The 124243-nt window shown below is 45.4% G+C and overlaps 3 protein-coding genes and 2 long non-coding RNA genes across 8 annotated transcripts; 3 read left to right on the top strand and 2 right to left on the bottom strand.

The window, feature by feature from the left end:
• Window positions 1-3651: 3651 nt before the first annotated feature.
• On the top strand, window positions 3652-119616 carry LOC309525721. The gene is made up of 2 exons (XR_014216503.1): window positions 3652-3719; window positions 119434-119616. It is a non-coding gene; the product is annotated as an uncharacterized lncRNA (long non-coding RNA).
• On the top strand, window positions 10732-22439 carry RAB17 (RAB17, member RAS oncogene family). Of its 2 annotated transcripts, XM_082209949.1 has the most exons (6): window positions 10732-10885; window positions 15432-15609; window positions 17979-18130; window positions 19386-19511; window positions 20051-20144; window positions 21911-22439. In XM_082209949.1, the coding sequence occupies exons 2-6, from the start codon at window positions 15435-15437 to the stop codon at window positions 22033-22035; spliced, it is 672 nt and encodes a 223-aa protein (XP_082066075.1). In that variant the 5' UTR covers window positions 10732-10885; window positions 15432-15434; the 3' UTR covers window positions 22036-22439. The 2 variants fall into 2 exon arrangements, with proteins under 2 accessions (XP_082066075.1, XP_082066076.1); XM_082209950.1 differs by lacking the exon at window positions 10732-10885 and having other exon boundaries at window positions 15413-15609.
• PRLH (prolactin releasing hormone) lies at window positions 25178-29520 on the bottom strand. Its single transcript, XM_082228698.1, has 3 exons — window positions 29165-29520; window positions 26233-26402; window positions 25178-25426 (listed from the first exon to the last, which is right to left on the bottom strand). The coding sequence occupies exons 2-3, from the start codon at window positions 26330-26332 to the stop codon at window positions 25263-25265; spliced, it is 264 nt and encodes an 87-aa protein (XP_082084824.1). The 5' UTR covers window positions 26333-26402; window positions 29165-29520; the 3' UTR covers window positions 25178-25262.
• On the bottom strand, window positions 40153-115146 carry MLPH (melanophilin). 3 transcript variants are annotated; one of them, XM_082240365.1, is made up of 17 exons: window positions 114947-115146; window positions 102817-102947; window positions 93000-93221; window positions 91634-91770; window positions 87526-87564; window positions 85923-86014; window positions 84867-84986; window positions 83521-83722; window positions 79766-79929; window positions 69220-69303; window positions 67238-67441; window positions 53542-53697; window positions 52918-53010; window positions 51483-51575; window positions 50150-50207; window positions 44195-44292; window positions 40153-42712 (listed from the first exon to the last, which is right to left on the bottom strand). In XM_082240365.1, the coding sequence occupies exons 2-17, from the start codon at window positions 102927-102929 to the stop codon at window positions 42686-42688; spliced, it is 1902 nt and encodes a 633-aa protein (XP_082096491.1). In that variant the 5' UTR covers window positions 102930-102947; window positions 114947-115146; the 3' UTR covers window positions 40153-42685. The 3 variants fall into 3 exon arrangements, with proteins under 3 accessions (XP_082096491.1, XP_082096489.1, XP_082096490.1); XM_082240363.1 differs by lacking the exon at window positions 114947-115146 and adding an exon at window positions 114334-114450; XM_082240364.1 differs by lacking the exons at window positions 51483-51575; window positions 114947-115146 and adding an exon at window positions 114334-114450.
• On the top strand, window positions 42721-44187 carry LOC309525243. The gene is made up of 3 exons (XR_014216118.1): window positions 42721-43070; window positions 43331-43580; window positions 43935-44187. It is a non-coding gene; the product is annotated as an uncharacterized lncRNA (long non-coding RNA).
• Window positions 119617-124243: the final 4627 nt, after the last annotated feature.

The following is a 124243-nucleotide window of genomic DNA, read 5'->3' as shown; positions in this document are numbered from 1 at the left end:
GTGCCTTGTGCCAGCCAGATCTGTGTAGGGATTGCAGGGGGGTGCAGCATCCGGAGGTGCCACTATAGTTTGGCTACTGGATGGAGTCTGTAATATGTCTGTGGAGAGGGTCTGGGTTTGGGTCTGGTGTGGTTGATTGGTGACGGCGTTCTGTGTGCCTCTGGTTCTGGTGTCGGTTTTTGTGGGGAGGGCTAATTTCCAGATGTCTGGCAGGCGGGACGTGTCGTCACGCTTGTTCATGTTGTGAGGGTGTTTCTCTATCTCGATGGCTTCCATGATTATTCTCTTGTGGTGATGTTCCATGTTAAAGAGCAATTTGGAATCTGCAAAATTAATTTCGTGTCCTGTTTCTTTCATGTGTTGGAAGAGAGAGGAAGTTTTTTCTTCTTTTTTGACGGCATTCTTGTGTTCTGCGATACGTGCATTTATTCGTCTGTTTGTTTGTCCAATGTACGTGGCTGGGCAGACTTTGCAGGGTATTTCATAGACCCCTTGGTTTTCCAGCTGGATTTTGTCTTTTGGGTTTCTGAGGATATTGGCTATTTTTTGGTTGGTGCAGAAGGCTGTTTTGATATTGTGTTTATGGAGGATTTTGCACTACAGACAAAATCAGCAAAATCCTCCATAAACACAATATCAAAACAGCCTTCTGCACCAACCAAAAAATAGCCAATATCCTCAGAAACCCAAAAGACAAAATCCAGCTGGAAAACCAAGGGGTCTATGAAATACCCTGCCTGGATACTTGAATTAGAGCTTTAGGAGACTGATGTATGGAAGAAGCTACCTTGGGGCAAGGGCTGGACTTAATGGCCCTCTAACCCCTCCAGCCCCCTTATTCAGTGAAAGACGGGAAGACATTTGTCATTGATACTTTGCTGCATAAAAACCTCATCTTTTGGAGAAATTAACTAGGTCGGAGATACCGTGGTTCAAGCAGTAGAGCATTGTGGATCTGGCTCCATATATGTGGTTGTCAGTTATTTGGATAATAGGTTGCCTTGAGCTAACTCAGCTTCAGTCCCTGGCAAAATGAAGATACTCTGCACTTCACGAGACAAGGAGAGAAAACGTCAAGGATTAAGATTATTTTATCTTCTTATAGAGATAAACTGGGAAATTTAGGAGAAGTGCTGATTGCCATAGGATAAGATGCTACAGAATTATTTTCAGAATTCTGAAAGAAAGGAGGAGGGAGGCTGCCAGCTAACAAAACACAGCGGATGAGCATTTCAAACCTTGGCACTCCTGCCAAGGCAGAATTTGATGGAGGCATTGGCTGAGTCTAATTACTGGAAAACCCCTTTTACGACGGTTGTCTTGGGACTGGCATGTTATGTTCAAAGAGTAAAAAAAAATACCGTATTTTTCGCCCTATAAGACGCACCTTTTCCACTCCAAAAATGAAGGGGAAATGTGGGTGCGTCTTATGGGGCGAATGCAGGCTTTCACTGAAGCCTGGAGAGCGAGAGGGGTTGGTGCGCACCGACCCCTCTCGCTCTCCAGGCTTCAGGAGAGCCCCAGCGCCAGCCCCACAAGGTCGGGGGACAGAGGGAGGCGGAACACCGCCATCCCGCTGTCTCCCGAAGTGGTTTGGAGGCTGACGGCGGGGAGAAGAGCTCTTCTCCCTGCTGCCTGCCCCACCACTCCGGGGACAGCAGGGAGACGCGCTGCGTCTCCCTGCAGTCCCCGGACCTGATCTCCAGGCAGGCGGGGGGGGGGGGAGAAGAGCGCTTCTTCCCGCTGCCTGCCCCACCACTCCGGGGACAGCGCGTCTTCCTGCTGTCCCCGGACCTGATCTCCAAGCGGGCGGTGGGGAGAAGAGCGCTTCTCCCCGCTGCCTGCCCCACCACTGCGTCTCCCTGCTGTCCCCGGACCTGATCTCCAGGCAGGCGGGGGGGAGAAGAGCGCTTCTTCCCGCTGCCTGCCCCACCACTCCGGGGACAGCAGCGCGTCTCCCTGCTGTTCCCGGACCTGATCGCAAGGCGGGCCGGGGGGAGAAGAGCGCTTCTCCCCGCTGCCTGCCCCACAAGCGCCTGGGGGGGAATATTTTTTTTCTTTATTTCCCCCCAAAAAACCTGATGCGTCCTATGGGCCGGTGCGTCCTATGGGGCGAAAAATACGGTAGTCATCTTTCATTGTGAAATGGACCTTCTGCTCTGGAGGAACCAATAGTGACAGCATGTTATTCTGTACTAGTTTTGTAATTTGATTGTTAACACAAATCTCTCTGTATGCATCTTTGACAGTACTGTCCACTCCGCATTATACAGTTGGTACCCAAACTGAGACAGTCTATATCTGTGGCACACAATGTATGTCTTACGTGAACAGAACCTTTGTGTATAGCTAATGGGAATTAGCTGCATAAGTGATTCCAGATACTTGGAAATTCCCTCTGAATTTGATTCTGCCAGCTTTGGGATCCAAGTTCCACTTCAAAAACAATAGATCAACAGTGAAATTGAGTGTCCTGAGCTGGCAGGACACCAAGGAAAGGGAGAAGGATGCTGGTGAGGGGTGTAGCTGTGATTGGTACATATCAGGATAAGCTGAAGAGAGGGAAGGGGAGGTTGGGGACTTAAGAGGTACTCACAGGACATGAGAGGCTGCTGCAGGGGCCAGGGGAGCCTGGGGAGGGTGACACATCACTAGAACCAGAGGTGCCCAAATCTCCAGAGACACGGCAATCTCTGAGGAGCTGGGAACAGCAATAAGTGCATCCAGGAGACTGAGGCAGGCAAGGAAACCCAGCCCAGCGGTTAGATTGGTTTCAACTAGGGCCAGGGCCTTTTCAGCACTGGCCCCAACGTGGTGGAACGCTCTGTCACAAGAGACCAGGGCCCTGTGGGACTTGACTTCTTTCTGCAGGGCCTGCAAGACAGAGCTGTTCTGCCTGGCCTTTGGATTGGACTCGGTCTTATGTTTCCCTCCTCTTATGGTCTTGATTTATCAGCTAATTTAAAATGAGGCTGCATTTTAAATTGCATTTTAACCTGTATTTTAAATTGGGGTCCCCCGCTTTCCCCCCTATTATGCTTTTATTGTGATTTTAGCCGCCCTGAGCCTGGCTCTGGCCAGGGAGGGCGGGGTATAAATAAAATTTATTATTATGATTATTAGGGAATCAGGTGGAGATCACAGGGCTCATTAGCTCTGGGATGAGGTTTGTGGTCACTTAGCTGGATGAGGCTCAGGGCAGGTGAGGGTCATAGCTGCACGGCTGGCACAAACTCAGATACATAAAATAAGATTAGGCAGAAGAAAAAGAGACACAAGGCAGAGGCACTGTGTCTGCTCAACGTTCTCCGCTGCTGGAGCACAGCTTGGCTGCTTTGGGGACCTCACAGGACTGTGACTTTGGGGCTGACCCCAGGTGTTCCAATCCTGGATCTTCTGCAGAGGGCAGAACCTGACTCTGCAGATTGACTTTGGACCTTGCTCATTGTATTGGACCTGGACCAATATTTGACCCTTTGGACGGTCTGCCTCCTCTCTAGTGTTGCTCTTGGGGCTGTGAGCACCATCAGGATTTACCTCTGGGTATGCCGGGGTTCAGGACAGTGAGTGGTGCTGTGGGCTTGCTGATCATAAGCTCAGTGGTTCGAATCCCCGTGACAGTGTGTGCTCCCGTTGCTCGGTCCCTGCTCCTGCCAACCTAGCAGTTTGAAAGCACATCAAAGTGCAAGTAGATAAATAGGTACCACTCCGGCGGGAAGGTAAACGGTGTTTCCATGCGCTGCTCTGGTTCACCAGAAGCGGCTTAGTCATGCTGGCCACATGACCCAGAAGCTGTATGCCGGCTCCCTTGGCCAGTAAAGTGAGATGAGTGCCGCAACCCCAGAGTCGGCCACGACTGGACCTAACGGTCAGGGGTCCCTTTACATTTACCTATGCCGGGGTCTAGTACAGTCAGGTTGTTCAGCTTTCAGTTTTGCACATCAAGTTATGAACAATACAAACGTACCGTATTTTTCGCCCTATAAGACGCACCTTTTCCACTCCAAAAATGAAGGGGAAATGTGGGTGCGTCTTATGGGGCGAATGCAGGCTTTCACTGAAGCCTGGAGAGCGAGAGGGGTTGGTGCGCACCGACCCCTCTCGCTCTCCAGGCTTCAGGAGAGCCCCAGCGCCAGCCCCACAAGGTCGGGGGACAGAGGGAGGCGGAACGCCGCCATCCCGCTGTCTCCCGAAGTGGTTTGGAGGCTGACGGCGGGGAGAAGAGCTCTTCTCCCTGCTGTCTGCCCCACCACTCCGGGGACAGCAGGGAGACGCGCTGCGTCTCCCTGCTGTCCCCGGACCTGATCTCCAGGCGGGCGGCGGGGAGAAGAGCGCTTCTCCCCGCTGCCTGCCCCACCACTCCGGGGACAGCAGGGAGACGCAGCGCGTCTTCCTGCTGTCCCCGGACCTGATCTCCAGGCGGGCGGCGGGGAGAAGAGCGCTTCTCCCCGCTGCCTGCCCCACCACTCCGGGGACAGCAGGGAGACGCAGCGCGTCTCCCTGCTGTTCCCGGACCTGATCGCAAGGCGGCCGGGGGGAGAAGAGTGCTTCTCCCCGCTGCCTGCCCCACAAGCGCCTGGGGGGGGGAAATATTTTTTTTCTTTATTTCCCCCCAAAAAACCTGATGCGTCCTATGGGCCGGTGCGTCCTATGGGGCGAAAAATACGGTATTTATCATTCCTGCAACCAATTTTGATGCTTGACAGTGTGTCTGTATTGTGGTCTCTGCTCTAATTCTGTATTCTTTAGTCTCAGCTTGGCTGTGAAACACTATTTATGCATCAAGAAGATACTGGCCAGCAATTGAAATTCTATATGCAATGAGGCTTTGAACTTTTGTTTCTTAAGCCCCACTGCTGTGCCTTGTGGCCAGTGAAAGCAAGGGCAGGCTGGTGTTGAAGGAAAAGGACTCAAAATCCCACTGGGCTTGCACCAGCCCTTGGGTGTTCCTAAAGGAACTCTTTGGATCCTTGTCACTGAATCGCCAAATACAAATAGTCCAATTTTGCCATAGTCTTTTAGCTCACTAGAAGGGGTGACATTGGAAGAGGCAGCACGCCGAGCTCTCTGTGTGACTTCCTATACCACAAAAGGAGGGCAAACAATCCTTTCCTGACCTGTGTTCCCATCCCTCTCCTTGCTGTGTATTTCACACAGACAGAGGCAATGATTTTAATGTCCCAGTGAACAAGCCATCAGAACACATCAACCTCAAAGACCAGACTTCAATAATGTCACATCCCCTCCGAGGCAGAGCTGAGGCAAGAAAAACCAATTCAACTGCTGTGCGCTCATGTCATGAATGCATATTATTTGTTGTTTCCTTTTTTTAAAAAAAAAGCATTCTTGGAGAACTAAGTAAATCTCTATACACAGCAAGCGAAAAACAAAAACAAAATACCCCTTTTATGTAGACATACCTACGGGAAGGCACAAAGAAAGGGTGCTCTCATTCTGAAAAGCAAAGAAGACATAATAGGAAATGAGAGAGCTGAAGTCATCACAGTCTCTGCAGAAATGAGCTGAGAAAAGCTCTGTGCCCACATGAGCAGATCTGACATCCCCCCTGGCAGGGAACCTAATAAATGGAGACACTGTCCACTTGGCAAAATGAGCTCAAGTTAAAAGACTTCCAAGCTGACAACTTTGGGTATCTAATAGTATGTTTGTTAAATTAATTATTTTTTATGCTGATGATTATTCCTGCCTCAGTTCTCCCTCTAGATCGTTCCACATGGAAATTAAGAAGATTGCTGGTTCACAATCATCCCGAGGACCAAACTAGATGTGACCCAGGAGACCCAGCAGAGGGGTCTCAGTTGTTGTTTTTTTAAGAAACAAACTGTAGTAGAAACGTGATTTGAAGGACCATGAATCAGGGGAAGGAGTGTTTAACTCATTCTCATTTTCCTTGTTGAATTCACCCCAGGTTGCGATTTACCTAATGATGAAATTCTGAATCTGTAAGATTTCTTTGGTGAGGCAAATAATAGCTTTGGGGTTCAGTAAGTTTAATGGGGGAAATGGCATTTAGTGTGGCAGCACCTGCCCCTTGGAACTCCCTGCCTATTGAGATCAAGCAGGCAGCTACACAGTACTGTTTCTGGTGTCTGCCCCAAACACTCCTGTTTAGAGAAGTCTACCCAGATGCTTGGGGATGTGGGTGGTGCTGTGGTCTAAACGACAGAGCCTAGGGCTTGCCAATCAGAAGGTTGGCGGTTCGAATCCCCGCGACGGGGTGAGCTCCCATTGCTCGGTCCCTGCTCCTGCCAACCTAGCAGTTCGAAAGCACGTCAAAGTGCAAGTAGGTAAATGGCGTTTCCATGCGCTGCTCTGGTTCGCCAGAAGCGGCTTAGTCATGCTGGCCACATGACCCAGAAGCTGTACGCCGGCTCCCTCGGCCAATAAAGTGAGATGAGTGCCGCAACTCCAGAGTCATTCACGACCGGACCTAATGGTCAGAGGCCCCTTTACCTTTACCTTTACCCAGATGCTTAGAAAGTTGAAATAACTTTAATCTGTTTTAGTATTGTAACTTTGGTATGCTTTAAATTAGGTTTGGGTTGTGATTTTTTCTTGATTTTACAGCTTTAGCTTTGCAAACTGCTATGAGGTTTTAGAATCAAGCGATGTATATGTTTTTATGCAATAAAATAAATAATATGCCATTTCCATGAAACAGATTCACTGGAAAAACACCCAAATATATAAATGAACAAGTTTGTTATCTAACTTGCTGGTCTAAGCTCCACTTATATGTAGGGCTACATCTTCCAAAAATCACTCTGAGGGCTCATCCAGGTTTCCTTTCATGCTTTTCCTTTCACAGGTTCAGGCTTTACAGCTCCATGTCTGAGTGTGGGTGGGTTTTTGCTTGGTTTGGTTTTTGCCCGGGTGCTTTCCTGCAAAAACCCTTTCTTCGTTGCTGAAAACCTGGTTTGCCATGTGCCCCATTTCAGCATCAAAGAGCAGGTTTTCCTGGGGAAAGCAGCGAGGCAAAAAAAGAGAAAACAGTGCTTGGACGGGGACTGGAATTTTGCATGGAGCCCATGCCTAGAAAGCTGTGCCTCTGACTACCCACTGATGGGCAAGGCTGCACCTACTGATTTTCTGTGCCTGTTAAAGATACAGGAGATCATTTATTGAGAGAGAGAGAGAGAGAGAGAGAGAGAGAGAGAGAGAATCTCCCCCTTGCAGCTTGGTGTTTTTTTAAATGATATTTATTGAAAAAAAGATTTTTTTTTAAATTACAAAGAAAAAAGACAAAAACAGAAAACAGAAAAAGAAAAGATAAAACCATCATTTTCAAATTCTCCACTTTCATTACCTTCTTTCCATGACCTCCTCCTCCTCCCATCTCTTGTATCTTGATTAATAATTGTCACAGCAAATCCTTTCCACTCCCCCTTGCAGCTTGTCAGGTCTGAACATTTTTTTGAACTTTGAGAACCATGTGCTGACAGCCTTTAGAAACATCTGGGCCTGCTCTTTAGCCAGTTCTGCTTTTGTTTACTGGTGAACTCTTGTGTCTGGGAGTGCGTCACTCACTGTGCCAGGGCTCAGAAACCTTTTGCCCTCCAGATGTTGCTGGCTGGGGCTGGTGGCATTGTTGAGTCTAACAAAATCTGGAAGGCCAACAGTTCCCCAGATCTGCACTACATTGTAAAAAAAAATTAACCTCCAGCATAACTAGCTCCGTATTACAGGTGCAGGACCCAGGGGAGAGGGTTATCAGTCGAAATGAGCCAGAAGCAGATTTTCAGTCAAAGCCAGGCTGGGCCCGAGATCCAAAGAACCCACCAGGGGAAGGCCGGGGGCACTGAGTCAATGTCACCATCCAAGAGAGCACTTGTTAGATGGCGGAGCAAGCACGGAGGCTAGGACTTTCTAGGGCCTAGTGGGTCAGGATTCGCCCGTGGGGTCCTTGATACTACAGCCTTGATAAAGCCCTTGAAATCCAGAGCTCAGTTTACCAGGCTTGCAGTAAAAACCAACTGGGTGGTCAAGAGGCGAGAATAATAATAATAATAATAATAATAATAATAATAATAATAATAGTTTATTATTTATACCCCGTCCATCTGGCTGAGTTTCCCCAGCCATTCTGGGCGGCTCCCAGTCAGTTTTAAAAACAGTACAGCGTTACATATTAAAAACTTCCCTGAACAGGGCTGCCTTAAGATGTCTTCTGAATGTCAGGTAATTATTTATCTCTTTGACATCTGGTGGGAGGGTGTTCCACAGGGCGGGCGCCACTACCGAGAAGGCCCTCTGTCTGGTTCCCTGTAGCCTCACTTCTCGCAATGAGGGAACCAGAACCTGACTGCTGGGAGCACAGTTGCCATGTGACTTGAATTGGCTTTCAGCTAATTTAGAATCTGAGGATGTCCTTTCTGAAATTCATCATGCTTCACACTGTCGGCACAAAAGAACATACCCAGCGGACGAATGGTAGACACCCCATGCAAGATCTGCTGTAGCATTAAAAACAAACACGAGAAGCAGCTTCTGTAGATCTTCCCCTCGTGGCATTGGTCATTTTGAAATGGGTAACAGTGGGGCACATGTTGCAACATCACAGCATGCCAGGATTGTGTGCATGGTGTCATTTCTCCAAGCTCTCCGTTGAAAGGAGAAGGAAATGCCACTTTTCTGCGATTCTTCCTTCTGCTCAGGCTGCAGTTGGCCCCAGAAGAGGACAAAAATTCAAAGCACCAAATATAGGTCATTCCTTCAGGGGAGGAGGGAGTGCAGCTGTGGTGTAGCTGGGAAAGGCAACTGCAGCTTGGCACAGACAGGCCGGGCTGCCTCCTAGCACCGCTCAATGTCATTTGTGTGACATCATGGGAATTAGTATTCAGCACAGAGGGAAGAAATTAAAATGCACACCACAGATTTCATTCCATAGACAAATCGCCCTCTCCCAACACTCAGCCGTGGGATGAGACATATGGCTTCTGATAAACAGAGGAATGGCACAAAAGGACAGGATCATAAGACACCACAAAAGAAAGCCACAACGAAACTACACAAAACAAGATCCGGAGAATCCTTGCCTCTAACTTCAGGTGCTTTTTAAACCCAAGGCTGCAAATTGCATGCTCACAGCAGAAAAGATTCTGGAGAAGGAGGCTGGGAAAACCATACATTCAGTGAGAAAGAAACAAGATTAGTGATAAGCCAAGTGTGGCTGGGCTGAGGAGATGGACCTGGGGCTTTTCTTTGCAATCCGAAAACAATCTGCCAGAGCTTTTGCTATTTGGCATTTTCTGTCGCTGTTTTTAAAAGATAGCAGCTTTTTCAAGCTAGCTTTTGAGCTTGTATTTGATTGGAAAGGACCATTGTAGACAGGGGGGCCAACTTGACTAAAATATTGGGGGGGGGCAGGTAAGGCCTGCCCCACATAATTGATACACACACCTCAGTTGAATGACAATGCCCATCAACTGGGGGGGAGTGGCCCCCTCAAATATTTTATCGGGGAGAGTCGAAGGGACCTCAGGCTCTAGGAGTTGGTTCCTAGGATTGTATAAATGCTTGCTACATTTTCCTTCCTCTTCTTCATGCAACAAGCGGCTAATGCAGAATGAGAGTGCAATACATGAGACTGTTGACCATTGGATGTTCACTGTCTTTCACTGAGACATAGAACTGGGGAGTTGGAAGGGACCCCAAGGGTCATCTAGTCCCACCCCTGCAATGCAGGGATCACAGCTGAAACATCCATGACAGATGGACAGCCAACCTTTTTATATATAAAAAACACCCAATGAAGAAGGTTTGCTGCTTTCCAAGGTAGTTTGTTCCACTGTCAGACGGCTGTTATCGTCAGAAAGCTCTTCCTAATGTTTAGTCGGAATGTTGTTTCTTGCATTTTTTTCTATCTGATGTGCATTATCAAAAGTTTTCTTGAAGACTTTTAGAACAAACTAGGTGGGTAAAAGTTTTGGCAAAACTTGGTTCCTAATCAATGAAGGGTCTCGTGGAGTCTTACAGTGGCGCTATCACAACTTGCACCATAACATTTGTCATTTCTGAAGATGCCGCAAGACTATTTGTCACTCAGTGGACTGACACTGCTGCAGAAAGTGGCTCCTAACATAACGCTTTCAGCAGACGGCAAGAATGACTCATTCCTTGCAGGGAAGGGCAAGGAGGAGGAGGCCATGGGGTGAATGGCTGGCTGTAGCCCAGGTAAGATCAGACGGCGAGGAGCTAGATAAAAGGCGCTCTGGTCTTGAATGGTACACAAAGCTAGGCTTAATCAAAAACACATGGAAGCCTTTTTGTGTGCTTATTTAGGGTCTGGGATCAACTCCCTTACAACGTCAGTGCAAAGACCCATAACACCACGTTGTGATATGATAATATGATGAGGGTACTCTCTTTGTTTTTAAAATAAATTAAATAAATAAACCAGTAGTTCTGGTTTATCCCCTGGATTTCTAGTGTTTGCAGTTTTTTTAAAAAGGAAAACCCAAACAGGAGGTGGTCTATAAATCAGTTGTGGGAAATGGCTGGGAACAGGTATCAGGCAGAGGTTTTGCCTTGAGGTTCACTGAGTTGCGCAGGGCTCCACCCTGTGAGAAACACCCCCTGCCAACTGCAACTCACCTGGATCATCAGGTTTTATGGCTCTGCATTCTTTACAGCGCAATTCTGAAGGTGACTGTCCAAGAGGGAAATCAGTGGACCTTAAACTCTGGGTCAGCTTGCTGATAAAACCAGCAGGCGGCTGGGAAAGTTGCAAGAGCCCTTCCCTGACTGGAGAAGTCTTGCTTTTGTTGTGCCACTGCCGAGGCTGCCCATTCTCCCACCTCAGCACCCCCAAGTAAATGAGCAGAAATCTTGAAAAGGAGAGAACACGGCAGGAACATTTGGAAAGGTAAGATCTTCAGAGAGAAGCACCCAGATGCTTAGTAGAAGAAACTCAGCAAAACGGTTACTCAGTGACCCATGAGAGAAACGGGACTTGCTAATATATAACTTGTGACATGCAGCTACCAGAAAGGTTTGTTTGCTTTGATATGGACAGCCTGGATGAGAGGTGGGTGAATGTTCAGCTAAAAGAGAAACTGGTTAGATTAGTCCTCACATAAAATGGGTCTTGTATCATTTAGAAAACTAGCAGGAATATACAAGGGATGATCAGGCTCCATACGGACTTGCACGGTGAATTTGCAAGAGGAACTATTTTGCTTTCAGTCTGGATAATTTCTGTCAGGCATTAGGGCAGCATTTCCACAACCAAAGCTGTTCCAAACTACAAATCTCAACTAGGCTATTAGTATCTGGGGTAGCACTCCTAAGGACTGCCGTTCCACTGAATTCAATAACATTTCCTTTTGGGCAAATAAATAGCCATAGGATCAAACAGCTAAAGACTGAGGGCCCTTCCTGGTAACCTGTTCATTGAGATTTGTTTGCAGGGAGATTAGATGATGTTGGCTGTGTACTGAGCATTCATTTGCATTTGTTGTGGGGAGGATAGAGGACATGGCATCAAGGAAGTGTCTTGCACTTTATTGTGCATTTTCCTGTCACTTTATCACAAAACTTTTTTTTTTGGGGGGGGGGGCGGAGAGGGTCTGTTGTGCAACGATCTCACTGGACAGCCCTCTCAGCTACAGTTCAGGAAGTTCTCGCTTAAATCTCCCCTCTGACCTGAACTCAGTTAGCCCAACTTCCTGTTTGCAGTATGGGAGGCAATGCAACCACGGTCCTTTTTAAAGCTTGTAACAAGATAGATGCTTCAAACATGTAATAAATGCTAAGCAGTATTGTTACTAAATAGGATAGTTTTACCACTTTGGGGATTGGCCCAGGGTTAGCCTGGGATAAATAATGCCTCCCACTCCCCTGTCATTGTTGCATGTTGGCAAGTTGTGTGGCTTGTGCAGGATTGCAATCCTGGCAGTGCAACAGGTTGTGCTCCTCCCAGGCTTCCCCAGCCGCCTCCATGCAATGGGCCCAGAGTTACCTTTCCTTACTCTCTTGCTTTGCTTCTGGCGCTCTCTCCTCCAGTGCTGGGGTGCCACTGAGGTGTCCCAGACTGCAGCTGCTTCTTGGGTCATGTTCTCCAGGCCTCCCCCTCCATCTTGCTTTCAGGCTAGCTCCTCTCTTCTCAGTTGTAGCTGAGGGGATTGCTGAAAGGAGAAGACCCAGCAGAAAAGTAGACTTGGTGGTCCTTCCTCTTGGGAGCTGGATGAGCAGAAGCAGGAGAAAGAGGACTCATGATGCCACATCCAGCAAGGCTCTCCTTACCTTCTGAACGGGTGGATTTCCTCAGCCTCAGGAACTCTATTTTACTACCAGTCTCTTCACTTCAGACCTGCAGCAATAGCCTCAACTTTTTTGGCTCAACCTCTTGATTTTCCACCGCTGAGTTGTGTGGACTACGCAAAGTTCCCAGGAATTATATTTGCACAATGTTTCTAAGAAATGTTTGAATATGTGGGCAGGAAGAGAAGGAACGATTGCTTCATTTCGATGGAAAGAGAATGATGAGCTCACTATGATGTGCACATCCTAGCAGGATGGAAGTTGTTCATTCTCTGAGGGACCCCCTCCTTATATTGATGGGCCCCCTCAGTCACCTGACAGTGACAACAGCACACCAGTCATATCAGGGAGCTGCTATTTTAATTTCCCACAGCATAGTGCCACTCTGAGCATTGAGGAAATTAAAATAGCAGCTTGGAGGCACCATGGGGGGGGGGCCCTCCTGGATCCCTGGGGTGCCAAGTGCTGGTGCTGGACCTGCTACTCCTCAGACTCAAATTTCAGCAAGATTACATCCTATTAAGTATTGCTGTGTTAGAAACTTGGAGGCTAGCTTAAGCTCCAGGAGAGGTGACCCTATGAAACATTCGGAATGAAGATTGAACAATTCCTCAAAAATAAATAAATTACTTTGTATGATAAAATTGACCTGTTATTTCTTCTGCACTATCCTGTAGAGGCATGTGTCCAACTGCTGAAGTGGAGTGGAGGTGGCCAAATTCAGGTGCATTAAAAAGGGACGCAGGTAGCGCTGTGGTCTAATCTACTGAGCCTCTTGGGCTTGCCGATTGGAAAGCCGGTGATTTGAATCCCCGCGACGGGGTGAGCTCCCATTGCTCTGTCCCAGCTCCTGCCAACCAAGCAGTTTGAAAGCACACCAGCGCGAGTCGATAAATAGGTACTGCTGTGGCAGGAAGGTAAACGGCTTCATGCTGAAGGTTCGATTACTTTCAAGTGTGGAATTAACAGTATGTGGCTCTTGAAAAGGGACTATTTCTGCAGTCTGAAGCAGTGAGTGGGCATATGTGAGAAAAGTGATCCTTCAGGTGAACTTGTTGAAGCTGAAGAAAGAGACCCTTATTGTCACCTTCACTCAGCCACTCACAAAAGCGGGGGGGGGGGGGCACTGAGCAGTGTCCGGGCCCAAGTGAAAAGAATAACCTGTGCTGTTATCTGCAGCATTTGGGAATAAGTGTGATATCCCAAAAAAACATGGTTCCCCTTCAGTTGCAGCTGCCACCATCTGCCTCTCCATTGCAGCCCCTGAGATTCAGCAGCTTTTCAGCATCATGTCAGTTTTCTGCTTCTTCTATTCTTGCCCCGTGATCTGTGGACATTCGCCCTCCCCAACCCATTCTCTAGTCCCTGGTCCCCACTCAAGTCTCTCAGCTTCCTCAAGAGATGCTTCACTCTGTCCAGGTCAGAGGTATTTTCTTCCACAAGAACAGCAAGGCAAGCGGTTGAGATAGTGGCACTGATGCTCTGGGCTCATCTGAGGTCATAGACCGTTGGCAGTGGAGGTACAAGGACACTAGCACCCCCTCAACTTGAGAACACTTACTTTAGCAGCTGTCACTATCTAAGTGCTTTGAACAGGCAAGTAAATAGACACTCAATGAAAGAGTCCCCAAACCAAGCCGGAACATAACTGGGGTGTGTGTGTGTGTGTGTGTGTGTGTGTACTTTATTCAGCCAAGTAGGCATGAGAGGCAAGGAAGCTGTGCATGAACTCCAGGAAGAAAATCATACTGATCAAAAAGTAAGATAAAAATGTATTTAAGGAAATCATAGTTTACATGGCATTTTAAAAGTAACACCATACTTTGGATCGTTATGTTATTTGATCAGGAGATACTTAATGTCATCGGTTGCATGAATAGGCCTTTTCTTTACTCCATCCTCATGGTGCCTCTCAGTGTTGGGATATTCCATTCCACCTTAAGAACAGACGTGTGGATTGTTGTGTCACATGTCTGTTTACACTCCAGCACAGCTTGCTGGGAATTTCCGTTTGTGTATAGCTTTTGCTTTTGCTGTCTTGCTTTGGACATGAAGGAGACCAGACATGTTCCCTTTTGTCCTGATGTATGCTGAATAAACTGCTTGTAAATATGCTCACACAGCCACTTCTGTTGCGTAGCATTTACTCTGCAGAGTAGCCACTTCTGTTGTGTAGCGTTTACTCTGCAGAGTAGCCACTTCTGTTGTGTAGCGTTTATTCTGCAGAGTAGCCACTTCTGTTGTGTAGCGTTTATTCTGCAGAGTAGCCACTTCTGTTGTGTAGCGTTTATTTTGCAGAGTAGCCACTTCTGTTGTGTAGCGTTTATTCTGCAGAGTAGCCACTTCTGTTGTGTAGCGTTTATTCTGCAGAGTAGCCATTTCTGTTGTGTAGCGTTTATTCTGCAGAGTAGCCACTTCTGTTGTGTAGCGTTTACTCTGCAGAGTAGCCACTTCTGTTGTGTAGCGTTTACTCTGCAGAGTAGCCACTTCTGTTGTGTAGTGTTGACTCTGCAGAGAAGCGTGCCCTAGGTTCTGAAGCTCAGGTTGCAGATGCTGCACCAAGGACTCGAGATTGCCCGGCACACCGTCCGGTGGGCTGAAGCCAGCTGGGGGTCTGCCAGTTGCCCCTGTTTCCTTGGTTGCATGCCAACACTCAGAACAAAGAGGTGTGATGTGTGCCCACATGTGGAAAACTTAATTGTGGAATATAAAAAAAACTCCATGCATTTTGATAATGCATTCTTCAGAGGCAAAAAAATACACCTGAAAGGAACTACAGTGGTACCTCAGGTTACAGACGCTTCAGGTTACAGATGCTTCAGGTTACAGACTCTGATAACCCAGAAATAGTTCCTCGGGTTAAGAACTTTGCTTCAGAAATCGCACAGCGGCAGCGGGAGGCCCCATTAGCTAAAGTGGTACCTCAGGTTAAGAACAGTTTGAGGTTAAGAACAGACCTCCAGAACGAATTAAGTTCTTAACCCGGGGTACCACTGTACTTGATGCAAAGGTTGAGAAATGTCATTATCCAACAGCAAAGTCTTCCATTTACGGCAGCCTAGTTGTGAGGCTTCGTCTCCTCTGTCTCTCAGTTCCAGAGCCTCTATTGCTGCCAAATCATTCCCTTTCCTTTCCCTTTCTCTCTCCAGGACATGGCTCAGAGAAGGGTGCAGAACAAGGAGGCCACTCCCTACCTTTATGTCCCCTCCCTAAAAGATTCTTACATTTTCAAAGTGGTTCTTCTGGGAAGCACAGCTGTAGGAAAGTCAAGCCTAGCCTATCGTTATGTGAAGAAGGACTTCCGGGACTCTCTGCCTACCGTGGGCTGTAAGTGAATGGTGCTGAGCAGGACCCTAACGCTGGCTGAAGGGGCCCTGCCTTTTGCATCAACCGACATGCTACAAATTACTCAGAATAAGGCCAGGGATGCAAGTCATGAACATTTGGCTGAGGAAATGCTTTGGCACAGCCTCAGCTATTTTTATTATGAAATATTGTCTCCATGGCAACCATGCACAGAACACCCTAGAGGGATGGAGCACTATCTCTTTCCTTGCAACTGTAGTGGCAGAGTGACACCCAGTGATAAAAGCAACACAGTGCACAACTTGAACATCATCATGTGATGGGGGGGCATGGCTAATTGACATCTATCCACCCCCCCAGCTGCTGAAGTGCAGCGGATGAGGAGGTGAAGAACGTGGCCAGAAGACACGGAAGAACCTCTTGGTGTGTCTGTGTATTTGTAGACGCTGTGGCGATCACACGGGGTCCCTGGACGTTTCACCGTCTATTGATCCCTGTGCCACCACTTTATTTCTCACTGCCAGCACCCAGGCCCTACCTGGTACAATACTGAGTCCAGTCAGGGTTAAATTGGAACATAAACATCTGTTTATTTACTGCAGTTTAAGAAGCGTATGGTTTCATAAATGGTATCAGTCAATTACAATCATGGGGTGCCTATCCAGACCTATAACTTCGGCTACCTGCTCTCACTCACTAAACCACCTCTCAGATATTTACTTGTCTTCCTAGCTCCTAACTGTTCCTGACTCGGCTTATTTGGCTACACTAACTCAACCTACCCACAGACTCTATCCCAATTCACTCCCACTCCAACCAGCCACCCAACTCCTAACGAACTCTCCCCTTCGCCCCTCCCAGAGCTGGTTTTATAGTCCCTCTGACTCCACCCCCTGGGTTCTGATTGGGTAACCTGTTTAACTATTTCACCTCCAGCACTCTCATATGTTAACGTCACATACACAAGCTATTTTGAAAGTGGGACCACGTGGGCCCCCTCCCTGCAAAGCGTCATGAGGACATTGAGAGCGGCCCAGAGTTGCCCTTCCCAGTATTTATCAGCCAATTGCTAGGAAATGAAGTGGACGTGGAAGTGATTGTGGCAGAGTTCACATGCTTTCAAAATAGTCCAGGGTTAAAGAAGCAATAGACAAAGGCTGAGGGAAGCATTGCAGGAGGTTGAACTAGATGATACTTATGGTCACTTCCAACTTCACAACTCTGGGATTCTATGTGCAAGGAAGCAACAAACTAGGTAGGGCTGTTGAGGAAGGAGACTTGGGAAAGTGGCTTACGTGCAGGAATGGGAAACAGCAGTGCCAGAAGCATTGAACAGACTCATTCATTGAGAAGGGCAACATTATAGTGACTTTGGTTCTCAGCTATATGATGGCTTGATATACTGATATAACAATTGATTTCTGCACTCTTGTGCACCTTGGGAATGCAGGCGACAGATGGCATGTTGTACAATTAAAGTCACCTGTCATCTGAATGGATGCATAGTCTATTACCACTTCGTTTTTAACAGGGATGGCTTCCTCAACCTGGTGCCTTCCAGATGGACTGCATGCAATTCCCATCTTCCCTGGCGACTGGCCAGTGGACAGGGCCCTCTGCGTCTGGGCAGGTGCAGAACCTTACTTGCACATCAAAGTTCCATATTTTGACTTTTGAGTAGAAAAAGATTAATATAGAACATTACTGAAGCTGCTTTGTGAGTCTGGAAGTTGATAGAAGTGCAAATCAGTTGATCACATTTATTTGGATATGAGAAAAAAACCAATAGACCTGAACATTGTTTTCCATTGATGTGCACATGGCTGAAGCAGTTCTCATCCTGAAAGAGGCAATCCCTGCACTCTCTCACACACTGATAGCGTTATGACTTTATTTATAGCTTTATTTATTAATTGGCTAAGTGGTTGACTCATAAAAATTCATATCTATATAGCCTGACCAAATGTTCCAAGAGGCTTGGTTAGCAAGCTGCCCTGAGCCAAGCCTTGGTCTAGGGCACTCGTGCCCGTGGGCAGGGTTCTGGCCCTTGCTGCCCTCCTCCCTCCTGCTGTGCTGCCACCATTAAGCCATGTTTTGGCTTAGCATGTCATTCAACCCTGGGCTTGCAGCTTGTCTCACTCCAGCCAAACAATAAGAGTCTGGGCTCAGACAACATCAACAAGACTTTGCTCATGGCAGTTCAGCAACGGGAGGACCAGGGGAGGAACACAGCAGCTGTGATCTCCTTTCTCAGAGCCCTCACACTTGTGCATTTGTGCAAAGCCATGGTTTGGTTTACGGCCAGTAAGGCCATCTAGTTAACTAAAATCTAATCTCCATTGTGTCTGCAGCTTCTACTGGAAAGCGATTCATTTCTCTTTTGGTTTTAGGTTCCTTCTTCACGCAGGTTCTAAGTTTGGATAACACCACAATTAAGCTTGAGATCTGGGACACTGCAGGCCAAGAGAAGTACCATAGTGTCTGCCATCTCTATTACAGAGCAGCGAATGCTGCTGTTCTGGTTTATGATATAACGAGGAAGGTAAGGCAGGAATGCTCTGCGTAGGCCTTCCCTTCCGTTTTCCCATTTCACCATTTCTGAATGTGTAATTTGGCATAATTTCCAAATGGTGCTTTATTTTCCAAGGAGAAGTTGTCATATTTTTCTATATTTGTATGAAAAGGTTGCTCTGGTGCATTTTTGTACCTTCAAGTCCTGGAAAACCTTTTAAAAAGTGGTTTAAACCAGGACAATTTGGGTACATGTTGGAACAATCACAATATCGAAAGAGCAAATCAAAATCTCCTAGAAAAGTTAACCAGGCTGATGTTGTCACACACAATAACGTATGAATCAGACACGAAAGTGTTACTGACAAAGAAAACATCTTAAAATGAAAGATGTCAAACTTGCTGAATATGATGACATTGTGGAGAATTGTGAATTTTTATGCAAAGTAAGGCTGTGACCTCTGATGGTCTTTGCCCTTCAGTTCTGTTCCAGGAGCCCTCTCTAAATGAACAGCTTTCATTACCAATAATTTGTCTCAAGTAGCCCGTTAACTTGTGGAGATGTATGGAAGAGGCTGCTAGCAGTATGGAACTGTTCATAGAATCATAGACTGGGGAGAGCATTCCACAAATGGGAGCCACTGCAGAGAAGGCCCATTCCTGTGTTGCCATCTTCTGGACCTCTTATGGGGGAGGCACACGACGAAAGGCCCCAGATGATGATTGCAAAGTCCAGGTCAGTTTATATGGGGAGAGACTGCCCTTGAGGAATTGCAGCTGTGAGCCGCTTAAGGCTTTATAGGTCAAAACCAGCACTTTGAATTGGGCCCAGAAGCTAACTGGCAGCTAGTGCAGTCGAGCCAAACCTTCTTGCTGTTGAATTCTGCACTAGCTGGAGTTTCTGCACAGTCTTCAAGGGCAGCCCTCCGCATGATGCAGTAATCTAACCTTGAGGTTACCAGAGCATAGACAACAGTAGTTAGGCTATCCCTGTCCAGATAGGGGCATAGCTGGGCCACCAGCTGAAGCTGATGGAAGGCACTCAGTGCCACCAAGGCCACCTGAGCCTCAAGCGACAGCAAAGAATCCAGGAGGACCCCCAAGCTACATAGCTGCTCCTTCAGAGGGAGTATAACCCCATCCTTCATTACTAAGCACATTTTTTAATGTTGTTTGGTTGCACATGACACATTTCGCACACTAATACAAAACCTAATTTCTCTTAAGAAACTATAGCTCCATTATTGCTTGTATATCAGTTATTTACATATAAGTTGTCTTTTCAGGAAAGTTTGGAGAAAGCAAAAGTGTGGCTGGCAGAACTGGAGAAGGAATTTCTTCCTGATGAAATAATTATAGCTTTGGTTGGCAATAAAGTGGACCTTTCTGCTGAACGGGAGGTCACATTACAGGTAGACGTTATTCTTGTATTTAGGCCAATGACTTTTACAAACGTAGGCCTTCTTACTCCCCCCCCCCCGGTCTCCCTCTCATACATATATACACATTCCTCTGCTGAAACACTCAATCTCACATAGCTGTCTTGGAGTTTCTCATGTATGTGGCAGCCCATCACAGAATCCTAGAATTGTAAAGTTGGAAGGGTCACAAGGGTCATCTAGTCCAACCTGATGCAAATCCGTGCCGTTTAATAATAAACACCACTCTCACTTAACTCAAGAAGGCAAATAAATAAATAAATAAGAAACCCACCTTGAGTCGCATAGAGGGTGTGTTATAGGATTAAATATGAATCTATATATCTGTGTACACACACACACACACACACACACACAACACACCCTCTACGCACCCAAGGTGGGTTTCTCTCATATATATATATATATATATATATATATATATATATATATATATACACATATACACACACACACACACACACACACACACAGTCTACTTCCTTGAAATCATAGATACGTTGTTTCTCCAGGAGGCAAAGGATTTTGCACAAACAAAGAACCTGCAGTACATGGAAACCTCTGCAAAATCTAATTACCAAGTGACAGAACTCTTCGTGTCTCTGGGTAAGTTAATTTACACAGTTAACATTTAACAAAAGGTGTTCTCTGTCTCTCACAATTTTGCCTACGCTTCTGATTTATGCTCTTATGCTTCTCTCAATATAGAATACCCAACGTAAAATCTATTTCATTTTCAAGTACTAATCTTGTTTCGTTGTTGGCATCCATACGTCTCAAGAAACAATGGAGTGCATCTTGTGGGGTGTTGTCAAAACTGCTGTGTTAGCAGCACTGAAGTGACCTCCTGGGGCACAAGTTTGGGCCGTGTGCCTAGAGGTCCTGGGCTGCCCAGATGACAAGACCCCCGTCTTGGCCTCGCTGATGGGGTCCAAAGGAAAGCAGAGCAAGATGTTCGGGAGCAACTTGGCTGCAGGAATTGCCAGAAGGAGGCGTACAAGGCACCATCCAACCATCTTAGTGACTCCAATCTGGATTTGTGTAGGGTTTCCTCTTTAGCCTTTTCTTCTCCTGAAGATATCCCACAAGGCAGCAGAGGTCTAAGGTTGGAGTTTTCCTTCTCCTAGATGGGCTACCTTCCCAGGTTGACAGGTCCCATCTACCCCTCACTTCCTTCTACAGAATGTGCAGAAACTACCCTCTTGACCATTAGACCCATGCTTGGTCTCGACCTCTCAGTCCACTAGAGCCTGTCTTCACATGCAGGGGATAGACAAGTCCCTAACTCAATAAGGGTTTGAGACCTATTGGCTGCCCTCACCTGGTTTAGCTGTCCTGTTGGAGTCATTTCCTGGGGTGTGGTCACTGTTGCCTGCTGACAGCTTCTAGGAGCCACAGGTGAGAACTGAGTGCAGGGTGGCAACGTAATAAAATGTCAGACATAAAAAAAACTTCCTGATACTGGGCTGCCTTCAGATGTCTTCTGAAAGTTGTGTAGTTGAGAATGGCGTTCAGCCTTGACTCTTCCATCCTTGGTTCCTGTTGCTGCTGCCCGCTGGATGAGGGAAAGACTAAAGGCCTTGAGCCCGTGCTCAGTTTGCTTGCATGCAAGACAGATTGCTTCTGAAGGTGATCTGAGAGCACAACTGTAGAAACTGTTCCACGTTTATCTTATGTCTGCTTCAGCCATCAAAGCAAATCACCTGCTTTCTCTTCAACATATAAGAGTGGTAAGAAACAATTGTAGCAGGTGGAGCTGGAGGCTGTAAAATGACTCTTGCATAGATGAGAAAAGCCACTTTCTATGTCCACACTATTTAACATCATTGCTCCAGAATAATAGCTGCGTTTGCAAAACAATCACCCAGTTCGTTTTAGGTGGTTGAGCAGCATGCTGATGCGCAGGGCTGAAACTGCAGTCACTCCCATCCTCTAAGGTCCTGCTGCTGCTGCCGCCTTGTTGGGAAATGGCCTCTCATGCCATCCCCCGGGTTTGTTTCTCTCCCAAAAGGCCACCTATGGAAGCCAAGTTTTGTTCTTAACTATGGTTCACTGTGTCTTGCAAACTGGGCCAATGATCTATTATTTGGCCATCAACTCCATGACCATTCTAGCTGCCTCTTCCAGCCTTTAAAGGGCAGGGGGCATCTGAAGGCCACTGTTTGACCTTCAAGGGTCAGAGACGTCACATTACTCTTTCCGAAACCCAAAACCAGGTTCAGGATCACCAACTGGTGATGTGGTGGAGGAAACAGCTGCACGTGGACAATTGTTGTTCCATGTAAGCAGATAAATAAAAACTTGCACATTTAATTAAGGCTGTAAATCTTATATTTCATATAAAAATAACCTTTTCTCCCTTCCTCCTAAAGCTCATGAATTGTTAAAACAAGAACAACAGAAAGAGAAGACATTTCAATCAACACAGTGGAAGAAATCACGTGTTGATCTGCGAGAAACAAGTTTTCCCCAAACGAAATGCTGCCAAGCAATCTGAGATTAGTTGTTCCGTGTGGCTGGGGTTGCTGCTGCAGTAAAAAATGGAAGCCTCCTCCTCCTCCAAGCCAGAGGGTTTGCTCTGCTTTATGTGCCTACCTCATTCCTTTTCACTGTGAGAAGACATTAAAAAGTTTTAATAATAATAATAATTCAGTGGTACCTCGTCTTAAGAACTTAATTTGTTCTGGAGGTCCGTTCTTAACCTGAAACTGTTCTTAACCTGAGGTACCACTTTAGTTAATTTCTGTTCTCATCCTGAAGCAAAATTCTTAACCCAAGGTACTATTTCTGGGTTAGCGGAGTCTGCAACCTGAAGTGTCTGTAACCTGAGGTACCACTGTAATAAAATTTTATTTGTATCCCGCCCTCCCTGGCCGAGGCCGGGCTCAGAGCATCTAACATCATAAAAGCAACACACACTTCCAAATTATTTGTAAAAGCTTTCAATAGTATAGTTTTTCTTTGGTATCCAAATGTAATAAAGAGAATAAACAGAAGAGTAAAAAATAGCATTGTGTCATTTCATAAGAATATGAGAAGATCCCTGCCAGATCAGACCAAAGTAGCGGTCTATCCCGTCTAGCCACCTGCTTCCCACGGTGGCACAAGTGAAGTGGGCCAGAGTCACATTCCTGGTCAGCCACTGCCAGTTCACATCCCTTGAGCATATATGTCAAATTAGGATGGTTTGCCCCGACGCACATCACTCTAAACTTGATTACATCTCAAAGGGTTGCTGCTTGGATCTAAGCTACTGGAGAGTTGGTGTTGGCGTGATCAGAGGGGCAACACCATGAGCTGGCAGGCATGAACAAGGCAAGGAAGGAAGGAAGGAAGGAAGGAAGGAAGGAAGGAAGGAAGGGAATTGAGCCATAAAACACAAGGTGCTGCTGCTGGGCAGCTGGGTGATTCGGTGCCCTGGTATCGCTGTCAACTGAGAGGCCTTATTCCAACAGGATGGGTGCACATGTCTGGAGTGTGAAATGACTTACGGGTGGGAGGCTTAAGATCTTGGCTTCAGATGTGAGTGGTTTGGCAGTGAGCATTTGCTTGAGTGGTGCTTTAGGCATTGGATAGGCTTACTCTTGGTTGGAGGAGAGGTTGTTGACTCTGCCTTCCTCTACAGAAAATGGCATATCCTGTTAAAGGGATCCAGGGCAGATGCTTCTGTCCAGATGCCCTGGTGAGGACTAGGTCACAGCACTCCCCAGGTGCAATTCCTACCAGCAGATGGGCTAGAAGGGGTGGGGTTCTACCCAGTGCCAGTGCCAAACCTCTTACATCTGTAGTCAGTAAAGGTGTGGCCTGATTTCACCCAAATACAACAGGTCTCATTATTTATGGGGCACGCAAGAGATAAGATAGTTATTTTCCAATATCTAAAGGGCTGCCACATGGAAGATGGATCAAGCTTTTTTTCTCCTTCTCTGGACCTGAACCAGTGGCTTCATTATAAGAAAGGAGATTCTGACTAAACATCAGGAAGAACATTATGACAGTAAGAGCTGGTCAGCAGTCGAACAGACTTTCATAAGAGGTCGTGAGCTCTCCTTTCTTGGAGGCTTTTAAGCAAAGGTTGGATGGCCACCTGTCACCCTTGGAGTCCCTTCAAATTCTACAATTCTATGGTTCTACAGTGGTACCTCTAGATGTGAACGGGATCCCTTCCGGAGCCCCATTCTCATCCTGAGTAGAACGTAACATGTGTCTGCGCGTGACGTCATTTTGAGCATCTGCGCATGCATGAGCGGTGAAACCCAGAAGTAATGTGCTCCGTTACTTCCGGGTTGCTGCAGAGCGCAAGCCGAAAATGCTTAACCTGAAGCTACTTCAACCCGAGTATGACTGTATTATTCTAATTTGTCAAGTTTGTGAATATTTCTCTTCAGCGTTGGTGAATAGTAAAACCATTGCCTTCTGCCACTTAATCCCAGATGAGGATGTCAGTCGGACTTGCATGACAGAGATGTGGCTTTGGGGGTGGGATTAACTTCTCTCAGCTTTGTTGATAGGCTTTCTCAGTGCAGCATCAACTTGATGGGTGGGAAGAATGGGTGCTGCCATGACTGGTCAAGATTAAACCTCCGTGATCGGGGTCCCTGTCCAACAGTCCACTAAACTTGAGTGTTTGCCTGTAGTGTTGGGTTCCTGAGTTAGGAGAGGATTCTGCTAGGGGACCACCCACCCCAATGCTCGGCAGTCTACCTTTCTGATTTTAGAGGTAGTGTTGAAGACTCCATGAAATTTGAAAATGGGGAGCCTTGCAGTGGTGGAGGAAGCCTCTTGGGCACCTGGAGCGGTGCACCCAGGGGCGGGGCAAGCCACACCCATAGGGATGGGGCACGCAGTGCCCATAGGGACGGGATGTGCCACATGGGCCGGGGCCTCAGCTGCTCTACAGCTGGGGGGAGGCAGTGAGCGGACATTGTGGAGCCTGCTGGAGCCTGAGACACGTGGCTCGGGCATGTTGTAGGCCCTGTGGTGAGTGCCACCCACCATTTTGTCACTCCCCTCAGTGGGGGCACCTGGGGCAGTTACGCATTGAACATCCATACACAGACCTTCTTTCTATGAGCAAATTTGAGCTTTGTGGAAACTGTTTCTAATGATGCCCGGTTCAATGCTCAGTTTGGAATATATTAGATTTGGTGTCCTGTTAAGGTCAGGATGGTGTTGATATTGACTGGGTCTTAACTGGTCAAAGTCTGTATGTATTTAAAAGAAATTCATATTAATTCCTTATTTACAACTGACTCTCCTTCCCCATCCCTTACTCTGTTAACTCTGTTGTATTAAATTTTGGGCTATAAGAGCCTGGGAGCAGGGAGCTGTTCTCTTACAGTTTTTAAGTCCCAAGAATGTACATCTCTGGTATTATAAAAGCAAGTAAATGAAACAAAAACTTGTATCATCAACAAATGGGTGCTTTGGAGTGGAGTTTAAGGATAGTTGTTCTGCAACACATTAAAGTCGTTCACAAAAGGGACAGCCTTTACTGGTGCAAGAAATCGGAAAATGAATTTGACAGTAAAAGGAATACAATGTGAGGGCGTAGAGAGATATAGTCTAAGGAAATTCTTCAGCCAGACCCTGCTCTTGAACCCTACTCCTCTGGCATGAGACATAAAAGAGACAGGGCAAAAAGTCCAACATTTTTTATTTGGCCTCTGGAGAGATTGCGATGTTCTTTCTTGTCGGGATGGGAGATCGTTCACTTCCGAGGCATCATTCATCTTGCAGCTGCTCATCGCTGTCTCCTATGGGGAAGCAAGCTTGCTGGGGCCGGTGGTCACTTTTCTGGGCATTCTCTCCAGCTGCTCTCCTTCTGCCAAACCGTCCCACAGGTCGGATCCCTCGCCCCGTGTACCAGGAAGGATCAATGTCTGGATCTGGAAGGCAAAGCCCAGGTGGTATTGAGAGCCTAGGAAAAAGATAAGTCCTTCCCACTCCTGCACCGGAATACCTGGCATTGCTCTGCCATATTCTAAAGCACTGGCACACTTGTTTGTGGGGAGGCAATGTGAGCTTTTCAGCACTAGCAAAGCTTTTTTGCAAGACTACCCTTGTTGAGCTGATGGCATTTTTTTCTATCTGTCTAATTTTACACCTGCCTAATACGCCTGCGGGTTGTGTGCTAGGAGTGGCAGTGGCAGGAATAATGGAGTGAAAGAGAAGCACACAAGGAAGGACACCATGTAGCAAAGTGACTTTCTATGCATATGGAATGCTATCAGAAAAACCAACCAATAATTTCCACTTTTCCTGGGGGGGGGACACAGGAAGGGGGAATGTTTTTCTTCCCTGGCTTCAAAACTTCCAAAAATGTTCCACCTCTAGTTGGAGGTCCAAAGGTTCCCTCCACCTTCTGTAGGCGCTCCCTCCTCTTGTCTCCCAAAGTCCCTCAAGACTCATCACAAGTGCATGTTACAGATCAGCAAACCCTATCCTGAACTGAACTCCTTTATGAAAGTTTAGATTCCACTTCATCTAGTTTGATGATTGTGCTGCACACCCATCACTCGGGTCTAGCTGCTCATCCAGTTATCAGTGGTTGTCATGTCCCTTAACTCACTGCAGGGGACACTGGCCATTTCCCAGTGCTACAGTGATAAACAGCTTCCTCAGAAAGGGTCTCTTCAGCACAGCTGCTTTTAAAAGTTTTGTCTTCTACCCCGTACAGTCCCCAAGAACTTACTTCTGACTTCCATGGATCGCTCGAGGATTCGGCATTCGGCATCAGGCAGCAGCAGGCAGTCCATCAGCAAGCACAAGAGGCAGATGATGAAGAGCCTCATGCCTGTTTCCTTTTCCTTCTTCAAAGGTTCTGTGACTTGTAAGGGGAACCTGGTGAAGCTCAGGCCCCAACTGCAGTCACAAGGGAAAGGTCTATCAGTTTCAGGCAAGGAAAGTGCCCTTCAAAAGTGCGCTTCAGGATGAGCGACAGCAGCAACACAAAACTCTACAACATGCACAACAGGTTTGCAACTTTCATTTCAAGAACTATTAGTGGGGGATGTGAAAAGAAAAGGGAAGGAAAGGAAAGGAAAGGAAAGGGAAAGGTTTTCAGCTGTATTCAGGTGTTTGCCTGAACATGCAAAGGCTTAAAGTGAGCACATGCAAGTCCCGTCCTCAAGTCTTCATGAGCAGGTTGTCCTCAGTCCCTCACCATCCCTGAGCTTGAATTTGAGTAGCATTCCTCATGTAGTCTGGGTCTCTGACAATGTAGTGCACTCTGCTCATACAGAGTATTTTTTTCAATGAAATTTTCTACTTTTTCCATGATTTGGTGCTTTTTATGCCTAAATCCTCTCTGTCTGAGGGGTGGGGGTGGGGTGGGGTTGGGGAGGGAGAATGTCTATCCTTGTCTATCCATACATATCTGATTGAGACAATACCTGATCAAGACATCTAGGAAGAATATGGGCTCGCTCTCTCTTTTAAAAAAGGCATCACCCAGAAGTCTGTCAATTCTCCAGCAGAAGCTGAAATCGACTCTACACATCCCAGTCCATCACATGTTTAAAGTGGGAAGCCCTATCCTATGTTCAAATCCCTCTCAGGCAAAGCTTTATCTTGAGCCAGTCCCTGGCTCTGCCTGGAGCTCTTTGGAGAGTAAGTACGATAAAATGAAAATAAGTAAATGATTTACTTGGTCCTATAAGGATCAGAAGCTCTCAAGTTGTTAGGTGGGAAGCCTCAGCAGAAGAAGAGAGTTACACACACACACACACACACACACACACACACACACACACACAACATGGAGACAAACGCCTCCGCAAAGGACCTCAGCTTTCCAGAACATCTGGAGGATGGGGAAGTAGTAGTTGAGGGGAGAAGACAACAACATACAGCACAAGCAAATCCCACCAAGCATCACCTTCTGGTGCCGACAGGTAACTTTGAGGAAGATTCGGGAGGCGTAACCATGAAAGGTCTCCTGTGTGAACGAAGTCCTCATGTACACATGTAACATCATAGTTGTGACGCAGGCAAAGGAGAGGGGCAGCTGCAGTGTGCACACGCACATATTTGGATCGGGGTGCCGCTTGTTTACTTTCAATATTTCCTATTTAGTATTTCAAAATGTGGACATTTTAACCTTCACTCTACATTAGCCTGTTAGCTAATAAAAGTTGTTTTTCACCTATCGAAGAACAACTGCCATCATTCTCTAGCAGTCTTTAAGTAAAAGAACTTAAGGTAAATTTGTGTTTTGAAAAGGAACCAGAATTGTTTTAACTCTCAGGGTGTCTGCAATTTTTCTTGCTATGTCTCTCCCTGAATCCTTTGTTGGTGAGAGAAGGAAAACAGACGTGCCCTGGCTCATAGCTAGAGCTGCTGTCCTACAGCATGGCATGAAAGTGCCAGGGGAGAACTCTGTGCAGAGCTGGAGATGCTTCTGAAACTTCTACTGCAATGGCTCCAGCATCTCAATGTTTCAGTTTAAAGTTTGCTTGCCTGTTCAGCTGTGCAAAAAGCTGAGGCAGAAAGTTCAAAGGCACTTCCGGCTGTGTGTGTGAAGCTCTTCTCCCACATATACACATGTATATGCATTTGTTTTGCAGGACTGTAGTCAGGATAACTGTAGCCAAATTTTAAAAAATGCCCAGCACTTATCATACAAATTAAACTGGTAAGACATTTCAGCTAACATTTGATTGGAATTGTGAGCCACTGTGCAGATTTCAGTTGCAGGGAAGCACAGTGAGTCGGGTCTGTGAAAACTGATCTGTGTGCAGCCTTGACCCAACAGAAAGCACAACGCTTTCTACCATTTCTAAGCATCATACTTGTTGCGCAGGGGTCCTCTCCTGGGTCTGGAAACTTCTTTCCTATGTGCTGACCACACCTACTGAACTAGGGGCATCTTTCCCCAAGTCCTGATGCATTTTGGCACATTTCCTGTTCATCCTCACATAATAGCCTGACCTTTAAAGGCTTCTCGCCAAAAGCAACCATGTTGTTGTATTTATTGGCTGCAAAATACACTGCAAACTGTTCATTCTGAAAACCAGCAAGCCTAAATGGAAATAAGGTTGAATCAAACCACAGCTTAGACATGGAACTCACACACTGGCTTTGGGTCACTTGCTGCTTCCCAGCCTCAGTTTCCCAACTGGAAAGCTGGCATAATAATTGCCTCCCAGTGGATTGTCATTTATGTCAATATCTTAGGCTATATACCTAAAATAATTGCAGTGACAATTTTATTCTTGAAAATCTTAAAAATCCTAAATTATTGAACAGCATCATCTACTGTTTCTTTTGTTTTACTGGGAGCAGCACTCGTTTATCTCAAAAAGGGGATACCTGAGCTTTGGTTTCAGAAAATAAAAGTAAGTTGTTAGAAGATCTAGCTAGAAACCCCTTTGGTTTTTATTACCCTAGCAAGCCATTATCACTTTAAAATGAAATTACAAGCCCACATACACACAACAAAGCAGCAAAGTTAGAAAATGCTCACGGTGGGCATGGGATGGAAAGCCATTTTACTCAGACTACTCCCCAAATTTATTTGATGAGGCTACAGGTGCCACACAAAGCATGCCTTCTATTTAGTCTCACTCATCCCGACTTTTTTCTGAAACAGGCAATGAAAAGCAGAACTGAAGAGGAATACTTACTTTTTTCCTAGAGTGACGGAGAGTGGCACTGCTCTGCTCTCTTTTCAGTGAGTGACGCGGTGAGAGCCGGTGGTCGCTCTATTCCTTTTTATGCTGTCCCTTTGTCTATGTATGGCTGCCTGTGACATCATCAAGACTGGAACAAGGCATCTCAGCATAATCCTCCCATCATCCCATAACAACTTATGTTATGGGCTGCAAAAGATGGGTCCTTCTTCATATTATATTGCACCTGAGAATTCAGCTTTTGTATAGTACTCTAATAACCCAAAATGCATATTTGGTTATTAACAGGGCAATCCTAAGCATGCCTACTCTGGTGTAAATCCCACCACGTTCAAGCAGACTTTCTCCCAGGTGAGAATGTGTTATGTGCACTGCACTACATTACATTTTATATGACTGCAGCCTAAAAACCAGTACTCCAAGATTAAACTGCAAATGTTCAAAGCTCCCCCCCCGTTCCTTCCTTCTGTCCACATGGAGACCATTGCCAACGAATTGCCTTTGTGTACTATGTCATCTTCCATATATTGTGTGACCACTTAGTTCACATTGATTAACTAGAATAAGTTGGGCAAAATTGCATGACCTTGTTTGTTTTCATAGAATCATAGACTTGTAGAGCTGGAAGGGACCACAAGGATCATTCAGTCCAACCCCTTGCAAGGCAGGAATCAAATGTGTAATTATTTTGTTCCAGTTTGTCTTGATGTTGATGATGGTGATGATGAAATTTCTATCTCAGCCTTCATTCCAAAGGAGCCAAGGATGGCAAACAGCAAAGTAGCGAAAGTAAAGAAATTAACCATAAAGCAAAACATTTTAACAGTGATTAAAAACACCCACATCTAAAATGGTTTAAAATTGTTTTGTACTCCACTGAGAAGCAGGCAATAGGAGTGTATTGGCAGATGGGATATGGGAGGTATAGCCAGAGAGTCTCATTCTCAGGAACTCCGAATACATGACTGTGGCCTGCAGAACTCCCTACATTGAACTGTGGGGATTCCTATCAAGAGGGGAGAGGAATTCTACAACAAAATCTATTGTGCCGTTTCTGGGCTCCTCTCTGCATGGTAGGGTTCGCTTCCCATGTCACTGTAAATACAATGGAAACCATGAGCACGATCCATTACATTTCAATGCATGCACTGAAAGAGATCAGAAGAGGGGGAGGCCATCTTTTCTCCATTCTTCTTCTGGGCTGATCTTCAGCCATGGAGTGCACAGCACAGCAAACCACACACTGCTTGCATCCTGCCTGTCTTTGCCTCTTATATAAAGATGCAAGCAGCCATTCCTCTCTGGCCTGGTAGTTGCTTGTGCACCTACAGGGTGTGTGTGTATGTGTGTTCACTATGGAATCATGGGTTTCCAGAGTTTTGGTGCCGCACAATGGATTTATTCCTGGTTCTGCAAAAACTTACTGGAGTGGAAGCACAAATTTACCCTATCCCTGTTTAATTCTGGCCCAAAGGGAATAACATTCTTGGGAGTGGATAATTCTCCACCTCAGGCTGTAGGTTTTTGTGCTGTATGAGTGAAAAGTGTATTCATATTGCATCTTTTATTCTGATGGCTGACAGATGATGAGAACAACACGTAGTTTAAATGGTTAAGGAACACTAGTCTGTAATATAAACCTGCAGCTGCTATGATACCTAGGACAGGAGGGGAGCTGGGATAGCCTGATCTCTGGTACCAGAATTGTCTCAGTGAAAACTGAGGGTGTCTCCAAATCCATGTTTTGCACAGGGACGTCTGGGAGCTTGCTTCAGAGCCATAAATTATACTTCAGTGGCATTTTTGTTATAGTTGCATGATTGGGATTTATTTGGACAAACTCTCCACTATTTGCAAAGTTGTGTTTTGTGGTTTCAGGATACTTTAGATTTTGATTGCCAAGGTCTGTCATGTTTAGTTTTTAGTACTACATAAGACATGAAAGTTAGGTTTTTAGGATTTGTGGTGTTTGTGTTTTGTATTAGCTGTGCTGCAGTGGGGGCCTCTTTGGGCACAGAGAATTGCAGGGATGTTTACCATAACCATATGCTAATGTTTAGGTTGTTGTCTTGAGCAAACAGTACATCAAGCTATTCTCTCTCTAGCGGGTTGCAGCTGCAACTAGGAAACATATTATTCCCTGCCCAGTAATGAAGGCCTTCTTCTGGACTTCAAGCAAATAGCGTGTTTCCCACATGGGACTTTTAGATAAAAGGGTAATGTGTCAAGGATTGGACAGGCAATGTATGTGTCAACATACCAGAATTAACTAACCAAGGCATTTCAAAATATACTATTTTATCCAAAAGCAGCACCTGATTTTCCAAAAATTGGTTTGAAAGGCACTAAAGGTACTTTTATTTATCCCTACCCAGAGCAGCTAGGAGCAAGACTGAGTTGGCCTGGAAAGCAATGGTATTGGGGGTCAGGCAAAGCAGCCACACTGTCTATAGGGGTGGAGGAGAAATTGGATTCAGTTTGCATTTAAAAGTGAACCTGCCAGCTTTTTTTGGGGGGGGGGTGAGGAAGTAAACCAAAAAACAGTTACCCTTCTCCAGATTTTGCAGTAGAATTCTCTAGCCAAGTTATGAGGGCAAAAATGTATATGTTGTGCACAAAAATCAGAGGCAGTTTTAGGGTAGTGTAACCAGCTTGGCCACACTGAGCGCCGCTTTGCAGAGGAAGCCCCTACAATGCTGTAGAATGGAGCCCAAGAGGCAGGGAAACTGAATTCTAGCATTGCACACGGCGGCGCCATTGAATTCAGGAGCCCAGAGTCCACCACTGTAAAAATGCATATATCAGTGGAGGCAATATACAAAAATATGCTTGTGTGAGGAAACTGCTTTACAAAATGTGCACAATAGGGGAAATTGCATAAGAAAAATACAAAGCAATGTGCTGGAGGATAAATTTGTACCGAAATCCTGATGAATTTTCTCAAGGTATTTTTTAAAAAAGAGAAAAAATCATGAATTGCTGTGGAAATGCGAAGAACTGAACTTAAGATTGCCAGCCCTAGCTGTCAATGACTCCAGGGGTGTCAACTTGAATAATATATTGGGGGGGGTGCAGGTAAGCCCTTCCCCACATAATAGATCACAAGATACGGCACATGCACACCATCTTAATGGCAATGCCCAGTGCTTTTTTAAAAAAAAGATAAAAAGGATTCTTGGGAGGATTTTCTAGTGGCATTCCAGCAAATAAAACTTTTGTGCAGAAACTTAGACAAGTCCTGAAATGACTGGATATGATTCACTTCCAGGAGATCAGGCAGAATCTCAATTTTATCCCACTGCACCAATCTTCTCTGAGACATCCTTGGAATGTCAGATCATCCAAACACAAGCAAAGATTGTAATGAAGCAACAACTCTTTTACACCATCCCATTTTGAAATGCTAGGAATTGCACAGCATTGTAGGCTGGCCTGAAAACCTATGACAAAATGCCTCTTTTGTTTTGTGCACTGATAAACTATTAAGCCTTTCCATTCAAGAACATAAAGTATATTACCTTGCTTAAAAGACCTGTGTTTGACAACAAACCTTCTGTGGTTCACAATCTCACAAATCAGATTTGGACGGTATTCGGTCTGCTACCTGAAATAATTTCCTCCCGTGTGGTAAGCAAGATGGAAATATAAAGGGATGGTGTGCTATTGCAGGGCTGAAGGTCAGGATGACCAATGGAGAGCCAGGCTAAGGACCTCTAAAGCCAGGCTAAGAACCTCTGAAGCCATATTATAGAGCCATCTAAAAAGCTAAAAGCACATTTCTCTTTCTCCTGTTTACCACTTTGCCACCTTTTGTAGAGGCAGCTAGCTTGCAAGGATGCGGTTAGGGTAGCTTGCACCTGAGGTTAAGCCATTTCTGAGAAACGACCCCTGACAAACAGGACATAGCTAACCACTTAGAGAAACTGTCAAAACCACAGGATGCGCTTCCAGTAAACACCTGCTCAAGCCCAGTTCCAGGAACTGGTAAATAGGTTATAAGCCAGTAGCGCCACCTAGTGGAATAGGCAACTTGGAACCGAAAGGACACACCAATTTATTAATTGGTTGAGCTTTAATGAATATGCATCAATGACCATAGGAAATTGTCAATCATTGGCTAAAGGGGTGCCAAGGGGCTGAACTGTGCTTTGCAAGAAGGTATATGAGTTAGCTACCCCCAAGGAGGGGTGGGCATTCTTCATTTTCCCGAATGCACCCTATTTGCTTTTTGTCTGACAAAAATCCAAATAAAAAAAACTTTTTCTTTAAGAAACTTTGCTGCCTGATTTTTTCATTCCTGGTCTGTATTTCTGAAGTCCCTTTCATTTCTGGTGCCAAAAGTGACTCGGATCAGAAGGACTTTAAGTGTCCTCAGAGACCAGGAGGCAGCTCCCTTGCCCTCTGGGCAGTGACGGCGGAGGGCCAACAGACCTCCTGGCTTCCAGGTGCACACCGAACCTTTTCTTCGGAGGGGGACAGAAGGCAACTTGACCCTCTTGCTGTATCCTGGGACAGAGGACAACGGATTTGAAGAGGCGAGGTTGGGAGGACAGGGCAGAGAACAGCCGGCTGGGGTGAGTACATGGCAACAAGCCCTGAGGGGATAGGAAATCCTCCTTTTAATTAAGGAGAAGGGAGGTTCTGATCAAATCTCCAGCGTGGATAGTGGCATTAAGTAGAAGGGTTGACCCCTGAGAACCACCCACGCTTTAGTATTAGGAAGGAGAGAAAGGGGGGGGCACAGGGTGGTTAGTGTATGGTACAACGTCTGGCGAGAGAGGCATTTTGTGCATGTATGTGTGTTACCCCGGGGCATTCCCCTGGGGTCGTAGCAACAAGTACTCCGTTTCCCAGTCGGGCGACCGCACCTGGGCGAGAAAAGTTGCGAAATGAATGTGTGAGTGTTTGGTGTGGGGACGCTGTATAGGGCCATACTGAAAATGGGAGGGGGAGGCTTGAAAGGTCCAGTAATTTCCCTTCAATGCATGTTAAACAACTTCAAGAAAGGATTCAGCGGAGACTATGGCATAGACCAGGGGGGGACATCCTGACCAGATCCCCTATATAGACAACTGGCTGAAGGTTGTAGATGACAACCCCCCCCCCCCGGTTGAAGAAATGCAGGACTGAACATTGCAAAGTCACTCCCTCATGTCAGGTTTTGGAGAGGGAAGATGTCCAAAAGAAGTGCAGTGTTTATAGAGAAGAGTGTACAGAACAGTAAGCAGTTATTACTGCATTAACAGAGGAAAAAATAAATAAATACCCACTTTTGAGAAAAGACCATGAAACAGGATGCTGCTATAGAATTAATGTAACAGGATCTTGAGCAGACAAATGAAGGACTTAATAGATTAAACACAAGTCATTTAGAAGAGAGGTCTCAACTAATTCAAGACCTCCAGAGGCATGGAAGAGAATTTGACAACCTCAGAGAGGTTTTAGCTGAAGAAGACAAAGAAATTTCTGCTATTATTTCAAATACAAATGTGTATTCTGAGAAGATTAATACTCTGAAATGGCAGATCAAGTGCAAAGAGGATGAAATGCAAGACAGGGAAATAGTGTTGTCTAAGGCTGAAAGGGAAGTCCAGTTACTGAAAGATCTACAAAGCAAAGGTGTGAACAGTGGAGGCAGAAAGCTTTCAGAACTTTCTGAGCAGTTAAATGCAATAAAAATCATAACTGGCTGAGAAAAAAAGAAAAATTGAAAACGCTAGTAAAACAAAAGAGAATGAAGAATTTGTTAGGCAAAACAAAGAGACTAGCCAAACAGTTAAAGATCTTCATTCTGCAATCAATACTTGTGATGTTACTTAAAACAACAAACTCATGGAGTTTGACTCACAAATTAAATTGCTTAAAGAACAAATAAGTAAATCAGCTAAAAATTTGCAAGAAACAGAAATAGAATGTAAGGAGGAAACAGACCATCTTAAATCCCAGGTTGATGAACATATCTCTGTAAAGGAGAAATTGAACAAGTTACTAAAATTAAAAGAAAAACAGAGAACAAAGTTTTGTGAATGAGCTGAAATCAGTGAAAGATTCACACAACCAGTTCACTTTACAAAATGCAAAAGAAGGGATGAAGATTTAGCTAATTTATCCAGACAACTTGCTGAACATACTGACCATCTAGAAATTGTCAGAAGGTCACTGGAAGAAAAGGCAGAGATTGTGATATCCCTAAAAGACAAGCTTAAAGTTGTGGAGCAGCAGGCTTTTGTAGAATCCTGATCCAAGGCTTCAGTATTTTAGCAAAACCTCTAAATGAGAGTACCAGAGGAAGAGAAAGAGACCCCTTTGAGTGGGGACCGGCCCAACAAGAAGCCTTTGAGACTATCAAGCAATTAGATTCCACAGTGAAAGGCTGGCCACCCTGTCTGCGGGCTGTCACTGCCACCGTCACACTAGTGGAAGAAGCAGGCAAGTTCATGTTTGGCCAGGAGATGCATGTGAATGTGCCCCATTCGGTTCTCACCCTTATGGAATATAAGGGGTACACAGGCTGAAACAGGCTTTGTCCAACCCATTGAGAAGTCTGCAGGCGCAGTGGAAGCTTGTGAAGCAGACGTGCCTGATGTTCTAGAGAGACCAAAGGGTCCTAGCCATTTTAAGGGCCAGCATTGATTCTTGGCTGTTGGCAATACTCCAAGGGAGGAAGCCCTGGGTAGCGTGGCAGCCACTGAAGACAGCATGTCAGGCCACAGTGGCAGCCAGACCAGAGGGGGCTGGAAGCCCAGAAGGGGCTGTGGGACGCCCAGAAAGCCCAGAGGGGGCTAGAGGATGCCCAGAAAAAGTACCAAGCCCAGAGGGGGCTGAGGCTGTTTTGGGAAGCTGTTTCTACGCTTCAATAAATCTGTGTGATGGACTGTGGGCTGGAAAGAGGCTGAGAGAAGGGAAGAGGAAGGCAGTTACAAGTTGTTCCTCAGGCAGCAGAGCACCCAGAAGTGGGGGTGCAAGCCAGGCAAGCCGTTCCAAGAGTTCTAAGAAAGCCAAAGTCTCCAAGAGTTGTTTGTGCTCTGAGGCGAAGTCCAACAGCAAAAGGCATTGCCCTGCAATTGGCAGCTGGATGCAAGGCTAACGTCCAGAAGTTGAGACGTTACTGGAAGCAGCATGGGGTCCCGAAGAGATTGCCGTGATGCACTGCAAAGGCCATCGGAGAGGCCAGGACATGGTCACTAGGGGCAACCGGAAGGCAGATAACGCAGCTCGTGAAGCAGTTTTGAAACCTCCACCAGCACTCAACGCAGCCCTCATCCCACAACTCACTCCAGACGATGTGGAACCACGCTACACACCGGAGGAACAACAGTGGGCACGCCAGGAAGGAGCAACACTCCAGGAGGGATGGTTCCAGCTACCAGACAACCGTGTTTTTGTGCCCCAGCATCTAGCCAGCGTGATTGTAAAGAACTACCACGAGTCTACTCACGTAGGAAGCCCAGCTGCTAAAGCACACCTTGGGAGAATACTCTACATCCCCAACCTATCCCAACTAATTGCTGCTATCTCCCAAAAGTGTGTCCTGTGCGCCAAGAGCAACCCTAGGCAAGGCCACCTTCCCCCACCGGGTGTACAACACGTGACCTTTACCCCTATGGAAAGCCTGATTGTGGACTTCACTGAACTACCTCCAGTTAGGGGCATCAAATACCTGCTTGTGTTTGTCTGCACCCTGACGGGTTGGACAGTGGCCTCCCCAGAAGTATTGGCAGTGACAATGGCCCTGCCTCCATTGATGAAGTTGTGCAAGAAGTGTGCAAGGCGCTGCAGATAAACTGAAGGCTACACGCAGCCTACAGACCCCAGAGTTTGGGAAAAACCTGAACTTATGAATCGCACCTTGAAGACCCACTTGGCCAAGCTGACCCAGGAGACGGGACTACACTGGATAGATGTCCTGCCCATTACCTTGTTTCAGATTCGGAGCGCTCCAACCAAGAGACTGAGACTATCACCCTTTGAACTTTTGTATGGCAGACCACCCGCTTTCATCCGAGACATCCCCGCCAGTTTGGGGCGGGTGGGAGATCACATCACTCAGGAACAAGTGCAATTCCTGTCCCCGTGTGTGTTTGCTTCCCTTTCCAGGTACTACCTCGAGCCTACACCGTGCAGTCTCGCTGAGCCGGTACACCAGTTCCAGCCGGGTGACAGCGTGGAAGCGCAACCCCCTCATCCCCAAGTGGCGAGACCCGTATACCGTCCTCCTCTCCATCCCAACTGCGGTGAGAATAGCTGACGTGATTCCCTGGGTGCATCACACGCGTCTGATCATCACCTTGTGTCTGACGCTACCGGAAACGCGTTAGGCCACGGGCAACTAGATCCTGCGACTGATCATCACAAGGACTTTCACAAGGACTTTCCCCTTTTCTCTATTATGTTCTGTATTGATTTGCTCTATGTCCTATTGTCCTGACCCCACTGAGCCATACCGACCCTATTGGCCTGCGGACCTCTGCTATGACTGGTTCGTCTTGCCAGTGGTAAGAAATGGCGTGCTCATTGGCTATTGGGAACAGGGGTTTGATGAGGTTGCCGTATTGAAACATCCCACTACCCCACTGTGGCTTTTCTTCCACACCACTGTCCAGTGCACATGGGTACTATTCCTACGGGAAGTTGCAGAGACGGTCGAAATCTATCGAGTTCTGGACCGCTCTTGCTGTTGTGGGGGGGGTAACCAACTGTCACTCAGGGGGTAGAGCACTGTACCAACCCCATCTGGTAGACCAGGTCCTAATCTTAATCCAGGTGTTGCATGGGACGGAGCCTATCTTAATGCAAATATTGCAGGGGAGGGAGCCTGAACCAGGTGCGCATTGAAATTGCTGAACAAGTGCCAGTAAATCCTGCAGCCCCACCTGTGGTTGTCGTGGTGGCTCGAGCCTCCCATAATCCCGGAAGAATACCTGGCCTGGTAACTCCACACATAATACCCTTGAATGTGGTAGGGTATTCTTGTGGCTGCATAAGGGTTGCCACCCCAGGCTTCAGCCTCCATAGGCCCTGGTCAGAGACCACGTAGGTGACCTCCACCCAGTAGGACCAGCCTTTGAACTTTACAGAGTCTATTGCCATCCCTATAACTCCTGAGGCCTAACAGTGTATCAGTGCCAGGCGGCCACTTTTCCTTGTGTAGAGTGGGAACGTTTTGTGTGTAGACGCTGTTCACGCCTCAGTAGGGCCAGGAGTTAGAGGCCCACATGACCTGGCCTTCGTGGGCCCCCATCCCTTTGGCCTGTGGTATTACCCTTTTTGTGGTATTTCTGTGTTGGTGGTACAGTTCTTTGTTCTGGGCCACCAAACATTCCTCGAATCAGGATGTGGATCATACCCTGCCTCCTGATGGTTCTCGCCTCTCAGATGGCCACCGGGTGGAGGGAGAACACCTTCCTGAACATGACCACGGCTGTGGCCAAGAGCCTGAACAGGTCTGAGTGCTGGGTATGCGTGCGAGGTCAAGATTCTGAACACCACCTACGTGGTTCCCCAGCACCATATTTGAAGACTTGACAGGGTCATAGAGGGAGGCCCGTGTATCCACAGAAGTGTACATTTCCTGGCTCTCTATGATATTGTACCTATAGGTCCATCAAGCGAAAATGGGGAACCGTGACCGGTCAGCATTTTCGTGATGGAAAGGGGGGAATGCAGGGCTGAAGGTCAGGATGACCAATGGAGAGCCAGGCTAAGGACCTCTAAAGCCAGGCTAAGAACCTCTGAAGCCATATTATAGAGCCATCTAAAAAGCTAAAAGCACATTTCTCTTTCTCCTGTTTACCACTTTGCCACCTTTTGTAGAGGCAGCTAGCTTGCAAGGATGCGGTTAGGGTAGCTTGCACCTGAGGTTAAGCCATTTCTGAGAAACGACCCCTGACAAACAGGACATAGCTAACCACTTAGAGAAACTGTCAAAACCACAGGATGCGCTTCCAGTAAACACCTGCTCAGCCCAGTTCCAGGAACTGGTAAATAGGTTATAAGCCAGTAGCGCCACCTAGTGGAATAGGCAACTTGGAACCGAAAGGACACACCAATTTATTAATTGGTTGAGCTTTAATGAATATGCATCAATGACCATAGGAAATTGTCAATCATTGGCTAAAGGGGTGCCAAGGGGCTGAACTGTGCTTTGCAAGAAGGTATATGAGTTAGCTACCCCCAAGGAGGGGTGGGCATTCTTCATTTTCCCGAATGCACCCTATTTGCTTTTTGTCTGACAAAAATCCAAATAAAAAAAACTTTTTCTTTAAGAAACTTTGCTGCCTGATTTTTTCATTCCTGGTCTGTATTTCTGAAGTCCCTTTCACTATATTTCTCACTACCTGATTTCTTCATTTTCCACTTTGGCTTCAAAACTTTGTTTCATATATATATGTATATATATGTCAGGGAGCTGACATCAGAGCGAGAGGCGAAGGGGAGGCTCCCAGATTCTGCAGGCGAAGGACCCAGCACCAGGGGGAGAAGCAGCTCGGTAGAGGAGGAAGGAAATCAGTGCAACACCAGGGATAAAGGGGGGCAAATGGGGGAAGCGGAGGGAGAGCTCCGGGATTCTTCTCTGGACATCAGTGAGGAGAGCACAGGTCCTCCACTACCCACGCCCTCCCTGCGCAGAAGACTCCCGCGCAGTGAGAGGAGGAGGCGACTAGGAGTCAGACAGCTTCTATGCTGGAAAAGGTTTAAGAAACGCCCACAGACAGATTCTGCTAGCGACTGAGGCAGCCACGCGGAGATGGGCTGTGCAGTCAGAACGGTTTAACCAAGGCAATTAAGCATAGAAAGGCGGCAGTTTACGCACGAGTAACTCATACTCATTACAATACACACACACACACACACACACACACACACGACATTATTAGCACTAGATGGTTAAGGCGTAAGTGTGAGCTGGTAGGCATGAAGTGCCCTTCCCTCCCCATCTCCCTCCAGAAATCAGGAAGGAAAAAAAGATACTGCAGGAAACATTTCTTAATAGGAACACAATGCCAGTGTTTATTGTATGATTTAGCATATACATATGATAGATACATGGACGGAGGCCAATGGCTTAGATGAGCAGAATGACTATGTTTTATCTTAGGCCAAAAGGAGACATGAGGCGATGTTCTTTACATCTTTTGTCCCGAGGGCTTCTCTTTAAATGGGTAAAGCAGTTGTGAGGAGCCTTTGGTTGGGGGTGGTCATTGCTGCCCCCGCCTTCCACTGGTCCTTTGCGCAACAGCTACGTTATCTGATAAAAATAGCCCTGGGATAAAGAACCGTGGAACTGAAGGCAGCACGCACTTCTGCCTTTGATTGCATCATGAAACTAATGGACATCACTGGAGGGGATGTGGGACACTTAAAAGGCTGATGGCAAATGAGACACATTTCAGGGTGCTGTTGCAAGGGGGGAATGCTTCCTAGCATAAGAGGATTCCTGCCAGCGATGCAGTGAGCTGTCTTAGCAGGAGCCTTTGGCGCTTTCTGTGCTTTGTTCATAGGGCAAAGCTTTACAAGCAAAGGAGGCAGGTGCAGACATTTTAAGGGTCCTTCGTATACCCCTCAGTGTGGTAAAAATTGCATTCCTGTATCTCCATGTGTCTGAGTGCCAGTCATATAGGAGTGGTGCCATATAAATCCTGGACATTCAGGATGACACTGTAGGGTTGTGTAAAAAAAAAAAAGGTTTGGATTTTAGTAAAAGATAAGAAATAAAAATGGAAATGAATCGAATGTGGAATTTGATGCCCTTTAACAGAAACTCCAGATGGACTACATGAGGGCGAAATGTAATTGTGTCATTTGGCTCACGGTACCAATTTCTTTGGGGATAAATTTGCAAGTTTGTCATAACATTTGATTTATCCTGAGGAGGATTCAAAGGATACCTGAAGAAGACAGTACAATTCTATACAACTCAGAAGTAAGCTGAAATCAGGCTTGAAAGCTAACTATCCTATCACTTATGTATCATGACAACTTGCAGAGGGAAGAAGTCAGGTCTGCAAATGTGAGTGTATCTGCCTATTGTAATGTTTGACCTTCAACAGCAATTCAGATGTGCTTCCTTGAGCCTCTACTTAATGTGCTTATCAGAAATAGGAGAAAGAATTTTGCATTCCTCTGCTAGAGCATATGGAATAGGGGATTCTTTTCATATCTCATTTAAGCTCTGTTACTCATAAGCCTGCTCTTCATCCACCTAAAGCTCTGCAAAGACACATGCTACTATAACATGGAAGGAATAGCATGATCATACAAGCATCTCTGCCTCTGCTCTGCCCAGTATTGTCTACGAGGTACCAGGGACCAGACCTTGAAAAGTCCTGACCTTCCACTCTGCCATGGTTGCTCCACTGTTTCTGCCATTTTACTTCCTGCCATTTTAGTTTCTCATCTCTCTCTCCCCCACCCCATAATTTTTTTAAAATGCACAGACCATTTCTGCAACTCTGAAGAGGCAAATGCCTTGCATGGAGAAATTTGAGCAGAAAGCCTCTCTGATTAATGCCTGTGCAACCACGGCCTGCACTCCTGGCTAAGCACCAGAGCCCTAATATATTCCAGAACGAGGCAGAGCCGCAAGACGTTGGCATGCCAAAACCAACAAAGAGTTCTGTGAACCTTGAAGGCTGACAAAAACCTATGCATTTGTGGTGTAAGCCACTGGGGAGGAAGAGGGTCAGAGGACTGTGCTGCTCCTGCTCTCTTTGGTGGACTTCCCATGAGCATCTGGCTGGCCACTGTGGGAAATGGTCTGGTCTAGCAAGGCTCTCCTTGTGCCCTGCATTGCCATGGGGCTCCAAAATGGGCTCTAGTTCATTTATGATGCCATAGTAAATTTGTTAGTCTTCAAGGAACCACAGGACACTTTGGGAAGAATCCCACGTTGCACTAAGGCGATCAAACGTTCCATCAGAGCAAGCACTTTGGCTTGCCAGACAGAATGTTCCCCCTCTCCTCTGCGTGCTGTTCTGGGGGTTCTGTATCATCTGATACTGAAAGGCAGCTAAGGATGAAAGCCCAGCATTCTGCCTTCTGGTTCCATATTCCAGACCCTTGAAAAAACCCTCCTGATTACCGCAGGGCACTGTGAAGTGCTGAGCACTGAAACCTGCATGGCATGACTTTAATTCACCAGCCCAAATGATCAGAATACGGACGCATACTTTAGCAGTGCATGAAGAAAAAACATTTTAGCTACGAGTCCTGTTCAATAGATGTGGGCAGGTAATTAAGTCAATCCTGGAACAGAAATTCCTTTTACTAAGTTGGGCTCTTAGTATGAATGTAGGAACCAAATTTCAAAGGGATGTTGCCCAGAGAATTCTTTTCCAGTCTGCTTCTTTCCTGTTTCCTGACTCAGGCAAAGGGTGGGAGCGGTGCAGGCTTTTGACCCCTGAAGGAAAATGTGTAGATCTAGCACTGCAGGTGAACAGATGGAAAGAAGAAAAGAAAGAAAGTAGAATGAAGGGATGAAATCTTGAGTTGAGGTCTTAGAAGACTTCATTCTGTTCAAGAGCGATGGGTCATCACAGGCTTCTGTAAAGGATCAAAACATTGATGAGAACCCTTCTGGTATCAATGAGGATGGGCCAAAATTGCTCACCCACATTCCCCATTTCACTGTTTGCAGGGTGTGAAGGTGGTCATTTCAGAGATACTCAGTGAGCAGGGACTAAACAGGGTGGTAAGCTGTTCTGGTTAGCTGTGCAGGCCTTGCTGTCCCTTTGGCTCATGTGAGTCCAGAGGGACAGAGGGGCTTGCACAGCTGACATGAGGGGAAACTTCTTCCCCATGCAACTGCTGAGCTGATACAGGCGATTCCCCATTTTATGCAATTTCACTGATGTGCACAGGGATTTGAATGTAACCCCACCTAAATGGAGAGTCGCCTGTAGTGTACTCTTTTTTTAATAAGATATTTATTAAGATTTTCAGAAAAATTACAGAATAAAAGGAAAAAAGAAAAATACAAAATACAAAATAAAAATAGTTAAAAAAAACAGTTCAATCTTTCTATCACATATTTTTCATTTGCTTATTTCCCGGACCTCCTCACGCCTTCCTTTTCTGTATTCCAGTTCCAATTGTTAATTCAGCAAATCCCTCCCCTCTTCATTCATCTTAATCTTCAATTTTTAAATATTATAATTGTAGTGTACTCTTTTCACCGAACAGGGTTCTACCACTAATAAAGTTATAGCAAAAAAGATATCCACAAAGCTATCTTTCTTGTGTTGGAAGCACCCCAGGGCAAAGTAAGGAACCATACTAAGACAGTTAAAGGGTTAAAGCAGAACCCAGCAATGCACAGATGTCGAGGACAAAACGTTTGGGCAATATGGCTGTCACCAAAAGGCATGGTACTTTCATTTTGTGAAATTTCTAATCAGCTGCTTTTCATTCTGTCTAATGTCTGATAAGGAAAAAGGTAAAGGTACCCCTGCCCGTACGGGCCAGTCGTGTCCGACTCTAGGGTTGTGCGCCCATCTCACTTAAGAGGCCGGGGGCCAGCGCTGTCCGGAGACACTTCCGGGTCACGTGGCCAGCGTGACGAAGCTGCTCTGGTGAGCCTGCACCAGCGCAGCACACGGAACGCCGTTTACCTTCCCGCTATGAAGCGGTACCTATTTATCTACTTGCACTTAGGGGTGCTTTCGAACTGCTAGGTGGGCAGGAGCTGGGATCGAAAGACGGGAGCTCACCCCGCCGCGGGGATTCAAACCGCCGACCATGCCATCGGCAAGTCCTAGGCGCTGAGGTTTTATGTCTGATAAGGAGTTTTGCATAATTCAAGGATATGCATGTTCTCTTATTAACAGGAGTTGGACTCATGAAAGATTGTACCTCTCCCATTTTGAATTGCCTACATACTTATAATCTCTGATCAAGAAACAAAACTCCGTTTTCCTTCTGCATCTCGATTTGGGGTGGCCTGCACTAGCTCCTCTCTGCTGTTTCTGGCTAGTCTACTACCTTTCAGCTTATAGAAGGGCAATGAGCTGGATTCTGAATACTTGCCGCAAAGATGTGATCTGCTTTCCTGCTTCTTCCATTTGGATTTCGCTGTGTCAAAGATCCTCTGTAATTGGAGTTCCGAGCAAATGATTCAGCATTGTCTTGAAAAATGGAAGGCAGAGGCGTTTGTTAGGACATTGTGACTGACTGTTTTGCTTTAGAGAGCTTTTCTAGAACCATCTGCTTGGAGAGGAAGCCTTTGAGGTGTGTGAAAACAGGAGGCCTATCTGGGAGCCCATTTATCCATACAGGTCAGATGGCTTTCTCCACATCTCCATCATTCAGAAGATTTGCTGACTGAGTGATTCATAGTCTATTCAGTCACAGGGAGTTGGGGGGCGGGGAGGGAGAAGTCCGATTCAGTCCACATTTAAAAGGGAAAGTACCAAATTTGCATTTCCCCCAAAAGCAAGTGAATGGAATGGATTGGAACAGCCATCTTTTGAAGTTTGCCCTTCTCTGAATCTTGCAGTTCTCCAGCCAAGTAATGTGAAAAAATGCACCTACTGGGACATGGTGTGCGTAATCATGCATATTTTAGAAAATAACATGCAAAATATTAGGGAAATTGCTTTGCAAAAAGTGTGTATGCTAGGTAAAGTGGCACGCAAAAATATGTAATAGAAGGAGAAATCTGAAAATTAAAATACTGATGAATTTTCACGAGGACTTAAAAATAAATAAACTGCAAACTGGTGTGGAAATAAGGAGAACTGAACTTAAGCCTGGAAAAATGAGAAACAGGAGGAAAGCGAGATGGGTAGATTTCCCCATCCCTAGTCACAGGACACTAACCTGAACTAGTCTGTGACTTCCTACTCGTTTTCAGAAGCTCGCTCTTATCAACACTGGAATTCTTTTTGTAGCCCACCATTGCTGATACACACAAGTGTTTTAACATGTAGCCTGTGCACAGTGCTGCCAAGTGCTTCATAAGCATTATCTTGCTGTCATCTTTGGGACAGTTCTGTGATGTGAGAATGGGGGGGGGAGGCTGAGTGAGAGGAAGGTCTCTTTCCTGAGGCCACCTTGGTTCATGGCAGAGGTAAGATGTGAAGCAAGGACTCCCCAATTCGTAGCTCAATGCATCAGCTCTTAATATTTTTTTGAGCACAGTGAGTTCAGGCACCAGCTAGAGAGGGACACAGATGACTTGGTTTCTGTAGCTTGGAGCTGGCTGGCATTTCAGGGTGTGGGGAATGACACAACATGGGCACAAAATGTATCTTGCTGGCAGCATTTCAGGACACATTTATATAGCAATTTATACCGCACGAAGTTATTTATACCAGGCCAAAGTACCACTCAATGTGGTTAACATTTTACATTCTCTTATGACCGGGTGTAAATGACTATGGATCAAATCTAATTGTCTGTGAAACCTAATGAAGGAAACAGCTGAACCCGTTTATAAGTGGCTGTTTCTAAGATTCAGAGGGCATAGGAACACTTCAAACCTCAGACTAGTCCAGTGAGAAAAGACTTCATTCCCCTTTCATGGACAATGATGCTGAGACTTACCCATCCCCCACTTTGAGGGAGGTCTGACTGAGAGAAGGTCTGTCGTCTCTTGGTGGCTTCATGGCTAAGTGGGAATTTAATCCCAGATCAACTTGTTTTAAGCCCAACACTCTAGTCAGGTACACTGAACCCACACTTTTCAAGACACTGTCCAGTAATCATTCCACTAGTCTGCACTGCACATGGGCACAGAGATAGGACTTCAAAAACTGCACTGGCCAAATTTGCAAAGTCCCATCTTTTTAAAAAAGCATGCCTATTTCTGCTGCAGGGTGATTCTGGCACATGTAAATAAAACAGCAGGATAAGATTTCAGTGTACTATGGATGACTCAGAGTGAGTGGCATAATATTTTTGCTTGCTAGCCCAGACTGGACCTATGACATTATGCTATTGCCATAAGAATCATTCAGGCAAAGACTATGCTTGCAAGAACACAACCTCACTTCTGAGCTCTAGTTACAAACTCCTGAACCTTCATGGAACTACAAAGGTGAGAGAATATATGTTGTGTGATGATCAGGCAGTTTTCTGGTGAAATGGAACCAGCTGCAGCCAAGTCCAGGCATTCCTTGCTCACAAGGGAAAATGAGACTATGTTGGTAGACCAGTACAAGAACTGACAAACTGCACTCTTGTTGCAGATGTTGGGGGACTCTACCTGCTCGTCTGTCTATCTGCAGAAGTATTCCAAGTGACTTACAACATAAAACCACAAAAGTACAATTAAAACCCACATCAACATGTTAAACCATGAAACTCCTTAATACAGCCAATTATCCACCACTAAAAAAAAATCACATACAATCCATAGCATAAAAGTACTGTAACGATGACCAAAACAAGAAACACCCAGTCATTTTAAAATGAGCTTTGACACACAAGAAAGTTTCCCCTTGTTCTGAAAGAGTTATACAGTGGTACCACAGGTTACAGACGCTTCAGGTTACAAACTCCGCTAACCCAGACATAGTACCTCGGGTTAAGAACTTTGCTTCAGGGTGAGAACAGTTTCAGGTTAAGAATGGAGCTCCGGAACGAATTAAGTGGGCACAAGATATCGGTCATAACATTATGTTTGCTGACTGGGAGCAGTTGTGGAACACCGGTATTAAATTCACGGCATGTAATGCCTTAAAGGAAAATATTATGAAAATGATTTACAGGTGGTACATGACCCCAGTCAAGCTAGCAAAAATTTACCATTTGCCTGATAATAAGTGTTGGAAATGTAAAGAAACTGAAGGTACTTTCTATCATCTTTGGTGGACATGCCCGAAGATTAAGGCTTTCTGGGAAATGATATATAATGAAATGAAAAAGGTACTTAAATGTACTTTCCCTAAGAAACCAGAGGCCTTTCTCTTGGGCATTGTCGGCCAATTGGTGTCAAAGAAAGATAGAACTTTCTTTATGTATGCTACAACAGCAGCAAGAATACTTATCACAAAGTATTGGAAGACACAAGATCTACCCACCCTGGAAGAATGGCAGATGAAAGTGATGGACTACATGACATTGGCTGAGATGACTGGCAGAATCCGTGATCAGGGAAAGGAGACGGCGGAAGAAGAATGGAAGAAATTTAAAATCTACCTTAAGGACTACTATAAACTTGATGAATGTTAGAATGTCGAGGTTTTGAGAAAGAAAGGGTTACAGTGATATAAGATTAGACTGAAGGAAAGATTAAGAGGACAGAGGCTTGACAGAAATATTTAGAAGTTGCTAAAAAAATTTGGACAATGGGATGCAGAAAGGGGAGGTATGGGGGAGTCTGAGAAGCAAGGTTTATGAAAAAAAGGTTATGAAATTATACGTGTTTGTATGTCTTTTTACATGTTTGTATTGTCTTAAAATTTTTTGTAAAACCAATAAAAATTTTTATAAAAAAGAAAGAACTTTGCTTCAGGATGAGAACAGAAATCGTGCGGCGGCAGCAGCGGGAGGCCCCATTAGCTAAAGTGGTACCTCAGATTAAGAAGAGTTTGAGGCAAAGAATGGAACTCCAGAACGAATCAAGTTCTTAACCCAAGGTACCACTGTACTTGGTTTTTAGCAAGTTGCAAAAGCCTAGCTGGCCAAAAAATAGTTGTTTTCCATACAAGCACCCTTCTGGTGGCACACATCCACAGGGATCTGCCATGCAGTCATGAACAAAAGCAACTCTTCCATAGAAGAACTCAAGTGGTCTGGGGACATATTCTGACAACACGTCTTGACCTTGGGCACATATGCCTCACCTTGGGCATCAATGGTGCCCAAATATAGAACTTGTGCCAACATATTTGCACGGACAATGATTGGGACCTCGTTTCCATGGATTCTGCATGTATATTTTAAGAAGTAAACACCTGAACATGAAGTAGTTTGAAGTCTTTGGGTCTGAAGTATGAAACAGTTGAACTATTCTGCAAATGGAGGGGGAAAGATTTTGCTGCAGCTGTTTAAATCAGCAACTTGAAACGTGGTTCCAGAGGGCTGGTACAAGTGTTCATTATTTAGCTACTTGGATTTCTACATTTATTCTTGCTGTGGCAGCAAATAAATGCTTTGGGTGACACTTAACTGGATCTGTCTATGAGAGGAACGAACTTCCCCTCATGCTGTGGGATTTCCCCTTCCTCTGGAGCTGATTTGCACAACCTGGAAGGTTGAAAGAGGAGAAGAAAGAGGAGGTCCTATTGCTGGAGGAGGAGTCAATTTGAACTATGTTGGAGATCAGCCTTTGGATGGAACTATTCTGCCAGAAACCTTTGCACAAAGTCATGAAGTCTGATTTCTAATCAGAAAAGTATTGCCAACAAGACAAAATCAGGGGGGTGGGATGGGCCAAAGGGGAAAGCAGAGTCCTGCAACACACACACACACACACACACACACACACACACACACACTTTTCTGTCTGCGATTCAGTGTGGTTCCTTAGAAGCTTACGCATTTTCTCAATAGGCCTCCCCAAAATGGGGGTAAAGCAGCAACACCATCATATTGTGTTTGCAGATTCATGTCATGCAAAGGCAATAAATAGTGTTCACACTGGGGTGTTCTGTTGCTTTTAAAATCCCATCAGGACTCCCTCTGGGATGGGACTGCAGCACCATTTAAGACAAATGCATGAAGTCAGACATTTGAATCTCTTCCAAAATAATATTCCAGTTTACTACTGTCTGTTTCCAATTTCTCCTATCTGCATATTTCCCTCAGCTACTTGGTACATCACCGACCCCAGAGAGAGAGGGGCAGAAAGATATGCCTCCTCTCCCCTTCCAGTCTGAAAACTGTGAGTGATTAGGCTTCTCTCCTTTGACCTTCCTTTAATTGTATTTTCACTCTATCTGCATAAGCAGAGTGAAAAGTCAACCAGTTTATCTTTCTGCCCTTTAAGGGTGAGACTGGGTGACTCCTTCCGGAACAACACAGACGACATTGCACAGCCCAGATCAAGAAATATACTCCTTCACCATTCAAGTTTAATGGTAAGGATTTGGGACTCTGTGGGAGCATGATTGCTTTTTCCCATTCCCCACCAGCCTTTCTACAAAAGGGGTTTATCATTAGCATTTAATAATACTAAACACATGTACAGTGTGCTTCAAGTGTTCAACACACTGGCCTATAGATCTATGAAAACCACAGACAAAACATCTTTGCCCAATTCAGTGCTGTGACTGAGATGAGCTGTGAATAAGGAAGCAAGAGGCAATTAACTCAGAAGCAGTGCAGCTGCCACAGGAAATTACTTTTGGAAAATTTGCAGCATTTTATCATTATGGAAAAAACATGGGGCACCCAGGGGGTGCAGGGGGGCAGCTGAACACAGTGGTCTGAACTTGGTTAGAATTTTTAAGAAGAGTCACTGTAGCCCAAAAAATGGGGGGGGGGGGGAGACAGAAAACCTGGAGAAGAAATGGCTCACGGCATGGATAGACGTATCAACGTTGCATTCCTAGCCTACTCAAGACTTTAAATTTTACTTGGCTACAAGTCAGTATAAGCCCATTTTAGAATGAAATCTGAAAGGTAGAATGTTTGAAGTCAGGCCAAGAATTTATAAATCTGTCAATTTTATGTTTTTCTTTTTTTTCCTTAGTTCATTGTGAGCAATTCAAAATTTCTCAAGAAAATTGATTAATTTTGAAAGTTATAATACTTTTAAAGCTGTCTTGTGTTTTATATTATCAGACAATCCTGTAAAAAGACTAACTTGCAGAGAGAGATTTTGTGGTTTTCTTAGGTGCTCCGAACATTTCTTTGTATGCGGACAGATCAGGGTCCACAACTTCAGAGACCCCCAACAGACAATAACTGAACTCTAGCTATACTTTGGACAGCCGTTCCTAAGCGGGGGATTTCCAGGCTTACTGCAAAAACTCTCCCTCTCCAAACCACTAAGCATTTCCCTCTACTTCGTACATAAATAAGCACAAGTCTTACTTGCAGTTTCAAGTGAAGTGTTGAATTTTCTCCTCAACACATGCGGCATAGACATTACCTATAAGGAGTACAAACTTAATTAGAGTGCAAACAAGCCAATGTGTGGACCAGCATTCATTGTGGCTCTTCTACCTCAGCTTAAGCACAGCTTTTCTGAAACTTCATTCACACCTGATGGACGGTCATGCCCATCCCACCCTAACATTTATATTATGGTGTGTAAGCACAGTTAGAGACGTTAGTAATGTTAAGCAACCTATTCTTCTCCCCTCCCCACCCCCTCACCTCTATGGGATGGTGGATCCCAACTACGTTCAGCCTAGTTCTGTTTGCAGTTTTATAATGTTGGGTGTCAAGAGACCAACAGAAGTACTGCTAAGACTTTGGGACTCGCATTCCATAGTTAAGGAAAGGGCAGGTTTCTGCTTTGAGGTTCCTGGGGTACAGTTTGAGTGGTAGGAATGTCCAGCTATTCTTTCATGGGGGGGCATACACAAACACCCCCGCCCCATGCATAAGCACACCCACCCTTATATATAAGGCACTTCAAGGAGAAAGGGTCCAGTCCTGCAGTCCTGCACCTTTTTAAGGCGTTCGGCAGTCCTACATATTGTGTAGCTATACTATTATCTTGGTTCCGTATTTTTATCCTGTTTAATATTTATGTCAAGGATGTTGGGGATGGATGGGATGTTCCTAATATGGCCCCTTGCATATCAATACCAGCAAACATCCATTGTGATATTTTAGGCAAAATGGTTTTTTAAAAAAATAAATTCTAAAAAATATGTAAAAAATTAAATCTACACCCTTTTTAAAAAAATTCAAAAATTTGAAAGCGCTTATGATCTGAGGGCTGTCCTGGCTCCTTTTTACTTTTTTAAAAAATCTGGCTGCTTGGGTCACAGCCACCTTTCCCTCCTTACAAGGCCATTGTAAGGGACACTCTACTGGAGGCAGCCATCTTTTTCGCCACACACAAACCCAGGAATGGGTGGCAGGCTGAAAGGCATGGCTGGTTCCAGGACTACATAGTCAAAGGATTTCAATGACCAACAGCAAGCAGCTACACATTGTTGTTGTTGTTGTTGTTGTTTTTAAGAGAGCCAGGGAAGCCCTTGAACCACCCTACAAAAACACAAACAGAGAGAGGTTCAAAGCCGCATGCCAATGTTCTGTTCCGAGCATAATCCCATTTTGTCTCTTTTTCAGTTTTATTCAGTTTGCATTGTTTAATCCCCATGGTGGCCCCTAACACAATTTTATCTCTTGGCCAGAAAATTGCTAACGGATTCTGGTGTTGCTTGCCTCTCCGTAAGGCACGTGCACTCACTTTGAAGTCACCGGCTGATGCTGCGACAGGAGTGTCTGGACTCTGATCTTCTAGAGAACTATAAGAGCTCCTGGGAGGCTGAAGGATAAACACCTTGGGGATGAAAGAAATGAAACATATTGCTCTGCTTTGCTGTAGAGCAAAAAACAGACCAGCAAGCACACCTCAGCTAGAAACTGGCAGGTTACGTCAAGATGGCTCACCCCTCCCTTTTCTGCTCCCTCAGCCCCAGCCCCTGGCTGGTGTCCTGTTCAGAGAGTACCTGGCTTGTGCACCTCAACCTGCTATGTGCAAAGCCAAACTAAAATGAGACATCTATATAATGTCACAAAAGGAGTGAGTGAGACTGTTCCAAGAGTATGCCCTGGTGTGTGGCACTTGCAAGGAGAGTCTGGGGCTACTCTTGTAACCAAGGGGCTACTGGCCATGGTGGCTCTGCTCTGTCTCCAGTGTCAGAGGCAGCCTGCCTTTGAATTCAGGGATTGCAAGCAGGGAGAGGGGCTGGTGTCCGTCTTGCAGGCTTCCCATGGGTATCTGGCTGGTCACTGTGAGAATAGGAGGCTGGACTACGTCCTTCGGTGATTAAACTTAGGCAAATCCTGATTCCTACATAATATTCACAGTACTGTGGATAAGAGCTGTAACCACCAAACAGTAGTATGTATTAGTATTATTAGTATTGTTATTAATATTTGTTAAAGTTTACTTCATAGCAATTGCTTTTACTTTTGCCCACAAACCTGCTTTCTCCGCCCATTCTCTTTTGCTGCCTCTTATGCCTATAGCTTCCTCCCAGAACATCTCTCAGACGTTGCCTTTCTGCCTTCAAGCACCAAAGCAAAATGCATCTTAACTAAGATGTCCTTGACTTAACTCCTTGGTCCTTATCCCCAACGGAAACAAAGCCTAAGTCCACGTAATGGCATATGCCTCTCCATTCTCTGCTCTTGCCTTCCTTCCCAAACCTCTCGAAAGCTGAAGTGTGAACTTCTCAGGGCAGGGACCCATTTTTTGCTTATGTTGCCCTATAAAGAGCCATATAAATGAAATGATTAAGAACTCAGGTGTGAAGCATAATACTGAACGTGCCTACTCTGAAACCCCACCAGGTGTAATCGGACCTACTGCGAGGAAGTATGCTTAGAATCACAACCCTAGAAAGCAACGAAGTGTTGTCCACAGGCAAAGTGTCTTCTTCACTGAAACCCAATTATGGAAAGCCTTCCATGACTCTAAGCTCAGTCCCTGACCACTTCCACATTTAGCTGTGGGGAAATACTAGCGTACCATTCCATTATTGCAACTGAATTTTATTTATTACTGCAATACTAATGGCCTCCAACCTGTTTTAAACTGAGCTACATTTACCAAAAGGTCTCCTTCCAGAGTTCATGAATAAGTATTCCCATTCTTTGCAAAACTCTGGTCTACTCACCTGGGTGCTTGATTTCTTCTTAGACTTTTCCACTGGTTTAACAGTCAGGCCAGCAGCACTGAGAGCAGCTATTCGAGATTCTATATCGGATACCTTGAGAGCAAAGAGCCCATGTCATTTCCCAATGAAGGTAGTTATGGTCCAGGTAAGCAGGACATAAAACACCAGACATTCTCAAAAGTGCTTCATTCAATGCGTTTTATGGGTTTCACACTGATTCCATAGCAGTAACATGGAGGTCATGCACTGGCAGTGGTAAGACATGACAGGAAGATACTACATTTTTATTAGAACCAATTATTACTTTTCCACCACCCCTGTATCCTCATGAATCATCCCGTAAGGGGGTTTCAAGTGTCAAAGGGACTAGTTATGTCTGATTTGGGCTAGGAACATATCACCGCTTGGAGACCCACTACAACAAAAGTAGGCTGACTGGCAACATTTTGGGGTATATTGCTTCATATATTGTAACTTCTCACTGAATTGCGGGTGTTTTATCAGGTTTTTTTTAAATGTTGTGCACAACTCTGAGCTCCTTCAGGAAGGAGGGTGATCTATATTTACAAATAATAATGATTAATTTTCTGCTTTTGTTTTTGACTTCCCAAAGCCAAGGATTACCTCGCTCTCTGTGTGCTGCACTTGCGCCACTGCAAAGGCCACTTTGTCTTCAAGTTCAGAGAGCTCCGAGTCGGTGGTTGTGCTGTGATAGGCACCATGGCCTCGGTCTCTTGGCCTCTTCTCTAGCCCAGATGTTTTCCCCGCAGAAACAAACACCTGGAGCCAACAATATTAAGTCACCTTCCAGATACAGATTTTTAAAATATTATCTCCCACATTTGGACTAATGTCTACACTCCCGAAAGCCCTATCTAGGCAAGGCTATAACGGAGCTGGAAACAGAGAAGCCCAAATGATCAAGGGGTCAACGTATCTTCCTTGTGACAAAAGGCTTAAGAATTTGGGGCTTTGGGGTTAGAAAAAGAAGATGACATGGGGAGGGAGAGGATAGAGGTTTATCAAAGTAGGCAGAATGTGGAAAAAGTGGACGGACAAATTATTTTCTTCCTCTCATATTGGAACTTAAAAAGGTAAAGGTAAAGGGACCCCTGACCGTTAAGTCCAGTCGCAAACGACTCTGGGGTTGCGGTGCTCATCTCACTTTATTGGCCGAGGGAGCCAGCGTACAGCTTCTGCGTCATGTGGCCAGCATGACTAAGCCGCTTCTGGTGAACCAGAGCAGCGCACGGAAACACCATTTATCTTCCCGCCTGAGTGGTACCTAGTTATCTACTTGCACTTTGACGTGCTTTCGAACTGCTAGGTTGGCAGGAGCAGGGACCGAGCAACGGGAGCTCACCCTGTCACGGGGATTCAAACCGCCAACCTTCTGATCAGCAAGTCCTAGGCTCTGTGGTTTAACCCACAGCGTTAGGATCGTCTAATTAATTTGATTAGGAGCAAATTCCGGCGAGACAAAATAAAGAGTCATTTCACGCAAGGCAGTGTTAATCCATGAAATTCATGGTTACAAGACACGGTCACTAGCTCAGACAACTGGAGAAGGGAACTGAATAATAGAGAGGTTTATCAGTGTCTCTGGGCCATGGCAATGACACTGAGCCTCCAAGCAGAGGGGCAGCCGGTGCCGGGGCAGCCACAGAAGGTGGCAACTGTGCCACATAGGCCCCTGTTTGCTTTGCAACTTCTGCTCTGGCATTTCAGACACCTGCTTAGTCACCTGATGGGTCCCTTACCTGGAAGACCAACAATTTACTATATAAGGTTTTTTCTCTTTTTGGTAGCTGCAAAGTCTTTAGCCTTGGCAGAGAGGGTGATAAAACAGTGGATAGTTTGAAGGTTTTCTTCTTAGCGAGATGGCAGTGTGACTGGGTGTGTGCCTTCATGCCAACTATTTTAAATGCTGTATTTTATTACACCCCATAATATTCTATTTACATGTCCTTATAGCTTTTTATCTACCGTATCTATTTATTTATTCCATGGGATTTATTTGTTGCTATCTACTTATTGCTTAAGATTTAAGTTGTATTTCTTTCTTTCCCCCTCAGTTTCAAGTCAATATCCTTACTGCTTGCAGCTCAGATTTATTGCTGGTTCTGGTCTATTGATCATAATAAAAATGAATGAATGAATGGTGTACTTTATAACCCACCAAAGCCCTGGATTAGCTGTGCCTGACCAGTGAGCCCTGCTAATGACATGAAGATCCTTTGCTTCTGCTTCTCACAAATATCCTATGGAAGATAGATTCATATATAGTCGTACCTTGGTTCTCAAATTTAATCTGTTCCAGGAGACCATTTGACTCCCAAAATGGTTCAGAAACCAATACATGGCTTCCAATTGGCTGCAGGAGTTTCCTGCACTCAATCAGAAGCCATGTTGAACGTTCGGCTTCTGAAAAACGTTCGCAAACTGGAACACCCACTTCCGGGTTTGTGGCGCTCTGGAGCCAAAATGTCCGAGTACCAAGGCATTCAAGAACCAAGGTACGACTGTACATGGTTTCCAATACCTTATGGGCCAGCAAACAGGTGCACTTTGGCCTCTCACTCGCTGGATCATCACCATGTGAGTGGACTTGCACATTCCTATAACCCTTGTGAGTGAAGCCATCGGGAGCCTTGTACTCCCAGCAGGGTCACCCAAGGCAGTAAGGTCAAAGGGGAGGAGCTAGACAAAGAATGATCCAAGAAGTCCTCAATGGCAGAGCAGGCAGATGATAACAAGCAGTATGTTACAATGGCTATGAAGGCGGATGAAGGCTGCAGCAGATAAGAAACTACCGGTTGTCGTGATTTACTCAGGCCATCGGAATAGAGCCTTACTGCAAAGACTGTGCATTGGTCAGTGTGCACTGATCTACACACACAAAACAAATTAACGCACAGGCGTCTTCTAAAAACCCATCCCAAACCCAAACCCAACAAAGTCCCATGGTAATAGGCAAATGGTAATGGGGGCAGGACTGTGAAATCTGGAAGCCCCTAGTCAGCACAAGGGTGGTGGATACAGATTCAGTCGCTCTGACTCAAGGAACAAGGCAGTTGAGCAGCTCGGCAGCTGTATCCATGACTGAGCAGCCCTTTTTAGGATCCACTCTGCTCACCCCGAAAAGGTGCCCTAACATAGTCCGCCTCCCTTTTTCCATGACTGGATTACCACACCCAGCGGGGTATCCACCTAGCGGTCATAAAACACAATTAAACTGGGAAACACTGGCCTGTGAGCGCTCCAATTGGAGAACAGTCATGGACTTTGAAGACGCTCAAACTCAGGACAAGAGAGGAAGGTACACTTGGCAAACCCTCACCGTGATCAACTCCCACATGGAAACCTATGTCCCCCTTGTGGAAGGACATGTGGATCCAGAATTGGCCTCCACAGTCACCTACGGACTCACTGTTAAGACCGTGCTCATGGAAGACAATCTTACTCGGCTGTGAGGGATCGCCAAAGCAGCAGCAACACTTTGGCCTGGTTGCTTTTAACTCAGTAGGATTTGTGTGTTTGTGGTGGGGAGGATTGTATGTGTGTTTTCTTTTTAACACAACAGCTAGGAGGGAGGCATTTAATACTGTTCTCTGCAGCTTGGTCCCAATGACCCCCTGCCCTTAAGCTTTGACAAGGAAGACGACATTGGTTAAATTGTAGCTACAAGACTGGTGATTTTTGGTGTGACCATGGTGCGTGTGTGTCAAACCCATCTCCCCGAAGCTATTGTTTTGAAAGAAAAAAACAATCCAGTAGCCAAGCACCCATTTTCACATAATGTGCACTACAGACCTAAATGTAGCCGTTTGCTTTTTGCAAGACTTGGCTGGCTTGATCATGGTGAGTGAGCAGTCAGGGAGCTGGCAAAACCTCTTAGTGTTTATTAGCGATCCTAGAAGATCTCTGACTGGGAAATTCATTTGCAGGAGTGGGGTCTGAGCAGATGACTCTGCAGGTTGTGTATGTGAAAAACAGAAGCCTGGGACTTTGAAAGGGCAGAGACGGAAAGAAAGTGAAAGATTGCTGAGTTTCTTGATGGAGCTGCTGGAAAGTGCAGAAGGGAGAGTGTGGGGAGCTGGGCTGCACAAGGAGTTCCCTGAGGACCTGCTGAGCGAGTGCCTCCACTTGCCTCTACTTATACTCAGCTTTCCTATGTGTGAACAAACACAAATGCTAGAGGCACCAGAGGCTTCAGAAGAAGCCCAGCCTCCGAGCCCAAAGCAGGCTGCTTTGGAAGTATTTGGACCTTCATCAAAGTAACGCAGGAAGAGCCGTTCAACAGCAGAGTGGGAGCTTGTGGACCCTCCTTCCTTAGAGGCTTTTAAGCAGGGGTTGGATGGTCAGGGATGCTTTGGCTGAGATTCCTGCATTGCAGGGGTTGGTCTAGTTGATCCCAAGGATCCCTTCCAACTCTATGATTCTATGAAAGCAGTCTTATCTGAAGTGACCCTTCAGGCTACCTCTGAAGCTCCAGAACATGATGAGCTTTGAAAGTGTGGCTCTTTTTATGTCCCCGCCAGGCCAACTTAGACATTCATTGCAAGCTCCCTATGGAAGGAAAATGTCACCGTTCAGGGTGAGGGTCAGGAGAGTGAGGTGGCATATCTTTGTGACTGACAGGCTCTGTGTGGTTTCGGGTGGATTTAGCAGGGCTCTCCCTTCGCAAGGACACTGAAGCAACCCATCAGAAGTTGTTTCCAGCACTCTTCTACATGTGGAGTCTCTTAGGGGAGCCAAAGGGTCAGCCCAAGCCATTTTGCTCCCAGAGGACCCAGGGCAGCCCAGGTGGCATGGCTTGTGAGCATGTGCAACTTTACATTTTGCACTCATCAGCATCATCCTGATTACATTTCTGTAAATCACTTAGAGAACCATAGAATTGTAGGGTCATCTAGTCCAACCCCCTGCAATGTTCTGCATGGACTCAGAACATCAGCCTTCTGGTTAACAGCAGCTGCCTCACTCGCCCATGCAGGGCCACAGAAGTTGACCAGGCTGGGAGCTGAATCTTATTCCGGGACTGGTGATGGGCCAGGCATCTTCCACTGCACCTAGAGGCTAGCATAGAGGGGGACCCGGCAGGAAGAATGGCTGGGGAAACTCTGAACGCTCCTCTCCCCTCAGTATCTGCCACACAAGAGGCCCCTTCACTCTGCTCAATGGTAGGTCTGGTGCTGGTCACACAGAAAATTCCTGGCTGAGGTGAGATTGAAATTTGGGATGCAAAATATGGCACTACACTAGACAGCCACCTTTTCTGCTTGCATTACTCTATGGATAAGAATTCCCCACCAGTTTCATATTGCCACCAGTTTCAGCAGATATTAGTAGCTAGCAAACTGGTATGGCTATAACTCCTGGCACCTTCATGTGATCCTTTCCTAGTTTATAATCCCCATTTACATATTTATAAGGTGAAAGACAAAACTCTCGTCCATTATTTGTGCACAGACTAAACAGCCTTATTTCATTTATCCGCCTAATACACACATCCGACTCACAGGTTTCTTTCAAGTCCTTGATAGGTTAAAGGCAACTCCTCCTACCTCTTTCTCAAGATCCAAGAACAGAGCCCTCTTCCTAATGCCTTTATCCCTCCAACGAGTCATGCAGGGCTCTTTCTTGGGCGTTAATGGCTCTTAAGCACTTGGGCTGTGATGCCACACAAAGCCTTAGCCAGTGACCTCTGCAACCTCTATGCTCAGCCAAAGAGAGGCATTTTAACCCCTGTGCTGTGCAGTGTGAATGGGGGAATGAGAGGCAAGAGCAGACAGGTAAGGAGCGGGAACGTATGTCGATCTTTAATTAAAGGGTCCTCATTGTCCCCGCAGGGCTCTTAGCTGCAAGAGGAACTGTCCACGTAATGCTTTGATTGGGATAATGCTTCACTCAAGCCAGCTGCGACAAAGGCAGCACCTCAGTATGCTAGTGAAGAGCTCCCATTAGAGACACGAGAAGCTCTTCATGCTGGGGAGCATCTGTGCCCAATGGGAAGAATTTTTATGAGGGGCAACTTCTCTTTTCTGCTCAGGACCATGCCAGGTGGGCTGAGAGGAAGCCAGATCGTTATGGAGATGGAGGACTGCAGAGGGGTGGGAAAACAGGATTTATACCATGTGAATTCACACATTTGAAATACATATTCAGCATGTCGCCACAGCGTTCAAATCTTGACTTTCTACATGCGCCATCATCACCATCTGCATATTAAATGAACATTTCAGTGATTGCATTGCAAGCTTCATGCTGAACTGATTTTAGAACTGAGGAATATGAGCACCCCACCCCCAGTCAAAAAATATTCAAATTAAGATGATTTCAGATTTAGGAAGCCCAGGGCAAGGTAGTCATCTCTGCTGCCTTGAATTCAGTACTGAAGCCACTATCATATTCATGTTTGGAATGTCACTTCTGAATTTCAAGCAGCATTGTGAAGGATTACTTACTCATTGGAGGTCTCCACTGTGCTGTCCCCACCCCACCCCCAGGTAAAAAGTGGTCTCTCTCATTAAACAATGTTTCTGTAGCCATCTTGAGTTCCACAGGTCATTAGGCCATGAGACTCTGCCTATCTAATAAGGCTCATGTTTCCAGGGCTGGCTGGCCCATGAGGCAGATGGAAGCAGCCACCTTGGGCAGTGGAATCCCTTGGGGGAGCCACTCCACACGTGTGTCCCCCCCCCCGCTCCTGCTGCTACCAGCATTGTGTGGTGGCAGCTTCGGGGAACAGCCACTGCCGGCTGTGTGACCCCAGGAAATGAAGCAGCAATAGTGGCACCTTCTCATATCATAGAATCATAGAATCATAGAATCATAGAGTTGGAAGAGACCACAAGGGCCATCGAGTCCAACCCCCTACCAAGCAGGAAACACAATCAGAGCACTCCTGACATATGGTTGTCAAGCCTCTGCTTAAAGACCTCCAAAGGAGACTCCACCACACTCCTTGGCAGCAAATTCCACTGTCAAACAGCTCTTACTGTCAGGAAGTTCTTCCTAATGTTTAGGTGGAATCTTCTTTCTTGTAGTTTGGATCCATTGCTCCGTGTCCGCTTCTCTGGAGCAGCAGAAAACAACCTTTCTCCCTCCTCTATGTGACATCCTTTTCTATATTTGAACATGGCTATCATATCACCCCTTAACCTCCTCTTCTCCAGGCTAAACATGCCCAGCTCCCTTAGCCGTTCCTCATAAGGCATCGTTTCCAGGCCTTTGACCATTTTGCTTGCCCTCCTCTGGACACGTTCCAGTTTGTCAGTGTCCTTCTTGAACTGTGGTGCCCAGAACTGGACACAGTACTCCAGGTGAGTACTGTGGTACTCCACAGTACCTCAGGTGGCGAAATAGAATGGGCTGCCCCTACTATTCCCCAAAGTTGGATGGCAGAGCTGTCACGGGGTGCTGCTCTCTCAGAAGAAAGGAACACAGGGAGCTGCCCTGTCTCAGCCCATTGCTCTATCTACCTCAACCCTGACTGCACCGACCGGCTGCAGCAGGGCTCTTCCCAGTCTTCGCTGAGCTGGAGCAGAGCAAGCCTGCCCATGAGGGGAGGTGAAGCACCTGCCTCAGGCAGTGGAAGTGCAGGAGGCAGCACCCCACCCACTTGTCCCGATGCCAGAAAGCCTTGTGCCAGAATACGGGGCATGGGAATGATGGGGCGAGAGGCAACACATTTCCGCTTTGCATCAGGCAGTAAAACGTGGCTTTGCCTGACTTGGAGATACCGAAGATGGAACCCGGGACCTTCTGCCTGCTTGAGCTCTGCCACTGAGAGACAGCTCTTCCGGCAGGGAAGGCACCTGGAGGGGCAGACATGCCCAGGGAGCGGGGCTCTTGCCCAGCCGCATGGCTCATGGCGGACAGTGCCTCCCCAAGTGAAGCCTGTTTTATCAGTCCCTTTCCTTTCAAGCCCCTTTCCTCCCCAACCTCACCAACTTGGGCAGACACCAACAGGAACACCAGAAAGTAGAGTTGCCACTTTTTAATCCGGGAGATTATAAACAATGCAGCCACCAAGCATATCAGTTCAGCAAAATGACTATATCACAGAGCTCATCAAGTGCAGTCAGATGCATCATATATGGCAGTGCTTAAGGATGAAGCTGGGTGATGCGTTACTACTGCCCAGGGATCCTTGTCATTGTGCATAATGCAATTTTCACTGTCAGGGTAGCAAAACAATACATCAGACATTTCTCATTAATTGTGTACTTTTGAAATTGACACATCGCACAGTTCAGCCACACACAGAACATAGTCCAAATGTATCCATAAGCTTTCTGCTTGTCCTGGAGTGCTCCCAAGAGAAGACTGCAACCATTATGAAGGGGTGACTCTCTCACAGAGGGGGGGGGTTGCCAAAGAGAAAGCTGGGCTGGCCGTGCAGATGCACCCGTACATTGCCTAGCACGGCAGGCGTTGGCATTGGCCCTCCTTGCAGTGGGGCTGCAGAGGGTTCAGGGCTGAGTGATGGGGGTGAAGGTCTGCAGGCACCCTGTGCGCAGTGGTAATGATGGGGCTCTGAAAGCAAACCCTTCGTCTACATTTTCCCCATCCTTTAGCATGGAGGCCACTGTGGGAAACGGAATGCTGGACCGACCAGGCTCTTATTATCTTCACCCTTGGGAGGCAGACTGTCAATAATGTTACACCCAAAACTTACCTTGGGTCAGGGAACAGGGAGTTGCTCCCCAGGCAGGGCATCATTTCCTGACAGGAATGGGATTGGGGTTACCAGTCCAAGTATCCATTAACAGAAAACGTGACTCTGTGCAGAGGAGTCTGGGACTGGCAGTCCTCGTCCCAAGCCCAGCGGGGAAAATGAGCCCAGTGGGAGTACCCACTCGCTGCCCAGATAAGTGACGGGGCCCTGGGGGATCCAGGTAAGAGGAGGATCCAGATAAGCAGGAGTTTGCTTGCCTCAACCCTGCTCATAAGTATTTGAAGAGGAGTGTTCACTTTTATAAATGAAATGGAGAATCCCATCTCAGAAGCACTCTTAATTGCCTGGCACAAAGGGAAACAGAAGTTTATAACCTCAGTTTCAGGTTTAGGAAGATGTGATATGAAGATGAAACTTGAATCAGGGGTTGATTCCTTTTGCCTCTGTTTTCTGTTTGAGATACCTGTTGCTCCACAGGTGCCTTAGAAACCTGTGCCATTTACGGTACTACAAGGATGGATCATTAGGGCTGTACATGCAGCTTCTGCTCTCGGATATTGCTGGGATCCCTAACACAGTTCATGGCTGCTCTATTCACAAGTGCTCTTCATTCAGCTGGCTGGTGTTCAGACTCTGAGAAGGATTCTGAGAAGGATTCTGTCCACAAATGAGCAATTTGCTGGCTGAACTGAGTAGATGCTAATGTTTTAATCTCTTCATGTGGTTTGGATGATGGGGATGTAAATGTTGTCAGGCTTGTATGTGCATTATCACATGGCCCTGTACAAAGGATGTGTAACTTCAATTGTGCATGATTACATTGGCCCAAAGCCTCCCTAATTTAGGTCTGCACAGGGCTGCCATACATCCAGAACTTCCTGGACATAGCCAGGATTTGGCAATGTCCAGGCAGAAATAGCTGATATGTCCAGGAAGTGTAGATTTAGGTGAGTTTTCTTTAAAATAGCTCAAAAACGTCTTCTTCATTGAGATATTCCAAAAAAAAGCTCAATGAGTTTGGTGTCCGGATTTTCACTTTTTGAAATATGGCAATCCTAGGTCTGCATCATCTCTAAATGGGATGGTTGAAAAAAGGCCAAGTTGGGAGATGAGATTTCCCAAGGAACAACCCTGCTGATGCTTGTACATGGCAATTAGTGGGCACAAACTACATGGACCTGCCCCCATTTCTGAGGTCAACCTCAGGGTTGGGACTAAGGGCAAAAAGAGAAAGAGCGTCTCAGCAGGCATGTCTGCGCTACATGATGAGTGCTAATTTGATATACAATTGCTGAACAACTAATGTATGCACAGAAAGCAATTAAAATTAGTGTAGGCAACACTGAATATTAAGACTTTTAATTGGTGTCCATTAAAAATGATGAAGGTGGAAAGCAAGAGAACCCCCAAATAGATTACGGTGGGTTTGCCAAAATATGCTATCTTCGTTTTTCTGCTGGTTTGCAGATTTAAAAAATAATCTTATTTTTTAGATCTGATGTGTTCAACAGTGTATTGATGTGGCGTTTGCCTATGAAGTTTGCATGTATTCATTTGTAGTTTGTCAACAGTGATTCATGAGCACATTTCTTATTTGTACAACTGTTTTTATGTACTTTGCTTGACTAACGTTTCCTAAGCAGCTTTGCAATATTTCCACTTCGTAAGTCTGGATGAATATAAAAAGACTAGAGTGATCCGTCTTTAGAGCCATCTCAGTGAAACCCAGCTTTGAATGACAATGCTTCACACGGCATGCGCATTTCAGGATTGTGGCTGCTGCACATTCAAGAAAAGATGCCTTTGATGGTAATGAAGTCTGAAATGAATGCAATGAAACACTGATCCAGATCTTGAAGTCCAGCTTGTTACTGCAGTGTGCAGGGTCTCTGTAGGAGACGAATGGTCATGTATAACAATGGCTATATACATGTGAAACTCAGTGAAATCTGTACCTGATATTACAATGGCCGAGAAATTGTAAAGAGCAGGTTAATTGCTGCCAGCAAAGTCACTGCTTGCCTTTGTCATTCACTATTGCAAAAATGTTGTCTTTTCACTTTCATTTGTGAAAGTGCAACAGAAACAAAACATGCAATGTAAGTAAACTAGTAGAAGTATAAATAAATTAAGAAAGCCTTACAAGCTGATGATTTTTCAGAATTTATTTTGTATGCTACCCTGCTCAGCTCTCTGCAAGAATCTTCAGAGATCTCAATATGACGCTGCTGGGCCCTCTAGCAAGACGAAACTGCCTGGTACAGACTTCAGCATCATCCTGAACACTACCAAGGAAGCAGAGCATGAATGCTGCACCCACCTTGGCATGTTTAAGAAGGGGCGCTCTAGGAACTACGTCCGCCATCTTCTGGAGGGGATTCTATGATTCCAATTAAAGATGTGCAAATTCGAGGTGGGTTGTACCTTGCAATTTTTTATGTTGAATTAATATTGAATAGAGCCACTGTCAAATTACAGAATATATTGGAATCTGCTGGCAGGTTTGGAATTATGGCTCCTGGGGATTCATCTGGATCAGATTTCCATTCCCCAGAGTCTTTTTTCTGGCCAGATTTGATCTGGGCTTGTTGGCAATGCTAGACCTGGGCAGAGACTTTGGAACTGGATGCCCAGGTCAGCTCAACTCCTGTGCCAGGTGTCTTTGAAATGCAGCAATGTGTGCCTGGGAGGGGGGATAATGTGGGATATTTCAGATGTTCAAAACACTAATTTTAATTTAAGTTCAGATATGAAGAAAAATTACTTCTGTTCATCTGAGCAATTTCTGAATTGGATGTTTGTGTGTTTGTAGGAGGCACTACCCTATCTAAAATATCTACTAATCACCCCTCTCATTAGCATCTCACCATTTTCTCTTCCGAGTATCTACATTTTTGAAGATCTTTTAGCCCAACCCCACAAGCTGCTGATGAACAACATGAAAGATCTCATGAGAAAAAAGCTCCTGCTCTTAGATGAAGATGAAAGTCGCCTTTCACAGAGTGATATAGAGAGTCTGGCTCAAGATCAGTGCTATGACTGTTCATTCAGAGGGGCAGAATGAGACTCGGAAACAATCAAACAGGGCAGGATTGACAAAGAAGCCATTAGGAACCCAAAGGAATGCAACTTTTTGCATTTTGTGTTAATGTAGCCCCTCAAAAGGAAAAGTGCTCACAAAGATGCCAGACACACACTCCTCCATTTTAAAATTACACTTGAATCTTTCCTTGTCCTTCATGTGTTACAACCAGACACATATTGGCCAAAACTATCAATACGGGTCCATAGACTCTTGGAATCAGAGACGGAAATGCCTCATTAATCACTGTATGGAGATAGTAATGGCTTAGAGCAATATTTTAGCAATGGCAAAAACCATTTGTTTGGCAAAGGCTTTTCAGTTTAAGAAGAATAACATTCCTGCCTAGGCTAATGGATCTGGCAAAGCTGAAAATTTATAGAGTACATTTACTCAGAAGGAAGTCCTACAGAGTTTGATAGATTTATTAGATGTGTTTAAGATTAGATTCTTAGTTGTTTTACTCATATGTAGTCATGGGAAGTTGGAGAACCCTTGAGCTCCGACATGCAAATGCCTGAAAATAACAGGCTGACATTAAGTTTAACGGTTTGCTTGAAACACGATATATGTAACATGCATGGAGTGAGGATCTGCATGAACCATTTTGTAAACATACTAAACAGCCAGTCACTCTTCAAAAGTCAGTCCTGCAGGTTTCAAATGGGGCTTCGCTCACAGTAAGTATTGTTAGGATTCCAGCTTTTAGGGTGCAACTAGATGCGGTATCAAGAGACCAGCGATCAGAGATGCCACTTGGTATTTCAAAGTGGAGTAGCAGTTCTGGGGAGGCCCTGGATCCAAGTGGGGCTGCAACACAGGACAATGGATGTGATTCCGGAGTGAGTGCCAGGAACCACCAGCATGGTTTCTTTGAGCTTAAGCCAGCCTCTTGGGTGAGAAAGGAAGTTTGAGGGATAGTGACCTGGCGAGAGCAGACTGAAGCAGCCGCCTCAGGTGGCCAAATCCCATGGTGCCCCACCAGCCCCTGCCACGGCCACCAGAGGATTGGTGGCAGCTAATGGCAAGATCTCATGGAACTGAGGCAGTGAAAATGAACACCTCTGGAGCATGGAACCCATTCATGGATACATCTGCCAGGTGCTTGGTGGATGGTAATGCATTTTTGAGCTCTCTTGTTGCAGGACTGAGCAGGGGTCCTGGGGGAGAGAGGGGAACCAGTAACAGCACCATCTGCCTGGGTCAGAGGGAGTTCAGGGGACTGCTGTTATTAGGGTCTTCGGGACGGCGAGGTATAGAATGGGGGGTAGGCAATATTGCCATAGAAGAGTGGAGCCACTTGACACTTGCTGCCCCTGCTCAGCCCCCTGCCCCCAACAGAGACTGGAGTAGCCATGTTGGTCTGCTCTCCCATCTGGTGGTGCTGTTACTTAATGCCAGCTCAGTTCGCAATAGAACAAATCTGATTGTGGATGAAGTGGCTGATCTGCTGTGCATGACAGAGACCTAGCTGGGTGAGCTCAGGGTGGGTGGGTGACCTTACCCAGCTTTGCCCACCTGGATATTCAGTGCAGCACCAGTCAATTTTGGAGGAGCAAGGGGGGAGCATGGCAGTGATCCATAAAAACCCCACCATTGTCACCAGGAGACCAGTCCATCTGGGAGCTTGACATGAGGGTTTGTATTTGGATGTTGGGGAGCAGAGACAGAGCAGGGATCTTGGTGTTCAGTCCACCCAGCTGGCTGAGCTGGCAGCTGGCAGAGGCAGTCTTCAGTGCAGTGTTGGAGAACCCCAGGGCGTTTGTTCTGAGGCACATCCATGCTGATGCCTCGTCTGGGCCAACTCAAGACTTCATGGCCACCAGGACAACCATGGAGTTGTCTCAATGCATCACACACCCAAAACATACTGTGGGTCATACCCTAGATCTGTCTTTTTCCTACAGAGGGCATTGCACAGGATCCAGTGATCAGAGGGGTACCCCAAGGAGGAAGGGTGGGATATAAATTCAGTGAATACATAAATAAAATTAAACAAACCCTCTTCCTTCATTCTGTTCTAATCATGAAACTAGGGCCCTCCCTCAAAGCTGCTGCCTCTGCCCCACATGGTACCTGCCTGGCTTGCCCCAATGGGACAAAAACTGGGGAAATTCAGTGGAGGGAAAGATTAAATACAAATACCCTAGGGTCATAGACCCCCATGACTGCTATCCAAACACTATGAGATATGTTCATAAATCTCCCAATGCCACATCTGGTGTGACCCTAAGTGTTATTTGTTAGTAGGACATAAGGGTGGATTTGCAAAACCTTATTGCCCACATGGTGATTATGAATATCATCCACCCCCCCCTGCAGAATCATCATCTCCATGCAATCATATGGACAATTTCAGCGGAGATTGCAATCATCACCTGCAAGATGCACAATGAGGCGGTTCGAATCCACCCCAAGACTTGCATTATAGCAACTAGTTAGATGAGTTAGGCTGATCATACCAGAAGGCAGGTTAGCTTAGATGCATGAAGACTTCTTTCCATAAAATATAACAAGCAGAAGGAAAAGAAAGCCAAATGCAAGGAAGACCATACCTTCTTGGGATCAGTAGGCGGGTCATCGCTAGACGAGCTTATTTCTGGTATGGACCCTTCCTGCTTCATTCTGCCCTCCTTCTCCTCCTCTTCTTCGTCAGAAGAAACAGCTTTGTCACTGATGTTTCTTGCCAGCTCTTCTAGTTTCTTTCTCAGTTCCTTCTCTTCTATGCTAGGATCAGTAGGGGACTCAGGAGCTGGAGGCTAACAACAAAGAGACAGACAGACAGACAGACCAGCAATACTCAGTTTACTTCAGCCATCCAGTTCATGCTTTGATGTGCCTCAGGACCAACCCAAGAGATTTTCCCACTTGAGCAGAACAAGAACATGGTGCCCTGCCTAGTGTTCAGAGGTAGACTGTTCCTGAACCTGGGGGTTCTATTGCTTTCCCTGCTGAGGCTCTCTAGGCAGGCAAGTGAGCAGCTTGGCTGCCCAGCTGAGGGGGCCCCTAGGTGTCAGGCTGGCACTTGCTCGCTTGTCCACCTCCATGCATCCCTCCCCCGGCCAGTCTGCCTTGGAGAGCTTTCGCCCCTGTCCAAGCCCCATGCCTGATTTCCCATGGCAAGTTCTGAACTTACATTTCTTTGTTCTCGCCCACCCCACCACGGGGTCAGTGGCAGCCTCTTTAGTAAGCATCACAAGGTGAAAATGATGAGCTCTAAAGCCTGGAAACAAGGACTAACCAACCTTCATCATTTCAAAGAGCAATCCCTCCCCCCATATTTACAAGCTCCTATCTATGGAAAGTTTTGCAACCTGAGCCACATTGGGAGAAAGTTTTCCTTTGTTGATAAATTATAATCTGCAGAGACCAAGGACTTCTTCTGGCCTTCATAAATACATGACTATGTGGCATAGCCACCACAGAGTGAGCTCTCTTGTTACGTGAATGCAATGACAGCCAGTCCAAGCGTACTCATTGGGCTCACGTGTTTCCCTTTTGCAGGAAGGAAGGAAGGAAGGAAGGAAGGAAGGAAGGAAGGAAGGAAGGAAGGAAAGACAGACAGACAGACCAGTTTTTTGCCTTCACTGAACATTTAACTCGGTGGTGTGGAAATGAAGAACCACCACACCATGCCACCTCCCCATTAAGTAGTTTCAATGTGGAGAAATAAAATAGGGGTTGTCTTCCACTTATACATTAAATGGGCAGCATAGCTGCTGTTGAAAAAAATCACTAACAAAAAACAGTGTCAAACACCTATTAAAAGCACAGAGAAAAGTCACACTTGCAGCAGTTGCAGCCTTCTTGGGTGCTGGCTCTGTCACGCACAATGTCTCCAAGGCAGTTCTCACTCCACATGACATGGCCAATGCATGCCTTTAATTGCTCACCTGTTCTAAAGGTTTGGAGCACCCAGTGCATGCAATTAGTGTTTGGCAACAACCAACCTGTCTGTGCACCATACGCAGCAGGCCTAAGTGGGTGAGGAAACCTGTTACACCCAGGGCTTTTCCCCAGCCACAACTCACTGGAACTGAGTTCCAGGCCCTTTGCCATTCTAAAAGAATAAGGGAGGCGTTCATGGGGAGTTCCAGCACCTCTTTTTCTAGAAAAATAGCACTGTTTGCAACAATATTCACATAGTTAGTGTTTTCAGCGGAATGCATTGTTAGGTCAGTGCTGGTATTTGTTGTGTCAGGGCAAGTTCTTGGAAAGGAGAGTGCTCCATGATGAATTCTGAACGAGGTGATCAGCTTCGAACATGGGGCTTTCTCAGGATGGGAAACTAATGTTTTCTGGGTTTTCTGATCTTCTTATTTTTCCATTTTGCCAATGGATGGTTGACATGGACCACATTGAGGTGTGTGAGGACCAGACAAATGGAGGAAGAAGGAGATGAACTATTCACCCATTCTTTCCCAAAAGGAAGTGAATGCTAGTCTTCTCTGACGGCCACAATATCCAAAACACTCCCTTTATGGTATAATAGGATGGGCAAGCTCTGGGGGGGGGGAGTGCTCTTTCCTGAGTTTACCTCATCTGGGTGAACCAGGATCTTCTCCTCAAGGCGGTTCAGCATGCGCTCGACAGCTGACATGCGTTTGTTCAGGTCAAGAATCTAAGGGAAAGGAAAGACGACAGCATAGGATAGAGCCCACCACCACAGTTTTCTAGGTAGCTAAAGAGAAAGTGCAGAATAGCTTCCGCCACCTTTGCCCCTAGATGGAGAAATCAGGAGATCTGCAGTCCCAGCCACTGCAATAAAACAAAAGCAAAAACAGCAGCACAGCTAATTTTAATCTGTTAAAAAACAGCAAGACAAGCCTTGTAATATCACCAGAAAAACCCAAATGAGTTTGTTTTTTAAGATGATAAATGTGAGTTGTTTTTTCCTTTTTTTGCACTTGCAGACTGTCCATGTGAACTGATACACCACGTACTGAGATTGGGAGGCCTTGATTTAAGTTCCAGATCAGTTATTAACTTGTATACTTTAACTTGCTCCCCTTTTGTGAGCTAAATGGGAAAAAGGTTTTTGTGAATATAAAGTGAGTAATATAAATTTCTTCACACTGTAAATGTGCAGTGGAAATTACTGGACTCAACAACGCCAGATTATTTATAGGTAATCTTTTTCAGGCTTTTCACACAAGCGTTCGACACTCAAGTTCCCAAAAACTACAAATCTGTTAACCCAATCAAAGAACACGTGGTAAAGGAGAAAGCTGCTCTATGGTTTGTGGCTTCCATATGTTTTATTTCATTTCTCAAAGTCCTCCCCACCCCTCTTTCCTTTCCCTAACACCCCTGCTACAGAGGAGCAATGTGGTGGATCAGGACATTAGTATTTTATTTAACAACAAAATTCTGGGATGGTGGCTTTAAGAGCAGGAGAGTAGTAGCATTTTTGGTGAAAATATACATTGCAGTTTGCTATATCAGATTACGACCATTTCTGTGCTAACATATTCTTCCCAGGATCACCATGGAAACAATGCTTACGTAGCGCAAGTCCAGCTGTGGAAGAACTGCATCTTTCATTACTACAGACTTTCATGCATAATGCCTAAAAGGGGGGCTTAAGGGGAGAATGAAGGAATAACAAGGACTTGGACTTGTTCCATTGGAAGGTGAACAATAAAGTTTTTTATTTGTTAAGTAGGAAGGGAGGAATGTCCAGATTGTGCAAGTTTAACTGCCTTTCCCAATAACTTCCAAAGTTTGAGTTTTATATGAAGTTTGAATGCAGGTCTCTCCTTCTCAAGATGGGGGGACAGGAGACAAAAGAGGGAACTGCCCCCTGTGAGGGCAACGTCCTCTGTTGGCCTGGGGCTCAAGCATACGGCAAATAACAGCATGTTATTTCTTTCTGTGTTTTTATATTGTAAGCCGCTCTGGGATACTTGTATGAAGGGTGCTGTCAGGGAACTGACATCAGAGCGAGAGGCGAAGGGGAGGCTCTCTGATGATGCTGGCGAAGGACCCAGCAACAGGGGGAGAAACAGCCCAGTAGAGGGGGAAGCAATTCAGCGCAACACCAGGGATAGAGGGGGGCTGATGGGGGAATCGGAGAGAGGGCTCCAGGATTCTTCACTGGACATCAGTGAGGAGAGCCCAGGTCCTCCGCTACCCACGCCCTCCCTGCGCAGAAGACTCCCGCGCAGTGAGAGGAGGAGGAGACTGGGTGTCAAACAACTTTTATGTTGGAAGAGGTTCAAGAAACGCCCACTGATGGATTCTGCCAGCGACTGAGGCAGCCACGATGAGAAGGGGCTGTGCAGTCAGAAAGGTTTAACAAGGCAAATTAGCCTAGAGAGGCACCAGTTTACACACGAGTAACTCATACCTACTACAGGTGCTTATTATTATTATAATTGGTGTCATCAATGTAATTGATAATTCATACTTATGTGCCAATGCCTTGTCTAACTTGTGAGGAAACATAATTCTCCTTCTCTTTCATTCTGTTTCTGTTGCTTTGCTTTTTTAAAATGAAATGAGGAAGGGGTGGCTTATTGTGGTTGCAGCCCAACTGTGAGCCTTCCTCCACCAAATCTGTTTGCCCAGGTGCCTCACTGCTCTCTTCGGCATCCGGCGTAGTAGTAGTAGTAGTAGTAGTAGTAGTACTAGTAGTAGTAGTAGTAGTAGTAATAATAATAATAATAATAATAATAATAATAATAATTTATTATTTATACCCCGCCCATCTGGCTGGGTTTCCCCAGCCACTCTGGGCGGCTTTCAGCAGAATATTAAAATACAATAGTCTATTAAGCATTAAAAGCTTCCCTAAACAGGGCTGCCTTCAGATGTCTTCTAAAAGTCTGGTAGTTGTTCTCTTTGACATCTGGTGGGAGGGCGCCACTACCGAGAAGGCCCTCTGCCTGGTTCCCTGTAACCTCACTTCTCGCAGTGAGGGAGCTGCCAGAAGGCCCTTGGAGCTGGACCTCAGTGTCCAGGCTGGATGATGAGGGTGGAGACGCTCCTTCAGGTATACTGGGCTGAGGCCATTTCCCCTCTTTGCCCACACTTTGTGAAGTGATTCATTTGCATTGGTTAAAAATGCTTGAAGGGCACATTTACTGCTGCCTATGTATTTCTTGATTCTTTTTCTTTATAACTAAAATAATGTTGTGGGTTGTAGGGCGGTATATAAATTTTAACTACAACAATAGGACAATAGACCCCCTGAGTGCTTTTACAGTAGGGCCTCTTATGCTTCTTATGCTTTTGTGATTAATTGCCTCATTTTTTATTAATTCCCTCATGGATAATTTTTACCATATGGATCTGCATAGCAGATTAAAGCACACTGGGAAAGATGATTGTAAAATTGGCTAGGGTCAAAGTAATGCTGTAATCCATATCCTTAATTGAAAATATTTTCTAATGGATCTTAATATGCAGCCTGGCAATGTTTCATGAAATTCTGAAGTGAGTTTTCAGCAACTGAGTCTAGCTAGAAGCAAGCACAACATTGATCAAATCTTTTGACAAATTAACCAGATGAAGCTGGCAATCTCTCAGATGGAAAACCAGAGAAACAAATACTTTGTAAAGTCTAGCACAAGTGACTTTGTGGCAGATTAAAGGGCATCAGAAATATGAGTTCTCTCTGCCATGGTTCCAGTTTAGGATTCACTGGCTCTAATTTTTCTAAGCCCTTTCCAGGGCTGAATGAAGACCAGAGACATCTCCCCTTGTGGGTTGGGAGAGGAGATGAGGGGAGGGGAGGGGTGGCAGAGGGAATGGGTGGTCCATGCTGGTGGGGATCTTTTGGGGTGGCCCGGTTCCTCCTCCATCTGCTGTGGGGAAATGACAGTCATGGGGCTGAAACTCCTCTGTAGTTCAGCTTGTGTTAGAATATTCTATTCACCTAAGTTTAACCACTAATTTTTAAAAGCTCTTTTTCCATTTTCAATTAAAGCAAATGAGCTTATGAGAAGTGCTTCCCTTCCTTCATTCCTATCCCAGCTTTCCTCCAAATACACGGTCCTTTTTCCTGTTCATATAAGGGTCATTCACACAGCCCTCCTCATGCGCACCGAGGCCGCATCCCCTGAGATTCACGTGGTGCAAGAGGGAGCGTTGCGGGTTTGTGAGGGGTGTTGGCACACCCAGCTCCATCTCCCTGAATGCTGAATTGCTGAGAGGAAGGGAAATGGGAAATGTATCCTGGGAAAGGACAGAGGAAGAGACACACAAGGATGCGAAGGAGAGATGAGACAAATGATGTGTTGTCTGGATAGGTCATTTCCTGACACATAACACTAGTGGACTCCTGCTCCAAGAGCCCATTCTTAGGTAGCCGAAAGGGCCGCACCCACAAACAAGTGGCAAGTATAGGTAGTTTGGGGAAAACCCAAGGTTTCCGTAAGCTTAAAAATTTTCAGAAAGAAAGCTTGGGGGGGGGGGAAGAGACCCATCAAATAAGATGACTGAGGACAGAATGCTGTTTGACTGCTGTGGGGTGGGGGGTGGGGGGGTAAGGAACCAAGGAGAGCAGAAATGACACTGAGTATATCTGAAAAACAAATGACTGGTCAGCTGGACCGAAGCACCTGAGAACTCCATGCGGCAACATTTTGTTGGAAGCTCCTCATGCAATTCTGAAGTGCAGAAGCCAACTCCTGGGGCTGAGGTCCCTTTGCCCCCCAGTAAAATAGTTGAGAGAGACACACCCCAAGTTGATGGGCACTGCCATTCAAATGGTGCGCATGCACCATGTCTTGTGATCAATTATGTGGAGCGGGGCTTACCTGCCCCCCCCCATTTTAATCAAGTTGGCACCCCTGTAAGCATCTCCTAGCATCTTAATGACTAACAGATACCTAAACCTGCTTCCCTGTGCATTGAGATCCAGAGGATCCAGCCTCTTGTGGTTTGCTGTGATTACACAAGAGATAGCTGGCATCATCATTGTTTAGCTTTCATTACCAGCTACTCCTTCAAAGGATGGATGTGGCTGCTAAATGTTTTTTGCACAAATGTGTTGTGGTTCAGGTAATGGCTGTTTGCTTTATTAGATTGCATTGCAGTTTATTGTTTGCAAGTTGTTGCAAACCACTTCAAGGGCTATGCCAGGGAGCTGCGTAATAAGCGGGATAAAACTGTCAAATTCCAGAGTCTGCCATGTGAGTCTGTCGCAGCAAATATAGCAAAAGGTCTTCTGTTGCAAAGGCTAAGGTTGGTATCTGGTGGGTGTCCCTTCACAGAATCCTAGAATCTTTGAGTTGGAAGGGACCCTGAGGGTCCTGTAGTCCAACCCCTGCCAATGCAGGAATCTCAGCTAAAGCATCCAGAACAGGTGGCCAGCCAAGCTCTGCTTAAAAGCCTCCAGGGACGGAGAGCCCAGGTGCATCCATCAGTGGAAGGGGGGAGGCCATTTTGGGGGACTGTCCCTCCACCTGCACCCCAGTTTCCCATGAAATCTGCTGGGTTGGAGGCCTCCCCCCACCCCAGAGTAGACTGGGAGGAAGAGGCTGCAGGGGATTCAGTGTCATGTGGAGGTGGTTGTAACCACCCTAACAAATTTATTTAAATTTTTCTAGTTTTAAGGGCCTACCTGAGGGTTGTTTAAGCATTACCCAAGAAGGTTGGTTAGTTAAAATGTAAGTTTGGCAAATATTTGTTGAGGCAATCTAATGTAAGGGTGTTTCTCCTATTGTTGTTTAAATTTTAAAGTATATCAAAATTTTGCCAGGCAACAAAACAAAATGTACATCCCCTGTGAGCAATGACAGAAAATCAGATGGATTTTTGTTGTCTACACTGAAACACTTCAGAACTTTGAGTCTGATATTCTATTTTTCCCTTGGAGCAGAAACAAAATTTCAAACACGGTGGAATTTCCTGTAGGAATGAAATTCTATTCTGGAGTTGGCTCTAATTGAAACCATGCTTAGCCCAGCTCTTGTGCTCTGCTTCCACTTAAATCCTCCCATAGGTCAAAGGGACTGCACAACTCTCCAGAGTGCAGAATTTGCCCCCGACTGTGAACATGGCAGGAATAATAGGGTTACACTCACCTTATCTCTTATATCATGGCCAATTCTAAGCCATTTAGGTAGCTAGGATAATTGGATTACCCCCTTAGCTCAGCACAATTCATTAGACCTCAGTATTTGAATCTCTGCAGCTAAAGAAAGCTTGGCTCTTTCCTAATAAATCCCAATTGTGAGGCTTAACGAGTTCATGACGAAAGCAGACTACAAACATTTGGAACTAAAGCACGGCATTTCTGACACATGTGCTATATCTGTATAAATGATGCCATATCCTCTCTGCTAAAACAATCTCAATGCTAAGAATCTTAATATCTCAGGGCAATGCTAATGCCAAAAACATTCCTCTTAAGATGTGTCCTGTCTAAAGGCTAACAATATATATGACAAAAATAACACCAAGTTAAGTTCAGCCTGGATAGCTCAGTTGGTTAGAGGGTGGTGCTGATAACACCAAGGTTACAGGTTCGATCCCTGCATGGGACCGCTGCTTATTCCTGCATTCCAATTCTATGATTCTGTGAAAATGAAATTTGTTTACGTGCCTTGCATTTGCACATTGTGAATTCCTTGAAGAATTGTGTGTGTTTCTGTTGTGAAACCCAAACTAATAACAGCTTTGGTTATAATGTCAGTAATTCAGACCCAAATACCTCTTTTTAGGCACATCCAAGCACTGGGGCAAGCCTGGCTCCGGGCACAAGTCCCTTTCAAATGTCTCATCCTTTCCAAAAGGAGTTTTCCACATGGCATGGTGTGTGTGTGGCTTGAACAGGAAGAAATAACTACACGCTTTTCTGGGTCATGGCCAGAATTTGTATTTGAGGTGGTGCTGGTGGCGAGTATTCAAGAGAATACAAGAACCCTTTCCAGAATTCAAATCCAGGTCAATTGTGGGAGTCTAATCTAAAGCAGACAAGAAGCTGGCTAGCATCTGCTCTGGATTGAAAAATGTTTCGAGTTGTCATTGCTGGAAAGTGAAGTTGCGAGAAGGTACAGACATGAATCCTGGTATATGGGGAATGTCCGTTGTGAAAGACTATTTGCTCTTTTCATAGCGAAACACTCTAATTGAGATATACAAAAGTACAAAATGAGCTTTTCAGTAACTGAGATTACTGATTATAGAGGACTACCATATAGGAGCTACTTTGATAAAACAAATTCAGACAAGAGAAGATCTAAGAGTTAAGGAATAGAAGTAGCTTTAATCTGCTCATTTTTTGTTTTTTTGTTACAAACACGAAATGCTTACTGTATCTGAGTATAATTAACTTTTTGCAGAATCAACATGTGTTTTCCCAAGTAGCTCAAGCGTCTTGGGTAAAGAGATAATAAATCTCATTTTACAGAGAAAAATAACAACTCAGTTGCATCAGTCAGACTAGCAAGTGACAAGTCACTGTGACCGAGCTCTGCTGGGATTTGGACACCTGGAGGAAGCACTGAAGAGAGTTCTTGATGCTTAGATGCCCCACTCCAAGATTTGTCCCTGAGCCAAGAGCCCTGTTGAGATCAGTCTCAAGATGCCTAGTGTGGGGGAAGCCATTGGCAGCCAACAGAAAACCATAAAAGGCTGTGAAATTGATGGCTTTCAAAAGGTGGGAATGTCTGTAAAAATCAATGACGCCAAAAGAAAAGAAGAGCCGAATTGTTAGAGGAAAGATAAAATGCAGTGTGTTTCTCAGTAAGAAATGTAACAAAGATGGAAGGGCCTGTTCCTCAGTATTAGTTACTTAGCATTCAGTGGTAGACTATGAGAACCAGTTCTGGGACAACATGTTGCTGCTTCATTTCTAGGAAAGTAGAAGCAAAAGTGGGCCATAACATCTCTGCTTCACAGATGAAAATATAGCTGAACAGGGCAAAACACAGCCCCAACTTCTGTGAATCTCCCCATCCCAATACACTCTAAATCTGAGGTGGCTAAACCTGAGCCAAGGGTCTGGCCCAGCCAAGGACCTCACTGATTTTGCTGGAGGTGGCAAAAATGAAAAAATAAAGTAGATGTGTCAGTATGGCGGGCAGAGAAAGCCCAGAGGCCAGATGGCGAACATCTCCCTCATCAGTTGAGTAGGGAGAGGGGATTGCTGCCAGAGCAGCTGAAGGTGGAGGGCTGGGGGGGGGGGAGAGGGTTGTGAGTAGGTGTAAGTATAATGATTTAATTGACTCTGAAATTGAGAATGTCTGAATGTATCTTGCTAACACTGGCTGCATCTCTGAGCTCTAACTAGTTGATAATGAACTGAGGAGTTAACTTTGATGAAGGCATTCAATTGCAAATTCGCCATCTTGGAAGAGTTGTGGCTGTTTTTCTTTGTTTCCAGGCTCTGTGGGAGAAGGAAGGGTAACAGGAGCTCAGGCTAATGGAACCTATGTGTGTGAGAGAGCACTATGTTTGTCAGCTCTGGCTATAAGTTATTTTATTTCTAAGAAGATGAACCTATGCCTTGGACGGGCATATGTCTTATGGTATTATGTAGATGTATCTTCCATGTTTTTTGTACCTGTTTTGAAGAAGTTCTGGTTAGTAAAGCTTTGAACAATATTTGTGGGTCTGGACAATGTTTTGTTCCAAAAGGAGTCAGGTTTTTATGCATCCAGTTGCTTCAAGCTGTGCAATATTAATATCTGCAATAAGGTGACCACACCAAATGTCGCCCCTGAACCACCAGAGGGCTGTCCAATGATGAATGTGGCACTCAGGCCAAAAAAGGTAACCCACCAGCTCTAAATAGCAAAGGGAATCAGGATTGGGACCATGGCATATTGGTAGTGGATTAATCCCACCATAGTCAAGACAACTCCCACTGATATAATGTTAACTGTTGGAGATGTGAGGTACTTTCCCTCGTCCTTGGCTACAGAATTCAGTTCACACTGGGCTTAAAGCCTCAGGTGTCTTCGTGGCTTTTCTGAACTCCAGATTCCAGTTCAGAACTTGGAAGCAATTGTGGATAAGCATTAAGATGTACACATTTAATATGCAATCAAACAAATGAATAAGACGCTATTTTGGAACTGGTCTCAAGTTTTCACAGTGTGAAACAACTGAATCTTAAGTAAAACTTTCATTGAGATTTGAATGTCTGAAAGAACTGAATTGCTTGGTTGTAAACTTGAAAAACCAGTAGTGATGTATGGAAGTGAGAGCTGGACAATAAAGAAGGCTGATCGCCGAAGAATTGATGCTTTTGAATTATGGTGCTGGAGGAGACTCTTGAGAGTCCCATGGACTGCAAGAAGATCAAACCTATCCATTCTGAAGGAAATCAGCCCTGAGTGCTCACTGGAAGGACAGATCCTGAAGCTGAGGCTCCAATACTTTGGCCACCTCATGAGAAGAGAAGACTCCCTGGAAAAGACCCTGATGTTGGGAAAGATTGAGGGCAGAAGGAGAAGGGGACGACAGAGGACGAGATGGTTGGACAGTGTTCTCAAAGCTACTAATATGAGTTTGACCAAACTGCGGGAGGCAGTGGAAGACAGGAGTGCCTGGCGTGCTCTGGTCCATGGGGTCACGAAGAGTTGGACATAACTAAACGACTAAACAACAACAAAACTGGAAAAATAATTAACAATTCACGGCCTCCAAAAACTTCAGCTATAAACAGTTGGATTCAAGGGGAAATGTTCTTGGAGGAGAGAATTTGGCTTCTCATGTCACTTGCAGAGAAATAATTAAAGGACCTGGGTAGGCACTTTCAACGCTCTCAGTTGCAGGAGTGTAAATGAATTGGGGTTCTGCAGTTCACCCCATCCATCCAATGGGCCAGATCCTTACCATGAACTGCTTCGTGGGCCAAATTTGATAAATGGGAAGGGCCACTCACCTGTCAAAATCCCTGTTACTCAAAACGTAAAGGGGAACAGGGAGGAGGCTTGTAATTTTTTTTTTTTTTTTACAAAAGACCAATGAATCTACTGGCCTGGAAAACCAAGCTATTACCAAGCTATTTTTGGATAGATGGGGTAAAAACCTATTTCGCCCAAATTGTATAGCCATAGTTTTGGTTGTTGTTGTTTTTTAATCAATGTATTTTTCTTAAACTATTTCTCCTTCCAGTTGTTCTGGTATGAGATAGAAAAGCTTTAAAAAGCCAATAAAAATAAGGAGAAAGAGAACTATACAATGGGGTGGAAGAACTGGGAAGCTTCAGATCAGTAGTTGCCCCGCTATGGTCTACAGGAAGAAAAAAAGTCCATAAGATTCTTGGTCTTGTTGCAGAAACTTAGAACAATTCTAGAAAGAGATCAGTTAGATCATGAATGCTTTCTCTAAATTGTACTTCTCATCTCCAGTTTGGGTGACAATCAGAACCAAGGTGGGTAACCTCCTGCAGTTTCATTAAAAGTGGTACTACAGTTCTGCTTGCAACTTTTCAGAGATGGATAAAGCAGCATTGATCCTGCAGGTAAGATTTCAAGAAGTTTACAACTCATCAACAGAGGTTGTTCTGTTTTGTGCTCCAAAAGAAATTCGTTGAATCCTATGTATTTAAAACACGTGCCTTGGAACCAATATCCAACCAATTAATGAACATAAAATTTAACAAGATTAACAGTGGGTGAATGGGATAGCTCTACAGCCTATAACTTCATGTTCATTTATGAATGTTTGAACATGGATAAGATGCTCTGTGAAAACCTTTTTAGACTCATCAAAGAGGAAGGGAAGTAAGTTTCCTTGTTTTGCAGCATGCTTTCTCTGAAACCTTGAACAGGAAAAATATAAAAACATGTTCATTGGGCAGGCATTTGACTCTTGCAATCTTGTGTTCTCCCTGTGTCAGTCAACCTGAGCCTCTAGTTTGCTCTTACTCTGAGCCAAGAGTCACCCTAAACCCCAGCTCTTGCCTTACTTCACAGAATCATAGAATCATAGAGTTGGAAGAGACCACAAGGGCCATCGAGTCCAACCCCCTGCCAAGCAGGAAACACCACCAGAGCACTCCTGACATATGGTTGTCAAGCCTCTGCTTAAAGACCTCCAAAGAAGGAGACTCCACCACACTCCTTGGCAGCAAATTCCACTTGGCAGATGCTTCGAAGGAAGGTGTCCAATTCTTTATTTACCTGATTTCCAGATGGATTTATATTCTCCTGGGATGAGGCTCGGCTCCTGCGTTTTGTGTGGTGGGGCTGATAGACAAGAGTCTTCTGCGCTCCCTCCATGTCTTCCTCAGAAGTGTCCAGATCAGCTGAGTACTGGGATGGATGCTGCTCATCCCAGGGACGGCCTTTGGGAACAGAACAAGGCTGAGATTCAGAGCAATAGACTCAAAACTCAAATCTTGTGTTTCAGGGCAATCTGAGCGAGATTACTAATTTCTGAAACTTTCTGGAAGAAGTTTCAATTTATTCACTTTGGCCTCAGATATGTTTACAAAAACAGGGGAAATATAATAATAATAATAATAATAATAATAATAATAATAATAATAATAATTTCTTTATACCCCGCCCATCTGGCTGGGTTTTCCCAGCCTCTCTGGGCAGCTCCCAACAGAATTAAAAGCACAATAAAACATCAAACATTAAAAACTTCCCTAAACAAATTGCTGGAAGCAAATTAATTGCAAGGAATAGAATATTTCTATAGCCAGGTGCTTGTTGCTTGCCAGTTTTCAACCCAGAAAAATCAAAATATGTGAAAAGTGTGGCCATTATTTCAGGGGCAAACTAGATGAAAGAGATATGTCCCTGCACTTTCCCACTTTCTTTGGCAATTTGACCTATTAAGAGAAAGTTACATGTACTCCAAAGTTTTCTCTCGTGGAGCAAAAAGCCACTTTGGGGATTGGGAGAGAGGGTAATGTTTATCGGGGAAACAGTGCTTACATAAACCCCGCTATGCTGCGAAGCACGCAGTCCACCCACTGGGCAATAACTCCTCTCCATTCATTGCTCTTCAATGCCCCATGCTAAGAGGCAGGAGACCAGGCTCACAGAAATTCCCGCTGCCCTCAGTGGCCTATGCAAAACTCTCCAAACACATCACACTCTAGGGGACCCTTCTCAAGTTTGCTTAGATCCTCTGCGACTACAAGGGGAAGGCTCTTGTCACCAGTTCTGGAGTTTTGTCCCCGTATTTTCCACAGTAGCTCAGCCCTGGTTTGTTGCCGGCCTTTGAACTCTGAGCAGCATTACCTAACCAACAAATGAGGAACACACTGAGCAGCATTTGAGAGGCTGCAGGTGTCTAATCTCTGCTCCATGCACTTTTCCGTTTTGTTACCTTGTTAAGAGAAACCACATTAGGGATAATTTAGTTTCCAATAATCACATTTTCCAGATATTTATAGTAACTGTAAAGCACTGAACCCTGTGGCACAACAAAACCTTCTGAGAGTAACTGGACTGGGATCCATTTCCATAGACAATTTTACAATAAGTTCACTTAAAATGCAAACCTCTGATGGGCAATGTGAGCCTAGGAAGAAGAGCTATCTGCGTCCTGCCGCATGGCATCTGCACCTTGCCAAAAGGCATAAATCAACGTGCCATCCCCAAGTGCCAAGAAAGAAGGTCTTCCATCTGCCAGAACTGTGGGCTGTTGGCGATGGCTTGGGCTTATGCTTTTGGAGTGTCTGTGTGATGAATTCATTCCAATTGCCCTTCTATGCACTCCAGATCAAGAGCTTATTGTGTGGGCCAACTTGTCTTGTCTGTACCATTTATGACTGGAAGACTGAATTGCATGCACTGCCACATGAGGGAAGGGGTGTACAGTTTATAGACCTGCAATAATTGCTGGTGTGGCAGCCTCAAAGTTCTAGCCAGCCTTGAACCATGAGGGAGAGGGAAAGGGGGGTTTCAGGAGGGGGCGGGGAGGACTTGGGGTCTCTTCCAACTGGGCTTGCGGTCAGGCTTGGAGCTGGTTTGCTAGCATTTCAGCCGGGGGGGGGGGGAGTTCCAGAGAGTGGGAAAGGGAAATGCAGGAACTGGAGTTCTTTCACCTCACAGCTACCATCCCCACAATCCTAATCCCCCTCTAGGATACAGTCATAACTCTTGCTACGTTTGCTTCAGGTTAAATTTTGTTCAGGTTGCGTCCTGCGGCGACCCGGAAGTAATGGAACACATTACTTCTGGGTTTCGCCACTCACACATGCGCAGATGCTCAAAATGACATCACGCGCATGCGCAGAAGCGGCGAATCGCGGCCCGTGCTGCTGCGGGTTGCGTTCTGCTCAGGTTGCGAATGGGCCTCCGGAACGGATCCCGTTCACAACCAGAGGTACCACTGTACTTAGTGTATAAACTATCAGGGGCTTACCAATTCCCCTACAATTTATATTCCAAGTATCACTCCATCTGTCATTGCTTCCTCACCCCTCTGCAAAACAAAATACTATTCAACATTACATACATGCCAGGAAACTCGGAGAAGGAGAAGGAGAAGGAGAGTTTGGATTTGATATCCTGCTTTATCACTACCCAAAGGAGTCTCAAAGTGGCTAACATTCTCCTTTCTCTTCCTCCCCCACAACAAACACTCTGTGAGGTGAGTGGGGCTGAGAGACTTCAGAGAAGTGTGACTGGCCCAAGGTCACCCAGCAGCTGCTTGTGGAGGAGCGGAGACGCAAACCCGGTTCCCCAGATTACGAGACTACCGCTCTTAACCACTACACCACGCTGGCTCATAGATCCTTCTTAGGATGGACTTGGTGGTTTGCTTCTTCTTCTTCTTACATTATTTTAAATTTATTATTAACATTTTAATTTAGGGAGAAGTGCTCCCCCAAGTGTTTGGGTACCACACCCTTATTTTTGGGAGGTCCCATTTCACTTGCAGACTGACAGACCCTTAACCAGCCACTTTTGCTATTAGGAGGAATGATGTGAATTAAACAGCTCCTGTGCATAGGAAACATGATGCACTCTAACCGAAAGGAGGCTGCTCTTGTCCTATCAGTTTAGGAATTTCTTTTCATGAAGGGAATATTTCATCATGCAGTTCCCCACAGTCTGAAGTATGGACAGCACAGGGGCAGTTTTGGCCTGAGATGTGTGGCTTGCCCTTTATCCTGGGGGACACCAACTTATCCCATGCCTTGTGGCCCTGACACCTCCCTCTTCTTCAGGAAGCTCAGTGGCTGATAGCACAGCGGAGGAATGGTTCACAGTAACAGTATAACCATTTCAAAATGCAATTTTAAAAAGATTTTAAATTTTTATTTTTTAAAAAATCAGAAAACGAAGACCCCCTCCCCAGTGTAAACACACAAATAATACAAATTTGTTTCTCTCACTCTGATAATTTCAAGTAATATCTGAAGTGTCTTCAGAAAGAGGCTTTAGTGAAACGTCTTTCCCTTTTATTTTAATATATTGATTATATATAATATTGGCTGGGTGGGGGTTATTTTGTTTTTTCCACTATTTTGGCAGGGTGGCACTGAGGGTTTGCTGTTGCTAAGCATCATTACAGAAATCATGTTTGATTCTTGGAGAACTATGTTCTTCCTGGTCTTTATGTAAATGAGAATAAATCATAACTACAGCAATGATCTGAAAATTCAAAAGAAGTTCACAGAGTCCATTACAAGAGGGCTCATTTTTTAATAACGTATTAGTGTGGTATTTGTTACACTTTGGCAGGAAGGATTCGGCAAGAAAGATCCATGTTGTTCTGCAACCATTTCCTAGGGATGAGATTCCTGGTCATCCTCTGTATCCTCTGAGATACGTGATTTTTGCATGTAAATTAGATTCACACTAAAAGACAGGAATCTACAAAAGGTTGTACATTTAATATTTTAGCTCTTCTTAAAATAAACAGTGCTGAGAAGGCATTTTCTCAGGTGCTTGGCTACAGGAGAACCTACCAGCCTTGGGAGTTCTCTCGAGGCTTTTCGGCTGTGAGTTGACGGTCAGCCGAACTTCAGTGCTGAACTCCTGTTCGGGGGCCGGCAGGTGCTGCCCCTGCTCTTGCAGGAGGTGGTGGAACGTGGCCGCCACGTCGGCTTCGGCAAGCATCGATTCCCTCTGGGAGGGGTCTTCCTTGGCCCCGGGAAATCCTGCAAAGCTCTAAGAAGAAACAGTGCCCATCAGCGTCAACAAGGATGCCTCCTTGTTGCCTCTCATTGACAGGTAAGTGTCTGGAGGAAGGGCACTTCCTCAGTGTTGGTTATATATGTGGTGAATTGATACCACACCTGATCGAAATGATCTTTTTTTGCATGCACTGCCCCCCAAATCACGATGGTGAGTGGGAAACTCTGAGAGGGCTTGCAGAGGAGGAGGAGGAGGTTTCCAATGTGCAGCCACAGTCAGTCTGGTAGCTGCCAAGAGGAAAAATAGTAATTCCCACTTCATGTCTCAAAGTTAAAGGTAAAGGGACCCCTGACCATTAGGTCGAGTCGTGGACAACTCTGGGGTTGCGGCACTCATCTCGCTTTACTGGCCGAGGGAGCCGGTGTACAGTCATATGGCCAGCATGACTAAGCCACTTCTGGCGAACCAGAGCAGCGCACAGAAACGCTGTTTACCGTCCCGCCGGAGTGGTACCTATTTATCTACTTGCACTTTGATGTGTTTTCGAACTGCTAGGTTGGCAGGAGCAATGGGAGCTCACCCCGTTGCGGGGATTTGAACCGCCGACCTTCTGATCGGCAAGTCCTAGGCTCTGTAGTTTAACCCACAGCGTCACCCGCATCCCACTCAAAGTTGGGTGGCTGTTAAATGCGTGAACAGTCTACACTGAAGTGTTGTACTTGAGTTTAACATAAGGAGATCCTAAACACTTACCAAAAGCATGAATAGGACTGTATGAAGCTTTCTATGTAATACCTGATGTTTTATGGTCGTTGTGTTTCAAATAATTCCCCATGGGGAAAAATTAAACTCATATATATGTTTGTGTGAGGGAAGTGATAATCTGTGGTGCTCCATCACTGAAGGCTGAGTCACATTTGCAACTCACTGCTTGATGCTACAGTCAGAAAGTGACAACAAACAAAAGCCTCCTGACATCTGAATCTGCTCCCTCACTTTCTAGCCTATTTCCAACTTGTAGCTTTCACTAATACATTTCACAGGGCAGGCGAAAATGCTTATACGACAAGCTGGGCTAGCAAAGGTCAAGAAAATGAGAAGAATGAGGGAGGGGAGCAATTCTGAGGTGCCAAGGATGATGCAAGCAAGCAGGAAGGCATGCAGACCACCGTAATACCTGAAGACCTTCATTCCCAGGAGAGAGTTGCTCAGACTGCCGGCGAGATTGAGAAGAATATTCCGAGTCCATTTCAAAATCAAAGGGATGGACAGACAGCAGGCGCTTGGTCTTGCGTATCTTAGAAAGCACAGAGAGTTTAAGAAACCAGATTCCATTGTAAATACAGTTGATAGAGAAATATTTTCACAGGTCTCTTGGAAAGGTTAGTAACCATATTGCTACTTTCCACGCAGTGCTCTGCAGGGGATTTTCCTCGCAGTTCCCTAGTTCTATGCCAGAGTTCAAGTCCAGCCCTGATGTCTCTCCTTTGGGATGCTTTTCAGGTCAATAAGGAACAGGGGCAGCTGAGGGCTATTCCATATAGATTTATATAGAAAACATGCAAACACTCCTTTGAAAACAATTTGCTTCCCCCAAAAGGGCAGAAATAAGTCCAAACCAAAACATTCAGATCCAGGATTCTGCACTCTGAATTTGGAATTTATTCAAATGTTGATTTCCTTATACATATACTGAAATGCCAAAGCTGAAGTTAAAGATCTGAATCTGAGGATTTAACATTTCAGTGAGAATTTTTTCCTAACCTAAATAACAATTCTTGCTAAAATAAATCATTTATATGGGTGAGGCTATCCTAGTGGGCTCATGCCTAGGTCCATAACTCAAGATAATTCAACTTTTATTGGCCAACAGTCAGTCAGTCATTAATATACTTCAACAGCTTTTGCACACTCCATACAAATGGTTATAGAAGGGCAAAATGGTGGGTTTCCTTTTTTTACGTTTTCTGTGGATGCAGAGGTATCGTTTAGATTCTTCCTAGAGACTGTGAGCACAGAAATGAGAGAACATCACCCAGAAGCCAGCTTGAGGCACGAGGCCTCCAATAAATGACTCCACAGGAAATGAGATTTATATCAGAAATCAAAAGCAGAAAGATCACCTTTTCCCAGAGAAAAAGGAGTAATATCTTCATTCAAGAAGGCCCAGCGTGATATACAAACGAGTTCTCTGTGCTAACATGGAAGAAAGTCCATTCCCGGGTGCCCTTACCCTCGCATAGCACTCTGCTTCTCCACCATCGATAGCTTCTTCTGCCTCTCCCTCCTCACTGTCCTCATTCCCGCTGTAGAAGTGGCAGTCACCTGGGCAGCAAAGAGATGGGTCAGTCAAACCAGGCATGTGAGGTGCACTCAGGAAGTGGCTGTAGCTTAGCAGGAGAATGCATGCTTTACATTCAGAATGTGTCAGCCATCTCCACTTGAAAGGGTATTAGCAGGAAAGACACAGGAATAAAGGAAATTGCCTTATACAGACTCAGACCATTGGTCCAGCCATGGCAGAAGCTCAACATTTGAGAAGGCCTCTCTGCCAGTCCAGGAGCTGCTTGGCCCTGAACCTGGGATTGTCTGCATGCAAAGCAGATGCGCTTACAGCTGAGCTATGGCTCTCCTCCAAAGATGAGGAAAAGCTTCTGAAAATTTGGGGAAGGGTTGCATATTGAAGGAGGCACCAGTGGTCTGACTCAGCATAAGACCACCTCATCCTCATTTCTGATCATTGCTATTATAGATTTTTTTTTTTAATACACAGCATTTGTTTCAATCCTAGGCATTTCACTCAGATGTAAGTTCAATGGAGCTCACTTTCAAGTACCGTATTTCTCGCTCCATAAGACGCACTTTTTTCTTCCTACAAAGTAAAGGGAAATGTCTGTGCATCTTATGGAGCGAATGCATGGTCCCTGGAGCCAAATTGCCCAGGGACAGAAAGCAGATCATGTGCTTTTTTAAAAAAGAAAGAAAGAGGGAAGTGGGTGTTGAAACAAAGCCGCTGATCGTTTGCTGATCGGGGAGAGAGATAAGGGATGCTAGAGATAAAGGAGGCTGCCTGGGAGGGGGAAGGTAAAGACAGCAAACTTGCAAAGGGGGAAAACAGGAAGACTAAAGCAATAAGGAGAGAAATTAGAAGAAAAGGAGGAGCAAAAAACTGCTCCAACTAAGGAAAAGGCACTAAGGCAAACAAGAGGGAAGGGAGTGTTGAAAGGAAACAGCTGATCAGTGGGAACGGAAGAGAGATAAGGGATGCTAGCGGAGGCTGCCTGGGAGGGGGGAGGTAAAAGCCCATGGAATCTCAGGATTTTTACATTGGGTCACCCCAAATTCACCATCAGATCACATAGCATGTCCATGGCTACAGCCTGCACCAAAAAATATCACACACCCACTGTTTCCTGGGGCTGCAATGGTGCAAAAACGTGGTTACAAAGCACGGATCCACATGGATCGTCAGGATTTTTGCCTTGGGTCACCCCGAATTCACCATCAGATAACATGTCTGTGGCCACAGCATGAACCACAAAAATCATACACCCACTGTTTCGTTCAGAATATTTTTTTCTTGTTTTCCTCTTCTAAAAACTAGGTGCGTCTTATGGAGCGAAAAATACGGTAAGTGACCCAGATTGTGGCCTGAATGTTTGCTGTTCCCATGTTATGGGGATGCCAAAGCCAATTTAGCTCCCTTCCCCTGTCCTTGACAGACCATAGCTCCGTGGTAGAGCATCTGTTTGCATGTAGTAGGTTCCAGGTTCAATCCTGACATCTCTTGGTGGGGCAGGGTGTATAGGTTTGTTTCTTTCTTTTAAGCCACTTACTGTTGATGTTTGGCAAGCTATAAACTCTGTCATGAAGACCTAGAATAAGAGGAAAATGCAACATAAATACTTTTAAAACATATTTTGCAGTAAGTCTGATGTAGGACCGAATAATTATCCCTTTGAGCATGTATGTACAATTGGTAAAGACAAAAAAATAGCATCTATTATCAGCTTGGAGCCCCAGTTTAGACTGAAAACCAACAAGCTTGTGGTCACATGCAAGTTAGTTCCTGAGAAAATGCTGTATTGGCTTTAAGACAAGCAAGCTTTTGTAGGGATAATTCAGGTTTAGGTCGGCAGTTCCTGTTAGGAAACTTGTGCCTGATTTCCACTTAAATCAACATCCACTGACACATGTAATATGTATACAGGATATATATATATTTATATCTCTGTAGGCTTTTCCTATAACCCGGTCTGCTAGCAAACACTTACAAAGATGTGGTGGAATAATAACTGGGGTCACCACAGTGCCAAAATGTGGAACATGAGAAAGGCATCTCCCCGTCCTGCAACAGCATGGGGTTCCTCTGGGTTGATGCTATGGCACCAGGACATCAGCATCAGGCTAGAAATGCAGCCCATGCCAAAACAGCTTGGAGAACTGAGGGTGGTAATTTCAGCCCTGCATGAAGCCATTTGTATGAGTACAATATAATGCACCTGATAAGTTATAACCAACTTTTGCAACAGACCCATAACCAAGGGGAAACAGAGCAGCGTGGATTTCCCTGGTTTGCTTTGCAGAGGATTCAGCTGTCACTTTGTCAGCATGCCAGAATCAGAGGGTGCTCTGTTAACCATCTTGATCTCTGCTTATTAAGATCCCAAACCCCAGATATCATCAGTCAAATGAAGGAGGATCTAATGTAAACATCCCCATCCTTGGCATGATTTTGGTATGATTTTGTATAAAACTAATGTGCTGTCATTTTAAAAGTGAACAGGGATACAAATTTCCCCAAAGATCCCATGCTGAAAACAAGGAAGACCCATAGAAACACCTTCTTCCTTAATGAACTCACTGAGCCAGAGGTTTCCAAATGTCACTTCTCATGGAGTGTGTTGTAAATGGCAGCTTGCCTTCACACAACAAACCTGCAAGACTGCCCAAGACTGCCATCTATTGGCCAGGTACAATTCAGCAAGTATGAGCAATAGAAACAAAATGCATTATGCACACACATGCACACACTTTCAGGCCTGATAATGTGCATGTATTCCAAAGTTAAGTCCCAGTGGTTAAGATGTGCTCCAAAGTTAAGAGTGCCTTCAGTTTCAGACATTTAAACTCTTGCAGGTCTAAAGAGGGTGGGGGAATTAACAAGCATGAGAGAAAGAATCTGAGATTCTCCTAAACATATCATTATTGTTAAGTTTGTAGGTTTCCAGAATTATTGTTTTTTATATTACTTTCAATAATGCTGTTCATTATATATTCCATATTTTATTCTAATTTGCTTTAGAGTTCTTGGATAAGCAAGGAGTCTTCGTAAGTACATAGACAATAAACTTCCAGTGATGCATTTGGTAACACAAACTGTGAGGTCTTCATTACACAGTGGCTCCCAATGGGCTAGCCAACTGCATCAGTATTTGACAGATAGAAAAGGAAGATAGAGAGACAAATAGACAAAACAAGGCTTCATAGCCGGAAGCAAATGTTTCAGCCGTTAGAAAGCTTTGGCCATATTAGAGAATGCTTCACTGGAATGAACCCTGGAGGTCAATGTGTCCCAGGAAAGCCAGCAGCAAGTCATTATGTTCCAGCTGCAGAGCAGATCTATTGGACTTGGTTCAAAGAATTCTAAGCAGAAGGAAAATAACCATTAGCAGTCTTCCACAAGGCTAAAAAGGTAGGACCTATAGCGATTCTGCTTAAGCAAGAGGCTGCACAAACTTCCACATGAGCAGAATAACGTATCGGGATCAGGTTTCACTTTTCTTGCACAAGACTTAAGGATGAAATGTCCAGCCTTAAAGATGCAACACTGGCTCACTGGCTATTTCTTAAGAAGGCAGGCCTGGAGGACAGTCAGGCAAAGAAAGCTTGTCCACACTTCTGCTTGTCCCACCGCTAAATCAGAACCAAAGTCAATTGGTTTTTTTTGCAGATTGATGTTCTGATTCAACAGTGAGCTTTTCCTGGGGAAAGTGGTAGGACAAACCCAAAAACCACTCAGACCTGTGCCTAGAAAGGAAGGGACAAGCAAAAGTGTGGGTGAGCCCAGAGAGGCCTCTTTAGTCTGCATGTCTTCCATTGTCTCCCGAGACAGACGGATGCCAACAATAAGTGTGTTCTGAAGTTCCTGCTTGGCAGGGGGTTGGACTCGATGGCCCTTGTGGTCTCTTCCAACTCTATGATTCTATGATTCTATGATCTCCCTCACAGCTGAGGGCTAAATGAGGCAAGGTGGCAAATATCTGTGGTCAGACCTCCCATTTCATTAAATTTTGGCAAATTGCAGTTTCATCCAGGGTTGGGGCAATCTGGACCTGCATCACAGCAATGGGAATTAGTGGATCTTAACCCTTTGTCCGGTCTATTCCCCCAAGTAGAGAGCCAGTGTGGTGTAGTGGTTAAGAGCGGTAGACTCGTAATCTGGGGAACCGGGTTCGCGTCTCCGCTCCTCCACATGCAGCTGCTGGGTGACCTTGGGCCAGTCACACTTCTCTGAAGTCTCTCAGCCCCACTCACCTCACAGTGTTTGTTGTGGGGGAGGAAGGGAAAGGAGAATGTTAGCCGCTTTGAGACTCCTTAAAGGGAGTGAAAGGCGGGATATCAAATCCAAGTAATCCAGTCCCTAAATTGCCATTTGCTCTGTGAGGAAAAACATGCATGTAATGGTTGCTGTGCCATTTACGTTTCCCAAAGAATGGTGAACAGCAGCTTCATGGGAGGTCATTTTATACTACACTCACTGGTACACATTCATTTCTTTGGTCCGATTGTTCCCACCCATTGTGACTTTTAGAAGCACTACAAAAACATGCAAAGACTGTTCACTTGAAAACTGCAGAGAGATGAGTGTATACACAACCTGACAACAATTGCTTGAAATAGTAGCAAAAGTAGAAGTAGTTGTTGTTACTACCATTATTTTGTTCATCTCCAGCCTTTGTTTCTATAATGTCTTATTTGGACATTTTGTTTTACTTGGCCTGCAAAATTAAAACAGATCTGGGCAATCACCAATTTTTGTGTTTTCACAGATGGCAGCTCGGCCAGTCTTACGCATCTTGTTCCCTGTGGGGAACCTGATACCTGCATAGCTCCTAAAGAGCCTCATTTGACTTTCTTCAACTGAGACCACCTTCAGATGCTCCAGGAAGATTTGCCATTGATCTCTCAATAGTTAATGTTAACAGCACCCCTAAACACTAGATTGGTTGCTACCAGGAACTGTAACCAATGGTTCTGCCTTCAAAAATTGTTGCTGGATAAACTTTAAATCAACTGCAGTTAACTTCCAAGTGAGTGCCCCTAATTTTAGCATTAAGTGAAAGGGCAAACAGCTCATTGCAATTCACTTTTTCCAAACCGCTCACCAGTGGTGATTAATTTCTAAAAGCAAAGGTGCTGGGATTCAAGCCAGCTGAGAAACCACACTCTCTAACTTTGGAGCCACGTCACTCACTCCAAATGTGTGGGAACAGACTGTGGCTACTCAGATGTAATTATTGTGATTTGTGGTGACAGTTAATTTGGTACCCAGTCTAAACCACAGAGCCTCTTGGGCTTGCCGATCAGAAGGTTGGTGGTTCAAATCTCCGTGATGGGGTGAGCTCCCATTGCTTGGTCCCTCCTCCTGCCAACCTATCAGTTCGAAAGCACATCAAAGTGCAAGTAGAGAAATAGGTACCGCTCCAGCGGGAAGGTAAATGGTGTTTCCATGCGCTGCTCTGGTTCTCCAGAAGCGGCTTAGTCATGCTGGCCACATGACCCGGAAGCTGTACGCCAGCTCCCTCAGCCAGTAAAGCGAGATGAGCGCCGCAACCCCAGAGTCATTTGCGACTGGACCTTTACCTTTACTACTTTGTGGAACCTTTCAGAGTGCTGTATAGAAAGATACTGAGAGGACCCCCCCCAGACCCCTGCCCATACCAAGCAAGGAAGGATTCATTTTCTGTCCATGCGTCATCCTTCCGTAGAGCGACCGCATCACCTTAGCACTTCCAAACCGCTTAAAACGAGATTTCACATGCTCATAATACCATTCCACAGATCCAGTCTTCACAATCCTGTCCAGTAGGAGAGAAAAAAAGGATTATGTACACAGGTACGATCCCAAACCTTCAATCAATTAAAACACACCTGTTGACTTTAGTGCTGTTTTGACTTCACCACACAAACACAAATCACACAAAAAGGTAACATTTCCATTGCCATGGAGCCAGATTAGCCCTGGCCTCTCCATCCCCATATTGACTGCTCTCTGGCAGGAGCAGCTGTTCATGTCCAGGGACTCCTCTTCAGTTGTCTGTGCTCAATGAGTGGCTGTTGGGGAACATAGTTGGCCCAGCCATGGATGCAGCCAGCTCCTTATTCTAGGCACAAGTAGTGTCCTGCATACGTAACACAAGCCTGGGGATAAAACATTCTGAGGGAATTCAGCAACCAGGTTTGTGGAATGAGAGACAGAAAAGTTTGGTGCTCGGCAACAACAGATTCTTCTACAGCACTAGTTGGCTACAAGTGCTCCACCTCCTTCCATGAACTTTTTCACTTGGGCAGCCTCCTTGTGCAACACGGCACACTGGTCTTACAAGCACCAAAGGCTCCCTACTATAGGAGTTCATGCTATAGGGTGATGTGAAGGACTGGGTGGGATCAGCAGGTGTTCTTCTGTGCTTCCCTTCACACCACTGTAATGGGGGGAAATACCCGAATATAAAGGCCTGTTATGAAAACTAAAGAAAGCATCCTCAAGTCACATTGCTGGCAGATGAGTGCCTGAAGCTTGAGGGAATTGATGCTGGGGATTGAGCAAAGCAGAAGTGAAATGAATTGCTAAGAGAGCATCTTACGTGCTGGACTTTAACCTGTCCCTAGGCCTAACTTATCCCGCAGGACTAGGGGAAGAAGCCAGGTGTGCGCAGCTACCCTGAGCTGTCTAGGTAAAGGATGGGATAAAAATGAAACAATGACCATTTCATTTCGCCCATTTTTGAAAACAGAAAAGTCAAACAACAACGCAGCACCTCCCTATAGCAACCACTCACCTGCCCAACCCACCAACACCAGTTCAATCCTGTTCTGGATATACTGGAGTATTAAGTGGAACTTGAAGAAGGTTCACGCAAAGGAATAAAAAATGGAAATAAAATCATTTCGGGTGTTCTTTGTAGGGCTAGGTGGATAAACACTGAAACCTGTGAGAAATTCTAGTACCAGACAGAACCTAATCTCACATCTACTTTAGCCCACTACTATACAAACAGCAGCAACAGCAAGAATCTGTCCTACTTACCTGGATAAACGGCAAGGATCACACACCCAACCTTCCTCCTTTTTATTGTAGCTGCTACAATTTTTGCAGGTGTATAAGTGGCAGTCTAAGCATTTGCGTTTGTTGTTCACCAGGAACTTGAAGGGCTGCAGGCAGTGAATGCAATGGGTTTCATTGAGGTGGGATTGACCGGACAGCAGCTCACGCTTTGTGCTTTCTTTTTCAATCTTGCCTTTCAGTTCCCTTTGAAAAAATGATAATAGGAGTATTTAGAACCTGAATACAGGAAGTAAACTTTGAGCAAAAAACAAAGGCTTCAAGATCTAGCCAGAAGGCACAGAAGAGAAGTTGGATGATTCTGCCCTAAAAGTTGGTTCAGAACTCAACAGGAGAAAATGGTTTGTTCAGGCTCCAACAAATGTTTGTATTCAGTTAATACTTAGCACATTTCAGGTGTTCAGAACATTTCACATACTGTTTGAGTAATTCTTAACAACCAAACCCTCAGCAAGTTGATGGGTAAAGGACTAGTGAATTTGTGTCAGCGGTGGGATCTGAACTGGAAATCTCCTGGCTCTTCTACAATCCTCCAATTCTCACCAGTAACAAACCTGCACCTATGAAGGCTGGGACAACCTAGTATTTCCCTCTGGCCACTGAATGTATCTCTCTCACTGCTTCAGGGTGAGTGGTGAGCCGATGGCTTGGACTTTAAGAGAGCACTACATAGAATCATAGAGTTGGAATAGACCACAAGGGCCATCGAGTCCAACCCCCTGCCAAGCAGGAAACAAGTTCTGGGAAGTACTGAATCTGGGTGGTAAAACTCATGGAGAAAACCTCCCAATCTGCCTCTGCCTGATTTCATATATTGGCTCCAGTGATGATTGTTTAGGAACAGAGAGTCCAGATTAGTGGCAAACCATTATGGAACTCTGTCGAAACCCACACCCATCGTTCAGCTTCATGACTCAGAAAAACGTTATGGATTTCCATTAAATAAATATAGTACAACATCATCACTGTCTACAGTATATTATCAAAGCACTCAAAGTACAAGCAGGCATATGTCCTCTGAAGAAGGCTTGGGAATCTGTCCTGCTTTGGCTGCAATAATAGCAATAATAATTGTATGATTCAGAGTACAGTACTCAAAGTACGTCTCATATATTTCCTTGCTGTAATTGTAGCCCTGCAAAGGTGACCAGTATTATTATTATCCTGATATTAAAGAGGGATCCAACCAAACCCCCACCCTTTCTGCCCCACCCCCCACAGCTCTTGGGGGGCATTTCCACCATCCCTTGGAAAAGGAATCCAAGGGCAGACCTCTCATTCCAATGGCTCCTGGGACATCCTCCAAGGGACCATTAAGGTGGTACCTTAAAGCTGCTCACAACAAGAAAATAATCTACAGTGGTACCTCGAGTTACAGACGCTTCAGGTTACAGATGCTTCGTGTTACAGACTCCGCTAACCCAGAAATAGTACCTCAGGTTAAGAACTTTGCTTCAGGATGAGAACAGAAATCGTGCCCCGGCTGCGCGGTGGCAGCGGGATGCCCCATTAGCTAAAGTGGTGCTTCAGGTTAAGAACAGTTTCAGGTTAAGAATGGAGCTCCGGAACGAATTAAGTTCTTAACCCAAGGTACTAATGTATAAAGAAGTTGTCTTGCAGTTTTGACACCCTTTCACTTTCCATAATTCTTTAGAAACCAAAGCTGTTAGTGACAATCCTATGGATGTCCGTCTCTTGCACGGTACTTCAACAGATTTTTTTCTTTCTTAGCTGAAAACAGAAATGCTCCAACCTGTGAGAAAGTGGCTGCACTGGGGCATCATGATAAACCAGGGTACATTCACAGGGGTGGGGGACCTTGCTCCACCCAAGGGCCACATTCTCTTGTGGATGACCTTCTGGGGGCCACATGCCAGTCAAAAGTGGATGTGGCCAGAGCCAAAAAGTGGCTGAGCAATGGATGAGCTCTTACCTTTGCATGGTTTGATTCATTCCAACCATGCAAAAGTCGGGGTTTACAGACACTTGCACACCAGGGCAAACAAGAGGAATGGTCACCTTAAAGATAAGCAAAAGCACTTGAGTGGGAGGAGCAGGCTCTAGGTGGGGGGGGGGTCCCAAGGGCTGGGCAGAGAGTCCTGGAGGGAGGCTGGATTCACCTGCAAGGCCTGAGCTCCCCCAATTCTGAGAAGGAGCTTTTTGGAGCTTCCAGTTGACGCACCTTCTCGCTCCCTTCCCCTCTGCTAGTGTAGCAATGTTTGGAAGCTTTCACTTTCACTTCTCATTATGGCAGGGATGGGAAACTGGATCTCACCTGACACCACATATGATACCAGGTGTAGGTCGTGGGCATAGTTTGGGGTTTGGAGAAGACAGCCTTGCAAGCCAAACTGGGACCTATGCTGATCTATGGCTTGCTATGTCAGCATAACATGTGGTAAATCTCAACTACGGTTTGTTTCATAGAACTGTAGAGTTGGAAGGGACCCTGAGGGTCATCTAGTCCAGCCCCCTGCAGTGCAGGAATCTCAGCTCAAGCATCCATGACAGATGGCTGTCCAACCTCTGCTTTAAAACCTCCAAGGAAGGAGAGTCCACCACTTCCTGAGGGAGACACTTTCACTGTCAAACAGCTCTTACTATCAGAAAGGTTGAGAGTGGAACAGAACAACCCTACTGCAAACTATGGGTTGTGACGCTGGCTTGTTTCAACAAGCCATAGTTAAGCTCTGAATCCTGTTGTTAATCTTAGCTAAAACTGCAGTTAATTTAAAATGGAAACTAAAGCTTTTGAACTTCTTCTCGCAGCCGTGCTAGAAGAGGAGACAGCAACAAGCCCAAGACTTGCGCAGGCCGGTACCTGACACACTAAACTATGATTTGTTTATCATGACATCCGCATGCAGCCAATGTGAAAGCAAAACCACTCTAGAAACTCTACACCAAGCAGAACACCCTTGTGCGGTGTCTAAAAACACCTTCTGGTGAGGTTCAAACCAAAGTGAATGCCTTTGTGCTGGATTATAGCAGGACAGGATCTTCCAGGCTGTGCGATAGGTTTCTGTTTGCTTTCAGAGCAACCAGAAATAGACACAGCCCTCTGTTTGCCTTTGGGGCTACAAGTAAGAAGTGCAATGTTTGGTTAGTAGGATGGGCCCCTGGAGGCATGTAGGCAGGGCTGGAAATTTTTCACCTAGAGAGTAATTAGCAATGCTCTTGTGGTACATTAACTGACACACACCTTTTTGAAATGTTTTCTATTCCTATTTAAGGCTGTGTCTGGGAGTGTGACCAGCTACAGAAACCTCCAAAGAAACAGACAAAAAGATACTGATCTTAGCTAGGACTTGCAGAAAGCCAACTTTTCTGTATATGTGAATGCTTAAGTGATGCATTAAGAAGACCTGACAGTTTGGGGTTCTGGTTTGGTCCATGAGATTAGCCCAGCCATTGAGCCTATGCCAACCCTGGGCATTTGCCTAGATGAGAAGAATCCAGGACAGGACAGGGGAGATGTGCAAGAGCTGTGACTCAAACCCAGGGTGCCACCCTCCTCGCCTCTTCAGCTGGCAAAAGCAAGTGAGGCAAGGCCCAAGGATGCCCAGGCCAAAAGGGATGGAGGGCTTGAGGGCACCACTAGAGTACCCAAAGGCAGGCCAAGTTGTGTGGCAACAGCAGGTGGCATAAGACAGGGCAGAGGAGTGCTAACGGGACAGCAGTTTTCTCTCTTGTCATAATAGCAAAATGTCTTCTAAGCATTTGAGAAGCGGGGGAAAGCCAGCCATGAAGAGCAGACAGAGCAAAGTATGCAAAGAACCTTCTCAACACAAAAATCTGCCTTTGCCAATGTGGTGCCCTTCAGATGTGCTGGCTGGAGCCGATGGGAGTGACAGTCCCAAGCATCTGGAGAACATGAGGCTAGCGGATACCGACCCACACCACTGCGAAGCCAAACAGAACCACTTTTACATCCCATTGCATTGAATGGGAAACTTTGTTTTTATTCTGCCCTTCCCCTTAGCTGAGAGTGGTGTGCACAGTCCTCCCTCTCCATTTATTTATGTCTTCATGGATTTATGTGTTTATTGCACTTAAATCCGGCCCCTTTTCTTCCAAGGAGCTCCAGGTGGGATCCATAGTTCTCTTCCTCATTTAATCCCCGCCACAACCCTGTGCCCCAAGGTCAGCCAGAGTCATTCTTCCTGGCCCAGTGGGAATCTGAACCCAGGTCCAACTCTCCAGCCACTGGACCACACTGACCACACCCTCTACGGACAGGGGTGAGAGATGGTGCCTGGTCCAAAACCACCCCACCAGCAAAAGGGCTAAGTGGGGATTTGAGCCTTGCTCACTCTGTGATTCCCTACCCCACACCCACTCTCAGTTAAGCAGAAGATGTGATGAAGATGGGAGTGGCACTTGCTTTAGTGCTTAAGGGGCAGCCCTGTTGGTACTACTCAACACATCAAAGAGGGACGGCAAGGATGTGACAAGCTCCCCGTCTTGGAAATTCCTATCCAACCCTTCAATGAAGCAGGCCTTTTGTCGTCAGGGATACAAGAAGTGATGCTTATGTGTTGTGTATTTATAAACTTGGATTCTCCAAAAATGTAACAGATTTCCTTCCAAAAGTGTATTATTATTCATTCATTCATTTCTTTGGCCAAATTCATTTGGACCTACTCAACACAGCAAGGTGTTGGGGGCAGACAGCTGGGTGTTGAGGCAATGAAGGGAACATTTTCTCCTACAAGAGCCAGTGGGCGGAAAAGCTACCACTGTTCATATCTGCTTATTCATAAACTCCAAGTAAATTTAACCTAGTGGTTTTAAATGAATCCATCATTTTTGTCATCGGAAAATGCCTCGTGCACGTTACGCAGTCCCGAAAGCCAAGCTGAGTGGGATGAGAGCAGACACTTCTCATTCAAGTAGGAAGCTGAGATGGGACTCTACTTTGTACACCAAAATGAGAGCAGGTGAGAAGATCTGGGCCCCCACCTCACTCCCATCCAGACTCTGTTCTCCATCGTTTCAGGTACTTTTCTTCCTATACCAGAAGTGAACTGAGCTGGGGGTGAAGAGTAAGTACTTGGGCAAAGCATGGGGAGCTAGCAGCCGGGCTCAGCTCTCCTCACCTTCACATCCCTGATGATGTAAAAAAATCACTCCTACCTCTTTAAACCTAACATGTGGTAGACCCATGAATAAGCAGGCACGGCTGCTCCCTTCATATCATATTTTTACATGAAGGTTTGGAACTGGTTTGCTGCCTCAAAAAAGTATACATACCTCAACGTCATTAGGACTCTGGAAACTGAGCAACAATGCCAAATAACCACGGTAAATAAATTCATCTTTGTTTTTGCAAGGCAGAATATCAGCTATCTTATCAGCACTTCATTAATACAAGTGCTTTAAATGCATTCATGGAGCTGCTGTAAATGTTTTATCCCAACCATGCGTTCCAAGCCTGCTCCTGGAGTCAGATTTGCGATCTGAATATCTTTGCTCTCAGTTCTTGAACTTGTTAAGGAACAACTTTTACTAGACATACTTAGAGGCAAGCCAATTCAGATTCCCATCCATGCAACCAGGCGTAGCCCTCTAATCACAGGGAGGCTGTAAAGCTTTGCAGCAGTTTTCCCAGTTCCCCAAACTACAAGAAGAGCAGTGGTGTATCTGCACAAGTGATGGCTCATGCCGACTTCTCCCCGTGCAATTGCAGGAGCCATTGGCTGCTCACATGCAGGAGAACCCTTGTGAGCTAAGTGGTTCATGCAACAATTTTAACCACCTAACTATCCACAGGCAACCATAGGCTCAGCCACTCTGCAGCCATTTTTGGGTACTGTGGCAATAGCAGAAATCCCCACGCAGTGATAATACACATTTCAATCTCCATAGTACCTTTCTCCGGCTGGAGAATATTAAACTGAGAATGAATGCGTGAAATGTCCCTGAGTCTTTGCAGAATTAGGGTCAGAAAATTCTTAGCACTAGGGCTTAGCTGGACCATAAAGTTAGCATCAGCAAATTAGAACACAACTGGTAAGCTAAATTCCAAAGCATCGGGACTATGAGTAGTATAGCAAAGTAGAGGCTGCTATAGGGATCAGATACAAACAACAGTAGAAGGTGAAAGAGACAAGAGACAAGTCCTACGTCAGAGTAAACTATAGTTACAAAGTATGACTTCATTTCCACCCCGTTGTAGCACTACAGGAGATCATGAGATTGGAAACCGGTTGCCAAGCCTTTAGGTATGTGGCCCTGAAAGCGAAGCTATGGCTATGGCTCAAGCTCTGTTTCAGACCGGTGGGTTTGGCCCCCTTGATTCTGAGGGATAACTTTAAATCTCCATGGGAAGGGGAGATAGTGGAGGAAGTGCAGAAGTGTGGGTTGTCCTCCCTTTATATAGAGTCCATGACGTATAACCACGCAAAGGCGGTGATCGCGCAAAGATTAAGGGATATTGCCAGACAACCTGGGTTGTTTCTGGGGGAGCAGTTGTATCGGGCTGCTCCAGCTCACTACCTGGCGGATATCCACTACGTGGAATACCGCAGACTATTTACTGCGGCTAGGCTGAATGTTCTTGACTCGGCGGTCCTGAAGGGAAGTCCCGTATGACCAGAGATTATGCCACTGTGCATTGGGTGAGGTAGAATCCACAGAGCACATTTTATTGAGCTGTCCCTTCTACAACGATTTAAGACAGTATCTTATAACTCCATACTTACCCCAGCTCAGTTCCCGACAAAGAGGAAAGCAGACAGCATATCTGCTAAATAAGTCTTCTGGGAAAACAACCTTGTCAGTGGCTAAATTTCTTTTCCTGGAACTCAAGTGTCGGAAACGTATAACTGAATGCTTTGACGTGGGTTATCTGTGAGAGGTCTAGTACTGTGGCCCTACCTTACTTATGTACCTCCTATGATGTTATAGTTTATAATTATTGTGTAATGTTTTAATTCTGACTATCGGTCGAATAAAGAAATTGATTGATTGATGTAGCACTACAGGGGAACAAGCATCACATTTGTTTCTCTCCAGACAAACCACAGGAGGAAGCCAATAACAAACCTTTACCTCCTCTCATGGCTTGTTTGGAGACAATCAAACCACAAACACTTGTCCGCATGCAATGCCAAGCTGGTGCTGTAAAATTTCTTTCTGATCCTGTCAGCGAAGAGGGGAGTTGGATTGGTGTGAGTTTAGCAACATGCACCAACATGGTGCTCTTTCATGCTCAGCCTTTGCTCACTTGTATGTCCCTATGGCTTCCTGCAAGGTGCAAAACAATTAGCCACTAAAACCCTGAAAGTGATTACACAGTATTTGGAACCTCACTTCCCACTACAAGCGTAAGCCTGATCACCACTGAAATGATCAACCCCCAAAAGTAGCGATAAGATGCTAAAAAATCTACAGAACCTGCTAGAAGGCACCCCAAACCATGGAGGCCACCTGACAACAAGGGGTCCAAGAGTACCCACAATCTATTAACATGAGCTGTCAGCAGAGAGCAACCCCATCCAGGACTGGGTAAACACTACTTATCTGGGGGAACAGCAGTCACCTGCTAACAGTGTCTCTGCCATGACGTCTGGATTGAATTTTAGTTTCTTGGCCTTTATCCTGTCTTTTAGAGCAGCCAAGTACCAATGTATCACTACTCCCATAGAAAAAGAGTTGCATGTCATCTGTATTGACCACCCCAACTTAGACAGTCACTCCAGGTGGATACCATGATTTAGGGTATCCAAAGCTATTGAGAGATCAAGCATCAACAGTGTTACACTCTCCTCGTCTCTATCATAACAAGCATAATCATGCAGGCCAACCAAGACAATTGCAGTGCCTAAACTGGGCCTCAACCCACATTGAACTGGACCCAGAAAATCACTCATCCTGGAGCGGCTGGGCCTGGCTGCAGATTGCCTGCCTAAGAAGCTCACCCAAGAGGGAACATTTGCAAGTGGTCTGTCGTGATCTGGATCTTCAAGATCCATGGAAAGTTCTTTTCAGGAACGGCCACGCCCAGTGGCCTGTTAGGTGGTCTGCAACCACCCCCTCTTGTAACAAGGCAATAGTCATTTCCTTGGCCCACCCCCGTCACCTCCTTGCTGGGTAGTATAAGCCATGAAGCACACAAGCAGCCACACAATCTTGGCCAAGCACCTTTTCCACATCCTTGAGCAACACCAACTGAAACTCATACAAAGAGTTCTTCCAGGCAAGGTCCAGGCACTCCAAACTGTATAACTGATTTATTTTTGATCACAGCAGGTCACTGAGTGGCTCCCCCTCCCCCCCTTAGGCCTAGTGTATAATTAGCTTCAAACCACTCAAAAGATCTCATCTTGGGAGTACGAAGAGGATGCAATGGAGACAGCAAGAGGGGAAAGGAGGATTGCCTTAAACACTGGATGTAAGATTTACAAAGACAGTAGAAGTAAAGGAGGTCGTGTAATTTTATTGGGATCAAAAACTCTCCAGATTGCAGGAACAGATCTATTGCTATTTGAATATAATTTGTACTGCTTTCCTGGGCAATCTAGGTTGAGAGAATGAATCTGGAATGAATATAATGAATTCTCCTCAGGGAAAGGGTTATAGCAGATTGACAAAAGCCCAGAAGGGTTATAATGGTCTAAAAATGCATTTCCTCCTGGACCACTCATAGTACATGGACATAGGAAAGTTTTTCTTTTTCTTTTTCTCGTTATGGATACTGTAAAACCATGAATGTCAGTGCACACATTAAAGAAGCCATCCATCTGATGACTCACTTCCTGCCTCTTCCCTCAAAGTAAATAATTCCTTTAAGAGGAGTGAATTAATTTTTCCTTCTCTTCCCAAGAAACATGGCAACTGCATGCTCCTCTTTCACATCCTCACCTCTGTTCTTCAAGGCAGGGTACAGGCACTCCCAACTGTATAACTGATTTATTTTTAATTTTGCAGTATGGCAGCTGGTCCTCTCTGGTAAAAACACCATCAAACTAAATTATTCTAAAGAGGACTAAAAACCCTGACGAAGCCGCTCCAATTCTCCTGCAGCTCCCCCTTCTGCCCTGACTCCTGTTGTAAGGATTAAGAAAGAAAGAAAAATAACTATTCTAACTCTTCATTTCCTTCTAGCATTCAAAAGTTGCTAGTTGAGAATTTTATGCAGAGCTAAGCTGTTCTCCCCACTGCCAGAATACCGTTTCTGCAGTGCTGTGGATATACTCCTTAAAAGTTCCATTTTACATCCATGCATTCACAATTCTTCTTTGCCTAGAAAAATACTATACATTTCTGTACTTCAAATTATACTGCAAAACAATACCATGGAAATGTTCCTTCCATCCATCCCAGGACAGTCTTGAACACTTGAGGAAAAACTACTAGCAGTTACTGTATTGTTTGCTCTATAAGACTCACTTTTTCCCTCCTAAAAAGCAAGGGGAAATGTGTGTGCGTCTTATGGAGCGAATGCAGGCTGCACAGCTATCCCAGAAGCCAGAACAGCAAGAGGGATTGTTTTCTGTTCCATAAGATTTAGCATGCAACAGCTAGTAAGCGGCAAAAGAATTTTCCTATTTCAATTTAAGAAGTTTTAAATTTAAATTAAACTGTATCATTACAAATATTAACAAATTCTGTGATGACGTTATCTATATTATCCCATAGCCATTTTTGTAGCCCCCTCGCCATGTGCCTAGCATTAGTGATTCAAGCTAGCTGGAAAACAGCTTGAAAATGACAAATACTAAAGGCCTCTCTTTTGAAGAATCATCAACGTTCCTATTCTCATGTTTTAGCCACTTACTCTAAACGCTCTTCCTCTTTTTTCCGCAGATCGAAGTCCCGCTGAACAACTTCCCAAACATGCTCAGCCTCTTCATCTGTCAGTTTGGAAAGATCCAGTTTCCGCCTTCCCATCTTTAGAAAACAGAGCACCTAAAAATCAAGGACAAAAGTCTGTGTCAAACTGTGTCAAACAGATTAGAACTCATTATTCTCCAATAATATTTGTTTAATTAAAATAAATTGTTTCCTCCCTAAAAGAGTGTTGTGGTGAGACCTGGAGACTGACGTCCTGGTAGTGGGTCTATTGGATAGCCACAACACCCGATTGGTAGGTCCCTCACTGCTGGGTTTAATCGGGGTGCAGTCTATATGGATTGAGGGACCTATATAATCCCTTGCACGTGTCCCAGAGCTTCCTCTTTCGGCTCGTGCATCGGAACACCCGCCCACCTCTCCCTAATTTTAGGGGCATTTTTGCGATTGACCTTGCCATGCCGTCGTGTGTTGTCTGTCGTTGGGACAGGGGCATGGCAGGAATTTTCCCCACTTGACTGATTTGCTGTTGCCATTTGGTTTTCGCCTGCCGCATAGCAATTCGTCACAACTTGTAAGGTTGCAGATAGGCACTGGTTCAGGTGATAGGGATGGGAGAATGGTCTTGCCATCCCTATGTGAAGGGTATTCCGTTAAAGGAATCCAGGGACTCAACTTGGTTTGGTCAACCCCTGAAAGGTCCAGGGGGGCATCTGAGGAGTGAACAGAGTCTGTTCCCAGGCTTTTCACCTGCCTCAGGTGTTCACCCTTGGCTGACCTATGATGGAGCTCTGGGTCAGTGCTACCTGCAAGGGTGTAGGGAGCTAGTCGAACCAGAGCCTATGCAACCACTCACTTTTCTGTAATCAATAAAGTTGTGGCCTAAATTCTGCCAAAAACCAAAACTGTGTCTTTATTTAAGGGGGAGTTCTCTGGGTATGAATACGCAAATAAATTAAATGAGGCTACCACCACCATCTTTGTAAATTGTGGCACCCAGAACTGAACACAGGACTCCAGGTGTGGTCTGATCAAGACAGAATAGAGTGGGACTATGACTTCCCTTGATCTGGACACTAGACTTCTGTTGATGCAGCCTAAAATAACATTCACTTTTTTTGCTGCTGCATCACACAGTTGACTCATGTTAAGGTTGTGATCCACCAAGGCCTGAATTCTGATTCTGTCTTCTGCAGCATTAGCTACCCCTCCCAGTTTGGTGTCATCTGCAAATTGGAGATGAGCATCCCCTCAATTCCTTCATCCAAGACATTTATAAAGACTTTGAACAACAACAGGCCCAGGACAGAGCCCTGCGGCACCCTACTTGTCACTTTTCCCCAGGAAGACGAGGAACCATTAATGAGTACTCTTTGGGTTTGGTCAGTCAACCAGCTACAAAGCCACCTAACAGTTACCTCATCCAACCCACATTTTACCAGCTTCTCTGCAAGAAGTTCATGGTGGACTTTGTCAAAAGACAGTTTGCAGCCATCATGAGAAATGAAGGGAGAAACGCATTCCCGTCGCCCTGAAATGCACGTCAGGCAGCCAGCAATCCCCTACCTTTTTACAGTTGTCAAACAAGCAATGCGCACTGGATAAGGCTAATGACACTGTAGTGTGAAGGGCTTTCTACAGAGCCACAGAGTTGAAGGAACTGGCAATGATACACAGGACAGACTTAACATTGGGTAGATTTATTTCCAGAAGGAAAAAAACTAGTTCAGCTGCTTCTTCTCCAGGAAGTTATCCGGTAAACTAAACTTGTGGAAGATGCCAGTGAAGAGACAGAAAGGTCTGCCAAGAAAGTCTGCTGATCTCACACACGCAGGCCAACTTTGCTTAGCATGGATTCAGGCAGAGGCACTCCTTATGAGCTGCTATCATTTCCAAGGGCAAAATAAACAACAGGGCCTTTATCTGACCATACATGTCAGGTCATTTCAGTTTACGGAAATAGAAGATTGCTTCATTATGAGTCTGAATTAAATTTATAACTGCATCTACATAACAAACCAGAGAAAAGGCCCATTTAAACTGGGAAAGCAGATAAAGTGACCCAAGTCAAATGCAAACAATTCCAACAAGAAAGAAAAATGTAGAGAAACCGGTGTGGCTGCATAAGGGGCTTCCAAGTCAGCAGAGTTATAAAAAGTGGAAGAAGGGGGAAATCACAAAGGAGGAGTATACACCAACAGTTGCAGCAGGAAAGTCAGGCTAGCTAAAGCCCAGAATGAGCTCAGGCTTGCACAAGAGGTTAATAATAATAATACAGTGGTACCTCGGGTTAAGAACTTAATTTGTTCTGGAGGTTTGTTCTTAACCTGAAACTGTTCTTAACCTGAAGCACCACTTTAGCTAATGGGGCCTCCCACTGCCGCTGCGCCACCACCACGTGATTTCTGTTCTCATCCTGAAGCAAAGTTCTTAACCTGAGGTACTATTTCTGGGTTAGCGGAGTCTGTAACCTGAAGCGTATGTAACCTGAAGCATATGTAACCTGAGGTACCACTGTAATAAAGGTTTATTCCACCATGTTCCAAGCAAGAGGAAGAACAAGTAGATGGTAGGTACTCTGTGTGGAGAAGATGGAGAAATGCTACTGGTTGACAGACAGAAGGCGGAATTGCTCAAGACCTACTTTGCTTCTGTCTTCACCCAAAAGGAAAGTGATGCCCAACCTGGTGATAACAGAATAAATGATGTAAGGAGGGAGCTGCAGCCGAAGACTAGAAAAGAGGTAGTAAGGGAACACCTAGCTACTTTAAATGAATTCAAATCACCAAGGCCTGATGAGCTGCATCCAAGGGTACTACTGGAACTTGCAGATGTACCGTATTTTTCCGTGTATAAGACTAGGTTTTTCCCTAAAAAATAATGTCAAAAATTTGGGGGTGTTTTATACTCTGGGCCATCTCCCCCCACTGTCTTAAATCTGAGTCCCCCAAAATAGGAAGCGTCTTATACATGGGGGTGTCTTATAGATGGAAAAATTTGGTAATTTCAGAGCCTATTACCTTTGAAAAATCTTGGAGAACAGGTGACACGTCCCTGCAGACTGGAGGCAGGCAAATGTTGTCTCCATCGGAGGAAAGAAAGACCCAGACAACTACTGACCAGTCAGCTTGACATCAATACCAGGAAAGGCCCAGGACAGATAATTTAACAGTCTGTCTGTGAGCACTTAGAAAAGGATGTGGTGAGACCCAGCATGGGTTTCTCACAAACAAGTCATGTGAGACAAATCTCATGTCTTTTTTTTTTATGGAGTCACAAGCTTGGTGGATCAGGGGAATGCTGTGGACCTAGTGTATCTTGATTTCAGTCAGGCTTTTGACAAAGTCCCCCATGGTATTCTTACGAGGAAGTTGGTAAAATGTGGGTTGAATCAGGTAACTGTTAGGTGGATTTGCAGCTGGTTAACTGACCACACCCAAAGAGTACTCATTAATTGTTCCTCATTGTCCTGGAAAAAAGTGACAAGTAGGGTGCCACAGGATACTACCACAGGGTTCTGTCTTGGGACCATTGTTCAGCATCTTTATAAATGTCTTGGGTGAAGGAATTGAGGGGATGCTCATCTCCAATTTGCAGATGGCACCAAACTGGGAGGGGCAGCTAATGCCGCAGAAGACCGAATCAGGATCAAGGTGGCCTTAGCTGACTGGATACCTGGGTCCAAGCTTACAAAATGAAATTCAGTAGGGACAAATGTAAGGTTCTGCACTTAAGGCAGGAAGAACCAGCTTCAAAAAAAAAATAAGATGGGGGACATCTGGCTTACTAGCAGAACATGTGGAAAGAATCTAGGAGTCTTGTTGGATCACAACCTTGACATGAGTCAACAGTTTGATGATGCAGCAGCAAAAAAAAAAGGGGGGGAGTGAATGCTATTCTAGGCTGCATCAACAGAAATTGAGTGTCCTGATCAAGGGAAGTCATAGTACTGATCTAGTCTGCCTTGGTCAGACCACACCTGGAAGAGTGTGTCCAATTCTGGGCACCCCCAATTTAAGAAGGCTGTTGACAAGTTGTAACATGTGCAAAGGAGGGCAATCAAGATGATTAAGGGTCTGGAAACCAAGCATTATGAGGAAAGCTTGAAGGAGCTGAATATGTTTAGCCTGGAAAAGAGGAGATGGAGAGGAGGTATGATAGCCATCTTCAAATACCTGAAGGGCTGTCACATGGAAGGTGGAGCAAGCTTGTTTTCTCCTGCTCTGGAAAGAAGGACCTTAACCAATGGTTTCAAGTTACAAGAAAGCAGATTCTGACTAAACATCTCACAGTAAGGGCTGTTTGACAGTGGGAAAGACTGGGAGGTGGTGGATTCTTCTTCACTGGAGGTTTTGATGCAGAAGGTGGATGGCCATCTGCCATGGATGCTTTGGTTGAAATTCCTGTAGTGTAGAGGGTTGGACTAGATGATCCACAGAGTACCAGCACAGCCTGTGTTTATGGTCAGTTGGTAGACCTGACTGATATCAGGTAGCAGTCAGACCCACCCTTGTGAAACTGCCTGCTTGCTTTGCCCTGATGAGCAGTTTAAACTTAAAATTTGTGGGGGGACACAAGCACCCTAGCGGCTGTTGGAGGAGCTGACGTCATCCATTGGTGATGCAGGAGGCCCAAAGCCTCCCAGACCACTGGGCTGCAATCCCTGCTCCCAGTTGATACTGGTAAGCGGTCTATTGCTTTACTTGCCAGTGAATGTTATTTGTGCAAGTCATACTTAGACGATGCATTTATCACACAACACTGGGCATCTGAAGTATTTAAACATGGACACTGTATATTTTTACAAAGACAAGATGACCTGGTTATAAGATTTAGAGTCCATTAGTGGGATCTTACAGAGCCGCACAACTGGATCACTCAGCCAACACCCAAGTAAGTATAAGACTGTTCCCTTTTGTGAGAGGGAAAATGAATTCAGCATGACTGTCAGCTGATTTTCTGCCATTTTTTTTCCAGTGAACAAGCCAGCACACAACTTATTTGCAGAAGTAATGCAATCAAGATCAGATTATATTTATGTTAACCTAGCAAAATGACTACTGTTATGATGGTTGTTAAGCAAAGGGAAGGCCTGTATATTGCACACCCCTGTGATTTCTGCTTAAAGAGAGGCTGTGCAACATACACCCTGTTAAGTCACCCTGTAAGAGAGGTGGTGGCTGCTCAGTCACCTTATATTCCGTTTACTGTATAAATATCCAAGAACGCTACCCATAGTGAACTTTCCCTCTCTCCTTATCCCACCCCAGTTTGGTCTGCTTAATGCATTTTGGATGAACCAAAGTTTCCAAGTCATCTTCAAGAGCAACACCACGCAGAGCACCTTCTAATAATCCCATCTGGGAGTTACCAGAGCAGGGAGTACAGTAGCCAAGTAATCTGTGTTGAAAGGGGGCTATAACTAGCAAACCAGCTGGAGCCCAAAGAAGGCACTCCAAGCCATCAAGGCTACCTGAACCTCCTTCCAGGAGAGTGCTAACCTATCCAGGATAGGCCGCCTCCACACCTCACAGACATAAGGAGCTGGGATACCTCTGTCTCTCCAGGATTCAGTCTCAATTTACTGGCCCACATCCAACCCCTCACCACCTCTGAGCACTGGTCTAAAACCTCAGTTGCCTCTCCTGATTCAGTCTGAACAGAGAGATGGAGCTGGTTGCCACAGCATTTTAACAACACATCACTCCAAATCTCCTAATAACAGTTCCCAGAGGCTTCCTTTGGATGTTACATAGCATGGGGGCCAAGATGGAGCCCTGTGGGACACCCCAGGATAATTCCCAGGAGCCTCCCAGGAGTCCTTTAGGACAGTGCCCCCCCCACCTTCCTGAGGCACCATTGAAGTATCCTTCAGTGGCCAACAGTTTCAAAAGCTGCAGAGAGATCTAGGAGAATGAGCAGGGCTGCCCTCCCCTTAACGTTCTCCTGACAAATGTCCTCAGTCAGGGTGACCAAGGCAATTTCAGTGGTGTAACTAGGCCTGAAACCAGACTGGAACAGAGTGGATCCAAATAATCAGTTTTCCTCAGACATGCCTGAAGCTGGGGCGCCACCACCTTCTCAAGCACCTTGCCCAGAAAGGGGATATTTGCCACTGGGTTTAACCCCTCTGAGTCCAAGGGAAGTCTTCTTAAGGATGACATTACAGATCTCTGCCATAGATATTACAATGCCACTTACACCACCTATAGGAACATAGAACTGAGTCAGACCTTTGTTCTACCTAGCTTAGTACTGTCTACACTGACTGGCAGCGGCTCTCCCCTGCCGGGGATTGAACCTGGGACCTTCTGATCTGCGGCCCTTCTCTCATGCATGCCACCTATGTGTGAAGAATGCTTGCAATGTGAATTCATATCAAAATAGCATGATTTGCCTCCTCTGTTTTGCTTCCCATTGACATTTCTGTGCTTTGTGATGCGGGAAGAGCCTTGCCAAGCACTTAGCCATACAGTCACAGATATCGGCAATGTTTGTCTGTGTTCAATGGCTTGTCTCCAGAAAAGCTCCTGCAGCTTCTTGTGACACAACAGATGGTGCTCTGGGCCCCCCTGATCTTTGGGGTGCTCTTCAGTATCAACAATGATAGGGAGAAGCTAAGAAGCTTCCAGGCAGGAGCAGGAGCCGCCTGGCACTTCTCTGGAGGCATGGTATGAATACGAGGCGAACACACGTGTCTGTTGGGCTGACGTTGCTTCTGGCTGTCCATTCCCCTCGAGTCAAGGGAGAGACTCATTCCCTCAGGGTGCTGCTGCCAGCTGGCAGAGTCAGAGCGGAGAGCATTCTGGATTAACTCGTCCAGAATAAAGAATGTTCTGCCTCAATTTTCACCACGGCTTCAACTCTAGTTAGAATGCTCAAATCTATGTAGGTCTACTCAGAAGTAAGTCTTGCTGAATATGATGGATTTTAAGACTTGGGGTTGTTGTTGTTTTTTTAGTATAGCAGACAGATGCAGTGTCTGTTCTGGAAAGCACCACATATATGGTAGATACCTATCAGTCAGTGCTCCATCCCTTCATCCATCTGCTTATGGCCGATAATTTCAGTGTGCTGTGAAACAAGCGCCACAAATGGAAATGTCAAAAGATTTTGATTCAATTCAATTCAACTGAACAAACATAAATGTGCATCTGAAATTACATGTATAAAATTATCTACATCCACTTTTGGATGATTGTTTTCCCCACCCACAAACTAACATTACCTCCAGGTTTTGAGCATTAGGAGTTAAAGGGGTTAAATATGAGCCTCCTGCTTCAGCAAGCATAATAATTAATCCGGTTAGGACTTACATGGCCCTTGAGACACTTTAAAAGTGGCTCTTATACCTCCTCTCTGTCTCCTCCTTCCCAGGCTAAACAAACCAAATTCCCTCAACCGTTCCTCATAAGGCTTGGTTTCCAGAACCTTGCTTGCCCTGCTTTTGCTATGTGTACTTCTTTATTACAATTAAAGCACACCTTTCATAGATATGGCTTTGCCCTTCATTTGACACTTAGACACATAACTAGAATCATTGGCTTTTGCATTCCTGACTGGAGACTCTTCTCTCCTTTGTACACAATCCTCTCTTAAACAGGCAATTAATCTTTCGAAAGTCAAGTCAAGTCCTCTTTCCCATCCAATAAAGTTGCAAAAGTCCCAAATTTGGGTTTTAGTGACCCTAGGAAATCGCAGATATTTTGCTCTTCCTGCATTGGGTACTCTGACAGTTCTAGTTTCTCAAGAAGTGTTAAGATCTCAGTCACATATTTGGGACAATCTGCCTTAGAATTCAACCTGAGCCTCAGCAAATCTCGCATCCGTTTTCTATGGAAACTTTTGCTTGCAAATCCATATGAAAGTTCCAGGGCCTCAAGTATCTGGGCTGCAGTATCAGTCTCCTTAATATGCACAACCTGGGCATCTGAAATGCTGCTTAAAGTTGTGGCTCTTGCTTGCTTATGCTGCCGTTCTCATACATTGATTGGAGCTCTAGATTCTTTGTTATTGCCTGTGGGCCTTTTACTTTTAATGCCACCTAGTATTTCTTTGCTATTAACAACAGATACTTTCCCCATTGAGTAAGGATGGTAATCTGGGCATCTTGAGGCCTGCATCACTGAAGTAAACCTCACTGGCCATCTCAAAAACGGAGGAAATATCCAAAACTCAAAAGTTGGAGGAAAATGTGCTAAATCCAAAACCAGAACAAAGTCTCCAAAGGAAAATTTAAGACCAAAAATCTTCACTACCTAGGTACTGTACTGCTCTGTGAGGGAAGTGGGGACTAATCTCTCTTCACAGTGGAGACAATGGAGTCACCATATGCTCACCAAGAAACAAAATAAAGAGTTCTGCTTCGGACCTCTCTTCTTTCTTAAGAGAATTCAGCTGCATTCACCAAAATACTTCAAAAATAATCTAATCTTGGCCCATAACCTATGTTGGGATGTGAATTAGATGCTAGGAGAGGGTATATTTATTAGCTATTATCCTTCCTTCCTCAGGTGAGCAGAGTGCCATCCCTTTGCAACTTAAAGAGAAGCTTAGATAGACTAGTTTTAGCCTTTTTGTTTAAATAATCCAGGATGGATTCTCCTGGTATTGCCTCCTTTCTCTGAAAACTTTCCAGCTTGTCAATATCCTCCTTCAATTGTGGTGCCCAGAGCTGGACACAGGACTCCAGGCGGAGTCTGACAAAGGCAAAATGGAGTGAACACCCCATGGTTAACCGCCCCACCCCACCCTTGGTGATCTCACAGCCACACATAAGAGAAAGTATTGCTTCCTACATTCTGCGGACTTGGCCTAATATTTATGCCTTGTTGCTTACTGACTTAACACAATTCTAAAGAACAATTATCCTAGTCAAAAGAAACTGCAAGGAACAAATGGATCCTGAAACATGATATAAAGTGATGAACTTTAAAAGGGAAGGGAGGTGAAGAGAGAAGGGTCTCAAAAGTGGCTTCAGAAAATGTGTCTTTTCTCCTTCTGGGTGTTGCGCTGATGGGTTCTGCTTTAAGTCCCCCGTCCCACTATTAACACAGGAACGAGCCCAGCAAGGGTCAGAGGGGGGACACTCAAGCGGCCTACAGGTGGAAGGGCAGCTGTGCAAGGCATTCCCAGCACACCCAAGTCACCTGGCCCTGCCAGAAAGGCCTCCGCCCTGCAACAGAACTGCAAAGGTGGAACAAGGTCAACCTAGAGGAGACTGGAGACTCCAGATCACTGCTGCCAATGCGACCCATCAATCTAAGCTCTCTCTCTCTCTCCTGTGATTCAAATTAATAATCATGCCACTCTCAGCAGCTCAAGGTATTGGAAGCAAAATAATGAGAAAAGTTGGAGGCCACCAGAAGGAAAGCAGGCAGTTAGAAAAGGTGGCAGAGCTGATATCTGAACACGAACCTCCTGATTTGTCGCTCTGTCTCTTAGGCCATTTCCAGGCAATCTGTTTATTGCTTGTGTGGAGATTATACCACTTTCCATTAACCATTATCCCTCACTGTCTAGAACATCACTTTCCTTATAATAAAAATAATGATTTTTTAAAAAGTTAGTTTGTTGCCCAACAGTGCTTTAAATCCACGCTAACTGAGCAAACCTAAACATGCTGGTGTGAGACCAAATCTCTCCAACAGAACAGTGATCATCCAAAGGGGATCTCATCCTTTATGCCATGCCTCCTTAAAGAACAAAAATAAGACTTAGTGGGAAATTCTGTTGAAATTCCAGAATACTTGAATGTTGCTAGGATCGGACATGGGGAAACCAGGGACAAAGTCCAGAAATTGTTGGGAGTCCAACTCCCAGCATGCTGTGCTGGCCAGGACTGATGGGAGTTGGGAGTCAAACAACCTCTGGAGGTTAACAGACTAGCTCCACACTCACCTACCCCTGGGCTAAACCATAACTACAGTCCAAAAACCTCTTCCTAAAGATATGGGTGCTGACTGTAGACCGGCTACTAGAGGGTGGGTCTGTGGAGTTATTTTGAAAGAGGCCAGACGTGCTTCTGTCAAATATGACTCCGTCCACCTGCACAGTGACATTGGTTATGCTGGCTCCTTGTCTAACCCCCCTGCAGAGAGAAGAAATAACATGGTGCATTAGGCACACAGAAGTTGTGAGAAATTGCAGCCCACCTCCCATTTTTTGCTGCTATCCTGAAGTCACACCCAAAAGGGTGGGGGGATGACAAGGAGGAGATAAACAACAGTAGTTTGGACTTGTTGGGTATTTTTGAGCATCAGCAACAGACAGCGAAGGACACTTTTTCTAATGGGGTTGTGGAATCCTAGCAAACTACAATCCCCACAGACGTGAGATGCAATTTTCATTTACAGTGGTACCCCGGGTTAAGAACTTAATTTGTTCTGGAGGTCCGTTCTTAACCTGAAACTGTTCTTAACCTGAAGAACCACTTTAGCTAATGGGGCTTCCTGTTGACGCCACATGATTTCTGTTCTTATCCTGAAGCAAAGTTCTTCACCCAAGGTACTATTTCTGGGTTAGCGGAGTCTGTAACCTGAAGCGTATGTAACCTGAAGCGTCAGTAACCTGAGGTACCACTGTCATGCCACACTTCTGGGGAGTTCAGAGCAGTGCTTTAGCACCTCAACAACCTGATAGGTACATCAGGTCAAGCTCCCCAATTCATATCAATGAACTTTCTAGGAAAGTAGTTCTATGATCCTGGATTTCTGACACCCAGTCCCATCATTCTAGCCATGGCATATTACAGTTCTTTACACAATTTCAGAGTACCCTCAGTTACCACTGAATATGATTGTAATTGCAGGTGGTAAATTCTGCATAAACTTTCGCCGTGTCTTAAGCTTGGTCTTCTAGTTAATATAATTTGAAATCTAAAATAAATGCTAAAGATAATCAATCTAACAAAAGGCCATAGCCACAGATGATGGTGGTGGTGATTAAAGGTAAAAAGGTAAATATTATTATTATTATTATTATTATTATTGACAAATGACTAGATTTATTGACAACAAGTAACAAATATGCAAATCAGCCCCAACTCCAGTCAGCCTGCCACATACCAGCTTCCAGACGCTAAGTTCTGGGCATCATCTGATCTGCAGGTCTGGAAAACAATCTGCAGCCCCTTGGCTGGAGTTGAGAGTGATCTGCATATTCGAGTTGTTTGCCATTAACAACTTCTGGGGCTTTGGGTCTATTTGTCAGACTGGCCTCCTATAGCTTTCCATAAATAGGAGTTGTCCCAATACTGCTGCAACTTCCATGGAGCTGAAACCTGACTCCTGATCAAAAATGAGATAGATCACTGTTGGACAAAACTATTTCAAGCACTTTCATAAATATTTCAATAAAGTGTTATTGAAAGGGGGGTTTCCATGGAGGGGAACCCTTTTATAGATTTGCATTGGCTTTATTTCCATAGTTTGCATTGAACAAATCAGTAAGAAATTAGAAATGTGTCTTTCCAGAAATGTGTCAACAGTAAAAATGAACCCACATTTAAATCTCCGGAAGGAAAGAAGAAGTCAAGGAAGTTGCTCTTTTTACCCCAGTCGGCAGCCTTGCCAGAAAGGGCGCATGTGGAGTCATCTGCAGCCATGTGCAGCCATGGCGCTTCTTGCTTCCCAAATTAACCTTCAACCGGCCTCGGGGCGCCTCTGGCGAAGAGGCATCCCCATGAGCAGGAAGTCACAAGCTCTTTGCGCGCCAGAGAGCATTCAGTGTCACAGGACAGCAGCAGACTCTCCCATCCCTCCTCTAGGTTGGTTTCACTGTGACAGAACTATTGCTGCCAGTTCGCGTATCCCTGGTGCGCGGAGCGCGGGCAGAGAGGCGCGCGGAGATGCCCCCGTCCTTTCCAGCTCAGCCCTTCTCCCAATGCACAGCCCTTCTCCTCCTGCCCCTCGCTCCCGGTCCTTCCTCTGCCCCCGACCTGGCAGCCAGGCCGGCAGGTGCCAGCCCTGCCAACGCCCGCCAGGTCCTCGCTCGGCTGCCGCTCACTGCCTTTGCCCCTGGCAAACAAGCCCCCTCCATGGAGCCTGCCCAGGCAAGCAGCAGGTTGCAATTGCGCTTCTCCCCCTGGGGATCGCCCTTTGCGCAGCTGCGGTTACCTTGCAATGCTCGCTGCTGTTGCTGCTGCTGTTTCCTGGGTGCTGCTCAGCCCTCGCTCTGGTCTCTTTCTCGGTGGAAATCCTGCCCTAGAAGGTGGTGCAAAACTATGTGGCTGTCACATGCTCCCAGTGCTGGGTTCCCATCCTCCTCTCCCCTCGCCCAGGGCTCACCAGATCCAACCACCTAATCGGTGCGCAGCGATCACATGGCCCCACGAGCGCTGGCCTCCCAGTCAACTTCCTGGGCAGCAGCAGCAGCAGCTAAAGCGATAAGGAGAAGAGGAGCAGCAGAAGAAGAAGGAGAAAGGCGAAGGGAGAGCTGCAGTCGCTGGCAGCTTTTTAAAGAACTACGGGGAAGATTGCTTGGGCTACCTGTGGGGCACATGTGGGGCACTTGGTCAGGGCGCGGGAATAAATGGCCCAGTCACTCGGTGTTTAAATCTGAGTGGGACTTGAAAGAGCAAGGTTTTTTAAACTGCATCAATAAAAAGCAGGTTAGCGGGTTAAGCAAATCCACTGCGAGATCGGGTTGCGCAAGGCTAGGATGGCTGCTAGGACGAACCTTCATTTTGCAGAAGCAGTAGCCTGTCCCTCGTATTTAACCATCTGAAATATTTTAATGCCGCCTTTCCTGAAATCACAGTGAGTTCACAACGCAACCGTTAAACCATATGCACAAAACGGTAAGCTATCCAGCCTGAGGCGAATGAAAAGCAACTCGCACTGAGATCCAGAGGAGAAAAGTTGTGTCTTCAGAGAAAGACGGAGACTCTGTTGCCTCACTCGCCTGCCTGCGGGTTTCTCGAATCATCCCGCTGCTGCCCACGGTTGGAAGCAAGATGCTCCATCCAAAACTCAGCAAAACTTCTGAGACAAAAGTGGGAAATGCCTGCTGCCCTGTTCTTCAAATATGTGTGTGAGCAGCACAGGCAGTGGGCCTTCCCAAACACCCCTTTGCACAGAGCTCACTCATGCACATTCATGGGCTGCATAATGCTCTTAACCGCTGTGTTATTTTCTTCACTCCTTATCAGCTAAACCTGATCTCCCTGTTCAAACACAATGTGAAAAGTGAATTCATACTTTGAATTCCTTTGTGCTGAGTTGCGCTTTGTGTCAATAGAAAACTCTGCGCTGGAGACTGGCCCTTGTGGGTGACTCCCCAAGCAATTATTTTGGCAACCTTTTCAATGCCAGGCAACTGGACTGACTTGGAGGTATAATCAATTAAAAATGCTGTCAGCCTGATTTTTTATGTAGAGGGATTGCACTATTGTTCACATGTGGTTAATAAAATATGCAAAGTTATAAAATACCCCACTGGTGATGTGCTCTCCCGTGGCAAAGGGACATTTAACCACCTGGATCTGTTTGTTGGTTTGGTTTAAAAGAGATATGGTAGAGTTGAAAGGGCTCTTGGCAGCCATCAGTCCACCCCCCCTTCCAAGTGCAGCAGGAACCCCAGCATGGATTTTGAGAAAGGCATGCTGGGTTTTAGTACTCAGAGCATCCTTTTCTAAGTGCTCACAGACTGACTTGTTGAATTATCTGCTCTAAGACCTTTCCTGGTATCAATGGGTCAAGTGAGTAGAATTGTAGCGTTGGAAGGAACCATGAGATCATCTAGTCCAACCCCTGCAAAGCAGGAATATTTTGCTCAAAGTGGGGATTGAGTCCACAACCTTGAGGTTAAGAGTCTCATGCTGTACCAACTGAGCCATCCCTAGTTATCTGGATCTTCTTTCCCCCTTTTTCTGAAGGTGGGGACAACATTTGCCCACCTCCAGTCTGTGTGAACGTTAAACATTCTCCAAGAATATTCAAAGATTACAGTCTGAAATTACAGTCTGTAAATCCCCTGGATAGTATTATTGTCTAGACCATATTCAATCAGTTTGCTAACCAAAATATTAGGGATCGTTATCAAATGTTTTGCGGGTGGCGCTATGGGTAAAACCTCAGCGCCTAGGACTTGCCGATCGCATGGTCGGCGGTTCGAATCCCCGTGGCGGGGTGCACTCCCGTCGTTCGGTCCCAGCGCCTGCCAACCTAGCAGTTCGAAAGCACCTCCGGGTGCAAGTAGATAAATAGAATCATAGAATCATAGAATCATAGAATCATAGAATCATAGAGTTGGAAGAGACCACAAGGGCCATCGAGTCCAACCCCCTGCCAAGCAGGAAACACCATCAGAGCACTCCTGACATATGGTTGTCAAGCCTCTGCTTATTTTTTTTTTTAAATAATTTTTTTTATTTGCTTTTTTTCCAGGGTAAGATACATCATCAATAACACAACAAAAGCAGTTTTACAGAAAGAAAAAAGAGTTATAGAAAAAAGAGTTATAGAAAGAAAGAAAAAAATTCACTTTTTCAAATCAATTTTCATAATCAACTGGACTTCCCCACGTCCTCCATCCCCTGCTTTCTTCACAATAAAAATAAACAGCAAATTAATACCTTATTTTGTATGTTTTTGTGTTTTCATTTAGTTATAAATTCCGCAATTTATACTTTTCAAAACCATAACTTAATTTCCGTCATTCACCAATCTCAATACTGAAGCGTATTTTTCCCCAAGGCTTAGCAAATTCTTAACATTCATATAACTTGAAATGTTTTTGTAAATAGTCCTTAAATTTTTTCCAGTCCTCTTCCACTGCCTCTTCTCCCAGATCTCGGATTCTGCCTGTCATTTCAGCTAATTCCATGTAGTCGATCAACTGCGAGTGCCATTCTTCCAGCGTGGGTAGCTCCTGTGTCTTCCAGTATTTAGCTATAAGAATTCTTGCTGCTGTAGTTGCATATAAAAAGAACGTTCTATCTTTCTTTGACACTCTCTGGCCCACAATGCCCAGGAGGAAGGCCTCTGGTTTCTTACAGAAGGTGTACCTAAACACCTTTTTCAATTCATTATAAATCATTTCCCAAAAGGCCTTCACCCTCGGGCATGTCCACCAGAGGTGAAAAAAGGTTCCTTCAGCCTCCTTACATTTCCAACATTTGTTATCAGACAAATGATATATCTTTGCAAGTTTAACTGGGGTCATGTACCACCTGTATACCATTTTCATAATGTTTTCTTTTAAGGCAGTACATGCCGTAAATTTCATACCGGTGGTCCATAACCTTTCCCAGTCTTCAAACATAATGTTGTACCCAATGTCCTGTGCCCATTTTATCATGGCTGATTTAACTGTCTCATCTTGTGTATTCCATTTAAGCAACAAGTTATACATTCTTGAAAGCACTTTCGTCTTGGGTTCAAGTAATTCTGTCTCTAATTTGGATTTTTCCACCTGGAAACCAATTTTTTTGTCGTTTTTAAAAATCTCTAAAATTTGGGCATAATGAAACCAGTCTCGCACCTTTCCTTTCAATTTTTCAAAACTCTGCAACCTCCAAGTATCACCATCTCTCTCTATTATCTCACAATATTTTACCCAGCCACTCTCCATATTACGTAGTTTTATAGCCTTAGCCTCCGTCGGTGATAACCACCTCGGAGTCTTGCTTTCAAATAAGTCCTTGTATTTAGTCCAGACAATAAATAGAGCTTTCCTGACAATATGGTTTTTAAACAGTCTATGAAACCTTATCTTGTCGTACCAAAGATATGCATGCCACCCAAAAGCATTGTTAAACCCTTCCAGGTCTAGGACATCAGTGTTTTCTAGCAAAAACCAATCTTTCAACCAGCAGAGGGATGCAGCTTCATAATACAATCTTAAGTCCGGCAGGGCAAACCCCCCTCTTTCCTTTGCATCTGTTAGTATCTTAAATTTTATTCGGGGCTTTTTGCCCTGCCAGACAAACTTCGTGATGTCCCTCTGCCACTTTCCAAAACATTCCACTCTGTCCACGATCTGAAGGGTTTGAAACAAAAATAACATTCTTGGCAATACATTCATCTTAACTGCTGCAATTCTTCCTGACAAGGAAAGTTTCAATCTTGACCAAGTTTCTAGGTCCTTTTTAATCTCCGACCAGCATTTTTCATAATTGTCCTTAAATAAATTCAAATTTCTCCCAGTCAAATTAACCCCTAGGTATTTCACCTTTGTAACCACATTTAATTCTGTTTCCTTCTGGAACCCATCTATTTCTGAAGATGTCAAGTTTTTTGCCAAAACCTTAGTTTTTTGTTTGTCGGGTCCCGCCACCCGACCAAACTCAGAAATTAGCTCTAAAACTCTTTTTGTACTAGTTTCTGGCTCCTGTAATGTCAAAACCAAATCGTCTGCAAAGGCCTTAAGTTTGTATTGTTTTTCTCCGACCTGTATTCCTTCCACCAGCTGGTCCCTCCTAATCAAATTCAGCAACACCTCCAGGACCGTCAAGCCTCTGCTTAAAGACCTCCAAAGAAGGAGATTCCACCACACTCCTTGGCAGCAAATTCCACTGTTAAACAGCTCTTACTGTCAGGAAGTTCTTCCTAATGTTTAGGTGGAATCTTCTTTCTTGTAGGGACTGCTTACCAGCGGGAAGGTAAACGGCGTTCTGTGTGCTGCGCTGGCTCACCAGATGCAGCTTGTCACGCTGGCCACGTGACCCGGAAGTGTCTGCGGACAGCGCTGGCTCCCGGCCTATAGAGTGAGATGAGCGCACAACCCTAGAGTCTGTCAAGACTGGCCCGTATGGGCAGGGGTACCTTTACCTTTACCTTTTTAATGCCACAGCCTTCTTACATGAGACTAATCTAGCAAAATTTATTATTGACAAATCCATGCTGCATTCTATTAATCAATGCAGTGTTATCAGGAGAGGTACAAACTGGCTCCTTTGCAATCTGTTCTAATATGGGACAACAATATTTTAATTGCATCTATATTCTTTTGTATTCCTGTGTCTAGCATTCATCTGCATTCACTCTGGAGTATCCCCCCCCCCAACGCAAAGACACCCTCATGGATGACACAGAAAGCACCTTTTGCTTCCTTTTTGTGCTGCTTGTGTGGTCAATGCAAGAAGCGGAAGAGGCTAGGAGAGCTCAGTCAGTAGAGAGGGAGACTCTTCATCTCAGAGCCCCACATTGGGCAAAAGATCCCTGCACTGCAGGGGGTTAGACTAGGTGGCCCTCACGGTCCCTTCTAATGACACAATTCCATGATTCTACAGCAATTTTAAAATCACATGTGAATTCTAAACTATGTTGTACACATCAGTTAAGTACAAAACAAGGCCTCCTCCAAAAAAACCCCTTCTCATTTTGTGTGCTCGCTTTATGTGCTCTGAACAAAGCCATTCATTGTCCTTCAGGGCAGACCATCATCCATAAGTGGAGTCAGATTCAACTGATTTTGCTCAACAAAGAGGCCCATGAAAAGGCCAAATTAAGTGACATATGCGAGATCTGTTTTCAGATCACTAGATGTTTCTGCTTTTCCTTTAAAGGAAGTGCAGCCTCCCCCCCCCCTCAAATTTCATCATGGCTCCCTTTCCCTTTGGCATTTTCCCCATTATGAATTTACTTCCACCAACAGGATAGCCATTTCCCCCCTCTGTGAAAGGTTTGACTCCCTCCCTGCAGCATCTCAGCCATAATCAAATTCTCACAAGTTGCTGGCCTGTCCTCTCTGTGTGGGCACTGGCGGACAAAGGTGGGGGGCGGCCTGCCCCGGGTACCATCTGGGGGGAATGACATCATGGCCCCCCGCCCCTCCGGGATGCTCAGCGCTCACCACGCCCCCTAGGATGCACGCCACGCCCGGTGCCAGAGCAGGTAGCTTCGCCACGGGGGGGGGGGCAGATGTGAATGGGGGAGGAGAGGGAGGCTTGCATGAAGTTCAGGGACAATCTGAATAACATGCATTTCATTGATAATTATCCACGGCTGGACATGTATTGGGTGCATCAGTGCAAATGCTCTCAGCAAGGCCACCTAAGGAGAATCCAATTTGTCTTTCCAAATGTCCGGGCAGCTGATTATTGATCTGCCCTGCAACGAGTTTCCATTTATCTTGCTCCTCTCTGGAACACCAAACAAGCGGCATGTGGGCTGCCATGTGCGTCCCTCCCCCGATCTTGCTGGAACTGGCTTGATGGCTTGTGACCAGAGATCAGACTCAGAAGAGGAAACAAACTGTCACTCCTCTTGTTCACCGCATTGCTAATTTGCCAGATATGATTCTCAGCAGGGTTCTCTCTCTTTTATTTCAGAATGTGGTCGCCTTCCCCTCTTTGATTCACTTTTTATAGTTTATGTTTCTATGCAGCAGCTTCTTAAATCTTTCCTCTTGCTGATTATTCTTCTTAAAACCAATTCTACTGGAAATGCTTTGATTTTTTTAAAGAGAGTAAATAGACGGTCTCTGACATTCTGCAGAGCACCAGGCAAAGGTGTGTGTGGCTCGGAAGCAGGACTCTGCGAGCTGCTTGACAAGTTGTGCAGGGAATAGGAGGTGGTGGAGTGAGAAGCCTGAGCTCTTGGGCCTTGTTCACTTTCAGAGTCCAGGGGGAGGCTGGCTTTTTAAGAAAGGCTTTCGGACAAAGGAAGCAAAACCCCTTCCTGCACCCACGCCAGGTAAAAGGGTTTCCTGATGAGCTTCTTCCACAGGAGAGCATTGGGGGGGGGAACATACACCCACCTGTAGCCCAAATTGCGCAGTGATGTGCAGAAGAGCTCTCAGACAAACCATACAAACATTTCACAACACATCGGCTGTTGCTGGGTGATAAACCTATTCCCATCACTTGGCAGAGCAATACAAGTGAGCCTTGGGCTCCCTTCCACCTCCACAATACTATGATTCTATGGAATGACCAAGATCCCCGAGGATAACTCTGCCTCTGCTTCTGTCCTGCTTCCTCGGGATGGTTTCATCATCTGTGTGGGCTCTGAGGCCCACGTGGATATATGAATAGAAGGGATTTTCCTAGGAGGGAAAACACAAACCAGCTCTGGAAAAGATTTGGTGGAGCAGAAACCTCCTATGTAGCCACGAGATACACAGGGCTCAAGGCATTTTGGCACCCAAAGGGAACCACTGAATGGTGTGAGTGAAGATCTACACTGGGAACAAGGTGGGTGGGGTGGGGGACCAGCAGCACCTCCTATTCTCCAAGAGAGAAGCAACAGAACTTCTACAGAAGCAGCATTTTGGGGTTCCACCAAGACGGTGACAGATCCAGCTTCCAAGGAGTGCACCACAGCTGTCACAGCCACTGTGGCGGCAGCAGCAGACAATGCATTTCTTAGAGGCCAGATCTGCTGCCGCTATGGATCTTGCCACCCGAGGTAGTTGCCTCACCTTGCCTCATGGGTGGGACGGCCCTTATGGTGGCTTCCCATCCAGTATTCTACATCTATATACTTGTAAAGTGTAAGTGGCTTCAGTTATTTTCTTTGCCAACCCAGCAAAAGGCTTTTCTCTCAAGAGTTCCTGTTATTGGGGAAGGGAAATGGAAAGAAATCCTGTCCCACCTCATAACACTGGAAGTTCAATGCAAACTTCCACGTACAAATCTGTCCACATAAATGTCATCAAAATGAAACCGTGTGCTTGAATTCTGTTGCTGTCAGTAGGAGAGGGGTGGGGAAATTATGGTCCTCCAGATGTTCCTATCACTCCATGCTGGCTAGGGCTGATCAAAGTTGGAGTCCAACATTAACTGAAGGGCTATAGGTTACCCATCCCTGCAATAGGACTAATACCCGACTGCTTTGCCTCCAAAATACACTCTGCTTTTATTCCGCAGAGTTTAATCTTGGCAGAGTGGGAGGCTGTTGTAAATCACTGTACTGTGTGATTAAATCACAATATCCTAAAAGAACCAGCTGCACAAATATAAGATGGGGGACACCTGGATTACCAGCAGTACATGTGAAAAGGGTCTCGGAGTCTTAGTAGACTGCAGGCTTCACATGAGTCAACAGCGTGATGCAGCAGCAAAAAACAACAACAAAAACCTAATGCTATTCTCAGTGGCATCAATAGAAGTCTAATCAAGGGACGTAATAGTCCCACTCTATTCTGCCTTGGCCAGACCACACCTAGAATACTGTGTCCAATTCTGGACACCACAATTTAAGAAGGATGTTGACAAGCTGGAACATGCAGAGTAGGGCAACCAAGAGGATCAAGGGACTGGAAACCAAGCCTTATGAGGAACGGTTGAAGGAGCTGGGTATGTTTAGCCTGGTGAAGAGGAGACTGAGGGGAGATATGAGAACCATCTTCAAATATCTCAAGGGCTGTCACATGGAAGAGGGAACAAGCTTGTTTTAGGTAGGACTTGAACCTATGGCTTCAAGTTACAAGAAGGGAGATTCCAACTAAACATCAGGAAGAACTTTCTGACAATGAGAGCTGTTTGGCAGTGGAATAGACTGTCATGAGAGGTTCCTTGGAGATTTTGAAGCAGAGGTTGGATGGCCATCTGTCACGGATGCTTCAGTTGAGATTCCCATATTACAGGGGGTTGGATTAGATTACGCTTGGGGTACCTTTCAACTCTACAACTCTCCTCCTCTGCACATGTTCCAGCTTCACAATATCCTCCTTAAACTGGGGCACCCAGAACTGGACACATTTCTATATGAATCCACATTTATAACCATTGTTAGATGAAGAAACACACTTGCAAATAGAGAATGCACCAGTGATTCTGCAGCCCAGTCCAGCAGCTGGAACTACACATGAAGAGATGCCTCAGATATTCAGTGATTGTGGGAATTAGGTGCTCAGGAAGGCGAGCAAGGAGCTGGAAGAAGCTCCCTCTGTCTCCTTTTCCTGCCAGGCAGCTGACTGGTGTACTTGCCAACTCATAGACTCACAGAACTGTGCTACACAACTACACATGTGCAGACTGAGCTGCTTGCATGTGCACACAGTCAAGGCTAATGTATGAATCTATACTCCATAGTAGCAAGGCGTGGGGGTGAGGGTGGAGCAATCATTTCATCTTTAAAATGCAGACAATTCAAATTTCTTCCTACACAAGCAGACTTCCTCACTATAAATTATAGCAGAACTCTAAGTACCCAGCTCTTCTGGAGGACTTATCTTAAGCCCAGAAAAAGGAAAGACCCATCAGTTTCAACATACTTGGATTAATTTTCCTACTGCCCTGTAAACTAACATCATAAATTATTATGGCTTTCTTCCCCAGCTATCCCCTGAATTGAGGCTATGCAGCTGTGGGTGTGTTTTTCTAAATGCATTAAGGAAAGTTTTAACTATTTCCATAGCTAATCTACAGGAGAGTAGTTGTTTAAACACCCAGTTGTAAAAGTCTCAAACTCTGGCAAGGCCTGGGTCAAATAGAGAAGTTCTTCAAGAGGGACCAATCACTTGGA

Source organism: Podarcis vaucheri (assembly GCF_965113315.1).
Source record: "Podarcis vaucheri genome assembly, chromosome: 1".
In the NCBI taxonomy this organism is placed as follows: domain Eukaryota; kingdom Metazoa; phylum Chordata; class Lepidosauria; order Squamata; family Lacertidae; genus Podarcis; species Podarcis vaucheri.
The sequence above is the reverse complement of the archived record's forward strand: the minus strand, read 5'-3'. Positions and strand labels throughout refer to the sequence as shown.

Coding starts and splice junctions, on each gene's coding strand:
- MLPH (XM_082240363.1), bottom strand. CDS start 114,435: ATGGCTGCAGATGACTCCACATGCGCCCTTTCTGGCAAGGCTGCCGAC. Junction 87,565..91,633: donor AATGAATCCTTCCTTGCTTG/GTATGGGCAGGG, acceptor CTCTTATTCTAG/GTCTTCATGACAGAGTTTAT. Junction 44,293..50,149: donor CACTTCACTTGAAACTGCAA/GTAAGACTTGTG, acceptor CCATTTTTCAAG/ACAATGCTGAATCATTTGCT.
- RAB17 (XM_082209949.1), top strand. CDS start 15,435: ATGGCTCAGAGAAGGGTGCAGAACAAGGAGGCCACTCCCTACCTTTAT. Junction 18,131..19,385: donor TTTATGATATAACGAGGAAG/GTAAGGCAGGAA, acceptor TTGTCTTTTCAG/GAAAGTTTGGAGAAAGCAAA. Junction 19,512..20,050: donor AACGGGAGGTCACATTACAG/GTAGACGTTATT, acceptor TTGTTTCTCCAG/GAGGCAAAGGATTTTGCACA.
- PRLH (XM_082228698.1), bottom strand. CDS start 26,332: ATGAGGCTCTTCATCATCTGCCTCTTGTGCTTGCTGATGGACTGCCTG. Junction 25,427..26,232: donor GCGATCCATGGAAGTCAGAA/GTAAGTTCTTGG, acceptor TTTGCCTTCCAG/ATCCAGACATTGATCCTTCC.